General features: G+C 58.7%; 1 protein-coding gene across 1 annotated transcript; it reads left to right on the top strand.

The window, feature by feature from the left end:
• The first annotated feature begins 67481 nt into the window (after window positions 1-67481).
• LOC128898805 (hydrocephalus-inducing protein homolog) lies at window positions 67482-124611 on the top strand. The gene is made up of 63 exons (XM_054175534.1): window positions 67482-67601; window positions 68446-68721; window positions 70335-70433; window positions 71241-71375; window positions 72434-72633; window positions 73977-74101; window positions 74784-74982; window positions 76283-76442; window positions 77201-77300; window positions 78965-79083; window positions 79701-79924; window positions 80051-80118; window positions 81246-81481; window positions 82112-82212; window positions 82953-83088; window positions 83569-83733; window positions 84402-84554; window positions 85902-86140; window positions 87343-87577; window positions 88091-88231; window positions 89098-89241; window positions 90222-90535; window positions 92134-92219; window positions 93724-93839; window positions 94949-95158; window positions 95674-95811; window positions 96060-96237; window positions 96431-96561; window positions 97269-97402; window positions 98384-98520; window positions 99339-99466; window positions 99575-99766; window positions 100128-100277; window positions 100940-101179; window positions 101825-101993; window positions 102746-102991; window positions 103449-103619; window positions 104182-104210; window positions 104816-104959; window positions 105224-105407; window positions 105830-105986; window positions 106535-106640; window positions 107340-107861; window positions 108293-108438; window positions 109019-109270; window positions 109486-109605; window positions 110766-110925; window positions 111031-111203; window positions 111625-111823; window positions 112410-112509; window positions 113007-113106; window positions 114163-114331; window positions 114886-115124; window positions 115737-115743; window positions 116161-116503; window positions 116862-117100; window positions 117957-118108; window positions 118842-119034; window positions 119860-119970; window positions 120530-120788; window positions 121417-121559; window positions 122738-122956; window positions 124444-124611. Exons 1-63 carry the CDS (start codon window positions 67482-67484, stop codon window positions 124609-124611), a joined length of 10749 nt encoding a protein of 3582 aa, XP_054031509.1.
• The last annotated feature ends 11793 nt before the right edge of the window (window positions 124612-136404 follow it).

Here is a 136404-nt window from a genome sequence, read left to right as displayed (position 1 = left end):
ACCTCCCCTGGCACAGCTTGAGACTGTGTCCTCTTGTTCTGCTGCTGGGTGCCTGGGAGAAGAGACCAACCCCCACCTGGCTACAACCTCCCTTCAGGGAGTTGTAGAGAGCAATGAGGCCTCCCCTCAGCCAAGGAGCCCAAGGAGAGGACACAAAGTGCAAGAGGAAGAAGCTGCAGGACCTTTGGGCAACAGAAAATCAGAGTTTTCAAGAGGGCAGAGACTGAAAGCAAAGGAAGGTCTCTTACAGCATCTCAGAGCTGCATCATGCAAGCAGGAGGGGGAAGGATTTGCCACAATATATGAGTGCTGCTCTGGAGACCCTGAGTGAATCCCAGCATCTTACTGCTGAGATTAACTCTTCCTGTATTGATTTTGCTTCTGAGAGTACCTACAGAGTTTACCCAACCTACTGGGTCAGGACAGCCCCAGGCACTGCTATAGGAGCTGGGGTTGCTTAGCCTGCAGAAGAGGAGGCTCAGGGGAGACCTTCTTGCTCTCTCCAACTCCCTGAAGGGAGGTTGGAGCCAGGTGGGGGTTGGTCTCTTCTCCCAGGCAGCCAGCAGCAGAACAAGAGGCCACAGTCTGAAGCTGTGCCAGGGGAGGTTTAGGCTGGAGGTGAGGAGAAAGGTCTTCCCAGCAAGAGGAATTGGCCACTGGGATGTGCTGCCCAGGGAGGTGGTAGAGTCCCCATCCCTGGAGGTGTTCAAGAGGGGCTTAGATGTGGCACTTGGAGCCATGGTTTAGTTGTCAGGACGTGTTAGGTATTAGGTAATAGGTTGGACTTGGTGATCTCTGAGGTCTTTTCCAACCTGGTTAGTTCTATTCTATTCTATTCTATTCTATTCTATAGGCTGGGCAGGGACTGGCTGGAGAGCAGCCCTCAAGAAAAGGCCTTGGGGGTGCTGGGGGAGGAGAAGCTCAACAGGAGCCAGCAGTCAGAACTTGCAGCTCAGAGAGCCAAGCAGAGCCTGGGCTGCAGCAAGAGAAGTGTGGCCAGCAGGGCCAGGGAGGGGATTCTGCCCCTCTGCTCCACTCTGCTGAGACCACAGCTGCAGCTCTGGGGCCAGTGCTGGAGCCTCTGTGCCAGGAAGGATCTGGAGGGGCTGGAAGGTGTCCAGAGAAGGGCCCCGAGGAGGAGCAGAGGGCTGGAGCTGCTCTGCTGTGGAGACAGCCTGAGAGAGTTGGGGTTGTGCAGGCTGGAGAGGAGAAGGCTCCCAGGAGACCTTCTGGTGGCCTTCCAGGATCTGCAGGGGGCTGCAAGAAAGCTGGGGAGGGACTTCTGAGGGTGTCAGGGAGGGATAGGTCTGGGGGGGATGGAGCAAAACTAGAAGTGGGGAGACTGAGCTTGGCTGTGAGGAAGAAGTTGTTGCCCATGAGGGTGGTGAGAGCCTGGCACAGGTTGCCCAGGGAGGTGGTGGCAGCCTCCTGCCTGGAGGTGTTTGCAGCCAGGCTGGAGGTGGCTGTGAGCAACCTGCTGCAGTGTGAGGTGTCCCTGCCCATGGCAGGGGGCTTGGAACTGGCTGAGCCTTGAGGTCCCTTCCAACCCTGACAGTTCTGTGCTTCTGGGGAGGAGGAGGAGGCTGAGCAGGTTGGTATTGATGTCTGTGGCAGGGCAGGGAGGATGTGGCTCTTCGTTCCAGCGTGGGTGGATGGAAATAAGCAGATATTGGATTATCATTTCTACCCAGCTGAAATTAATCTGAGCCTTTCTGTTTTCCAGGATGACTTGTCAGGCAATGTAAACTAATTTGCTAAATTGCAGAGGGGAAGGAAAATATTAAAAACAAACAAACAAACAACCCACAAAGTATTAGCAAGATCTAATTTACCCTGAGCTGACTGTAGTTGGATTCCCTTTATTGCCTGCTTTGAGTTCTGCAGCTTTCCAGTGTCATAGAATTGTTTAGGGTTGGAAGGGACCTCAAGGATCATCCACTTGTTGAGCTTCTCCTCCACCAGCACCCCCAAGGTCTGCTGGGAGCCTTCTCCTCTCCAGCCTGCACAACCCCAACTCTCTCAGGCTGTGCTCACAGCAGAGCAGCTCCAGCCCTCTGCTCCTCCTCGTGGCCCTTCTCTGGACACCTTCCAGCCCCTCCAGAGCCTTCCTGGCACAGAGGCTCCAGACCTGGCCCCAGAGCTGCAGCTGTGGTCTCAGCAGAGTGGAGCAGAGGGGCAGAATCCCCTCCCTGGCCCTGCTGGCCACACTTCTCTTGCTGCAGCCCAGGTTCTGCTTGGCTCTCTGGGCTGCAAGTGCTGACTGCTGGCTCCTGTGGAGCTTCTCCTTCCCCAGCACCCCCAAGGCCTTTTCTTGAGGGCTGCTCTCCAGCCAGTATCAGTGCCAGGGATTGCCCTGACCCAGCTGCAGGTCTTGCCCTTGGCTTTGCTGAACCTCATGAGGTTGTCATGGGCTCAGCTCTGCAGCCTGTCCAGGTCCCTCTGGATGGATCCTTCCCTCCAGCTCTCTGCTGCACCACACAGCTTGGTGTCATCATCATCTCCCACTGAATTAAGAGGAGTAGGGAGGAACTGCCTGGTCAGAGAGGTTGTGGAGTCTCTTTCTCTAGATACTTTCAAAACCCACCTCCTCAGGTTCCTGGACAACCTGATCTAGGTGAGACCCTGATCTATGGGGGGACAGAGTTTGGATGATCTCCAGAGGTCCCTTCCAACCCCTAGGGAAAGAGGAGACAGAGAGAAAGAGAAGACTTAGAGGGGATTTAATCAACATTTATGAATATTTGAGGACTGGGGGCCAGGAGGGAGGGGACAGGCTCTGCTCACTTGCTCCCTGGGATAGGACAAGGAGCAAGGGATGTAAGCTGCAGCACAGCAGGTTCCACCTCAACACAAGGAGGAACTTCTTGACTGTAAGGGTCACAGAGCCCTGGAACAGGTTGCCCAGGGAGGTTGTGGAGTCTCCTTCTCTGGAGCCTTTCCAGCCCTGCCTGGAGGTGTTCCTGTGTGACCTGAGCTAGATTGGATGGTCCTGCTTTGGCAGGGGGTACTTGATGATCTCTTTGTGTCCCTTCCAACCCCTGACAGCCTGTGATCCCTACCCACCTGTGAATCTGTGAATCACAGCTCACAGGATGTTAGGGGGCAGAAGGGACCTCTGGAGATCATCCAGTCCAACCCCCCCCTGCCAGAGCAGGAGCAGAGAACCCAGCACAGGTCACACAGGAGCACATCCAGACAGGGCTGGGAAGGCTCCAGAGCAGGAGACTCCACAACCTCTCTGGGCAGCCTGCTCCAGGCCTCTGGGACCCTCACAGGGAAGAAGTTCCTCCTCATGTTGAGCTGGAACCTCCTGTGCTGGACTTTCCACCCACTGCCCCTTGTCCTATCCCAGGGTGCAGTGAGCAGAGCCTGTGCCCTCCCTCTTGACTCCACAGCCTCCCTGGGGAGGCTGTTCCAGCCCTCACCTGCTGCTTCAGCAGCCTCCCCGTGCGGCGCCCCACGCACAATCAGCTCTAACTCCTGGGAGCATCTTACTCTCCAGAGCTAACAGCAGCCAGGCTGGTTTTTCACACACACACACACCCCAGGGTCATTTCCAGCCGTTGCCCTCCGAGGGATGGCTTCCTGACAATGCCATCCCACGCCTGAGCAGCCCTGTCAGTCAGCAGGAGGAAACGAGGAGGCCTCATGGCTTGCTGCTGCCCTGCAGGGTGATGAGGCACAGCTCAGCATCAGGTGCACAGATGAGAGAGGCTGTGGAAGCTGCTCTTGAGGGGAGCATAGAAAGGGGAGAATAGAATAGAATAGAATAGAATAGAATAGAATAGAATAGAATAGAATAGACCAGGTTGGAAGAGACCTTCAAGATCATCGTGTCCAACCTATCATCCAACACCACCTAAACAACTAACCCATGGCACCAAGCACCCTATCAAGTCTCCTCCTGAACACCTCCAATGATGGTGACTCCACCACCTCCTCAGGCAGCCCATTCCAGTGGGCAATCACTCTCTGTGTGTAGAACTTTCTCCTCACCTCCAGCCTAAACCTCCCCTGGCACAGCTTGAGACTGTGTCCTCTTGTTCTGGTGCTGGCTGCCTGGGAGAAGAGCCCAACCCTCACCTGGCTACAACCTCCCTTCAGGGAGTTGCAGAGAGCAAGAAGGTCTCCCCTGAGCCTCCTCTTCTCCAGGCTAAGCAACCCTAGCTCCCTCAGCCTCTCCTCCCAGGGCTGTGCTCCAGACCCCTCCCCAGCTTTGTTGCCCTTCTCTGGACACCTTCCAGCAGCTCAACCTCTTTCCTAACCTGAGGAGCCCAGAACTGGACACAGGACTCCAGGTGTGGCCTCAGCAGTGCTGAGCACAGGGCACAATGACCTCCCTGCTCCTGCTGGCCACACTCTTCCTGCTGCAGGCCAGGATGCCCTTGGCCCTCCTGGCTGCCTGGGCACACTGCAGGCTCATGTTCAGCCTACCATGGCAAGGCACAAATCATCCCCGAGGAAGCTTTGCTGCTAAATCCGTCCAGGCAGCCCCTTCCAACCCAAAGCTCTGCCTGTTGCAACTACTATGTTAGGAACGCCAAAAAAGAACTAAGGCAGCCTGAGATTAACTGCTTCATCCCTGTGACCGTTGCCAGAGCCAGGATTGGTCCCTGGAGCGTTTCCTGGATGATTTCATAGGAATCCTGCAGCGCACCCGACCGGAGCCCTGGGGGGTGTTGCAGGCTGACACACAGCTGAACTCTGGGCTCCACCAGCCCCCTGCTTGCTCCTGCTTCCCATTCAAGAGCTTGGATTTAGGAGGAGCTGAAATTCCTCCTGAATCCCCCCAGCGCTGAAAGGCTTCCCTGGTGGGGGTCCCCTTGTGAACCGTAGGCACCGGGAGGCAGGGGAGGGAGCCGGGAGCGGGGGGGTGGGGGGGGGGAGGAGATGTGTTTGGTTTAGCTTATCCCCCCACCCCCCAATAAAACTGCAAAGCAACAAGAAAAGGGCAGCTGAAGCTTGGGAAATTCAGGCGCAGCAGCACGACCGCTGCTCAGCACAGCCCTCCTCATCCTCAGGCACCTGCCGCCGGCAGCTCTCAGCGCACCGCGGCGACTCCGTTCCGAGCCTGCCTCACCGCACAGCCTCGGCATGCCTGCTGCTTCCCCGAGAAACTTAACAGCAGCTAAGGAACCCCAGGAAGAATCACGTCAGCTCCTCTCTCTCCCTTCCCCTCCAGCTATTTCCTTCTCCAGCCTCCTTATCTAAAGGGAAAACCCGGGGCGGGCGGCGGGGGGGGGGGGGGATAAATAAAGAGGTGCTGCTTGATTTAAGATCCCTTGAGGCGATCTGGCTGGCGACTAAACCAAACAGCATCCAGGTCCCGGGAGGCAGCCACCACCTCTCCCCGTGTCGTCCACTCCCCCCACCCCCCGCCTCCAACTTCAACATCTCCTCTTGTAATTAGCTCTAAGCGAGCTGATCTACACCACCACCACCCCCCAAAAAAAGGGGGGGAGAGATTCGGCTGTTTAGCTCGTAAAAGAAAATGCCTTACCAGCAGCATGGTGAAGTTTCGGAGTCACCTGCAGGGAAAGGCGGCAGAAATCCGACGACTCCCCCTGCCAGGAAGCAGGAGCCCAAGCTGGCTCCTAGAGAACAGCAGGGCGAGAGCTGAGCTGCAAAGCTTGGAGTTGAGCTCAATCTGTAGGCATCAGAAAAACCTCCAAGGGAGCGGGGGGGGGAGAAAGAAAGGGAGAAAAAAGAGAGAGAGAGAAGAAGAAAAAAGAAAAAGCCAGGGAAGGGAGGGGGGAAGAGAGAGGGAGGGAGGGAGAGAGAAAGAGAGAGAGGGGGGAAGAGATAGGGAGGGAGGGAGAGAGAGAGAGGGAGGGGGGAAGAGAGAGAGAGGGAGGGAGAGGGAGAGAGAGAGCAGCCCACAGACAACGAGATGAGAAACTTCTGGCAAGTCTCCAGCTCAGGAATGAATTTGCTGTCATTCAAGAGACGAATAGGGATGGAAATGAAGGGAAACTTGGCTTTAGAGGCGGCGGCGGCGGCGGCGGCGGCGGCGGCTCGGAGCGGAGCGGAGCGCTGCTGGAATCGTGCTGCATAGGCTGGGCAGGGTGCTGCTCGGGCTCAGGCTGCACGGCTCGCACAGCAAGGGTGCTGGACCCAGACTGAGAGAGCCAGAGAAGCGTTATGTGTGTGTGATGTGAGGATTCCTAGGTTCGTAGAGTGCTTGAGGTTAGAAGGGACCCTGAAAAGATGATCTCGTTTCGAGCCCCCCTGGCACGGGCAGGGACAGCTGCCGCCGGGATCAGACCTTGGCAGGGACAGCTGCTGCTGGGATCAGACCTTGGAGGTCTTTTCAGATTGAAACAGTTCTGTGATTCCACAGCAGTGAGAGCACAGCTGGAGCAGAATCACAGAACTGGCAGGGTTGGAAGGGACCCCCAAGGCTCAGCCAGTTCCAAGCCCCCTGCCATGGGCAGGGACACCTCACACCACAGCAGGTTGCTCACAGCCACCTCCAGCCTGGCTGCAAACACCTCCAGGCAGGAGGCTTCCACCACCTCCCTGGGCAACCTGTGCCAGGCTCTCACCACCCTCATAGGCAACAACTTCTTCCTCACATCCAATCTCAATCTCCCCACTTCTAGTTTTGCTTCATTCCCCCCACTCCTATCACTCCCTGACACCCTCCAAAGTCCCTCCCCAGCTTTTCTGTAGACCCCATAAGATACTGGAAGGGCACAAGAAGGTCTCCTTGGAGTACTGAGTCCAGTGCTGGGCTTCCCAGTTCAAGAGGGACAGATAGACAGCAGAGAGAGAGGCTAGGAGGATCATTAAGGGACTGGAGGATCCCTCTCATGAGGCAGGGTTGGTAGACCTAGGGCTGTTTAGGCTGGAGAAGAGAAGACTGAGAGGGGATCTTATTATTGGTTACAAATATCTGAGGGGTGGGTGTCAGGAAGAAGGTGCCAGGCTCTTTTCTATAGTGTCCCATGATAGGGCAAGGGGCAATGGATACAAACCAGACCCCAGGAGCTTCCACCTCAGAATGAGGAGAAACTTGTTCGGTGTGAGGGTGCTGGAGGCCTGGAGCAGGCTGCCCAGAGAGGTCGTGGAGTCTCCTTCTCTGAAGGCTTTCAAGACCTGGCTGGATGTATTCCTGTGTGACCTGCCCTGGCCTTGAACACCTCCAGGGAGGGGGCATCCACAGCCCCCACTGGGCAACCTGTCCCAGTGTCTCCCCAGCCTTGCAGCTGGGCCTGCAAAAGGAACGTCAGCCGAGGAGAGCAAACCCAGCAGCACGCGAAGGTCTCGGCGTGAGAAGGGAGGAGAGGCTCCATGCAGGGTGGCTTTAAACAGCATCCCTGCTTTCAGCTGCTTTCATTCCCTGCCCTGATAAAACACTCATTTAAAAGCTGGCTGCAAGTTCAGGCAGTGCCTTGGTAAACAGAGCTCCCAAGTAATTACAGCTCTCCAAATGGGAAGTGAGGTTCCTGTGGGGTTCGGGTTGCTTTTAATTGATCACCACCACCCCTCCCCCCCCCCCCCAAAGAAAATAGAGAATAAAGAATAAAAAGGAGTCAAGCTAAGCTAAATAACTGGAGGGATTCTTTATTGCTTCTTTCCTCCCTATTAATAAATCAGGCCTCTGTGGGAAGAAAATCAAACAGGAACAAACAAACTGGAATTCATTAGTGGCGCAGGAGGCGATGCTGAGGAAGGCAGAAGAGCTGCCTGACAGAGAGCAGAATATTTGCTGCCTGCTTGGGGGACAGAAAGAAGCAGAAACAGCCTCAGTGTCAGTGATGCAACAACATTTCCTTCATCCCCAGTTTGCAGTTCCAGCCTCTCATGTCATGTAGCTTGCTAAAGGCCTTCAAGAACACAGGAGGTTAGGGGTTGGAAGGGACCTCTGGAGATCAACTCCAACCTCCCCTTGCCAGAGCAGGAGCAGAGAATCCAGCACAGGGCACACAGGAACACATCCAGAGGGGCCTTGAAAGGCTCCAGAGAAGGAGACTCCACAACCTCTCTGGGCAGCCTGCTCCAGGCCTCTGGGACCCTCACAGGGAAGAAGTTCCTCCTCATGGTGAGCTGGAACCTCCTGTGCTGCAGTTGCCATCCATTGCCTCTTGTCCTATCCCAGGGCACAACTGAGCAGAGCCTGTCCCTGTCCCTTCCTTCCTGACCCCAGCCCTCAGCTATTGATAGCCATTGATCAGATCCCTCTCAGCCTTCTCCTCCCCAGGCAGTGCTGCAGTCCCTTCAGCATCCTTGCAGCCCTCCCTTGGCCTCTCTGCAGCAGCTCCCTGTCCCTCCTGAGCTGGGCAGCCCAGAGCTGGCTGCAATATTGCAGGTGAGGTCTCAGCAGGGCAGGGCAGAGGGGGAGAAGAAGCTCCCTGGCTCTGCTGGCCACACTCCTCTGACTGCAGCCCAGGAGCTCACCAAGTTCAACATCAACCTGACTCTGCCATGTTCACCACTAAGCCAAATCCCAAGCACCACATCCACACAGCTTCTAACCACATCCAGCAGCCAAGGGCCACCACCAGCTGTGCCCTCCTGTATCCATGGCAAGTTCAGCAAGGCACTGGATGGCTGTTGGAGTCCAGGCTGGCCCAACCACCCCAGAGCTGAGAGCATGGCTGGGCTTGGGAACGATCAGCCACATCCATGTGCCTGCCAGGTGAGCACAAAGGTGTTTCATGTGGAGTCTCCTTGTGTGGAGAGCTCCCAACCCCCCCTGGCTCTTGTGCTGCTGGGCAAGCTGCTGTGGGTGTCCTGCTTTAGCGGGGGGGGTGTTGGGCTGGATGATCTGCAGAGCTCCCTTCCAATTCCACCATGCTGGGATCCTGTGAAAGCTCAGGACAAATATCCATGGTCCTTTCAAGGATCAAGACTGAGCAGAAAGCAGCACTGTGGGAAAACCTCCTGGGTGTGGTGCAGGAATCCATCCATTTTAGCACATCCCCCAACAGGGCAGCTCCACACCTTGGGGGCAGCAGGGTTAAAAAGCTGTCCCCGTGCAAACAGCTCTGGATTATGCACAGCTAGCTCAGGAGGTTACTTCCTTGTACCCCAAACCTTTTTGAGACATCCCAGATCCAGCCATGCAAAACCAACATCACAAGTCACTAGATGGAAAGTGCCCTCTCCTCAGTGGCATTTATGACAAGCCCAGGCTCCCAGTGTGGGGGGGCCTGGAAGGGACCTCTGGAGATCACCCAGTCCAAACACAGCAGCTTGCCCCCAGCACAATGCCCAGGGGGGGTTGGAAGCTCTCCACACCAGGAGACTCCACAACCTCTCTGGGCAGCCTGCTCCAGGCCTCCAGCAGCCTCACACCAAACAACTTTCTCCTCCTCTTCACATGGAACCTCCTGGGCTCCACTTTGTGCCCACTGCCCCTTGTGCTGGCCCTGGGCACCACTGGCCCCAGCCTCTTGCCCCCCCCAGCTCCTTTGTCTCTTGCTGAGCATTGCTCAGCTGCCCTCTGGGGCTGCTCTTCTGCAGGCTCTCAGCCCCAGGGCTCTCAGCCTTTGCTCCTCACAGAGCTGCTCCAGGCCCCTCAGCATCTCTGCAGCCTCCCCTGGCCTCTCTCCAGCAGTTCCCTGTCTCTCTGGAACTGGGGAGCACAGACCTGGACCCAGGACTCCAGGCATAGCCTCACTAGGGCAAAGTAGAGGGGCAGGAGATACCTCTCTTGACCTGCTGGCCATGCTCTTCTGAATGCACTCCAGGACACCACTGGCCTCCTTGGCCCCAGGGGCACCTTGCTGGCTGATAGTGAACTTCTTGTCCCCCAGCACTCCCAGCTCCTTCTTTGTAGAGCTCCTTCCCAGGAGGTCTCCCTTCACCTGTCCTGGTGCAGGGGGTTAATGCTCCCCAGGTGCAGCACTCCAGCCTTGCTACCTTGCTGCATCTAGGAGCCCCCTTCCTGCCAGGTATTTTGGCAGATGAGAAGAAAAGAGGCAGTGTGCTGGCTGGGAAGAGGCTGAAGCTGTCAGAGCCTGCTGGGAGTACCTGGTGCCAAAGGGCTGGGCAGAGGAGAGAGCTGGAGCAGAGCAGGCAGGCTGTGAACATCAGCTACAGGGGGGATTTTCCCAGCTGGATTCTGTCTAAATTCCACATTGCACTGAAAGGCTGAAATGTAGAACGTGCTCAGCAGGGGCTTTTTTTGTTTCATTTGTCCTCTGTCTGCCTGCCTGTGCCTGAAGAGAGAGGCAATGAGAGCTGCCGAGCTGATGAAGCATGTTCTGCTCAGAGCCAGCGGCGGCTGGGGCTGCAGGGGGGGTGGTGCTGGGGTTCAGGCTGCTGGCTGGCAGCTGGCTCTGCACAGCACTTCTCCTGGCCACTGAGCCCCACCAACCACACCACAGAATCACAGAACTGCCAGGCTTGGGAGGGACCTCAAGGAAAAGAAATCCCCCCACTGTGCTCCCCATCCTGCAAGCAATCACCCCCGAGCTTTGAAGTCCTTTTGAATTGCTTCTGCACTGCTGTACTCAGCCCCATCCCTTCCCCCTCTATGACCAGTGATGGACAGCACTCAGAAGGCCCTACCACCCCAGGCAGTTTCCTAGAGCATCTCTGACCCAGGCCCCAGGGATGCAGCAGAGGTCCCTGTGGCATGGATCCAGTCAGCCTGGGGGGCCCTGTGCTCCCCTCAGAAGTGGCTCCCCTACACCAACTAGAATCACAGCACTGTCAGGGCTGGAAGGACCTCAAGGCTCAGCCAGTTCCAATCCCCTGCCATGGCCAGGGACACCTCACACCGCAGCAGGTTGCTCACAGCCACCTCCAGCCTGGCTGCAAACACCTCCAGGCAGGAGGCTTCCACCACCTCCCTGGGCAACCTGTGCCAGGCTCTCACCACCCTCATGGGGAACAACTTCTTCCTCACAGCCAATCTCAATCTCCCCTTCTAGTTTTGCTCCATCCCCTCAGACCTATCCCTCCCTGACACCCTCAAAAGTCCCTCCCCTGCTTTCTTACAGCCCCCTGCAGACCCTGGAAGGCCACAATGAGGTCTCCTGGGAGCCTTCTCCTCTCCAGCCTGCACAACCCCAACTCTCTCAGGCTGTCTGCAGAGCAGAGCAGCTCCAGCCCTCTGCTTCTCCTCGTGGCCCTTCCCTGGACACCTTCCAGCACATCTGGAACTTCCAGCTCTCCTTCATTCAGCTTGGCATGGAATCACAGCACTGTTTAGCTTGGCAGATACCCCCAAGAGCTGCAAGTCTGCCCCCAGGTCACCACTAAAGCATATCCCTCAGCAACACATCTCCATGGCTTTGAGATGCCTGTAGGGATGAGGACTCCACCACTGCCCTGGGCAGCCTGATCCAGGGCTTGATAACTCTTTTTGGGAGGAAATTGTTCCTCATATCCAACCTAAACCTCTCCTGGTGCAACCTGAAGCCATATCCTTATCCCATCATGTGTCACTTGGGACATCAGATGATTTTCTCACAGCAAAGCCAGAACTCCAAACACCTTGGCCTGGAACAGCTTTTAGATGCCTGCTACACATCCTTCATGCACACCCAAGGTTTCCTTCTCAGAGCACTGGATCCCTGCCTTTGGACACATCACAAAGATCCCTTCAGCAGATAATTGACTGGAAAAATTCTCTCCCCCTTCTCTGAGCAGCTTTGCAGAGACCAATGCCATTGAAATCAGTTGGTGTCAAATGGGAGAGTCCCAGCATCCCAGCATGGTGGAGGGTGGCAAGGAGCTCTGGGGATCATCCAGTCCAACCCCCTGCTGAAGCTCAGGGCTTCTGAAAAGGGGATCACAGAGTGATGAAGGTTGGAAGGGACCTCTGGAGATCCTCTGGCTGGGGGTCAGGAGGGAGGGGACAGGGACAAGGCTCTGCTCAGTTGTGCCCTGGGATAGGGCAAGGACCAGTGGATGGAAACTGCAGCACAGGAGGTTCCAGCTCAACATGAGGAGGAACTTCTTCCCTGTGAGGGTCCCAGAGGCCTGGAGCAGGCTGCCCAGAGAGGTTGTGGAGTCTCCTTCTCTGGAGCCTTCCCAGTCCTGTCTGGATGTGTTCCTGTGTGACCTGTGCTGGGTTCTCTGCTCCTGCTCTGGCAAGGGGGGTTGGACTGGAAGATCTCCAGGGGTCCCTTCCAACCCCTAATATACAGAATACAGAAATACCAAGCTTAGAAAAGACCTCAGAGATCACAAAGTTAAACCAATCACCCAGCACCATCCAATCAACTCAACCATGGCACCAAGGGCCTCATTCAGGCTCTCTTTAAACACCTCCAGGGATGATGACTCCACCACCACCTCCCTGGGCAGCACATCCCAGTGGCCAATCTCTCTTGCTGGGAAGAACTTTCTTCCTAACATCCAGCCTAAACCTCCCCTGGCACAGCTTGAGACTGTGTCCTCTTGTTCTGCTGCTGGGTGCCTGGGAGAAGAGCCCAACCCCCACCTGGCTACAACCTCCCTTGAGGAGGACCTTCTGCACTGTGAGGGTTGTGGAGTCTCCTTCTCTGGAGCCTTTCCAGCCCTGTCTGGATGTGTTCCTGTGTGGCCTGTGCTGGATTCTATGCCCCTGCTCTGGCAGGGGGGTTGGACTGGATGATCTCTGGAGGTCCTTTCCAATCCCTAACATCCTCTGTGTGTGAGACCTTAGAGCAGCATTTCAATGTCTGAAGAGGACCTGAAGTGGTAGTGTTAAAACCTGGTGCAAGCCTGCAATCCCAGCATGGTGAGGGCTGGAAGGGACCTCTGGGGATCATCCAGTCCAACACCCTGCTAAATTTACTGCTGATGGACTCAATCCCCTCCTCTAGATCATCAGTGAAGATATTGAACAGGCTGGGGCCCAGCACTGATCCCTGGGGCACACCACTGGTGCCTGGCTGCCAGCTGGCAGTGGCACCATTCACCACACCACGTTGTGTAGCTCCTCTCTGGCTAGCTGGGTGAGAAGGATGCTCCTCTTGGCTTTGATGCAATTGCTGGGTTTGAGGCTGGAGCAAAGGGCTCACAGGCAGCTCTGGGTGCTCCATGCAGGAGCCCCTGGGTTTAGGCTGCCTGGATGTCTAGCTGGGCAGAGAGCCCTTGTTATTTAAAGAAGCAAAGAGGAATGAAGCAGATGGGATACAAGCAACTTTCAGAGCCCCTCACTTTCACAGCTAGAGCTCTTTGTGTCCTTCCTGCTCTACCAGGCATTGAGCAGGAACCAGCTCTTCCTTTCCATCTGCTCTCCCAACACCATCCATTATGGTCATGCTGCTGAGCCAGCAGCTCTTGGCAGTAAGGGGAAGGACAACCCCAGCTCCCAGGCAGAGCAGAGAGGGGTTTCATGGATGGAGAGGTGAGGAATAGGGGCAGAAGAACAGGAGACCTGATCACACAGCACTTAGAGGATGGCCAAGGGATCAGACCCAGCCAGCATGGGTTTAGGAAGGGCAGGTCCTGCCTGACCAACCTGATCTCCTTCTATGATCAGGTGACTGCCTGGTGGATGTGGGGCAGGCTGTGGATGTGGTCTGCCTGGACCTCAGCAAGGCCTTTGACACCATCCCCCACAGCAAACTCCTGGCCAAGCTGTCAGCCCCTGACTTGGATGGGAGCACACTGCAATGGGTTAGGAACTGGCTGGAGGCTGAGCCCAGAGAGTGGTGGTGAATGGTGCCACAGCCAGCTGGCAGCCAGGCACCAGTGGTGTGCCCCAGGGAGCAGTGCTGGGCCCCATCCTGTTCAATATCTTTATTGATGATCTGGAGGAGGGGATTGAGTCCATCATCAGTAAATGTGCAGATGACACCAAGCTGGGGGCAGGAGTTGATCTGTTAGAGGGCAGAAGGGCTCTGCAGAGGGACCTGGACAGGCTGGGCAGATGGGCAGAGCCCAAGGGCAGGAGATTGAACACATCCAAGTGCCAGGTTCTGCACATTGGCCACAGCAACCCCAGGCAGTGTTACAGGCTGGGGTCAGAGTGGCTGAGAGCAGCCAGGCAGAAAGGGACCTGGGGGTGCTGGTTGATGGTAGGCTGAACATGAGCCTGCAGTGTGCCCAGGCAGCCAAGAGGGCCAATGGCATCCTGGCCTGCATCAGGAACAGTGTGGCCAGCAGGAGCAGGGAGGTCATTCTGCCCCTGTACACTGCACTGGTTAGGCCACACCTGGAGTCCTGGGTCCAGTTCTGGGCTCCTCAGTTTAGGAAGGAGGTTGAGCTGCTGGAAGGTGTCCAGAGAAGGGCAACAAAGCTGGGGAGGGGTCTGGAGCACAGCCCTGTGAGGAGAGGCTGAGGGAGCTGGGGTTGCTTAGCCTGGAGAGGAGGAGGCTCAGGGGAGACCTTCTTGCTCTCTGCAACTCCCTGAAGGGAGGTTGTGGACAGACACCATCACTGGAGGTGTTCAGGAGGAGACTTGCTGGGGTGCTTGGTGCCATGGGTTAGATGTTTGGGTGGTGTTGGATTGGTTGATGGGTTGGACACGATGATCTTGAAGGTCTCTTCCAATCTGGTTTATTCTATGTATTCTATATATGTCCCTGCTCACTGCAGGGAGGTTGGACAAGTATCTGCAGGAGGCTCCAAGAAAGCTGGGGAGGGACTTCTGAGGGTGTCAGGGAGGGATAGGACTGGGGGGGATGGAGCAAAACTAGAAGTGGGGAGATTGAGCTTGGCTGTGAGGAAGAAGTTGTTGCCCATGAGGGTGGTGAGAGCCTGGCACAGGTTGCCCAGGGAGGTGGTGGAAGCCTCCTGCCTGGAGGTGTTTGCAGCCAGGCTGGAGGTGGCTGTGAGCAACTTGCTGTGGTGTGAGGTGTCCCTGGCCATGGCAGGGGCTTGGAGCTGGCTGAGCCTTGAGCTCCCTTCCAACCCTGCCACTTCTGTGATGCTGAGATGACCTTTGAAGGTCTCTCCCACCCCCCTGCAATCTGTCAGTCCAAATAGCTTCGTGGAGAGCTGGGGCTCGGAGGTGTGAAGAAGCAGCAAGGGTTGGGTTGTCTGCCTTTGGCAGTGAGCTGAGGAATGTGCTGCCCAATGCCTGAGCTGCCAGCCCTGCCAGCTTGATTCTTTGGGGCTCAAAAGTCAGGGTTTCTGGCTGGGAGCAGACGCTTGGGGAGCTCTTGTGTGGCGTGGTGGGAGGCGATCGCGGAGCCTGCTGAGCAGTTCCACGCTGCCTTGCTGTGGCTCCTGGTGAAAGGCCTAGGGATGTAATATTGGAGCTGGATTTTCTCCTCCTTTCTTGGCTGAGGCTATACTGTGGCAAGCTGAATTCCTCCAGAGCACCATCTGCAGCAGCTGGCCAATGTCTTATCCCTGTGCTGGCTGCAGGGTGAAGAAAAACCCATCAAGTTGTGAGGAATTTCTCCTTTTAAAGAGACTGGGAGCTAATAAATCATCACCTTCAGGGAGGGCAAGCAGGCTTCTGTGACAGAAAGTGAGCTGTTAACTGATAGAGCTGATTATGACCTGGGTTAATGCCCATGGGGGCCCTGGCTTGGTGGATCTCAGAGGTGTTTTCCAACCAAAACAATTCTATGATGCTGTGCATTCAGGATGTTCTGCCAATGCAGGTTGTGTTGTGGGTGGGAAGGAGGTGCTCACCTTGCCTGTGAGGGTGCAAAAGAGCCTTGGGGGTGTTGGTTGCTGAGCAGCTCCCCAGGAGCCAGCAGTGCCCTCCTGCAGCCCAGCAGGCAGCTGGGTGCTGGCTGCAGCCAGAGCAGTGTGGGCAGCAGGGCAGCAGAGGGGATTCTGCCCCTGGGCTCTGCTCTGCTCAGACCTCAACTCCAATCCTGCCTCCAGTTCTGGGGTCCCCAGCAGAAGGAGGACACAGAGCTGCTGGAGAGAGGCCAGAGGAGGCCACAAAGATGCTCCAAGGGCTGGAGCAGCTCTGCTGGGAGCACAGGCTGAGGGAGCTGGGGGTGTGCAGCCTGCAGAGGAGAAGGCTCCAGGGGCACCTCAGAGCTGCCTGCCAGGACCTGAAGGCATCCTGCAGGAAGGCTGCAGAGAGACTTTTGCTGAGGGGGGCTGGAGCCAGGCCAAGGGGGAATGGTTTGGAGCTGAGGCAGAGCAGGGTTAGAGTGGAGCTGAGGCAGATGTTCTTGGTAAGTTGGACTTGATGATCTCTGAGGTCTTTTCCAACCTGGTCTATTCTATTCTATTCCATTCCATTCCATTCCATTCCATTCCATTCCATTCCAGCCTATCCTATCCTATCCTATCCTATCCTATCCTATCCTATCCTATCCTATCCTATCCTATCCTATCCTATCTTATCCTATCCTATCCTATCCTATCCTATTCTTCATTGGGAGGGTGGTGAGAGTGTGGCCCAGGCTGGCCAGGGAGGCTGTGGCTGCCTCCTTGCTGGGGGTGTTGAAGGCCAGGCTGGCTGAGGCCTTGAGCAGCTGAGTGGAGCTGAGAGGTGTCCCTGGGCATGGTGGGGAGCTTGGAGCAGAGGAGCTCTGAGCTCCCTTGCAGCCTGAGCACTGCTGTGTTTTTTCTGAGCAGCCCCTGAGAGCTCCAGGTATGGCATGGGGAGGGCAGGCCCTTGGCTCTGTGTCTGCTGCAGCTGACGTGTTCCCAGCAAAGAGCTCCTCCTTGGCTGAGCCTATAATTATCTGCCTTGGAGCTCTATTAAACTGCAGTTAATTTTAATTTCTGATCAAAATTGGCTAATAAAAAGGGGATCTTTTTCTAATGGCACATTATTATCTCCCAGATGGAGTAATTCAGCTTCTTCATTACTGCAAGGCTCCCAGGGCTTCCTTTCTTTCAGAAGGAGAAGAAGGAAGGAAATCCACCTTTCTTTTACCTCCATCATTTTGCCCAAGAGAAGATGTTGTCAGAAGCTGCCACCCTAGGTCTTGTGTAGCAGTAGCAGGTTGCCTCAAAGCCTGCTTTGGGATGCCCCTCGTGGAGGGGAGCAGCAGCTTCAGGGCCAGGGGCTGTGCAGGGGCTGCCAGGGGGATGTGGCAGCTCTGATGGGGTCACAGCAGCCCAGCACAGGAACCCACCAGTCCCACTGGCCCCAGCCAATGCACCCAGCTCGGGTCCTGTGGCTGAAGGAAGAAGCTGCAAGCATCATCAGCTACCTGAAATGCTCTGGGTCCAGGTCTGGGCTCCCCAGCTCAAGAGACAGGGAACTGCTGGAGAGAGCCCAGGGGAGGCTACAAAGCTGCTGAGGGGCCTGGAGCAGCTCTGTGAGGAGCAAAGGCTGAGAGCCCTGGGGCTGAGAGCCTGCAGAAGAGCAGCCCCAGAGGGCAGCTGAGCAATGCTCAGCAAGAGACAAAGGAGCTGTGGGGGGCAAGAGGCTGGGACCAGGCTCTTGACAGTGACAGTGACAGTGGCAGGGACAGGCAGGGATGTACTGCTCAGAAGAGCTGGGAGCTGGAAGGTGGAGGAGAAGCTGAGAAGTGTGCTGCAGGAGATGCAATTGATGGGCTCAGTTTCCATGCCCTTGCAGGGGACAGTCCCACAGAGTGTGCTGGCATGGCTGGGCTGTGCACACGTGGGGCACACAGGTCCTGTGTCCTTAAAAGCTGGTCTGAGAACCCAGCACTGCCCCCCACCCCAGAGTGCATCCCTGTGATGCACAGCAAAGGACATCACCATCCTGAGATGCCTTCAGGTTTGTGCTTGTCCAGCAGCACTGGAGGAGGAGAGATCTGAGCAAAACACAAAGATGTGAACTCAGGACTTGGTGTCCAGGGGCAGCACAAGGGGCAGTGGGCACAAACTAGAACCCAGGAGGCTGCGTGTGAAGAGGAGGAGAAAGTTGTTTGGTGTGAGGCTGCTGGAGGCCTGGAGCAGGCTGCCCAGAGAGGTTGTGGAGTCTCCTGGTGTGGAGAGCTTCCAACCCCCCCTGGGCATTGTGCTGCTGGGCAAGCTGCTGGGGGTGCCCTGCTGGAGCAGGGGCTTGGACTGGGTGAGCTCCAGAGGTCCTTTCCAACCCTGTCCATGCTGAGGGAAAGGCAGCACTGAGTTTAAATAGAAACTGCTATCAATTGCTGCTGCTCTCCCTGGGCAGGCTGAGCTTTACAGCAGGGAACTCTAAGGTCTCCCCTGAGCCTCCTCTCCTGCAGGCTAAGCAACCCCAGCTCCCTCAGCCTCTCCTCACAGGGCTGTGCTCCAGACCCCTCCCCAGCTTTGTTGCCCTTCTCTGGACACCTTCCAGCAGCTCAACCTCTTTCCTGACCTGAGGAGCCCAGAACTGGACACAGGACTCCAGGTGTGGCCTCAGCAGTGCTGAGCACAGGGCACAAGGACTTCCCTGCTCCTGCTGGCCACACTCTTCCTGCTGCAGGCCAGGATGCCCTTGGCCTTTTTGACCCCTGGGCACACTGTTGGCTCCTGTTCAGCTGCTGTAGGTAGTTGCAGACAGCAGTGAGGGTTTTGAGCAGTGCTGGCCCCAGCAAGCAGCTTTCCCACTGTAATCTGGGTTTGAAAGCCTTGAAAGGCTGCATGAAACATGCCTGTGCTGCACCCCAGACCTGCTATCCCATAAAGAGCCAATTAATCATTGATGGCAATCAGCTATGGCTTCAGATTCTAAGCCCTACGCTCCCTGACTGCCAATGGCTGAGGAGAGCAGAGCTTGGCTCCCTCTGCTTGAATCTGATTCCTCTGGGGAGCTAATTAGTGTGGAATGGCTTGCTTGGGAAATTTTCAGCCATCCCATCATGCTGCATCCAGCTGGGATTTCACCTCTCCTCATCCTGCAGCCAGACAAAAGCCCCTGGCCAGCTCCAGCAGCCTTCACCCAGCTTCCAGGAGGAAAAAATTAAAGAGACTGAAAGAAGGCACTCCTTGAACTCATTCAACTGGTGTACTCCACAGGGGGTGTCTCACCCCACCAGCACTCAGCTGCCTCCAACAGGAAGCCAGCCCTGGGGGCACCTTGCTGTGGGGGCAGCAGAGGGGAGATCACCTACCAGCCTCTGACTCCTTTCACAGCAGCCAGGGGCAGTCTGAGCCTGGAAAATGTCATTGCCTTGCACCCATGAGCAGCTTGGGGTCACATCCCATTGTGCCAGGGAAAGGGAATGAGGGGCTGACTGGCATGTACCAAAGCAGCACCCATGGCTGAGAGAGGCAAGGGCCAGGGCTGGGCTGGCCACCAGACCAGTGCCAGAGGCTCTGCAGGAACCCCTCTGCCTCCCCTAAGGGAAGGAGGGAGAGAGGCTGATGGGCTGGGGAAGAAACTAACCCAGCTGGGATGGGGAGAAGAACAATGCCATGGGATAGAGACACAGAGACACAAAGCAAGATGGAAGCCAAGCCCTGAGGGCAAGGATGGCACCACTGGCACCACTGATGCCGGGGGCAGGCCCTGGGCAAGTCCCAGCCTGGGCTCAGCAGCAGATGGGAAGCGGATTGAGGAGCTGGATGCTGGAGCTGGATTGAGGAAGACAGGGATGGGGCTGGAAGGCAGAAGGGAGAGAGTCCTGCTGGGACAGCAGCCAGGGAAGGAGAGGCTTGAGCCTGGGCATCCCTCAGCTTGCTGCTGAAGATGCCATCCAGGGGCTGCAATACCTTGGGGGGCACTTGAGGCTCCCCTGAGCTGTCTGCTCCTGCCCACAGCTGCCCCCTCTGCCTTCCTGCCCCCCAAGGTGGGGCAGAGCTGTGGCAGTGCCCTTGGTGTGCAGAGCAGCAAGGCTGAGGCAGAGGCTTTGTGCTCCCCAGCCCAGCTCCTCCAGGACTCAGCTTGAAGGCCTCTCATTTGACTCCAGAGTTCCTTGTCTGGCTGAGCACAGAGCTCACCTATTACCTGTTTCAGGCAAGAGACAGAGGCACTTCTGTATTTCAGTAAGATTATGATCAAATCATTGCTGGAGAATAGACCCATTCCACACAAACATCTGGCAAGTCCTAGCTGTAGGCATGAGAGCAGCTGGAAATAGAATCACAGAATGGTTTTGCTTGGAAAAGATCTTTAGAGATGGAGTCCAACCACCAAGCCAACACCATCATGCTCATGAAACCATGTCCCATACTGGCTGTGGCTGTGAGCAACCTGCTGTGGTGTGAGGTGTCCCTGCCCATGGCAGGGGGCTTGGAGCTGGCTGAGCCTTGAGCTCCCTCCCAACCCTGACACTTCTTTGATGACCTTTGAAGATCTCTCCCACCCCCCTGCAATCTGTCAGTCCAAATAGCTTCGTGGAGAGCTGGGGCTTGGAGGTGTGAAGAAGCAGCAAGGGTTGGGTTGTCTGCCTTTGGCAGTGAGCTGAGGAATGTGCTGCCCAATGCCTGAGCTGCCAGCCCTGCCAGCTTGGGCTGACATGGCTGAGCTGGGAGCTGCTTTCTCTTTCTCAGAGGCAGAGAGCAGGAGCTGGCTGGGTGAGGTCAGGGGAGCTTTGGCCAGCCTCTGCTGCTCCCCAGGCTGGCAGCTCACCCAGCTTGAGGCCCGTGGGAGCTCTGATGGGGTCACAACAGCCCAGCACAGGAACCCACCAGTCCCACTGGCCCCAGCCAATGCACCCAGCTCAGGTCCTGTGTCTGAAGGGAGAAGCTGCCAACATCATCAGCTGCCTGAAATGTTCTGGCTCCAGGTCTGAACTCCCCAGCTCAAGAGACAGAGATCTGCTGGAGAGAGCCCAGGGGAGGCTACAGAGCTGCTGAGTGAGGGGCCTGGAGCAGCTCTGTGAGGAGCAAAGGCTGAGAGCCTGGAGGGAAGGCGCAGTGATTACAAGCTGGCTCCGCAGCGTTCCAGGACCTTCAGGAGTTGTTGGAGGGGGGTGTGAAATTAATTTCCAGCTTTAATGTATGCAGAGAGCAGGAGGAAATCTCAGGGTTTAATTAATCACAGCATTAAAAGAGAAAAGAGTTCTTGGGTATGACTCTCAGTAAATACTCCTTAATTATTCTTCATACACCACAGCTCATTTAGGAGTCATTTCCCCCCCCCCCTCCCCCGATGCTGGTCCTGCCTCAGCCCTGCTGTGCATGGATTGATCCAGCCACAGACTCCACCAGGCCAGCACCAGTGCCATTTTGGGCAGGAATGCCCCATTCTCACCATCTCTGCTCTAAGCCAAGCACCATTTGTTGATGCTTTAACACCACAAATCACAAGCCCAGAGCCGGAGTTCCCTGCTGCAAAGCTCAGCCTGCCCAGGGAGAGCAGCAGAAATTGATAGCAGTTTCTATCTCCCCAGCATGGGGAGGGCTGGGAGGGAGCTCTGGAGACCACCCAGTCCATGCCTCCTGCTCCAGCAGGGCACCCCCAGCAGCTTGCCCAGCAGCACAATGCCCAGGGGGGGTTGGAAGCTCTCCACACCAGGAGACTCCACAACCTCTCTGGGCAAGGTGTGGCCTAAGCAGTGCTGAGCACAGGGCACAAGGACTTCCCTGATCCTCTTCCTGATGCAGGCCAGGATGCTCTTGGCCTTCTTGGCCCCCTGGGCACACTGCTGGCTCGTGTTCAGCCTACTGTCCATCAGCACCCCCAGGTCCCTCTCTGCCTGGCTGCTCTCAGCCACTCTGCCCCCAGCCTGTAGCACTGCCTGGGGTTGCTGTGGCCAATGTGCAGCACCTGGCACTTGGATATGTTCAATCTCCTGCCCTTGGGCTCTTAGGGACCAGGTAAATCGACTTGCAAAAAGGTGAAGGATACCTTCTTGGGGTTTTCCCTCTTCCTAAGAGAGAGTCCTGCTTTGTAGGCATTGCTCTGCCATTACCATCTTTATACAGTGCTAGAGTCCCAGCACCCCAGCATGGTGGGGTTGGAAGGGACCTCTGGAGCTCACCCAGTCCAAGCCCCTGCTCCAGCAGGGCACCCCCAGCAGCTTGCCCAGCAGCACAATGCCCAGGGAGGGTTGGAAGCTCTCCACACCAGGAGACTCCACAACCTCTCTGGGCAGCCTGCTCCAGGCCTCCAGCAGCCTCACACCAAACAACTTTCTCCTCCTCTTCACATGGAACCTCCTGGGGTCCAGCCTGTACCCACTGCCCCTTGTGCTGTCCCTGGGCACCACTGAGCAGAGCCTGGCCACAGCCTCTTGCCCCCCACAGCTCCTTTGTCTCTTGCTGAGCATTGCTCAGCTGCCCTCTGGGGCTGCTCTTCTGCAGGCTCTCAGCCCCAGGGCTCTCAGCCTTTGCTCCTCACAGAGCTGCTCCAGGACCCTCACTCAGCATCTCTGCAGCCTCCCCTGGGCTCTCTCCAGCAGATCTCTGTCTCAGACCTGGACCCAGAGCATTTCAGGTAGCTGATGATGCTTGCAGCTTCTTCCTTCAGCCACAGGACCTGAGCTGGGTGCATTGGCTGGGGCCAGTGGGACTGGTGTGTTCCTGTGCTGGGCTGCTGTGACCCCATCAGAGCCGCCACATCCCCCTGGCAGCCCCTGCACAGCCCCTGGCCCTGAAGCTGCTGCTCCCCTCCACGAGAGGTCCCTTCAGCATCTCTGCAGCCTCCCCTGGCCTCTCTCCAGCAGTTCCCTGCCTCTCTCCGACTGGGGAGCCCAGAACTGGACCCAGGACTCCAGCTGTGGCCTCCCTAGGGCAGAGCAGAAGGGAAGAAGAACCTCTCTCAACCTTGCTGGCCACCCTCTTCTGGCAAAGAGTCAATAGAGGAGGTTGGGTTTGCGTCCCTGTGATCTCAGGCCAGCCCTTAGGGTGGAAGTGAAGGGGGAGATGCTCTCCCCCCTGAGCTGGGAGCTGCCTATCTGCTGCCTGATGGTTTTGCTCCAGTTAATTATGGATTTTAATTAGCCACTACTGGTGCCCAGGGGCTAAGACAAAGCAGGCTCTTCTGATTGAGAACATTACAGAGAGTGCCTCAGCCTAAAAGGCAAAGCCATGGCTTGTCCCTAATTGCACCTCTGCCCAGCTGGTGTGGCTGGCAGCCAGCAACAAGGAACCTCCTCCAGAAGGCAGGAAATGGAGCTCCACTGCCAGCATGGCAATGGGGACACAAAAGCAAGCCCAAAAGTAAGGGGTGAGGGAGACCTCTCTGGCTTCACCATGGGGGAGAGCTGCTGCCCTGCAGACAGCACTCAAAGACTCAGGGAATGGCTTGGGGTGGAAGGAGCCTTAGAGATCATCCTGTTCCAACCCCCCCTGCCATGGGCAGGGACACCTCCCCCCAGCCCAGCTTGCTCAAGGCCTCATCCAGCCTGGCCTTGAGCACCTCCAGGCAGGAGGCAGCCACAGCCTCCCTGGGCAGCCTGTGCCAGAGTCTCCCCACCCTCAATGTCAGAGTTTCTTCCTCATCTCCAGTCTCAATCTGCCCTCCCCAAGCTTCAGTCCATTCCCTCTCATCCTATCACTCCCAGCCCTTGTATTGCAACCTTTCATGACAAATAAAGCAACTCCCTCACCTGCCACTCCAAGACCATCCTCAGCTTTCTTGTAGCCCCATTCAGCTACTGGCAGGCTGCTCTAAGGTCCCCCCAGAGCCTCCTCTTCTCCAGGCTGAACAACCCCAGCTCTCTCAGCCTGCTCTATAGGGAAGGTGCTGCAAGCCCTCTGATGGTGAAGACCTCACCAAGCAGGTACCAGCTTAGCAAACAAGTGTCCTGGTGGCAAGCAGTGACTAAACCATAAAGGCTTTAAACCATGACCTGGAAGTTGTCACAGGAATCATAGAATCACAGAACTGGCAGGGCTGGAAGGGACCTCAAGGCTCAGCCAGCTCCAAGCCCCCTGCCATGGCCAGGGACACCTCACACTACAGCAGGTTGCTCACAGCCACCTCCAGCCTGGCTGCAAACACCTCCAGGCAGGAGGCTTCCACCACCTCCCTGGGCAGCCTGTGCCAGGCTCTCACCACCCTCATGGGCAACAACTTCTTCCTCACATCCAATCTCAGTCTCCTCACTTCTAGTTTTGCTCCATCCCCCCCAGTCCTATCCCTCCCTGACACCCTCAGAAGTCCCTCCCCAGCTTCCTTGCAGCCCCCTGCAGATCCTGGAAGGCCACCAGAAGGTCTCCTGGGAGCCTTCTCCTCTCCAGCCTGCACAACCCCAACTCTCTCAGGCTGTCTCCAGAGCAGAGCAGCTCCAGCCCTCTGCTCCTCCTCGTGGCCCTTCTCTGGGCACCTTCCAGCCCCTCCAGAGCCTTCCTGGCACAGAGGCTCCAGACCTGGCCCCAGAGCTGCAGCTGTGGTCTCAGCAGAGTGGAGCAGAGGGGCAGAATCCCCTCCCTGGCCCTGCTGGCCACACTTCTCTTGCTGCAGCCCAGGCTCTGCTTGGCTCTCTGGGCTGCAAGTGCTGACTGCTGGCTCCTCTTGAGCTTCTCCTCCCCCAGCACCCCCAAGGCCTTTCCTTGAGGGCTGCTCTCCAGCCAGTCCCTGCCCAGCCTGTGTCAGTGCCTGGGATTGCCCTGAGCCAGCTGCAGGACCTTGCCCTTGGCCTTGCTGAACCCTCATGAGATTGGCTTGGGCCCAGCTCTGCCATGCAGTTGGCTGATCCTTGAGGTCCCTTCCAACCCTGACAGGTCTGTGATTCTGTCCTGTGATCCAACCTCATTTCCACCAGCTGCAGGAGTGTCTGGAGGCAGCAGCCCTGGGATCTCCCAGGGCTGTGTCATAGGATGCAAACACGAAACCATTTTCCCTTCTCCCTGGACACAAGCAGCAGCAGCCTGGAATTCCTTGAGGTTTGGAGATGAACCTGGTTGAAAGGAAGATTCTTCTCCCTTTTTGGTTGCTGCTTTAAGCAAGCCTCCTCAGAGACCAGGACCCCCAGCCACTGCAGGAATACAAACCCCCCATTTCCAAAGGCTGCCTTTCAGCTCAGAGCCAGTGCTGAGGCAGCTGGGGGTAATCCCCCAAGGAGAGGTTGGGAAGAGAATGCCCCTGCTTGCCAGATAATAGCTGTCTGCCATCAGGAAAAGAGCCACTGCTGGCACTTTAGCATGCAGGAAGACTAACAGGGCTATTAAAAGCAGGGGAGGGGGGTGGGGAATAAAAGAGTGAGCCCTGGGTCTCTCATCAGGGACTCATTTCAGTGTGATTTGGTTCAATTAGCTGCTGGAAGGAGCCAGTGGAGGGAGGGAGGCTTAGCTGTGAAGCCAGATATCAAGAGAGTCTTTCTGTGGTAACAGAGATTGCTGTGAAGGGACTCTGGTGGGTAAGGAGGCATTAAGAGGTAAACAGCTTCTCTCACCCACTGGAGCCTCAAAGCAGCCCAGAATTCAGCAGCTCCCATTGGTGTCTGCTGAACTGAGCTTCCACAGAAGAATCCCAAGAGCAGCATCTCCACTTGAGCCTTGAAAGGCAAGAGACTGGGGGTTGTCAGGGGGTGAGACTCCAAAAGGGACTTTAAAGGGCAAGAACAGGTAGGGAAGTGGGATAGAAAGCAATCAATCACAGAATCAACCAGGCTGGAAAACACCACAGAGGTCATCAAGTCCAACCTGTGACCTAATACCCAACACCTCCTGGCAACCAAACCATGGCTCCAAGTGCCACATCCAATCCCCTCTTGAACACCTCCAGGGATGGGGACTCCACCACCTCCCTGGGCAGCACATCCCAGTGGCAAATTACTCTTGCTGGGAAGAATTTCTTCCTCACCTCCAGCCTCAACCTCCCCTGGCACAGCTTGAGACTGTGTCCTCTTGTTCTGGTGCTGGCTGCCTGGGAGAAGAGACCAACCCCCACCTGGCTACAACCTCCCTTCAGGGAGTTGGAGAGAGCAAGAAGGTCTCCCCTGAGCCTCCTCTTCTGCAGGCTAAGCAACCCCAGCTCCCTCAGCCTCTCCTCACAGGGCTGTGCTCCAGACCCCTCCCCAGCTTTGTTGCCCTTCTCTGGACACCTTCCAGCACATCCCCTTCTGACAGGGCACAGAAAGCATGGGCCCCAGAACCTGTGCTCTCACGATGTTATCATGGCCAAGTGCATCCAGATTCACAGAACCACAGAACTGTCAGGGTTGGAAGGGACCTCAAGGCTCAGCCAGCTCCAACCCCCTGCCATGGCCAGGGACACCTCACACCACAGCAGGTTGCTCACAGCCACCTCCAGCCTGGCTGCAAACACCTCCAGGCAGGAGGCTTCCACCACCTCCCTGGGCAACCTGTGCCAGGCTCTCACCACCCTCATGGGCAACAACTTCTTCCTCACATCCAATCTCAATCTCCCCACTTCTAGTTGTGCTCCATCCCCCCCAGTCCTATCCCTCCCTGACACCCTCCAAAGTCCCTCCCCAGCTTTCTTGGAGCCCCCTGCAGATCCTGGAAGGCCACAAGGAGGTCTCCTGGGAGCCTCTCTTCTCCAGACTGAACAGCCCCAACTCTTCAGTTTGCTGAACCAGGCCTCTAAGAACAGTTCCTGACTGCTCTGCCCTGCAGTTGGATTTGGAACAGACTGGACTTCTCTCTTCAGAGAGCATTTCCTCTACTGCTACCAGAAGGCTGCCCTCATTACCTTCTGACCTGTACAGATGACAAGCAAGGTTTGTTTCAAAGCACTGGGCAGTGGCCAATGCTAATCAGACAAGGTCACATTTCCAACATCATTAGCCACTGACAGGTCAGCAGAGCCCCCTAGGCCAGATGGCTTCTTAACTGAGTTTTCACAGCCCCTGGGTAACTAGAGGAACCACCCCTGGGGAGGCTCAGCTTCTTTGGAAGGAGGTTGCATAACCCCAGGTTGTGCCAGAAGGTCTGTGGTGAGCTTGAGCAACCTGCACTGCCAGTTACTGGAGGTCCTCTTGTCCCCTGCAAGCAGTTCTGACATCAGCTAAGGCTAAAATCAATACCTGAATCCATAGAGCTGGGTGAGCAGGAGAGGCAGCCTGTACGCCACCAGGCAGCCAGCTACTCCTCCAGGCTAGCTGCTACTGCTCACTCTGTGATGGGCTGAGAAAAACCCCAGCACCCCAGCTGGCTGAGAAGAGGGGGGATGGATTCACATACACACCTCTGTCCTGCTCTGAGCTGGCCCAGCAGCAGCTCTGCTCAGGCTGGCAGTGCCCAGCTCAGGCTCTGCTCACTCAGGCACTGGCTGAAGCTCAGGGCAGCTTGGCACAGCCAGGGGCTGCTGCTAGCAGGGAGAAGCTGAGGGGCAGAGCTCCTGCCAAGGCCTGGGGGGCACAAAGCCTCTGCCTCAGCCTTGCTGCTCTGCACACCAAGGGCACTGCCACAGCTCTGCCCCACCTTGGGGGGCAGGAAGGCAGAGGGGGCAGCTGTGGGCAGGAGCAACCCAACCCTTGCTGCTTCTTCACACCTCCGAGCCCCAGCTCTCCACGAAGCTATTTGGACTGACAGACTGCAGGGGGGTGGGAGAGATCTTCAAAGGTCATCAAAGAAGTGTCAGGGTTGGGAGGGAGCTCAAGGCTCAGCCAGCTCCAAGCCCCCTGCCATGGGCAGGGACACCTCACACCACAGCAGGTTGCTCACAGCCACAGCCAGTATGGGACATGGTTTCATGAGCATGATGGTGTTGGCTTGGTGGTTGGACTCCATCTCTAAAGATCTTTTCCAAGCAAAACCATTCTGTGATTCTATTTCCAGCTGCTCTCATGCCTACAGCTAGGACTTGCCAGATGTTTGTGTGGAATGGGTCTATTCTCCAGCAATGATTTGCTCACAATCTTACTGAAATACAGAAGTGCCTCTGTCTCTTGCCTGAAACAGGTAATAGGTGAGCTCTGTGCTCAGCCAGACAAGGAACTCTGGAGTCAAATGAGAGGCCTGCAAGCTGAGTCCTGGAGGAGCTGGGCTGGGGAGCACAAAGCCTCTGCCTCAGCCTTGCTGCTCTGCACACCAAGGGCACTGCCACAGCTCTGCCCCACCTTGGGGGGCAGGAAGGCAGAGGGGGCAGCTGTGGGCAGGAGCAGACAGCAGAGGGGAGCCTCAAGTGCCCCCCAAGGCACTGCAGCCCCTGGATGGCATCTTCAGCAGCAAGCTGAGGGATGCCCAGGCTCAAGCCTCTCCTTCCCTGGCTGCTGTCCCAGCAGGACTCTCTCCCTTCTGCCTTCCAGCCCCATCCCTGTCTTCCTCAATCCAGCTCCAGCATCCAGCTCCTCAATCTGCTTCCCATCTGCTGCTGAGCCCAGGCTGGGACTTGCCCAGGGCCTGCCCCCAGCAGCAGTGGTGCCAGTGGTGCCATCCTTGCCCTCAGGGCTTGGCTTCCATCTTGCTTTGTGTCTCTGTGTCTCTATCCCATTGCATTGTTCTTCTTCCCATCCCAGCTGGCTTAGTTTCTTCCCCAGCCCATCAGCCTCTCTCCCTCCTTCCCTTAGGGGAGGCAGAGGGGATCCTGCAGAGCCTCTGGCACTGGTCTGGTGGCCAGCCCAGCCTTGACCATTGACAACCTGTAGCACCACAGCAGCTCCCGGCAGGGGTTCAGGCTTTTAGCTGCCAACAGCTCATTTGGGATTCCCTTGCCAAGCAAACGCTCCTGCCCCAGGGCTGCAGCTCCACCAGGAGCCGGCGGCTCCCTGAGCACTCCTGAGGCTGTTCACACTACAAAGGCAACGAGATCATTAGCATCAGCAGAGCAAAGCCTTCCTCTGCACCTCATTTTATGGAATAATAGCTGAGTAAACCCCGCATTTAGGCTTTCTTATGTAAATTAAAAGGCACCTGGGGAAAAAAAGATCCTGCAGTTCCTGCTCTCCTCGAGAGCAGCCCTGGGAAGCCCTTGCTTGAGGGCTGCTAACCTCGGTTCGAGTTCCAGCCTTGCTCCGTGTTCGACCACACCTGATCATCTCACATTAGGACAGCCCCTGCAGCCCCTTTTCATTCCCTGAACTGAAATCCAGTTCTCAACTTGGAAGCTGCTGCTAAGTGGCTTCACCAAGCAGAGCAGTGGGCTGCAAAACACATGGCCAGGTGCTGTGCTGCTGGAGCCCACCTTGGTTTCACAGCCCCTGCTGCTGGAGCCCACCTTGGGGAGTGTCATCACACCTCTGCTGCTGGAGCCCACCTTGGTGAGTGTCATCACATCCCTGCTGCTGGAGCCCACCTTGGTGAGTGTCATCACACCTCTGCTGCTGGAGCCCACCTTGGTGAGTGTCATCACACCTCTGCTGCTGGAGCCCACCTTGGTGAGTGTCATCACATCCCCTGCTGCTGGAGCCCACCTTGGTGAGGATCATCACACCCCTGCTGCTGGAGCCCACCTTGGTGAGGATCATCACATCCCCTGCTGCTGGAGCCCCCCTTGGTGAGTGTCATCACATCCCCTGCTGCTGGAGCCCACCTTGGTGAGTGTCATCACATCCCCTGCTGCTGGAGCCCACCTTGGTGAGTGTCATCACATCCCCTGCTGCTGGAGCCCACCTTGGTGAGTGTCATCACATCCCCTGCTGCTGGAGCCCACCTTGGTGAGTGTCATCACAGCCCCTGCTGCTGGAGCCCACCTTGGGGAGGATCATCACATCCCTGCTGCTGGAGCCCACCTTGGTGAGGATCATCACATCCCTGCTGCTGGAGCCCACCTTGGTGAGGATCATCACATCCCCTGCTGCTGGAGACCACCTTGGTGAGTGTCATCACATCCCCTGCTGCTGGAGCCCACCTTGGTGAGTGTCATCACATCCCCTGCTGCTGGAGCCCACCTTGGTGAGTGTCATCACACCCCTGCTGCTGGAGCCCACCTTGGGGAGTGTCATCACATCCCCTGCTGCTGGAGCCCACCTTGGGGAGTGTCATCACATCCCCTGCTGCTGGAGCCCACCTTGGGGAGTGTCATCACATCCCCTGCTGCTGGAGCCCACCTTGGGGAGTGTCATCACATCCCTGCTGCTGGAGCCCACCTTGGTGAGGATCATCACATCCCTGCTGCTGGAGCCCACCTTGGTGAGTGTCATCACATCCCCTGCTGCTGGAGCCCACCTTGGTGAGTGTCATCACATCCCCTGCTGCTGGAGCCCACCTTGGGGAGTGTCATCACATCCCCTGCTGCTGGAGCCCACCTTGGTGAGTGTCATCACATCCCCTGCTGCTGGAGCCTCCCTTGGTGAGGATCATCACATCCCTGCTGCTGGAGCCCACCTTGGTGAGTGTCATCACATCCCCTGCTGCTGGAGCCCACCTTGGTGAGGATCATCACATCCCCTGCTGCTGGAGCCCACCTTGGTGAGTGTCATCACATCCCCTGCTGCTGGAGCCCCCCTTGGGGAGTGTCATCACATCCCCTGCTGCTGGAGCCCACCTTGGTGAGGATCATCACATCCCCTGCTGCTGGAGCCCACCTTGGTGAGTGTCATCACATCCCCTGCTGCTGGAGCCCACCTTGGTGAGGATCATCACATCCCTGCTGCTGGAGCCCACCTTGGTGAGTGTCATCACATCCCCTGCTGCTGGAGCCCACCTTGGTGAGTGTCATCACATCCCCTGCTGCTGGAGCCCACCTTGGTGAGGATCATCACATCCCTGCTGCTGGAGCCCACCTTGGTGAGTGTCATCACATCCCCTGCTGCTGGAGCCCACCTTGGGGAGTGTCATCACATCCCCTGCTGCTGGAGCCCACCTTGGTTTCACAGCCCCTGCTGCTGGAGCCCCCCTTGGGGAGGGTCATCACATCCCCTGCTGCTGGACCCCACCTTGGGGAGTGTCATCACACCCCTGCTGCTGGAGCCCCTCTTGGTGAGGATCATCACACCCCCTGCTGCTGGAGCCCACCTTGGGGAGTGTCATCACATCCCTGCTGCTGGAGCCCCCCTTGGGGAGATCATCACAGCCCCTGCTGCTGGAGCCCCACTTGGGGAGGATCATCACACCTCTGCTGCTGGAGCCCCCCTTGGTGAGGATCATCACATCCCCTGCTGCTGGAGCCCCCCTTGGTGAGTGTCATCACATCCCCTGCTGCTGGAGCCCACCTTGGGGAGTGTCATCACATCCCCTGCTGCTGGAGCCCACCTTGGTGAGTGTCATCACATCCCCTGCTGCTGGAGCCCACCTTGGTGAGTGTCATCACATCCCTGCTGCTGGAGCCCCCCTTGGTGAGTGTCATCACACCTCTGCTGCTGGAGCCCCCCTTGGTGAGTGTCATCACATCCCTGCTGCTGGAGCCCCCCTTGGTGAGTGTCATCACATCCCTGCTGCTGGAGCCCACCTTGGGGAGTGTCATCACATCCCCTGCTGCTGGAGCCCACCTTGGGGAGTGTCATCACATCCCCTGCTGCTGGAGCCCACCTTGGTGAGGATCATCACATCCCCTGCTGCTGGAGCCCACCTTGGGGAGTGTCATCACATCCCCTGCTGCTGGAGCCCCCCTTGGGGAGTGTCATCACATCCCCTGCTGCTGGAGCCCACCTTGGTGAGGATCATCACATCCCCTGCTGCTGGAGCCCACCTTGGTGAGTGTCATCACATCCCCTGCTGCTGGAGCCCACCTTGGTGAGTGTCATCACATCCCCTGCTGCTGGAGCCCACCTTGGTGAGTGTCATCACATCCCTGCTGCTGGAGCCCCCCTTGGGGAGTGTCATCACATCCCCTGCTGCTGGAGCCCACCTTGGTGAGTGTCATCACATCCCCTGCTGCTGGAGCCCACCTTGGTGAGTGTCATCACATCCCCTGCTGCTGGAGCCCACCTTGGTGAGTGTCATCACATCCCTGCTGCTGGAGCCCCCCTTGGGGAGTGTCATCACATCCCCTGCTGCTGGAGCCCACCTTGGTGAGTGTCATCACACCTCTGCTGCTGGAGCCCCCCTTGGTGAGTGTCATCACATCCCTGCTGCTGGAGCCCCCCTTGGTGAGTGTCATCACATCCCTGCTGCTGGAGCCCACCTTGGTGAGTGTCATCACATCCCCTGCTGCTGGAGCCCACCTTGGGGAGTGTCATCACATCCCCTGCTGCTGGAGCCCACCTTGGTGAGGATCATCACATCCCCTGCTGCTGGAGCCCACCTTGGGGAGTGTCATCACATCCCCTGCTGCTGGAGCCCCCCTTGGTGAGTGTCATCACATCCCCTGCTGCTGGAGCCCACCTTGGTGAGTGTCATCACATCCCCTGCTGCTGGAGCCCACCTTGGTGAGTGTCATCACATCCCCTGCTGCTGGAGCCCACCTTGGGGAGTGTCATCACATCCCCTGCTGCTGGAGCCCCCCTTGGGGAGTGTCATCACATCCCCTGCTGCTGGAGCCCACCTTGGGGAGTGTCATCACATCCCCTGCTGCTGGAGCCCCCCTTGGGGAGTGTCATCACATCCCCTGCTGCTGGAGCCCACCTTGGTGAGTGTCATCACATCCCCTGCTGCTGGAGCCCACCTTGGTTAGTGTCATCACATCCCTGCTGCTGGAGCCCCCCTTGGGGAGTGTCATCACATCCCCTGCTGCTGGAGCCCACCTTGGTGAGTGTCATCACATCCCTGCTGCTGGAGCCCACCTTGGTGAGTGTCATCACATCCCTGCTGCTGGAGCCCACCTTGGTGAGGATCATCACATCCCCTGCTGCTGGAGCCCACCTTGGTGAGGATCATCACATCCCCTGCTTCATATCACAGAATCACAGAGTGCCAGGGGCTGGAAGGCACTTTGAGAGCTCATCCAGTCCAACCCCCCTGCCAGAGCAGGATCACCCACAGCAGATCACACAGGAACACATCCAGGCAGGTCTTGAATCTCTCCAGAGAGGGAGACTCCACCACCCCCTGGGCAGCCTGCTCCAGGGCTCTGTCACCCTCACAGGGAAATAATTCTTCCTCCTGTTTCCATGGAACTTCCTCTGCCTCAACTTCACATCCCCTGCTGCTGGAACCTTCACACTATCAGAGTACATGAGAGGTTGGAAGGGACCTCCAGAGAGCATCCAGCCCAACCCCCCTGCCACAGCAGCATCACTCAGGGCAGGCTGCACAGCAATGCATCCAGGTGGGGTTGGAAAGGCTCCAGAGGAGACTTCACAACCTCTCTGGGCAGCCTGCTCCAGGGCTCTGTCACCCTCACACCAAAGAAGTTTCTCCTCATGTGGAGCTGAAACCTTCTCTGTTCAAGTTTGTCTCTATTGGTTCCTTGTCTTATCACTGTGCACCACCCAAAAGAGCTTGGCCCCCTCCAGCTGACCCCCAGCCCTCAGCTATTGATAGACATTGATCAGATCCCTCTCAGCCTTCTCCTCTCCACACTAAACAGCCCCAGGGCTCTCAGTCTCTCTTCACAGGGGAGATGCTCAAGTCCCCTAAGCATCCTCCTGGCTCTCCCTTGGACTCTCCCCAGCAGCCCTGACAGTTCTGTGATTCTATGGTCCAATGCCCCCCGTAGGGGAATGGATTACTTTGTGATCCCTGAAGCAGAGGGATCCCTGGTTTAAGGCTTCTCCTCAAGCCTGCTCTGTTTTCTTCAGCACCTGAAGGGACTGTTGGAATTGTTCTGCAAGTGTTTTCTCCAGGAGCTTCATGGCAGGTGGGCAGAGGGAGGCTCTGTCAGGAATGAGTTTGAATTCCCCAAGTGCTTTAGGACATGGCAGGGGGGTTGGACTGGATGATCTCTTGAGATCCCTCCCAGCCCCTACCATTCTGTGAGTCTGTGCTTGTCTGATGGCTATTCCCTTGCCCAATACTCACAACATCTCTCATGCTAAGGCAGTGCCTCCAGGGGTGCCTTCAGAGGTGTAGCCTCTGAGAGAGGACACTTGTGCAGCCAGACAGGTTCCCACCCAGGGAGGTGGGACACATGTCCAGGGAAAGCCTTTCTGTTGTGGGTTTGGGATGGTTTGGCTCTGGTTTGCTCATTGGAGACCCACATGGCAGATCTGCTGCCCCATGGTGTGCCCACAGGAAGGCTCAGAGAGAAACAATTTCTCCCTGTTGCAAGCTGACAGTAGAACTGGGGCACTGGCCCACTCCTGAAGCTCACCCAAGCCATTCCCATCACCAGGGCTGCCCTCAGGGCTTGGGATGGTTTTATTCCTTCTCCACAACGCTGGAAATGTTTGGCCAGATGCTGGCTGAGCAAAGGAGAAGAAAGAGGACTCCAAAGCCCAGGCATCGCTGCCCTTGTCCTGGGGATGTGGAAGGCTCTGACTCCCACTCAAAACCCCAGGGGGGTATTTATTGGTTTGTTTCTGCAGGAATAAGCACCAATGGCTGGATGCAAAAGAGCCTTGGGGGTGTTGGTTGTTGAGCAGCTCCCCAGGAGCCAGCAGTGCCCTCCTGCAGCCCAGCAGGCAGCTGGGTGCTGGCAGCCAGAGCAGTGTGGGCAGCAGGGCAGCAGAGGGGATTCTGCCCCTGGGCTCTGCTCTGCTCAGACCTCACCTCCAATCCTGCCTCCAGCTCTGGGGTCCCCAGCAGAAGAAGGACACAGAGCTGCTGGAGAGAGGCCAGAGGAGGCCACAAAGATGCTCCAAGGGCTGGAGCAGCTCTGCTGGGAGCACAGGCTGAGGGAGCTGGGGCTGTGCAGCCTGCAGAGGAGAAGGCTCCAGGGGCACCTCAGAGCTGCCTGCCAGGACCTGAAGGCATCCTGCAGGAAGGCTGCAGAGAGACTTTAGCTGAGGGGGGCTGGAGCCAGGCCAAGGGGGAATGGTTGGAAGCTGAGGCAGAGCAGGGTCAGAGTGGAGCTGAGGCAGAAGTTGTTGCTTGGGAGGGTGGTGAGAGTGTGGCCCAGGCTGGCCAGGGAGGCTGTGGCTGCCTCCTTGCTGGGGGTGTTGAAGGCCAGGCTGGCTGAGGCCTTGAGCAGCTGAGTGGAGCTGAGAGGTGTCCCTGGGCATGGTGGGGAGCTTGGAGCAGAGGAGCTCTGAGCTCCCTTCCAACCTGAGCCATGCTGTGATTCCCTGAATGCCAGCTAAGCTCAGCTCAGCTCAGCTCAGCTCACACAGCAACTGGGGCTTTCCTTAAATGTCATTTTTAATATTTAATCCCCCTGGATGGCCTCAATATTTACAGCAGAAGCCATTTCATTGGGAAGTTAAATATACAGCCCAGCTATTTCAGGCAGCTGATTCAGAGGCACAGCCATGGAACTGCACTTAACGTGACCTGGGAATGAAATCACATCCCTTCCTCTCTCCCTTTTTCTTTGCTGTCTCTCTAGTTTGCTCCTTTTGTTCCTCCCCCTGCAGGATGTTTCAGTCCCATCCTGAATCCATTGTGCAGAAGGAAAGCTCTGGGTTTGTTCCTGTGTGTGGTTGCCTGGGTGGATTCCTCTCCACGCTGCCTTCTCAGAGCGATCCGAAGCACCCTGAAGAGAGGAATGAATCAAAGCTCTGTGCTTTCTACTTGCCTAGAGTGTGGAGCTCTGGGGGAAGTGAGGCCTGGTTTTGCTGCATCAATCTGTTAAAAATCAGAGAATCACTGAATGGTTTCACTTGGGGAAGACCTCTAAGGTCAGCCAGCCCAACTGTCAACCCAGCACCACCATGGCCACTAAACCATGTCCCACAGAGCCATGGCCATAAGCTTCTTCAACACCTCCAGGGGTGGAAGGGACCTCAAGGCTCAGCCAGTTCCAATCCCCTGCCATGGGCAGGGACACCTCACACCACAGCAGGTTGCTCACAGCCACCTCCAGCCTGGCTGCAAACACCTCCAGGCAGGAGGCTTCCATCACCTCCCTGGGCAACCAGTGCCAGGCTCTCACCACCCTGGAACAGTTCCTCTCCTTTTTTCCTTAACATGAGGAGAATCATCATATTGGTTTGGTTGGAAGAGACTTCTAAGATCATGGGGTCCAACCATCAACCCAACACCACCATGGCCATTAAACCCTGTCCCCACAGGTTTCTTGAGCACCTCCAGGGATGGGGACTCCAGCAGCTCCCTGGGCAGCCTGTGCCAATCCCTGACTACTCTTGCAGCAAAGAAATTGTTCCTAAAGTCCAACCTAAGCCTCCCCTAACACAATTTAGCCTGGACAAGAGGAGGCTCAGGGGAGACCTTCTTGCTCTCTCCAACTCCCTGAAGGGAGGTTGGAGCCAGGTGGGGGTTGGTCTCTTCTCCCAGGCACCCAGAGATGGACACAGTACTCCAGCTGGGGTCTCATGAGAGCAAACTTTGTCTAACAGTGTGGAGTGACAGGATGAGAGGTAATGGCTTCAGACTGGGAGAAACTGGATTTAGATGAGACATGAGGAGGAAATTCTTATTGCTGTCTCCAGTAATTGTGGGAGTTGGTCTCTTCTCACAGGCACCCAGCAGCAGAACAAGAGGACACAGTCTCAAGCTGTGCCAGGGGAGGTCTAGGTTGGAGGTGAAGAGAAAGTTTTTCACAGAGAGAGTTGTTAGCCACTGGGATGTGCTGCCCAGGGAGGTGGTGGAATCACCATCCCTGGAGGTGTTCAAGAAGGGATTGGATGTGGCACTTGGAGCCATGGTCTAGTAGTCAGGAGGTGTTGGGTGACAGCTTGGACTTGATGATCTTTGAGGTCTCCTCCAACCTTATCAATTCTATGATTCCATGCTTCTCAGGCCAGGTTGAGTGAGGCCTTGAGCAACCTGTGCTGGTGGAAGGTGTCCCCATGTCAGGGGAGCTGTAACTAGATGATTTTTAAGGTCCCTGGCAACCCAAACCATTCTCTGATGTAGGAAGGGAGCAGGGCCCACAGCGTGCAGGCAGCCCTCGGGGGTCACTCGTGGTGATGAATCAAGATAAGAGCAGGGAGAGCAAGGGGGGAGCCCTTTCCAGGGCATGACAAATGAAAGCAGAGGCACATTTCTTCTTTCAAGCTGACAAGCCAATAATGCAGCAACACAACCACAAATCATCCCACCAAAGAGAGATTTCTGGCCCCTGCCACAGCTCTGCTGTGCCTGTGGCAGCTGTGTGTGTGACACCTCTCAGCACACACCCCAGAGAGGCCTTCTGGAGCAGGTCAAAACCAGGAGCAGCATCGTGGGCTTGAAACTGGAGCAGGTCAGATTTAGGCTGGACACCAGGAGGAAGTTCTGCACCATGAGGGTGGTGAAATACAGGCACAGGCTGCCCAGGGATGCAGTTGAGGCCACAGGGGCACATTGCTGGCTGGTGGTGACCTTGTCCCCCAGCACTCCAAGCTCCTTCTCCACAGAGCTGCTCTCCAGCAGGTCACCCCTCACCTGTCCTGGTTGTTCCTCCTCATGTGCAGGACTCTGCTCTTGCCCTTGTTGAACTTCATGATGTTCCCTTCCAGCTTGCCCAGGTCTGGCTGAACAACACAGCCTGGTGGGGTGAGTTTGGCACCTGAGGCTGAGGGTCCTCTGTCCCTTCATCTAGGTTGTTGATGAAGATGAGTGGATGCAGTACTGACCTCTGAGGAGCATCACTACCCTCAATCTCACTTTTCCCTCCTGGATGGTGTTGGGTGATCTCTTCCAGCCAGGGTAAAAGAACCTTCTACCTGGAGATTCAAACCACCTTGTTTAGCTTTGCCTTTGGTAGAATGGAATGGAATAGAATGGAATGGAATGGAATGGAATGGAATGGAATGGAATGGAATGGAATGGAATGGAATGGAATGGAATGGAATGGAATAGAATAGAATAGAATAGAATAGAATAGAATAGAATAGAATAGAATAGAATAGAATAGAATAGAATGGGATGGAATGGAATGGAATGGAATGGAATGGAATGGAATGGAATGGAATGGAATGGAATGGAAAGGAATGGAATGGAATGGAATGGAATGGAATGGAATGGAATGGAATGGAATAGAATAGAATAGAATAGAATAGAATAGAATAGAATGGAATAGAATGGAATAGAATGGAATGGAATGGAATAGACCAGGTTGGAAGAGACCTTTGAGATCATTGAGTCCAACCTGTCACCCAGCACCATCTAATCAACTAAACCCTGGACCAAGGGCCTCATCCAGGCTCTTCCTTTAACACCTCCAGTGATGGTGACTCCACCACCTCCCTGGGCAGCACATCCCTATGACAACATACTCTTTGTGGGAAGAGCTTCTTCCTAACATCAGCCTAAACCTCCCCTGGCACAGCTTGAGACTGTGGCCTCTTGTTCTGCTGCTGGCTGCCTGGGAGAAGAGACCAACCCCCACCTGGCTCCAACCTCCCTTCAGGGAGTTGCAAAGAGCAAGAAGGTCTCCCCTGAGCCTCCTCTTCTGCAGGCTGAGCAACCCCAGCTCCCTCAGCCTCTCCTCACAGGGCTGTGCTCGTGTTCAGCCAGCTGTCAATCAGTAACCCCTGGGCAACCTGTTCCAGTGCCTCACCACCCTCATGGTCTTCAAGGTTCCATGACCTTTAAGCTTCCATCCAACCCAAACCAGTCTATGATTCTATGAATCACAGACATAGAATCAGAGAACTGTTTTGATTGGAAGAGACCTCTGAGATCATCCAGTCCACCCAGCAACCCAGCACCACCATGACCACTGAACCATGGCCCCCAGTGCCATGGCCACCACTTTCTTGCACACCTCCAGGGATGAGGACTCCACCACCTCCCTGGGCAGCCTGTGCCAGTGTCAGATGACCAGCATGGTGCTACCATTGGATCACAGAATTGATTTGGTTGCCAAAGAGCTCTAAGGTCATCAAGTCACAAGGTGACTTCCTTAGCAGACAGAGTGGGGGCTGTGCAGGCTGGAGAAGAGAAGGCTCCCAGGAGACCTAAGTTGTGGCCTTCCAGTATCTTAAGGGGGCTCCAAGAAAGCTGGGGAGGGACTTCTGAGGGTGTCAGGGAGGGATAGGACTGGGGGGGATGGAGCAAAGCTGGAAATGGGGAGATTGAGATTGGCTGTGAGGAAGAAGTTGTTGCCCAGGAGGGTGGTGAGAGCCTGGCACAGGCTGCCCAGGGAGGTGGTGGAAGCCTCCTGCCTGGAGGTGTTTGCAGCCAGGCTGGAGGTGGCTGTGAGCAACCTGCTGTAGTGTGAGGTGTCCCTGCCCATGGCAGGGGGCTTGGAGCTGGCTGAGCCTTAAGGTCCCTTCCAGCCCTGACAGTTCTGTGATGCTATGACTCCATAACCCTCCCCCTGGCACATCAGTCCCTGTGGCATTTCTCTTCAGGTGTGAATTGTTTCCAGCGTGTCAGATGGAGACCTTTTTGCCCAGGTGTCATTTTTGCCCCCTCTTTGCATAGGAAGATTTTTGTCTTTCTCCTTTTCCTCCTGCATTCCCCCCCCCCCAACACACACACACTCTTGCTTTGCCCAGGCTGCCTCTCCAAAGGCTTTATTCATGAGCTTAACCTAATTACTGCCTTCAGAAGCAGAGTCTGTTTCGACAGGGAATATCCTTTTGCTATCCATCATCTGCATCTTGCCCTAACAGAGTTAGCAAATGGCCTCCAAATGAACCAAAATGCTGCCCAGGCTCATCTAGCAAGGCACAGCTTCTGCCTTCACCACTGCTGACAGGAGGCTTTCCTGTGCTCCGTGCATTTCTCTGCCCCTGGATTAACATCCATTGATTTTGGTCTGGGTTATTTTATTTTACTTTATTTTATTTTATTTTATTTTTATTTTATTTTATTTTATTTTATTTTATTTTATTTTATTTTATTTTATTTTACTTTATTTTTATTTTATTTTATTTTCATTTTATTTTATTTTATTTTTATTTTATTTTATTTTATTTTATTTTCATTTTATTTTACTTTATTTTTATTTTATTTTCATTTCATTTTATTTTACTTTATTTTTATTTTATTTTATTTTATTTTATTTTTATTTTATTTTATTTTTATTTTACTTTATTTTTTATTTTTATTTTTTCTTTTCTCTTTTTTCTCTTTTCTCTTTTCTTTTCTTTTCTTTTCTTTTCTTTTCATTTTTCTTTTACTTTATTTTTAATTTTACTTTACTTTAATTTAATTCAATTCAAGTTAATTTAGTTTTTATTTTTTTATTTCACATTTTATTTTATTTCATTTTATTTTTATTTTATATTTTATTTTATTCATTTTATTTTGTTTTATTTGATTTAATTTTATTTATTATTTAATTTAATTTAATTTAATTTTGGTTTATTTTGGTTTATTTCCTTTAATATTTCCTTTCTTCTCCTCCCCTCTCCTCTCCTCTCCTCCCCTCTCCCCCCTCCCCTTTCCTCCCCTCTCCTTCCCCTCCTCCCCTCCCCTCCCCTTTCCTCTCCTTTCCTTTCCTCCCCTCCCCTTTCCTCTCCTTTCCTTTCCTCCCCTTTCCTTTCCTTTCCTTTCCTTTCCTTTCCTTTCCTTTCCTTTCCTTTCCTTTCCTTTCCTTTCCTTTCCTCTCCTTTCCTTTCCTCTCCTTTCCTTTCCTCTCCTTTCCTTTCCTCTCCTTTCCTTTCCTCTCCTTTCCTTTCCTCTCCTTTCCTTTCCTCTCCTTTCCTTTCCTCTCCTTTCCTTTCCTCTCCTTTCCTCTCCTTTCCTTTCCTCTCCTTTCCTTTCCTCTCCTTTCCTTTCCTCTCCTTTCCTTTCCCCTTTCCCCTTTCCTTTCCTTTCCTTTCCTTTCCTTTCCTTTCCTTTCCTTTCCTTTCCTTTCCTTTCCTTTCCTTTCCTTTCCTTTCCTTTCCTTTCCTTTCCTTTCCTTTCCTTTCCTTTCCTTTCCTTTCCTTTCCTTTCCTTTCCTTTCCTTTCCTTTCCTTTCCTTTCCTTTCCTTTCCTTTCCTTTCCTTTCCTCTCCTTTCCTTTCCTCTCCTTTCCTTTCCTCTCCTTTCCTTTCCTCTCCTTTCCTTTCCCCTTTCCTTTCCCCTTTCCTTTCCTTTCCCCTTTCCTTTCCCCTTTCCTTTCCTTTCCTTTCCTTTCCTTTCCTTTCCTTTCCTTTCCTTTCCTTTCCTTTCCTTTCCTTTCCTTTCCTTTCCTTTCCTTTCCTTTCCTTTCCTTTCCTTTCCTTTCCTTTCCTTTCCTTTCCTTTCCTTTCCTTTCCTTTCCTTTCCTTTCCTTTCCTTTCCTTTCCTTTCCTCTCCTTTCCTTTCCTTTCCTTTCCTCTCCTTTCCTTTCCTTTCCCCTTTCCTTTCCTTTCCCCTTTCCTTTCCTTTCCTTTCCTTTCCTTTCCTTTCCTTTCCTTTCCTTTCCTTTCCTTTCCTTTCCTTTCCTTTCCTTTCCTTTCCTTTCCTTTCCTTTCCTCTCCTTTCCTTTCCTCTCCTTTCCTTTCCTCTCCTTTCCTTTCCTCTCCTTTCCTTTCCTCTCCTTTCCTTTCCTCTCCTTTCCTCTCCTTTCCTCTCCTTTCCTTTCCTCTCCTTTCCTTTCCTCTCCTTTCCTTTCCCCTGACCTATCCCCATTCCTTTCCATTCCTTTCCTTTCCTTTCCTTTCCTTTCCATTCCTGTCCTATCCATTCCTATCCTTTCCTCTCCTTTCCTTTCCTCTCCTTTCCTTTCCTCTCCTTTCCTTTCCCCTTTCCTTTCCCCTTTCCTTTCCTTTCCTTTCCTTTCCTTTCCTTTCCTTTCCTTTCCTCTCCTTTCCTTTCCTCTCCTTTCCTCTCCTTTCCTTTCCTCTCCTTTCCTTTCCTTTCCCCTTTCCTTTCCTTTCCCTTTCCTTTCCTTTCCTTTCCTTTCCTTTCCTTTCCTTTCCTTTCCTTTCCTTTCCTTTCCTTTCCTTTCCTTTCCTTTCCTTTCCTTTCCTTTCCTTTCCTTTCCTTTCCTTTCCTTTCCTTTCCTTTCCTTTCCTTTCCTTTCCTCTCCTTTCCTTTCCTCTCCTTTCCTTTCCTCTCCTTTCCTTTCCTCTCCTTTCCTTTCCTCTCCTTTCCTTTCCTCTCCTTTCCTTTCCTCTCCTTTCCTTTCCTCTCCTTTCCTTTCCTCTCCTTTCCTTTCCTCTCCTTTCCTTTCCTCTCCTTTCCTTTCCCCTTTCCTTTCCCCTTTCCTTTCCTTTCCCCTTTCCTTTCCCCTTTCCTTTCCTTTCCTTTCCTTTCCTTTCCTTTCCTTTCCTTTCCTTTCCTTTCCTTTCCTTTCCTTTCCTTTCCTTTCCTTTCCTTTCCTTTCCTTTCCTTTCCTTTCCTTTCCTTTCCTCTCCTTTCCTTTCCTCTCCTTTCCTTTCCTCTCCTTTCCTTTCCTCTCCTTTCCTTTCCTTTCCCCTTTCCTTTCCTTTCCCCTTTCCTTTCCTTTCCTTTCCTTTCCTTTCCTTTCCTTTCCTTTCCTTTCCTTTCCTTTCCTTTCCTTTCCTTTCCTTTCCTTTCCTTTCCTTTCCTTTCCTTTCCTTTCCTTTCCTTTCCTTTCCTCTCCTTTCCTTTCCTCTCCTTTCCTTTCCTCTCCTTTCCTTTCCTCTCCTTTCCTTTCCTCTCCTTTCCTCTCCTTTCCTTTCCTCTCCTTTCCTTTCCTCTCCTTTCCTTTCCCCTTTCCTTTCCCCTTTCCTTTCCTTTCCTTTCCTTTCCTTTCCTTTCCTTTCCTTTCCTTTCCTTTCCTTTCCTTTCCTTTCCTTTCCTTTCCTTTCCTTTCCTTTCCTTTCCTTTCCTTTCCTTTCCTTTCCTTTCCTTTCCTTTCCTCTTTCCTTTCCTTTCCCCTTTCCTTTCCTTTCCTTTCCTTTCCTTTCCTTTCCTTTCCTTTCCTTTCCTTTCCTTTCCTTTCCTTTCCTTTCCTTTCCTTTCCTTTCCTTTCCTTTCCTTTCCTTTCCTTTCCTTTCCTTTCCTTTCCTTTCCTTTCCTCTCCTTTCCTTTCCTCTCCTTTCCTTTCCTCTCCTTTCCTTTCCCCTTTCCTTTCCCCTTTCCTTTCCTTTCCCCTTTCCTTTCCTTTCCTTTCCTTTCCTTTCCTTTCCTTTCCTTTCCTTTCCTTTCCTTTCCTTTCCTTTCCTTTCCTTTCCTTTCCTTTCCTTTCCTTTCCTTTCCCTTTCCTTTCCTTTCCTTTCCTTTCCTTTCCTTTCCTTTCCTTTCCTTTCCTTTCCTTTTTTCCTTTCCTCTCCTCTCCGAACCTCTCCTCTCCAAACCTCTCCAAACCTCTCCTCACCTCTCCAAACCTCTCCTCACCTCTCCTCTCCTCTCCTCTCCTCTCCTATTTTGCTTTATTTTTTTATTCTCCCCCCTCCTGTCTTGAGGTGAAAACCAGCCTCTGGATCTCATGCAACACTGAGGCACAGCTGAGGTTATTTAATCTGGAGGAAAGGAGGCTGAGGGAAGACCTTGCTCACTACAGCTCCCTGAAAGGAGGTTGGGGCCAGGTGGGGGTTTGTCTCCTCTCCCAAGCAGCAAGAGGAAATGGCCTCAAGTTGTGCCAGGGGAGGTTTAGATTGGACAGTGGGAACAAATGATTTGCTGAAAGAGTGGCCAAGCACTGGAACAGGTTCCCCTGTGCCTGGAGGGACTGGAAAGATGATGTAGATGTGGTGTTGAAGGACATCCTGAACCTGTCAGGGCTGGGTGAACAGCTGGACTCCATGACCTTGAAGGTCTTGTCCAACCAAAACGACTCTGTGTTAGGAAGTGCTGCTCTGAGTCTCTGCTCAAGCTGTTTTATCCACAGGCTGGACACCACACCCAGAGACAGCTCAGGAAGCTCACTTGGAGTGGCTCCACCATGTGTAATCAGTAAGTGAAAGGGATTCCTGGAGCTGCAGGAATTGGAATTGTCTTCACAGACTCACACAAATATCCAGGTTGGAACAGAGCCTCAGCATCACCAAGTCCAACCCAGAGCCCTACTCTGCAAGGGTCACCCCTAAACCAGAGCCCCAAGCACCACAGCCAAACCACCTTCAAACACAGCCAGGCTTGGGGACTCCACTACCTCCCTGGGCAGCACATTCCAATCCCTGACCACTCTGGATGGGAACAGATTCTTCCTACTGCCCAGTCTGAACCTCCCCAGTGGCACCTTGAGGCCATTGCCTCTTGTTCTGTCACTAATTACCTGTGAGAAGAGACCAGCAGCAGCCTCTCCACAACCTCCTTTCAGGGAGCTGTAGAGAGCCAGGAGGTCATCAGTTCTGGAAGGACCTCAGGGAACTGCTTGAAAGAATCCAGCAGAGATGTGCAGGGTGAGTGCCCAGAGGGGCTGGAGCCAGGCTCTGCTGGGGGATGCCCAATGCCAGCGCAAGGGGCAGTGGTGGAAGCTGAGGCAGAGGAAGCTCCATGGAAACAGGAGCAAAGCTTTCTCATTGTGAGGGTGACAGAGCCCAGGAACAGGCTGCCCAGGGGGATTGTGGAGTCTCCCTCTCTAGAGAGATTCAAGACCAGCCTGGATGTGTTCCTGTGTGAGCTGGTGTAGGGGGTTGGGACTGGCTGGGGGGGTTGGACAGGCTGATCTCTTGGGGTCCCTCCCAGCCCCTGGCACTCTGTGATTCTGTGATTCTTTGGAGGTGTTTTTCTAATTGCAAATCTCATCCTACCTCCAGCAGTGCTCAAATAAAAGCAAAAGGCCCTGGGTCCTGTAGAATGACATTGCTGAAGATTGAAGGCTGTGCTTATCTGCAAGAGCTGCTTTGGGGGGGCCTCATTTGTTGGCATGAGGGAAAGGCTTTGCTTTGCCTTCCTTTTGTGTTTGCTGGTTTTGATTTCCTGCTCAGGCAGCAAAATGGTGCAATAAAAATGGGCTGATGGATGTTTATTATCAGATTAAATGGTTTAGCTGTGGGGATCAGAGTTATAAATGACAGCCCTCCCCACGCTGGGATTGGCCACCTGAGATCTTGCCAAGTGCCAGCAGGATTTAATGAGCTCCTTCATGCTCAGGCCTCTAACAGCATCAACTTTGGTAGCTTATTTGAGCTGTGCTTAAAATAACAGCCTAGGGGGTGGGGGCAGGAATGGTGGATGTGGTTTGTCATTGCTTGGTCAAACACAGGATCATAGAATGGCTGGAAGGCACCTGAAAGATCATCCAGTTCCAACCCCCCTGCCATGGGCAGGGACACCTCCTACCACACCAGCTTGCTCAAGGCCACATGCAGCCTGGCTGTGAACATTTCCAAGCTTGGAGCCCCCACTACTTCTCCAGGCAACTTGTCCCAGTGCCTCACCACCCTCATGGGGAATCAGAGAGTCATAGAATCATAGAATCAATAAGGTTGGAAGAGACCTCAAAGATCATCAAGTCCAACCTGTCACCCAACACCTCCTGACTACTAAACCATGGCTCCAAGTGCCACATCCAATCCCCTCTTGAGCACCTCCAGGGATGGGGACTCCACCACCTCCCTGGGCAGCACATTCCAATGGCTAACAACTCTCTCTGTGAAGAACTCTCTCCTCACCTCCAGCCTAAACTTCCCCTGGCACAGTTTGAGACTGTGTCTTCTTGTTCTGCTGCTGGTTGCCTGGGAGAAGAGACCAACCCCCACCTGGCTACAGCCTCCCTGCAGGTAGCTGTAGACAGCAATAAGAATTTCCTCCTCATGTCTCATCTAAATCCAATTTCTCCCAGTCTGAAGCCATTACCTCTCATCCTGTCACTCCACACTGTTAGACAAAGTCTGCTCTCATGAGACCCCAGCTGGAGTACTGTGTCCATCTCTGGGTGCCTGGGAGAAGAGACCAACCCCCAACTGGCTCCAACCTCCCTTCAGGGAGTTGGAGAGAGCAAGAAGGTCTCCCCTCAGCCTCCTCTTCTCCAGGCTAAGCAACCCCAGCTCCCTCAGCCTCTCCTCACAGGGTGCTGAAGCAGCTCAGTTCAAGAGTTTGCTTTGCACAGGCATTGGTTTTTTGGGGGGGTGTGGAATCATTAGGAACATGGTCAGCACTGGAGCTGCTCAGCTTGGGGCAGGGGCAGTTTCAGAGCAGGTTCTTCTTCTTCTTCCCTTTCTCCTGTGTCAGCAGGATGCTGTGGATGCTTTTCCCTGGGCATTTGGGATAAACAAGGTGACAAAAAATTGTCCCAAGTGACAAACAATCAGAGAATGCCTCAGGTGGGAAGCAGCCTCAGAGATCATCTGCCCCGAGCCCACTGCCATGGATGGGCAGGGCCACCTCTCAACCACTGCATCCAGTTCTGGGCTCCCCAGTTGGAGAGGGGTCTGTTGGAAAGAGTCCAAAGGAGGGCTGCAATGGCAAACAGGGACACCTCTCACCCCGTGCTCCTAGCACCATCAAACCAGCTGTTGAGGTTGAAGAGACCTTTGAGAGCCTCAAGTCCAGCTGCTCACCTGGAGCTCACAATCTCACCACTACTACTAAGCCACTGCCACTAAACCACATCCCTCAGCACCACATCCATGTGTCCTTTAAAGACCTGCAGGGATGGGGACTCCTCTGCTTTCCTGGACAGCCTCCTTCTGGTGCTTGACTGTCAGGATTTCCATGCCTTGGGGGATCTGCTTCCAAAACAAACTATAACATCATGGAATAGTTTGGGCTGGAAGGGACCTTCAGGATCATCCACTTCCAACCCCCTGCCGTGGGCAAGGACACCTCCCACCAGCCCAGCTTGCTCAAGGCCTCATCCAGCCTGGCCTTCAACACCTCCAGGGAGGAGACATCCACAGCCTCCCTGGGCAGCCTGTGCCAGAGTCTCCCCCTACTCACTGTAGAGAATATAGAATCATAGAATGGTTGAGGTTGGAAGGAACCTTAAAGATCATCTAGTTCCAAGGCCTAGTGGCAGGGACACTTCCTGCCAGAGCAGCTTGCTAAAGGTTGGAAGGGACCTTAAAGGTCATCCAAATAAGTGCAGTCTACACACTCAGGTTGGACCCTTTGGAAAAGAAGGTGCTTGTCACTGGGCTGCAGCTCCTTTCTGCACCCCTCAACTCAAGAAGGATGTTGAGCTGCTGGAAGGTGTCCAGGGAAGGGCAACAAAGCTGGGGAGGGGTCTGGAGCACAGCCCTGGGAGGAGAGGCTGAGGGAGCTGGGGTTGCTTAGCCTGGAGAAGAGGAGGCTCAGGGGAGACCTTCTTGCTCTCTGCAGCTCCCTGAAGGGAGGTTGTAGCCAGGTGGGGGTTGGTCTCTTCTCCCAGGCAGCCAGCAGCAGAACAAGAGGACACAGTCTCAAGCTGTGCCAGGGGAGGTTGAGGCTGGAGGTGAGGAGAAAGTTTTTCCCAGCCAGAGAGATTGGCCACTGGGATGTGCTGCCCAGGGAGGTGGTGGAGCCCCATCACTGGACATGTTTAAATAGAGCCTGGCTGAGGCCCTTGGTGCCGTGGTTGAGTTGATTGGATGGTGCTGGCTGATAGGTTGGACCTGATGATCTCAAAGGTCCTTTTCAACCTGCTTAATTTCGGCGGTTGTGTGCTGATTCCGTTAGCAGCAGCAGGAGCTGCTGGCTGGGAGCCTCGGAGAAGGAAGCCTTCTGCATCAGAGGGCAATAAAGCTCCCAAATGATCCTAATAAATTCTCCTAATTGTGCCTGGCAGCACGTGGTAATTTAGAAGAGATTAATCTAACGAGCCTGCAATATGAATAAATAATAAACAGCTTCATGCAGTGGGGAAGCTGCTGCTGCTCTGCTGCGCCGCTGCTCCGCTGCTCCTCTGCTGCTGCTCCTCCGCTGCTGCTCCTCCGCTGCTCCTCTGTTGCTGCTGCTCTGCTGCTGCTGCTCTGCTGCTGCTCTGCTGCTGCTGCTCTGCTGCTGCTCTGCTGCTGCTGCTCCTCTGCTGCTGCTCCTCTGCTGCTCCTCTGCTGCTGCTGCTCTGCTGCTGCTCTGCTGCACCGCTGCTCCTCCGCTGCTGCTCCTCCGCTGCTCCTCTGTTGCTGCTGCTCCGCTGCTGCTCTGCTGCTGCTGCTCTGCTGCTGCTGCTCTGCTGCTGCTCTGCTGCTGCTCTGCTGCTGCTGCTCCTCTGCTGCTGCTCCTCTGCTGCTCCTCTGCTGCTGCTGCTCTGCTGCTGCTCTGCTGCTGCTCCTCTCCTGCTCCTCTGCTGCTGCTCTGCTGCTGCTCCTCTGCTGCTCCTCTGTGAGTCTGTGAAGAATGGAATGGAATGGAATGGAATGGAATGGAATGGAATGGAATGGAATGGAATGGAATGGAATGGAATAGGACCAGGTTGGAAGAGACCTTCAAGATCATCACATCCAGCCCATCATCCAACACCACCTAACCAACTAACCCATGGCACCAAGCACCCTATCAAGCCTCCTCCTGAACACCTTCAGGGATGGTGACTCCACCACCTCCCTGGGCAGCACATTCCAGTGGCCAGTCTCTCTGTCTGGGAAGAACTTTCTCCTCACCTCCAGCCTAAACCTCCCCTGGCACAGCTTGAATCACCCAAGTGATTCTCTGATTGCCTTCTCTGTGGGCATCACAGCATCTGCAGCGCTTGGGCACGGGAGGGAAACCAGCAGAGGCACACCCACAATGCAGGGAGTTCTAAACACAACTCCACTGGAGCTTGATTCCCTCCAGGCTGTTCTGGAAATGCCTTCAATCTGAGAGTTCTCATCAAATTAAACTCAAAATAATGACTAATTGCTGTCCTCCATGCAATGGCCTCAAACTGCACTAGGGTAGAGCAGAGCCTAGAAGGAGTGGAAGATCTTCCTGATGAGGAGAGCCTGAGGGAGCTGAGGGCTCTGGAGCTGGGAGTGGAGGAGCCTGAGGGTGAGCTCCTTGCTGTTGCTAAAGCTGTGCAGGGTGATGCCCAGAGGCTGGAGCCAGGCTCTGCTGGGGGATGCCCAATGCCAGCACAAGGGGCAGTGGTGGAAGCTGAGGCAGAGGAAGCGCCATGGGAACAGGAGGAAGAATTTCTTCCCTGTGAGGGTGACAGAGGCCTGGAGCAGGCTGCCCAGGGGGGTTGTGGGGTCTCCCTCTCTGGAGATATTCAAGATCCACCTGGATGAGTTCCTGTGTGACCTGCCCTGGGTGATGCTGCTCTGGCAGGGGGGCTGGACTGGCTGAGCTTTGGAGGTCCCTTCCAGCCCCTACCATTCTGTGATGCTGTGATTAGGAAGAAGGTCTTCACAGTGAGAGTGGAACACTGGAACAGGCTGCCCAGGGATGTGATGGAGGCTCCATCCCTGCAGACATTCAAGATCAGCCTTGCTGTGTCCCTGGGCAGCCTGCTCCAGCTGGAGGTGTCCCTGCTGCCTGCAGAGGGGCTGGACATGACCTTGGAGGGTCCCTTCCAACCTGACGGCAACCTGTCGCTCTATTTGTGCAGCGCAAGGACACAGCTTGATGCCATGGGGGGCAGGAATCACTCGTGGGCATTGCTTCCACCCCATGCATGGTGGTGGGAGAGCTGCAGAGCACATCCTGCAGCAGGTGAACCTGGTATTTACAGGTCACCCTCCTAAAAGCTCTGTGGAAGCTGTGCTGTGGTACCACGAAGACTTTAAGTAGCAGCAATCTGGTCTGGCCAGGGAGCTTTAAAAGCTTTTCTTTATAGAGATCCATTACCAAGGACTTCAAAGAGATTGTGCTTTGGTCTTTGCTGCTACAGGAACAAAGTGTTATGGGTTTGACCTGTCTGGAGAAGCTGTTCCTTTGCCTGGCTGCTTGGCAAGATTGAAATGCTGCTGCTGGACTGCATTGATCCCCAGTAATTGCTTTAATAGCAGCCCTGGTGTAAACAGGGAGTAGGTTTTTCTCCCTCTCACAATGAGGTGACACTTGCTTTGTCTTGGGAAGGAATCCATCTGGCAGCTCCCTCCTTGTCTCCCCAGGCTGGGGAAGCTCCTTGCTCTGAGCCCAGGCCCACATCTCCTAGGAGAGAGGAATCTGGGGGAGGGCAGAGGTATGGGGAGATAAATTCTCCCAGGTATCAGAGCATTTACTTCTGTTGGGCAAGGAAATAGCAGCTCACTGCTGTGACTCCAACAACGTGGCTCCAAGTTGCTCTTTCCCTGAGCTCTCTTGGTAACACCCACTCTGATTTCTCCTCTGGAGCTGCTCTCCAGCTTCAGGGGATGCTCTTCAGTTGATCAGATGGAAATAAGATGGGGGTCAGTCACAGAAAGTCAGTGTCTTCCTCTTCCCTCCTCATCCCAGTCTGCTTTGGGAGCAAACACAGCCCCCTCCTTGCTGCTCCCATGACAATCTTCTCTTTGGTGACACTGGAGCAACAACAGAGGTCAGAGGGCTGTGAGTAGCAGTGCAGAGGCCAGCTGGAGGCCTGGGGCCAGGGGTCAGCACTGGCTCCAGTTTTGTTCAATACCTTCCTCAGTGCCCTGGCTGAGGGGATGGAGTGGACCCTCAGCAGGTCTGCTGATGATAGAACCCTGGGGGTGGAGGGGGTGCAGCTGGGATCTTCTCCAACCAAAGCAGTTACAGAATCATAGAATCAATAAGGTTGGAAAAGACTTCAGAGATCATCAAGCCCAACCTATCACCCAACACCTCCTGACAACCAAACCATGGCTCCAAGTGCCACATCCAATCCCCTCCTCAACACCTCCAAGGATGGGGACTCCACCTCCCTGGGCAGCACATCCCAGTGGCCAATCTCTCTGTCTGGGAAGAACTTTCTCCTCACCTCCAGCCTAAACCTCCCCTGGCACAGCCTGAGACTGTGTCCTCCTGTTCTGGTGCTGGGTGCCTGGCAGAAGAGACTAACACCCACCTGGCTACAACCTCCCTGCAGGGAGTTGCAGAGAGCAAGAAGGTCTCCCCTCAGCCTCCTCTTCTCCAGGCTAAGCAACCCCAGCTCCCTCAGCCTCTCCTCACAGAGCTGTGCTCCAGACCCCTCCCCAGCTTTGTTGCCCTTCTCTGGACACCTTCCAGCAGCTCAACCTCTTTCCTAACCTGAGGAGCCCAGAACTGGACACAGGACTCCAGGTGTGGCCTCAGCAGTGCTGAGCACAGGGCACAAGGACTTCCCTGCTCCTGCTGGCCACACTCTTCCTGCTGCAGGCCAGGATGCCCTTGGCCTTTTTGGCCCCTGGGCACACTGCTGCCTCCTGTTCAGCTGCTGTCCACCACTCCCTCCAGGTCCCTCTCTGCCTGGCTGCTCTCAGCCACTCTGACCCCAGCCTGTAGCTCTGCCTGGGGTTGTTGTGGCCAAAGCGCAGCACCTGGCACTTGGACTTGTTGAATGCCACCCTGTTGGCCTCTGCCCATCTGCCCAGCCTGTCCAGGTCCCTCTGCAGAGCTCTCCTACCCTCTCACAGATCAACTCCTGCCCCCAGCTTGCTGTCATCTGCAAACTTACTAACGGTGGTCTCAATCCCCTCATCTAGTTCTCAGATCCTATGACAATGTGGAAGTTTGGGCCACAAATTCTTGGTCATCTGGAGCTGTAAACAGTTAGTAACCCCCACCACATCCCCACCAAGTGTGGAGAGCCTCCTTCACAGTATCACAGTATCACAGTAACTAAGGTTGGAAGAGACCCCAAGGATCATCAAGTCCAACCTGTCCCAACAGACCTCACAACTAGACCATGGCACCAAGTGCCACGTCCAATCTCCCCTTGAACACCTCCAGGGACGGCGACTCCACCACCTCCCTGGGCAGCACATCCCAATGACGAACGACTCGCTCAGTGAAGAACTTTCTCCTCACCTCCAGCCTAAACCTCCCCTGGCACAGCTTGAGACTGTGGCCTCTCATTCTGGTGCTGGGTGCCTGGGAGAAGAGACCAACCCCCACCTGGCTACAACCTCCCTTCAGGGAGTTGTAGAGAGCAAGAAGGTCTCCCCTGAGCCTCCTCTTCTGCAGGCTAAGCAACCCCAGCTCCCTCAGCCTCTCCTCACAGGGCTGTGCTCAAGGCCTCTCCCCAGCCTTGTTGCCCTTCTCTGGACACGTTCAAGTGTCTCGATGTCCTTCCTAAACTGAGGGGCCCAGAACTGGACACAGGACTCAAGGTGTGGCCTAACCAATGCAGAGCACAGGGGCACAATGACCTCCCTGCTCCTGCTGGCCACACTATTCCTAATACAGGCCAGGATGCCATTGGCCTTCTTGGCCACCTGGGCACACTGCTGGCTCATGTTTAGGCGGTTGTCAATCAGCACCCCCAGGTCCCTCTCTGTTTGGCAGCTCTCAGCCACTCTGACCCCAGCCTGTAGCTCTGCATGGGGTTGCTGTGGCCAAAGTGCAGCACCCGGCACTTGGACCTATTAAATGCCATCCCATTGGACTCTGCCCATCTGTCCAGTCGGTCAAGGTCCCTCTGCAGAGCCTTTCTACCCTCTAACTGACTAACATCTGTTCCCAACTTGAAGCTCATCTCTGCCTTCCCCACAGCACTCTGCCTTCCTGGGCTTCCATCTCCCGCCCGCAGGCGATCTGCATCTGACTCAGTGCCCTGCTGGTGCCAGGCCTCTCCTGTTGGGGCTGAGGAAGTGGAGCAGCAGCCCTTGGCAGCCCTTTTGATTAGGAGCACAGCTCGAAGCAATCATTTTGGAGCCCCCAGCTGCAGGTTAGCAGCCAGCAGCCCCCTCGTTAGCGTAATGTGCTTGACCTTCACGCTCAGCAGGGTGAGCTCTGATAGTCCCTTGGAGGGCTAATTGCCTTTTGATTATTCTTCTCCCAGCCTGCTATTGTTTAATGGGCAGATTAGTGTCTTGCTCCTGAGCTTTGGTTCCAAAGGGTGGCTCCAGGAAACATCCTGCTAGCTTGTCCTGGCTGCAATCACCATAGTAACATCTCGGGGAGACGAAGCCTGCTTTGTATTTTTATCCCCTGCTGAAATCTCAGGGCTGGTTAATGTGCTTCCTCCTTTGGGCCTCCTCTCGTCTGTCACACTTGTGTGGAGGCTGGAGGAAGTTCTGCCTTTGGCTTCAAGATGGTTGTGGCATCTCCTGTGGATGAGACCGGGCCATGCACCGCCCCACGATGAAGAACTGAGGGCAGCCCAGCAGAAAAGGCTTTGGGGTGTGTAAGAGCCTAAACTCCTGGTGTGAGTCAATGAAGATAAAATCACTTGCTGCTTGCCCAGACAGTACCAATCCTGGATGCAAATCACCTTGTGATTGCATCGTGCTAACACTGGACTGCAGCTGGTCTATAACAATGGCCCAAGGACCCAGCCAGCACGCCTTCAGGACAAGATCCTTTCCAGGAAGGGAGGACAGCGAGACAATGGGTGTAATGGGTGTGTGGGCAGGGTGGATGGAGAAAGGGGAAGGTGGAGGCCCTCCCCCCACTCCATCTAGACCCCTGCCTAAACACACGGGATTACACAGAAAGAGTTCCTGGGGAACGATACCTGGGTATTTACAGGAGGATTTCCTGGCTCCTGAATTCCTGAGGGACAATGCATACCTAAGCACTGAAAACTGTATAAAAGACTTGACCACTGCTGGCTCAGTGAGGAAGAAAAACACAGGGAGAGAAAAATGCAGAGAGAAAAACGCTGAAGGAGGAGCATGAAGGAAGGAAGGAAGCAGAGTGAACCCTCTCGCCGTGTCCTGAGTCCCGCTTGCTGCCACTCATGGAGCTGACCCACGCTACCCAGAGGGACCTCATCTATTCTCCAGCCAAAGCCTCAGCACCCTTTCTCTACAGACCCAGGCTGCCCAGAGGGATCACATCGCTTCTCCAGCCAAAGCCTCAGCACCCTTGCTCTACAGACCCAGGCTGCCCAGAGGGACCACATCTATTCTCCAGCCAAAGCCTCAGCACCCTTTCTCTACAGACCCAGGCTGCCCAGAGGGACCACATCTATTCTCCAGCCAAAGCCTCAGCACCCTTTCTCTACAGACCCAGGCTGCCCAGAGGGACCACATCTATTCTCCAGCCAAAGCCTCAGCACCCTTTCTCTACAGACCCAGGCTGCCCAGAGGGATCACATCTATTCTCCAGCCAAAGCCTCAGCACCCTTTCTCTACAGACCCAGGCTGCCCAGAGGGATCACATTGCTTCTCCAGCCAAAGCCTCAGCACCCTTTCTCTACAGACCCAGGCTGCCCAGAGGGATCACATTGCTTCTCCAGCCAAAGCCTCAGCACCCTTTCTCTACAGACCCAGGCTGCCCAGAGGGACCACATCTATTCTCCAGCCAAAGCCTCAGCACCCTTTCTCTACAGACCCAGGCTGCCCAGAGGGACCACATCTATTCTCCAGCCAAAGCCTCAGCACCCTTTCTCTACAGACCCAGGCTGCCCAGAGGGACCACATCTATTCTCCAGCCAAAGCCTCAGCACCCTTTCTCTACAGACCCACGCTGCCCAGAGGGACCACATCTATTCTCCAGCCAAAGCCTCAGCACCCTTTCTCTACAGACCCAGGCTGCCCAGAGGGATCACATCGCTTCTCCAGCCAAAGCCTCAGCACCCTTTCTCTACAGACCCAGGCTGCCCAGAGGGATCACATCGCTTCTCCAGCCAAAGCCTCAGCACCCTTTCTCTACAGACCCAGGCTGCCCAGAGGGACCACATCTATTCTCCAGCCAAAGCCTCAGCACCCTTTCTCTACAGACCCAGGCTGCCCAGAGGGATCACATTGCTTCTCCAGCCAAAGCCTCAGCACCCTTTCTCTACAGACCCAGGCTGCCCAGAGGGATCACATCTATTCTCCAGCCAAAGCCTCAGCACCCTTTCTCTACAGACCCAGGCTGCCCAGAGGGACCACATCTATTCTCCAGCCAAAGCCTCAGCACCCTTTCTCTACAGACCCAGGCTGCCCAGAGGGATCACATCGCTTCTCCAGCCAAAGCCTCAGCACCCTTTCTCTACAGACCCAGGCTGCCCAGAGGGACCTCATCTATTCTCCAGCCAAAGCCTCAGCACCCTTTCTCTACAGACCCAGGCTGCCCAGAGGGATCACATCGCTTCTCCAGCCAAAGCCTCAGCACCCTTTCTCTACAGACCCAGGCTGCCCAGAGGGATCACATCTATTCTCCAGCCAAAGCCTCAGCACCCTTTCTCTACAGACCCAGGCTGCCCAGAGGGATCACATCTATTCTCCAGCCAAAGCCTCAGCACCCTTTCTCTACAGACCCAGGCTGCCCAGAGGGACCTCATCTATTCTCCAGCCAAAGCCTCAGCACCCTTTCTCTACAGACCCAGGCTGCCCAGAGGGACCACATCTATTCTCCAGCCAAAGCCTCAGCACCCTTTCTCTACAGACCCACGCTGCCCAGAGGGACCTCATCTATTCTCCAGCCAAAGCCTCAGCACCCTTTCTGTACAGACCCAGGCTGCCCAGAGGGACCTCATCTATTCTCCAGCCAAAGCCTCAGCACCCTTGCTCTACAGACCCAGGCTGCCCAGAGGGATCACATCGCTTCTCCAGCCAAAGCCTCAGCACCCTTGCTCTACAAACCCAGCATCTTTCCTCCACAGACTCAAACTGTCTTGGGGAGGGTGAGGGGTGTGGTAATATGATTCCTTTCCTCTTCTCTCTCTCTCTTCTCTCTCTCCCTCTCTATCTTCTCCCTCTCCCCTTCTTATTGCCATTTTCTCTATGTAATAAATAGCCTAGCTGTTGATATTTTGGCCTTGCTTGTGCCTATTAATTTCACAACACAGGAATATTCAAAAGAACTGAGTCTCTTTCCCTCTCCGGACCGAGACAGGGTGCTGGGAGGGGAGAAGCTGGAGAGGAGCCAGCAATGGGCACTGGCAGCTCAGAAGGCCACTGGCAGCCTGGGCTGCATCCAGAGCAGTGTGGCCAGAGAAGGACAGAGGGGATCCTGCCCCTCTGCTCTGCTCTGGGGAGACCTCACCTGCAGGGCTGTGTCCAGCTCTGGGGCCCCCGGCACAAGAGAGTCAAGGACCTGATGGAGAGGATCCAGAGGAGGCCAGGAAGATGATCAGAGGGCTGAACCTGGGACCTGTGGGGACAGGCTGGGAAAGTTGAGGTTGTTCTTCTCTGCCTCGGTGAAGCCACAGCTGGAGTATTGGATCTGCTTCTGAGCTCCCCAGTTCAAGAGAGGAAAGAAACTACTGCAGAGTCCAGGAGAGGCTGCAAAGCTGCTGAGGGGCCTGGAGCAGCTCTGGGAGGAGCAAAGGCTGAGAGCCCTGGGGCTGAGAGCCTGCAGAAGAGCAGCACCAGAGGGCAGCTGAGCAATGCTCAGCAAGAGCTAAAGGAGCTGTGGGGGGCAAGAGGCTGTGGCCAGGCTCTGCTCAGTGGTGCCCAGGGACAGCACAAGGGGCAGTGGGCACAAAGTGGACCCCAGGAGGTTCCACCAGAAAGTTGTTTGGTGTGAGGGTTCTGGAGGCCTGGAGCAGGCTGCCCAGAGAGGTTGTGGAGTCTCCTGGTGTGGAGAGCTTCCAACCTTGCCTGGGCATTGTGCTGCTGGGCAAGCTGCTGGGGGTGCCCTGCTGGAGCAGGAGGTTGGACTGGGTGATCCTCAGAGGTCTCTTCCAGCCTCTCTATGCTGGGACTCTGAACACTGTGAAGGTGTTGTAAGACCTGATTTTGACCATCACATCCAAGCTGATTTGTTCCCACTGCTACCTTATAAAGTAACCCCAAAATAGATCTCTCTATTAGCTGGAGAATCACATCCATAGAATCACAGAATCAGCTGGTTGGAAAAGGCCTGAAGATCACTGAGTCCCTAATCTAACACCTCCCTGTACACAGCTCTTGAACCAACACATCAAGTCCATCATGACCAGCTGCAGGCATTCTCTGGCTCTGTCCAGAAAGCAGAATTACAAAGAAAGTGCTCAAGCTGTGGGGCTGAAGCAGCTTACCCAACTCCCCAGCAGCCTTTCAGGGCCACCTGAGAGGCTTCCATCCATTTGCAGAGCCATCAGTGAGCCATTTCACTCCAGCTGCTCTCCCCAGCTCTTACCTCACTTACCTTCATTCCAAGTGGCCAGTTGTGGTCCATCCTCATCTGAGCTGCCAGGAGCCATGCAGGGTGCCAGCTCTGCCCTTCTGGAACAGCTGACACCCTGGAACAGCTGCTGTGTGGCTGCAGACAGAGCTTGGGAGCACATCAACGAGCCAGGTCATTAAGACAGAAGAGGAGCAGAGGATGTTAATCATAGAATACATAGAATACATAGAATAAACCAGGTTGGAAGAGACCTTCAAGATCATTGAGTCCAACCCATCAACCAATCCAACACCTCCTAAACAACTAACCCATGGCACCAACACCCCATCAAGTCTCCTCCTGAAAACCTCCAGTGATGGTGACTCCACCACCTCCCTGGGCAGCCCATTCCAATGTGCAATCACTCTCTCTGTATAGAACTTCTTCCTAACATCCAGCCTGAACCTCCCCTGGTGCAGCCTGAGACTGTGTCCTCTTGTTCTGGTGCTGGCTGCCTGGGAGAAGAGACCAACCTCTGTCTGTCTACAACCTCCCTTCAGGTAGCTGTAGACAGCAATAAGGTCACCCCTGAGTCTCCTCTTCTCCAGGCTAAGCAACCCCAGCTCCCTCAGCCTCTCCTCACAGGGCTGTGTTCCAAACCCCTCACCAACTTTGTTGCCCTTCTCTGGACACCTTCCAGCAGCTCAACCTCCTTCCTAAACTGAGGGGCCCAGAACTGGACACAGGACTCAAGGTGCGGCCTAACCAGTGCAGTGTCCAGGGGCACAATGACCTCCTGCTCCTGCTGGCCACACTCTTCCTGATGCAGGCCAGGATGCCATTGGCCCTCTTAGCTGCCTGGGCACACTGCAGGCTCATGTTCAGTCTACCATCAACCAGCACCCCCAGGTCCCTCTCTGCCTGGCTGCTCTCAGCCACTCTGACCCCAGCCTGCAGCACTGCCTGGGCTTGCTGTGGCCAGTGTGCAGAACCTGGCACTTGGATGTGTTCAATCTCCTGCCCTTGGCCTCTGCCCATCTGCCCAGCCTGGCCAGGTCCCTCTGCAGAGCCTCTTTACCCTCCAGCAGATCATCTCCTGCCCCCAACTTGGTGTCGTCAGCAAATTTACTGCTGATGGACTCAATGCCCTCATCCAGATCATCAATGGAGATGTTAAAGAGCATGGAGCCCAGCACTGATCCCTGGGGCACACCACTGGTGCCTGGCTGCCAGCTGGCTGTGGCACCATTCACCACCACTCTCTGGGCTCAGCCTCCAGCCAGTTCCTAACCCAATGCAGTGTGCTCCCATCCAAGCCAGGGGCTGACAGCTTGGCCAGGAGTTTGCTGTGGGGAACGGTGTCAAAGGCCTTGCTGAGGTCCAGGGAGACTACATCCACAGCCTGCCCTGCATCCACCAGGCAGTCACCTGGGCATAGAAGGAACAGCCTGAGGTTGAGAGATCCATGGATGGAATCACCAGGGAGTGCACTGTGCTTCTTTCCTTGGAACAGGAGTTATTCCCTGCCTTCTCCTGTCTGGAAGATCCTACTTGAGATTTCAGCCCTAAAGCCACGGATAACCTGTGGCAGGTTTCCCTCCAAGGGTCAGGATCCAGATGAAACCTCTCCAGTGGCAGCTTTCCAGAGGGGTCAGACAATGCAGCTCCCCAGCACACAGCCCAAACCCACAGAATGATGGAAAGCTTCAGGCTGGAAAAGACTCCTAAGGTCATCAAACCCAACTGTTAACACTACCAAGTCTGCTACTAAACCCTGGCCCTCAGCACCACATCTCCACAGCTTTGAAACCCCTCCAGGGATGGGGACTCCACCACTGCCCTGGGCAGCCAGGGCCAGGCCTTGACAACCATTTGGGGGAAGAAATTGTTCCTCATGTCCAACCTAAACTTCCCCTGGGGCAACTTGAGGGTATGGCATCTCATCCTGTCACTTGTTGCAGGGGGGAAGGGACCAGCCCCAACCTGGCTCCAAACTTTCAGGGTGCTGTAGAGAGCCAGAAGGTCTCCCCTCAGCCTCCTTTTCTCCAGGCTGAACAACCTCAGGTCCCTCAGCTGCTCCTCACAAGACCAAAGGCAGCTGTAGCAGCAACCCAGGGCAACCTTTGACAGGCAGCATGGATGGGACAGAGTCCCTCAAGCAGAAATAGGAGATCAGGTCTTATGTGGAGCAACTGAGGGACCTGGGGTTGTTCAGCCTGGAGAAAAGGAGGCTGAGGGGAGGCCTTCTGGCTCTCTACAGCTCCCTGAATGGAGGCTGGAGACAGATGGGGGTTGGTCTCTTCTCCCTGGTATCAGGCAACAGACTAGGAGAAAATGGTCTGAAGCTGTGCCAGGGGAGGGTTGGGTTGGAGATCAGGAAAAACTTCTTTGCTGCAAGAGTGCTCAGGGCCTGGCAGAGGCTGCCCAGGGCAGTGGTGGAGTCCCCATCCCTGGAGGTGCTCAAGAAAGGTGTGGCCACGGCCCTGGGGCCACGGGTTGGTGGCCATGGAGGTGTTACTTTAGCAGCTGGACTCGATGATCTTGGAGGTCTCTCCCAGCTGACACAGTTCCAAGAGTCCATGATCTCCACAGGTCCCTTCCAACCTCAAGCATTCTGGCAGTCAGCTGTAACCAGACCTAAGCTGGGTCACTTTCTCAGCCTCCTCTGCGTTATCCACATGAGAAGGAGCAAGAGGGAGCTCCTCCTGCTGAAGCCTGACCGTTTCTCTTTGGCAACCAGCCTCCAAAGGGATGGAGACAAGGGCCAGCAAGGAACCACAGCAGCCACAGCCTTGAAAGAAGGCTTTTCGTGCTGTCACCCGAGAGGTCTCTTGCGTATCTGCGTTGCAGTGCTGACCTCTAGTGACAGACAGCCCAGCAAGCAGAATCAGAGAGATGGGCTGGAGAAGCCCTTAGAGGGCCTTTCATCCACTCACCAAACCACCAAGACACCAAACCCTCTTCCCAAGTGCCATTTCCACACATTCGTTGAATTCCTCCAGGGATGGGGACTCCACCACCTCCCTGGGCAGCCTGTGCCAAGCCCTGACCAGTCCAATACAGACCCTGCCCGTGGAAGCTACCTTCTCCCACACAGACTTCCCCCTGGAAGCCTTCTTCTCCCACACAGCCTTCCCCTAGGAAGCCTTCTTCTCCCACACAGACTTCCCCCTGGAAGCATTCTTCTCCCAAACAGACTTCCCCCTGGAAGCCTTCTTCTCCCAAACAGCCTTCCCCTAGGAAGCCTTCTTCTCCCACACAGCCTTCCCCTAGGAAGCCTTCTTCTCCCAGACAGACTTCCCCCCGGAAGCCTTCTTCTCCCACACAGCCTTCCCCTAGGAAGCCTTCTTTTCCCAGACAGAATTGCCCCTGGAAGCCTTCTTCTCCCAAACAGACTTCCCCCCGGAAGCCTTCTTATTCCACACAGACTTCCCCCTGGAAGCCTTCTTCTCCCACATAGCCTTCCCCCTGGAAGCCTTCTTCTCCCACACAGACTTCCCCCTGGAAGCCTTCTTCTCCCACACAGACTTCCCCTAGGAAGCCTTCTTCTCCCACACAGACTTCCCCTAGGAAGCCTTCTTCTCCCAGACAGACTTCCCCCCGGAAGCCTTCTTCTTCCACACAGACTTCCCCCTGGAAGCCTTCTTCTCCCAGACAGACTTCCCCCTGGAAGCCTTCTCCCAAACAGACTTGCCCCTGGAAGCCTTTTTCTCCCACACAGACTTCCCCCTGGAAGCCTTCTTCTCCCAAACAGCCTTCCCCTAGGAAGCCTTCTTTTCCCAGACAGAATTGCCCCTGGAAGCCTTCTTCTCCCACATAGCCTTCCCCCTGGAAGCCTTCTTCTCCCAGACAGACTTCCCCCCGGAAGCCTTCTTCTTCCACACAGCCTTCCCCTAGGAAGCCTTCTTCTCCCAGACAGACTTCCCCCTGGAAGCCTTCTTCTTCCACACAGACTTCCCCCTGGAAGCCTTCTTCTCCCAGACAAACTTCCCCCTGGAAGCCTTCTTCTCCCAAACAGACTTCCCCCTGGAAGCCTTCTTCTTCCACACAGACTTCCCCCTGGAAGCCTTCTTCTCCCAAACAGACTTCCCCCCGGAAGCCTTCTTCTTCCACACAGCCTTCCCCTAGGAAGCCTTCTTCTCTCACACAGACTTCCCCCTGGAAGCCTTCTTCTCCCAAACAGACTTCCCCCTGGAAGCCTTCTTCTCCCAGACAGACTTCCCCCTGGAAGCCTTCTTCTCCCAGACAGACTTCCCAAGTCTACAAGGAAATCCAGACCAGCTGCCAGCAACCAGTCTCAGATGGAATTTGGATCTCAAAGGGAGCAGGGAAAGCAGCAGTGCAAAAATCATCACAGGTCAGAGTATTGCTCCTCTTATCCTGTTCTCTTATCCTTCAAAACACAACATGAATAACAAAACTGGCTTAGCCCTTTGGGGACATGACCTTAGCCCTTCTGGGACATGAACTCAGCCCTTCTGGGGTGGTTGGGCCAGCCTGGACTCCAACAGCCATCCAGTGCCTTGCTGAACTTGCCATGGACACAGGAGGGCACAGCTGGTGGTGGCCCTTGCCTGCTGGATGTGGTTAGAAGCTGTGTGGATGTGGTGCTAGAGATTTGCCTTAGTGGTGAACATGGCAGAGTCAGGTTGATGTTGAACTTGGTGAGCTCCTGGGCTGCATTCAGAGGACTGTGGCCAGCAGAGCCAGGGAGCTTCTCCTCCCCCTCTGCCCTGCCCTGCTGAGACCTCACCTGCAATATTGCAGCCAGCTCTGGGCTGCCCAGCTCAGGAGGGACAGGGATCTGCTGGAGAGAGGCCAAGGGAGGGCTGCAAGGATGCTGAAGGGACTGCAGCACTGCCTGGGGAGGAGAGGCTGAGAGCCCTGGGGCTGTTCAGTCTGGAGAGGAGAAGGCTGAGAGGGATCTGATCAATGGCTATCAATAGCTGAGGGCTGGGGGTCAGGAAGGAAGGGACAGGGACAGGCTCTGCTCAGTTGTGCCCTGGGATAGGCCAAGGGGCAATGGATGGAAACTCCAGCACAGGAGGTTCCAGCTCAACATGAGGAGGAACTTCTTCCCTGTGAGGGTCCCAGAGCCCTGGAGCAGGCTGCCCAGAGAGGTTGTGGAGTCTCCTTCTCTGGAGCCTTTCAAGGCCCCTCTGGATGTGTTCCTGTGTGACCTGTGCTGGATTCTCTGCTCCTGCTCTGGCAGGGGGCTTGGACTCAATGATCTCTTTGGGTCCCTTCCAACCCCTGACCTCCTGTGATCTGTGGGGAGGGAGACCAAAGCCCTGGGAGTGCTTGCTGAGAGAGAGAAGAGAATTGCCAAAGGAGAGGGCAAAAGGGAGGCTGCAGTGAGCAAGAGGTGGGAAATGTGTTTGCTCTCAACTGCTCCTTCCCTGGAGCCTTTCATCCACATCACCTGGGGAGAAAGCTGCTTTGTGACACAGTGCTGGGGAATTTGGGGTTAGAATTCACCCCTTTGGCCCCACCTGGAGACCTCTCCCCTTTATGGTTCAAATATTTAATGCCTTGTGCACACATTGCACAACAAAACACCTCCAAAGCCATTGTCCTGTTGCAGGAGCTGTCTCACACTGACATATGCTGAGCCTTGAGGAGACCAGTGCCAAAGCCCTGCTGTTTCTAGGGGGGGTTATTGCTGGCAGCTAGAAGTAGATGTTAGCCTCAATCAAATCCACAGAGCCTGTGTGAGGGACAGAAGGGGTCATGGCTTCCAGCCACCTGCATCTGCTAGGAGGATAACAGAGAATCATGCCATGGCTCAGGCTGGAAGGGAGCACAGAGATCATCTGCTCCAACCCCCCTGCCATCTACCTCTCAGCTCCACTCAGCTGCTCAAGGCCTCATCCAACCAGGCCTTGGACACCCCCAGCAAGGAGGCAGCCACAGCCTCCCTGGCCAGCCTGGGCCACACTCTCACCACCCTCCCAAGCAACAACTTCTGCCTCAGCTCCACTCTGACCCTGCTCTGCCTCAGCTTCCAACCATTCCCCCTTGGCCTGGCTCCAGACCCCCTCAGCAAAAGTCTCTCTGCAGCCTTCCTGCAGGATGCCTTCAGGTCCTGGCAGGCAGCTCTGAGGTGCCCCTGGAGCCTTCTCCTCTGCAGGCTGCACAGCCCCAGCTCCCTCAGCCTGTGCTCCCAGCAGAGGTTGGAGCAGATGATCTCTGAGATGCCTTCCAACCTAAGCCCTGCTAGGCTTCTATGATTTATTGCTTGTGTTTCTTCCTGGCTGATATCTCACTGGGCAGGGAAAGGATTTGTTTGCTGGGGCCAGTCTTTAAACTAAGATTTCCCCATGCCATACCTGTTCCATAACCCCAAGTTACCCAACTAGGTTGGCAAAATGTTCTCTCTTTCTGTTTCTTTTAATGCTGTCTCCTTTCAATGTTGGGATGATAACAATCTGCAATGATTTGCTGCCCCTGCTCCCAGTCAATGTCACTGCTCAGTGAAGAGATCTGGCTGAGAGAGTTGGGGTTCTCCAGCCTGGAGAAGAGCCACAGATACCAAACCCAGGAGGAAAATGCAGCATCTGTCCCTCCCCAGCTTTCTTCAGACCCTGGAAGGCCACAATTAGGTCTCCTGGGAGCCTTCTCTTCTGCAGACTGAACAGCCCCAGCTCCCTCAGCCTGTCCTCATAGGAAGCCAGTCAGGGAAACCAGAGCAGACTCCCCACTCCCTCAGTCTCCTCTTCTTGATCACTTTTCTCTCTCCAATCCCTGCCCAGATAAGGAAAGATGAACTGATTGAGTTTGACTACACTGTCCTGCTCCACGAGCTCCCAACACAGGTAAGAGCAGGGGCCTGCCCTACCTCCTTTCCTCCACAGGGGCTTAGGAGCAAAGGTGAGAAAGCAAATCTGCCCTTCCCCATCCCTTCTCTTCCCCAGGAGATGATCTCATGCCACATGCGCCTCACTTGGCTGCCTGCTCACCCCCTGAGAGTCAAACACTTCTGTGCCTCAGAGAATCAGGGGCTGGAGGATGGCTCTGGAGTGGGCTCTGGAGCAGCTGCTGGGACCCTGCAGGACAGAGCAGTGAGTTCTTAGGAGGGATTGCTCAGCTTGCTGGCCACAGCTGAAAGGTTCAGAGCCCTCCTGCCGAGCAGCCTGCAGCCTTTCACTGCCTTGGGCCCCCAAATTCAGCCCCAGACTGCCACAACCTGCAAGAGCTTCTGGGCTCCTACCTGAGAGCTTTGCTGCTGCCCTTACCTAGGCACACACCAGATGCTCTGATGCCTCTGCCTTACTCACAGTGACACAGCTGGGAGGCAGAGTTAATGAATTTGGATGAAAAGAGGAATGGGGGAAAAGAATTCCTCTCTCACTGGAACCTTGCTCTGGTTGGGCTGCTGCTCTTCCTGCTTTGGGATGGATAACTGCTGACTGTTCCCTTACACCTCCAATAAAGCAGATACCACTACACAGGCTTGAGCTTGGGTGTTCCTTCCTGCTGCTACTGACTGCCCCCAAATTTCCACTTCCTCCCAGTGTCTGGTCTCTAAAAGGCACTGTTTGACCCCAAATCCCCACCTTCACCAGTGTCTGGTCTCTAAAGGCACTGTTTGACCCCAAATTTCCCCCTTCCCCAGTGTCTGGTCTCTGAAGGCACTGTTTGACCCCAAATCCCCACCTTCACCAGTGTCTGGTCTCTGAAGGCACTGTTTGACCCCAAATCCCCACCTTCACCAGTGTCTGGTCTCTAAAAGGCACTGTTTGACCCCAAATCCCCACCTTCACCAGTGTCTGGTCTCTAAAGGCACTGTTTGACCCCAAATCCCCACCTTCACCAGTGTCTGGTCTCTGAAGGCACTGTTTGACCCCAAATCCCCACCTTCACCAGTGTCTGGTCTCTAAAAGGCACTGTTTGACCCCAAATCCCCACCTTCACCAGTGTCTGGTCTCTAAAGGCACTGTTTGACCCCAAATTTCCCCCTTCCCCAGTGTCTGGTCTCTAAAGGCACTGTTTGACCCCCAATCCCCACCTTCCCCAGTGTCTGGTCTCTAAAGGCACTGTTTGACCCCCAATCCCCACCTTCCCCAGTGTCTGGTCTCTAAAGGCACTGTTTGACCCCAAATTTCCCCCTTCCCCAGTGTCTGGTCTCTAAAGGCACTGTTTGACCCCAAATTTCCCCCTTCCCCAGTGCCTGGTCTCTAAAGGCACTGTTTGACCCCAAATCCCCACCTTCCCCAGTGTCTGGTCTCTAAAGGCACTGTTTGACCCCCAATCCCCACCTTCCCCAGTGTCTGGTCTCTAAAGGCACTGTTTGACCCCAAATTTCCCCCTTCCCTAGTGTCTGGTCTCTAAAGGCACTGTTTGACCCCCAATCCCCACCTTCACCAGTGTCTGGTCTGTACCAGCAGTGTTTGCCCCAGAGAGCCCTGCAAGATGGAACGCAGACATCTCTCAGTGACCCTGACCCCCCCGGGGGTGTGGGGGACCTGCAGGGGCTGTAGTTACTTGGAGCAGTTTGACAGAGTCAGGTTGCTGAGGAAACAAAGAAGATCTTTAGCTGCCAGGGGCAATTTTGCCTGAGCAGGGGCTCTTGGAGGCCCTCTGGGGCATGCATCCTGCAGTGCTCTTCCCTGTCTGAGATGACTGCAAAGCAAGACTGCTTTGTAGGGTGAGTTGTGTTTGAAACATCACAGAATGGCTCAGGCTGGAAGGGGCCTCAGAGATCAACCTTCCCACCCTGGGCAGGAACAGCTCTCAACTAGACTCAGCTGCTGGAGGCCTCATCCGACCTGGCCTCGGACACCCCCAGGGAAGAGGTATCCACAGCCTCCCTGGGAGACCTGGGAGCAGCCTGCAGCCTCGGGGTGCCGGTGGGTGAGCAACTGGAGGTGAGGCAGCAAGGGGCACTGGCAGCACAGGAGGCCACTGGCAGCCTGGGCTCAGCCAAGGCAGCCTGGCCAGAGGGGCAGGCAGCCGGTTTGTGTCTCCTGGGGCAGCAGGAGCTGCGTGGGGGCTCCCTGCAGGAGCAGCTGGGCAGCCCTGGGGCCCCAGAGGCTTTCTGGGCCTGCCCTGGGTGAGCTGGAGCAGGGCTCCACAGGCAGCTCCCCTGCGGGCTCTGGGCAGCCCTGTGCCCGGGCTCTGCCGTCTGGTCCCAGCGCTGGGCACTGCTCTCTTCGTGCCGCGGTTGCCAGGGTGCCGCTGGGTGGCCTCAGGTTCTGCTGCTGTGGCAACCAGGCACAGCCCGGCCGGAGAGCGGAGGGGAGAGCGGCTGGCTGCGGGTGGTCGCTGGTGCAGTTTGGTGGTCGCTGGTGCAGTTTGGTGGTCGCTGGTGGATCCCGGTGGTCACTGGTGGATCCCGTGGGACAGTGGGGCCGGCCCCGGGCCCAGGTGACGATGGCTGTGTCCCCTCCCCAGCCCAACCCCGGGGGGGCTTTGGCTGCCTCAGGAGGGAGGGCTGGCAGCAGGGCCGGGCAGGGAGGGTGGAAGCCTGAGCGCCGCTGTCCCACACAGCAGTGCTGAGGCCATTGCCGGCACGAAGCTGCTGTTTGGGGCAGGGTGGGAGGGAGGAGGCTGCCCCTGCAGCCACCGCAGGTTCTTGTGCCGGGGGAGAGCCCCCTGGAGCTGCAGCACTTGCCATGCTGGGGACCCCCGGGGGCTGGGGTCCCTTCTCTTTTCTCTGCCCCCGCAGCCGGACAGGCAGCAAACTTTGCTCCCTGAAACACAGCCTCCCTCTGGGGCTTCCTCGTTGCCAGGGGATGCTGCCGTGTCTGCAGCCAGGCTGGGCTGAAGCCTGGAGGGGACAGAGGCTGCTGTCTCACTGCTGCCAGCCTGCTCCTCCTCCTCCTCTCGGCCCTGGGCTCTGGGAGGCCTTGGCCTGTGCTGCCCTACCTGCAAGGGAGGGACCAGAGGATTTCTCCTCTGCCCAGCAAACGCTGTGCAGGCTGAGGGTGCAGAGTGCAGCAGGTGCCTGGGTAGCTGAGGCTGCAAAGCTGCCCCAGCCCAACTCTCCTCTCCTTGCAGCCCCAGGTGATTTCCTGAGAGGCAGCAGTTCCAGCAGGGGGCTCAGGGAAATCCAGAGGCTGGACGGCTTCAGGAGGCTGCAGGTAACTCAGGACAGGTTGTCCAACCTTGCCTCTGCACCGAGGGATGGGAAACAACTCAGTGAAGTCCAAGCCTGCTCAGCAGCAGCAGGGGGTCCCAGCCAGTGCTGCAGCAGTGCAGCAGCAATGCAGTGCTGTGGCATGCTCTCTCTCCTGGCAGCCAGCAGGGTGTGTGTGTGCTGGGGAGCCGGCGTGAGGCTGCAGCCGGCCGCGCTCAGGCTGGAGGCTGCATTCCTGCTCCTGCTTTTGGTCCCTTCCCCTTCTGCAGCTGGATGTCTCTGAGCTGAGTGCTTCTGTTCCTCCAGAGGCTGGGCCCCGGTGTGGCAGAGGGGCAGGCACACACACAGGTGTTTGCCCAAGAAGGTTTGGGGGATTGAGATGAAAGCACTTTGGTTTGGGCTGAGGTTTCCTGAGCCTCTCAGGGAGGCTCCAGGGAGGCAGCTGGTCAGGATGTGACCATCCACAGCCTGTGCTGGACACTGGGAAGGGCTGCTGCAGAATCTGCAGAGGGTTCAGAAAGGGTGAGAGGATGTTTCCTAGGGCTGCTGGCAGTGCCTCTGGTGCCAGCTTGGGTGTGGGTCACCGGTGCCCCTCAGCAGAGTGGAGGTCACTGTTGACAGGCTTTGTGTTGATGAAGAGAGGTGGAGGCCATGCTGCTGAGTGGAAGAAGTTAACCTGCACCTGGTTCACTCAGCTGGACCTGTTCAGCCATGCTACTTGCAGGCCAAGGAGGCTGGAGAGCCTCTGCTGCTGTTGGGATGAAGCCTTCAGCGGCCCTGCTTTCAGCCCTGCAGCCTTTCTTGCTGAGCTTCTTCCTTGAGTGCTTTCCTGCTTTTACTTCTGCTGCTGCAGCCTCTGGAGTGCCTGTAGGGAGCCTTGAGTTTGGGTGTCAGGGAGTGAAGAGCAGGGCCCTCATTCTCCATGGAGCAATGCTCCTGGGCACTGTGGTCATTGTGTGTCTGGAAGGAGTCATCTTTGCTGGATCATTTCTGTCCCTGAAGCCAAGCAGAGCAGCCCTGAGAAACTCTGGTGAGCAGCTCTGGCTCTTGCCCAGGGCATGGAGCTCTGTGCTCCCCCAGTCAGAAACAGCAGCAGGGCAGCCCAGGTGCTGTCCCCTTGGGAAGGATGCCCCAGCCTGGAGACACTGTGGAGCCTTTGGGTTTGCTGTGAGTGGGGTTCTGGCTTTGCAAAGCTCTGTTGCTGCTCCTTGCAGGTGAGCTGAGCCATGGCTGCTGAGCGGAACCATCGCTCCAGGAGGCCCTCCAAAATGCCTGAGGGGCTCCAGGGCACAGTGGCAGCACCTGGGCACCTGAAGCCAGCCAGGGAGGCAAAGCAGCCTGCAACTGTAAGTAGCTGCTGTGTCAAGAAGGAGCCCCGGGGCAGGCTGCCCAGAGAGGTTCCAGACATTCCAAACCCACCTAGATGTGATCCTGGGCAAGCTGCTCCCGGTGGCCCTGTGTTTGCAAGAGGGTTGGACTGGCTGATCCCCAGAGGTCCCTTCCAACCCCCACCGTGCTGGGATAGCCTCCATGGAGCACAGATCCAGCCCTGCAAACAGTGCAGTCAGGGCAAGTCTTCCTTCCTCTCCATACATGTGCCCTTTGCTGACTGGAGCTCACCCGACCGCAGCTGCCCTGGTGCTGAAGGTCTCTCAAGGAGATGTCTCTGTGGAGGGCTCTGTGAGGCCAGGACACAGAGAATGAAGGAGAACTCAGGCTTGGAGGCATTCCTCTGCACCTCAGTCCTGCCACAGGGCTGCTTTTCTGCCCTCCTCTGCCTCCCCCAGCAGTGCCATCTCCACAGGGCAGGCTGGGGAGCCTGGGGCAAGGGCAGAGCTGGGGCAGTTCTGAGCACCCTTGCCCTGCTCTCTTCAGAGCTCCCTGGCTCTGTCCAGCAGCACTACAGAGGGAAAAAATGCCCAGAGAGCAGCACTGCCCAGGCATGCCCCAGCAAATCAGGCAGAAGCTCATGGGACAGAGCCCCTTGGCTGGAGCTGGTCTCTTCTGCTCTGCCTCATGAATGCTCGGATGTGAAACACTGCAGCAGGTCCCTCAGGAGGCTTCAGGACTGGCCTGGTAGCTCTGACCACAAATTACTCCTCAGGGACACCTGGACAAGAGGAGCAGAGGGCTTGCTGTGGCTTGTGCTGGTGGTGTGTGTTTCAGCTGACTCCCTCCTCCTTCCTGCAGGAGATGCCTGAGGTCATGGAGAGCCTGGGTGGCACTCAGGAGGGGAGCCTGCCCCGGATCATCCAGAGGGGAGGCAAGGCTGAGGAGAGGAGGCTGCCCCACCTCAAGCACAGGCTGGGCAACATTCAGAAGATGTGGCTGCCCCCAGTCTCCACCCAGAGGGGCAGCAGCCAGGAGGGGAAGCTGCCCCCTGTTGCCAGGAGGGGCAAGCCTGAGGCCAGGACCCTGCCCCTGGTTCCCCAGCCTGCAGACTCCAGTGAGGCCTCCTGTCCAGAGGTAAACTTTTCCTGCCCTTTTCCTTGCTGTTGGATGAGGCACTTGGAGAGGAGCCTGCTCGTGGCAGGCCTGCCTCCAGCTTCTCTCTAGGGCTGGCTGGCCAGTTCCTGTTGTGCTGTGCAGCTGCTGGCAGTGCTGAGCTCCTCCTGCCAGGAGAAGGCTCAGGCATTGCTCCCTGGTGAGATGCTCAAGTCCTGAGCTGTGCTGGAGAAGCTCTGCTGCAGCTGGTGGGGCTTCCTGGAGCTGAGCCCCTGGCACTCAAGCCCCATGCAGGGGGAAGGCTGGGGCAGGAGCCAAGGGCAGGAGCTTGCCATTTGCCATCCTCCTGCTGGCACAGGCAGCTGCTGCTTGGGGTGGTCGCTGCCAAACGCCTGGGGCTGGGACTCCTTCCCTGGGGGCAGCCCTGGCCTGGGAGGGCTGAAGGCCTGCAGGAGGTGCTGAGGACTGAGCACACTCAGCTGCAGCGGTGCTTTGGGGTGGAGCAGCAGGTTGGGGCCCTCCCAGGGGGCTGGGTTTGCAGGCTGCAGGCTCCTGCCAGCTGCAGAGGGGCCTCAGCCCGTGGCTGTGCCTTGCCTGGCTCGGTGTTTGCTGCAGGGGTGCCTCAAGCTGCTTTGCTGCCAGAGCTGCTGGCCAGAGCACACAGCCCCGAGGGCAGAGCGGGGAGGGAGGCTGCTGAGCAGGAACTGCCAGCAGCAGACCTGTGCCATGCTGCTTGAGGGTTGCCCTGGCCAGCCCAGGAGGTCGGGAAGCCCTCAGCTGGGCACACAGGGACCTGGCAGCACGCTGCAGCTGCTGGCTTCGGCCTGGCCACGGCTTGTGTGGAGAAGCAGGAGAGCTGCCTGGGTCTGTGGGGTGGGAGCAGCACAGCTGGGAGAGGGGAGGCAAAGCAGGGAGGAATTCTCTCCCAGCAGGGCCTCTGCTCTGCCAGCATTTGCTGCTTGTGTGCATTGCCAGGCTGCTGCTGCAGTGGAGTTGAACAAAAGCAGCAGCACCAGAGCAGGATCAAAGAGCCCCTGAAAGCTCCTGGCAGCAGGAGCTGCCAAGTCCAGTCCTCCTCCAGCTGCCCAGTGCTGCAGAGAAAGGAGCTGAACCTTGCCACACTCAGCTCTCCTTGCCCTGCCTGACCTCCTCTGGTGCTGTTCTCTCCTCAGCAGCTTCCAGGCTTGAGACTGGAAAAGCTGTTTGGGGCTGCGTGGGCCTCGGCCTCTCTGCCTCAGAGCAAAGATCAGCCCCAGAGTGTTTCCCCTGGAGCCTCCTGTCCATTGCTGGCCCTCAGCTGCCCCAGGAGTGCTGCCAGCACTGCCAGGGAGTGCTCTGGTGCTGTGTGACCACAGCAGCACAGGCCTTTGCCCTGTGTTTTGGAGAGGGAACCTGCAGAGACACCACAAGAGCTGCTTAGCCTGAGCCTGCTCAGCACAGCCCAGATCCTCTTGAGCCACCCAGCAGCCAGGTGGGAGAGCTTCTGCTTGCCCAGGCTGAGCTGGGCAGAGGCACTCGCCACGAGGCTGGGCTTGGCTGGAGAGCAGGGCAGGCTTCTGGCTGAGGAGTCCTGCTGCCAGCAGCTGAACCTCTGCCTGCTCTCTGTGCACCCCCAGCTGCCAGCTGCCCTGGAGCAGAGCTGCTTTGAGCCTCTCCCATCAGAGGTGGTCTTTCAGAACTGCCTCCCCCACCAGGCCTACGAAGAGACGCTGGTTCTGCGCAACAAGGGCAGGGTAAGTGCTGGGGGGTGGCAGGAACCTGCCCACTCTGGGCATGCTGTCTGACACTGCCAGCTGCTGCTGGCACCTCACCCAGAGGAGCTTTCCTAGACAGCCTCCTTGCCACTGAAAGCCCTGGCTTGCTGAGAGTGTGGGGGGCTCTCCAGCTGTTCTTCCTTCTCATGCTCCAGCTCAGGTGTGCACCACAGCCTGGTGGCTCCTTGCTTGGTCTTGGCTTTGGGGAGGGCATCTCCACCTCTCACAGCCTGCTTAGCTGCTCCTACAGTTCACTGGCAGAGCTCAGGGCTTGTCTTCTCCACCTGATGCTGGGACAAGGCCTAGGGAGTGGCACCCAAGCTCCACAGAGGTGTTTGGGAAGAGCAGTGGAACAGACTGCTGGAGCAGCAGCAAGGGGAGGCCTTTAGCTGCCACCTGGGGTCCTGCTAAGCTTCATTCAGCCCTGCTGGGGCTTCTCTGGAGCTCTGCTTTCCCTTTGGAACACCACAGCACCTCCAGAGCCATGTCCTCCAGAAGGGCTCCACCCGTGCTGGGAAAGAATTGGTGGTGCTGCTGAGGTTCCCCAAAGAAGTGGAGCAGGGGAATGCTGCCAAATGTCAGCAGTTCTGTTCCTGTGGGAGGGGAACCTTTGAGACTCCCTGAACTTCAGCTGGGGAAACATTTGCTGGAGTGAGGCAGGTGCCCAGAGCAAGCTGGTGGGAAGAGGCAGGAGGGAGGAGAGGAAGGAAGGATGCAGCTGGCCATGGCCAGGCTTCTTCCCACAGTGCCACAGGTAGCAAAATGCCAGTTGTGTCTCCCCTGCAGGTTCCTCAGTGGGTGAAGGTCACCATGGAGCCCTCTCCTTACTTCAAGTTGCTTGGCCCCAAGGGTGTGAGCCAGAAGGTAGCACCTGGCATGGCCTCTACCTACCGCATCCTTTTCACCCCCGAGGAGCACAAGGTGAGGCTGCAGGTCTCAAGAGGTTGCTGCCTTCAGTGGAAGGGGCAGCTGCAGGGCTGGCTGCAGAGCAGGGCATCTGGGCTGGGCTTTGAGGAGCTGTCCTGCTTTCAGGAGGGTTGCCCTGGGTCTCAGACTGGGAGGAAGCCTTTCCCATGCTGGAGATGCTGCTCTCCTGGGCAGGAGGCGCTTGGGGGCTGCAGGGCTGTTTCTCCTTGCTGGGACTCCTCCTGTGACCTTCCTGGGCTTCAGGGTGAGGCCTGGGGGCAGCCTCTCAAGGGGCTGGTTTCTAGGGTATGCCCACTGCTGCCTCCTCATGGCTTTACTCCATGGCTGAAGGCAAAAGTCTGTTCAAGAGGGAACTGTGGTTTGGAGGACCCAAAGTGGGCCTGAGCAGAGTGTGGAGCAGCACCTGGGCAGACTGCTTTCACCTTCTGTGTGTCCTGCTGGCCACAGCAGGCAGGCAACAGAAGCTGAGCTCTGGAGCCATCATTTTTCCTGCCTGCTGCTTATCAGAGTCATGGAATGGTGGGGGCTGGGAGGCAGCTCTGGAGCTCACCCAGCCCAACCCCCCTGCTGGAGCAGGGACAGCCACAGCAGCTTGCCCAGGATGGCAATGGCCAGGAGGGTCAGGAAGCTCTCCAGAGGAGGAGACCCCACAACAGAGGCACAGCCTCATTAGCAGGGGGGTGGACTGGATGATCTCCAGAGGAGCCTTCCAAGCCCCACTGCTCTGTGGCTCTGTGAAGCTCTCTGGGCAGCTTGGCCCAGTGCTGCAGCACCCTCCCAGCCATGCTGTGGGTGCTGGGCACACAGAGCTCCTTGTTTCTGTAGCTGCTCCAAGCCATGCCTGTGTTCCCCTGCAAAATGGGGCTGGGGGGTTCCCTCACAAGGCTCAGCACAGAGCATGGGGTGCTTCCAGAAGCATGGAATTGGTTGGGTTGGGTTGGAAGAGTTCTTTAAGCTGCTGCAGCTGGCAGCCAGCCAGAGCCCAGCAGCTTCCCTTCTGCCCTGGGGCCGGCACTGCCTGCAGCCTGCTGAGGCTCTTCCTTTCCCCGCAGGACTACTGCCACCAGCTGCTGTGTGTCACCCAGAGGGAGCAGTTCCCTGTGCCCATCCGGGCTGTGGGTGCCCAGGCCCTGCTGGACTTCCCCCAGCAGCTGAGCTTCTCCCTCTGCCCGGTCAGGCACAGCACCCAGAGGACTCTGCTGCTGCGCAACCTGGGCCAGCGGGAGGCTCGCTACAGCCTCAGCACTCAGAGGTGAGGAGCTCAGCATCCTGCTCTGCTCTTCAGGCCAGGCCCTGGCTGCTTCCTAGGCTGGGATCTCCTGGCCCAGGAGGTGCCTTGCCATTTGCAGCTCTCGAGGGGAGGTTGCTGGGTGGCAGGAAGCCAGGGGGAAGCTCTGAGTGCCAGCAGCTCTTCCACCCCTGTGCTCCCCAGCAGCCCTGCTCTGGTGGCATTGCCAGCAGCTGGGCTCTGCAGCCTCACTGCAGGGAGCTGGATGCAGTGTGGGGGGCACCTGATGTCACTTTCTACTCTGGGCCCTTCTGAGGGCTGAACCTCCTCAGCACTGAGCCAGGAGCTCTCTTTCTGATCCCGGGGGGTTGGGTTTCCTTCTGCTGTCTGCAGTGAATGGAGCTAACTCCACTTGGTGTCTGGTCCCCAGTGGTGTTCCCCAAGGCTCAGTGCTGGGGCCAGTTCTCCTGAACATTCTGTCAGTGCCCTGGGTGAGGACATTGAGGCTGCCTCAGTCAGTTGGCAGACAGGCCCAAGCTGGGCAGCAGTGCTGAGCTGCTTGTTAACCTACAGAGGCACCTGGCCAGGCTGGATCAAAGGCCAAGCCAATGGCATGAGGTTCATCAAGGCCAAGTGGCAGGTCCAGGACCTGGGTCACAGCAAGCCCCTGCCACACTCCAGTCTGGGGGAAGAGTGGCTGGAAAGATGCCCAGCAAAGACCTGGGGTGCTGGGCAACAGGCTGAAGCTGAGCCAGCCTGTGCCCAGGTGGCTGAGCAGGCCAACAGCATCCTGGCCTGGGTCAGCCATGGTGTGGCCAACAGGAGCAGGGAAGTGTACCCTGCACTGGATTCTGGATTCACAGCCTGAGTACTGCAATGACTTTTGGCCCCCTCACCACAGGGAGGACATTGAGGTGCTGGGGTGGGTCCAGGAAGGACAAAAGAGCTGGTGAAGGGTCTAGAGCAAAAGTCTTGTGAGGAGCAGCTAAGGGATCTGGGGTTGATTTAGCCTGGAGGAGGCTGAGGGCAGATCTTCTGTGATGCTTCAACTCCCTGACAGGAGGCTGGAGCCAGGCAGGGCTTGGTCTCTGCTGCCAAGGAACAAGTGATGGACCACGAGGAAATGACCTCAGTTGTGTCAGGAAAGGTTTGGGCTGGGACATGAGGAACCATTTCTTCCCCTTGGGGGCTGTCAAGGCCTGGTCCAGGCTGCCCAGGGCAGTGGTGGAGTCCCCACCCCTGGGGGGGTTGGTGCGGTGCTGAGGGCCATGGTTTGGGGGTGACCTAGCAATGGCAGCATGGTTGGCCTTGAGCTGAAAGAGCTCTTGCAGGCTCCCTGCAGCAGCCCTGCTGTCTCTCTCTTGCAGCCCATTCTCTGCTGAGCCCTGCCTGGGAGCTCTGGGGGCCAGGGACGCCGTGCAGGTGACTGTGGAGTTCCTGCCGCTGCGGACCGGGGAGCACCGCGGGGTCCTGACCCTGCACTGTGACTCAGGTCAGTGCTGGCCACTGCCTGCCTGCACTCTGTGTCCCTGGCTCCCCCTGCAGAGGCTGAGCTTTGGTCCCCAGCCAGTGCTGTGCCTGAGGGGTGATGGGAGGAGGGCAGGGCTCTGCCAGACTCTGTGGTGCCCAGGGCCTCTGGCACTCCTCTGTCCCCTGCTCTGCTTCTCCCTGGGCTGGCCTCAGACCCTTCTGCTGCACTGTCCTCTCCCCATCTCCATCCCACACCTCACAGCTTCAGGACTAAAAGGCTCTTGGGCTTGGGCAGGAAGTGCTCAGTGCCTCCTTGGAGAGGTGTCAGATGTATCCTGGGGTAGGAGAAGCCCAGCTCAGGCCCCAGGAGAAGTGTCAGCCTCAGCAGTCCCTTGAGGAGTAAGTGGGAGCCAAGGTGTGACCTCCAAATGCTGCCCACAGCCTTGGCTCAGCAGAGCTGATGCTGAGGCAGAGCCTTGCTCACAGGTGCCCTCGGGGTGTGTTTCCTCTGCCTGCAGCAGAGCTTTGCTTCGTCCCTGTTGCTGCCCTGGGCTCCTGGGCAGCCTGATGTGCTCTCTGGGTGCTGCTGTGGTGCCGCAGCCCTGCAGGGAGCACTGCAGCTGTCTGGAGCTCCTAGAAAGGATCCAAATGCTCCTGTAGCTTGCAAGTGAGATGAGCAAAGACTCCCCTCTGCCTTCTTCCAGGAGAAGACATTCACAGCAGCCTCAGTGGCACAGCTGTGGATGTGAACATCAGGCTGGACAGGAGCTCCTTGACCATGGAGAAGACCTACCTGTCGCTGAGCACCCGCAGCACCCTGCTCATCCACAACGGCAGCGATGTCAGCGCTCGCTTCCAGTGGAAGGCTGCTGCTAGTCAGGAGGAGGAGGAGCAGCAGCAGAGGTTGGTTGGAAAGCTGCACTGCAGGAAGAGCCCTGTCCAAGGCTGACACTCAAGTGTGGCCTCCAGGGCTCTCGGTGCTTTGCAGTGGTTGAGGCCAGGAAAGCCCCCACAGCACCGAGGCCTGGATCCCTGGGCTTTGGGGTGCTGGAGCTCAGCACTTCCCTCCCCAGCTGCATCCACACTCCAGCTGAGGATGGTGTCTTGGGGAGGAACTGCAGGGCCTGGATTTCCCCACAGAGCTAACTGCCTTTGTGGGGGCCACAAAGCCCTGAGGTCCAGAGATCTCTGGGCTCCAGAGGGGCCAGGAGGCTGAGGCAAGGCTCAGTGCTGGGCTGCACTGAGGAGCAGCACTGAGCACAGCTGCAGGCAGCACAACTCTGCTGCTCCTCACTGCAGCTTCTCCTGCTGCAGCTGGCTCAAGCTGGCAGGCTCCTTTCCCAGCCCTGTGCAGGGCAGAGTGCTTCAGGGCCCCAGAAGGTTGAGGCCATCCTGCTGCAGGCCATGAACTGCCTCCTGCTGTCCCAGTTCCCAGCACCAGGAGCTGTTTCCACCCTTCCTTAGAGGCTGAGCAGAGTTGGGAGGTGCAGGGCTCTGCAGGGAGGGTGGAGCAAGGCAGGACTCAGAAGTCCCCTTGGGTTCCAGCACCTGGGTCTTTGTGGTGGTGGGAGATGGGGCAGGGTCTGCAAAGGCTGCCTGTGGTGAAGCTTGGAAATTGCCACATCAGGCAGCAGAGGAACACCTGGAGCCCAGGGGCTGAGCTGGAAGCCACACTTCAAAGCCTGGGGCAGCTGGGGAAGCCTTGGGTGTCCTTCCAGCCCCGGGGGCATGGAGGGATCTCGAGTTAGTCTGCAGCCACAGCTGGTGAGGAAAGTGCCTTCAGCTGGAGTGCCCTGCAGGGGCTTCTGAGCAAGTCAGGTTCAGCGGGGCTGGGCCAGCCCCGGGGTCCCCCTGCTCTCTGCTTGCCCTTGCCCAGTGTGTGGCTGCTGTGCAAGCTCAGGCTGTGCAAGGAGCAGCCCTGGGCAGCTCCAGGGGAGGAAAAGCCACTCGGGGCTGCTGCTGGAGCCTCCATCAGCTGTGGCAGTGAGCCAGGAAGGCTCTCGGGGGGCTGCTGCCTTTCACAGAGCCCTTCAGAGCTTGCAGGCACGGAGTGCAAGTGGCCAGGGAAGAGGCAGGGGCGGTGGGCTGGGGCTGGGAGCCGGGGGCTCGGGGGCAGCCCCTTGCTGTGCCTCCCCGAGCGCTTCTGCCAGAGCCTCTGCAGGGCTGCTGCTGATGCCCTTGCCTGCTGGGCTCTGGGCTGCAGGCTGCAGGGGCACTTCAAGCCACATCCCCCCGAGGAGCCCAGGAAGCAGCCTGCTCTCCAAGGACGCCGTTCCCGGCTCTCCCACCTCTTCCAGCAGCAGAGGGCGAAGGCGCAAGGAGAGGCCCCGCTGCGCTCCCAGATCTTCACCATCGAGCCGCTGGTAAGGCAGAGCCCAGAGCCCCCATTCCGCCTCCCGCCTGGGGGAGGTCCCTTGGCAGAGCCTGCCCCCGGCTCGCCGTGCCCCGAGAGAAGAGCTCAGGGCTGGAGGGGGCGCAGCTCGCTGCCGAAAGCCTTTGGGAGCTGCAGGCTGCCGGCAGAGGCCGAGAGCCTGCTGGCAGCTGAGCTCTGCTGCAAGGAGCGAGGGAGCTGGGCAGCACTGGGAGCATCCTGCGGTGTGTTAGAGCTGCTCTGGGAGTGTGTGCCAGGGCTCCCGCTTGGTGCCAGCTGCACTGCCTCTCCACACCCAGCTGAACCTGCTCCTGAGCTGGTGAGGGGCAGGCAGGTGAGGGGCAGGAGTCTGGCTGCCCCCAGTGCAGGGTCCTGGTGCTCCAGGGAACGATGGAGGGACACCAGGCGTAGCCTGGCCTCAAGCCCTGTGAGTGGAAACCTTTCCTCACTGGCTCTGTGGCTGTTCCACACTGTGCTCTGGGACTGGCTAGAAGTGGGCTGCTCCATGGCTCTCTCCCCTTCTGCCTTGTCCAGCCTTTCAGGCTCTTGGTTTCCCAGGCCTCCCTCCCCTCTGGAGCAGGTTCCCTGGCAGAGCTCTGCCTGTGTCTGTCTCTCCTCCCCCACCCCAGCACCTGTGGGGTTTGCTCCTCGCTCTCCCCTGGGGCTCTGAAGAAAGGCTGCAGGGCTGTGGCTGCAGAGCTGGGCTGGAGGGTTTGGAGATCAATGGTTTGCTGCCATCCTCTCTTCTAGGAGGGAGAGGTGTGGCCACACTGCTCAGCTGAGATCCAGGTGACCTTTAGGCCCCAGGCAGCCAGAGTCTATGAAGCAAGGCTCTACTGTGACATCTCAGGTACAGCTTCTTCCTGCTGCTCTCTGCCCCAGGCTGCAGCCCCCTGGCTCCTGCTCGAGCTGCTCGGAAGGCTCAGTGGCCCACAGGACACGTGCCTGCTGTCCCTGGGGCTCCCAGCTGCTCTCCTGCCCAGGGCCAGGGCTCAGGACACTGCCTCTGGATCACAGATCCCAGGGGAGGCAGGGAAGGGCTCAGGTTTCCTGCCGTGGGCTTGCCCTGCTGGGAGGAGTCTGTGAAGGCTGAGGAGCTCCAGAACTCAGCAGCTTCAGTGTCCCCTAAGCCCCTCCAGCCCTTTTCCCTCCAAGAGGAGTCCTCATTGCCTGGAGGCAGCCTGGGGCTCCTGAGGTGGTAGGAGCTGAGTTCCAGAGCGCTCCCAGCCCCTGCATCTCCTGCCCCTGAGTGCAGGGTGCCCTCCCAAGGACCATCTCTGGCCAGCAGCTGCTTCTCCCTGCCTGGGCATTGTCCCCTGGCAGCTCTGAGGCTGTGCTTCCCCTGGCTGGCATTGCTCAGGGCTTGCTCTGCTCAGCAGGAGAAGGCTCTCCCTGGAAAGCTGAGCCCCAGCAGCCTGCTGGATGAGCTCTGTGCTGGTGCTGTCTCCCTGCAGTGTGGTCAGGCTGTTGGTGGCAGCAGCCATCCCTGGCACCAGCTCTGCCCTGCCAGAGGTGGTGGCTTTGCAGTGCTAGCCCAGGGCAGGGAGTGCTTGCAGCCAGCTTCAGGCTTCCTTGTGCTTCCTCTCCATCTCTGCAGGGTGCTGCTCAGGCTGTGTCTCAAGGGTGGGAGCTTGCTGCAGGCTTCCTCCAGGGGACCTGATGGTTTGCCTCCCCTCCAGAGCCCCTGGAGGTGCAGCAGCCCAGCTCCCATTCCTGGAGGCTGCTGAAAGCACCAACCCTGCTGCTTTGTTGCTTTCCTTCCTGCCCCAAGCCAAGGGACAGCGATGCCAGGGATCAGCTTTGGACTTGCCCAGCAACTGGGCCTGGTTCCCTTGGCCAGTGCCAGCCCAGGCCTCGTGTTCCCAAAATGCCTGCCTGCCCCAGCTGCACTTGTCAGAGCTGGGCAAGGGAAGGCTTGCTTGAAAAAGTTGCCAGTGCTGAGCTGCTGCCTCTGGGCTTTCTGCTCTGCTGAGGGAGATTCCATCTCCTGGCAGCAGGGCTGCATCTCCAGGAGAGGTTTTGCATTGCAGAGCAGTAGGAGAGCTGCTCTGGGGCTCTGGGAGGCAGAGCTGGGCAGCTGCTCTGTGTTGGCAGAGAGGAGCCTGCTCCTGAAAGGCCCTGCTGGGCCTTCCTCTCCTGGGGGTTTGCAAGAGGAGCACTGCAAAGCAGCTGCTCCCCTGTGCTCTCAGGGTGGAATCTGTCCCAGGGGCAAGGTCCCTGAAAGAGGAGCCCCAGGAGGTTTAAGTGGGGAGTCCTTGCTGCCTCCAAGCCCCTTGGCTGACCTCCTCATGCCCCCAGAATGTTTGACCCTGAGGCTGCTGAGCCCCTGGCCCAAACCGCCCCGGGAGGGTCAGGTTTCCCCTGCCTGGAGCCACTCCATCTCAGGGTGCTGGGGGCTCAGAGCCACCTGCTCTACCTGCAGCTGCTCCTGCTGAGGGCAGGGGGCTTGGGCTGGCTGACCTTGGCAGGTCCCTGCCCCCCTCAAGGAGTCCTCCAATGGAACTCTCTCCCCAGGCTGTGAGGCCAGGCTGCCTCTGCACATCCAAGGGGAAGGCCGAGGGCCCTGGCTCTGCTTCAGCATTGACCAGCTGGACCTTGGGCAGCTGTTGGTTGGCTCCACCAACAGCTCTGAGGTGAGCAGCAGGGGCTGGCAGGGTTGGGGGTGAAGTCCCACTGTGGGGACAGGCTGGGAGAGTTGGGGCTGCTCAGCCTGGAGAAGAGAAGGCTGCAGGGAGACCTTAGAGCAGCCCTCCAGTAGCTGGGGAGGGACTTTGGACAAGGGCTGGGAGTGCCAGGATGAGAGGGAATGGGGTGAAGCGTGGGGAGGGCAGACTGGCCCTGGAGAGAAGGAAGAAATTCTTTGCAGTGTGGGGGGGAGACACTGGCACAGGCTGCCCAGGGAGGCCATGGGTGCCCCCTCCCTGGAGGGGTTCAAGGCCAGGCTGGATGAGGCCTTGAGCAGCCTGGGCTGGTGGGAGGGGTCCCTGCCCATGGCAGGGGGCTGGAACTGGATGCTCTTGAAGGTCCCTTCCAGCCCAACCCATTCTAGGATTCATTCTCTCAAGTTCTGGCTGCTTTGCATGAAACCCCCACAGGCAGAACTCTCCTTTGGTGTCTGCCAAGCAGCAGCAGGCAGCATCTTCTGCCTCTGCCAGCTGTGAGGGGTTTGATCAGGACACACATCAGCCTCCTGGGAGGGAGGGAGGGAGGGAGGAAGGCTCCTCAGCTGTTTCCATTGGATGTCTTGCAGGTGACTCTGCACAACAAAGGAGCCATCGATGCCTCCTTCAGCCTGGTCCCTCCAGCTACAGCTCTGGGCTCCTGCTTCAGCTTCTCCCCCTGTCAGGGCCTGGTTTTGCCAGGTGGGTTCCAGGTTGTCCAGGTCTGCTGCTGTCCCACTGTCCTGGGGCACTTCAGAGAAGAGTTCAGCTTCCGTGTGGAAGGATGCCCTGAGCCTCTGACCCTGACTGTCAGGTGAGAGGCTGCTTGAAGCCCCTTGTGCTGTGAGAGCAGCTCTGCTGCATGCCAGCAGCAGTGCAGGCTGCAGGCTCTGCAGGGCTCTGCAGCCAAGCCAAGGCCTCCTCTGCTGTGTCCCCACAGGGGCTGTGTCTCTGCACCTTCTCTGCACTTCGATGTCCCTTGCCTGCGCTTCGGGGACGTCTCCTATGGTGAGTGTGGCCTGGCCTTGGAGCACAGCCTGAGGGCTCTGCAGCCCCAGAGTGGAGCCTCAGAGCCTCCAGCACTGCTGGCCCTCCAGAGCAGCCTTCAGGAGGCTAAAGCAGGGCTGCAGGTTGCTCAGGCAGTGTTTGGCCATCATGAGATCCAAGCGGCCCGAGGCACTAGCAGCCGGTGTCTTGTGGTGTCCCTCACGGTCTGATCAGCCCCAGGCTGCCAGTCCTTGGCAGCAGGGTGGCTGTGACAGCCCCAGCAGGGCCCAGGGGCTGGGATTGCAGGAGAAGGGAGTTGAAGCTGTGGACTGGCCTGTGCCTGCTGGGGCTCAGTGTTGTTGTCAGGCCTGGGCACCATTTCCACCCCCACCCCCCTGAGCTGTCGTGTCAGCTATTCATTGGTGCTGGGAGGGCCACTGGTTTCCACCTGCCAGGCAGTGTGGCCCAGAAACAGCTCTGCCTCAGGCCCTGCTGTGCTCAGAGCCCTGGGCTCCTTCTCCTTGCCCAGCAGCAGCCCAGCTCTGCTGCCTGAGATGCAGATTCTGGTGCTGCAGTTCAGTCTCACAGAAGGCTTTGTCCTGAGGGGATCTCAGGTGTGTCTGGGAAGCCAGTTCTGGGCTGACTGAAGAGCCAGGATCAGCCTGGCCAGGATCCCTCTCTGCTTTCATCCTGCTGGTGGACTTCTGAGAGAGCTGCTGGCCTTTGCTGAGCTGCATCCTCCCCTCCCTCCATCCCTGCTCTGCCTCTTGGTTTCCTGGTGAATAGACAAAGCAAGAGGGATGCCAGCAGGCAGAGCCAGGGGATCCCAGAGGAGAAGTGTCCTCATCAGCTGATGGCATGGGTGAGGCCTTGGCAGCTGAAGGCTTCCCCCATGCCCTGCTGGCCACACTCTCCTGACTGCACCCCAGGAGACCCTCGGCCCTCCTGGCCACGAGGGCCCCTGGCTGCCTCACGGGCAATGAGCTGTCCCCCAGCAGTGCCAGCACAGAGCTGCTTGGCTTCCCCAGCAGCTGCAGCTCAGAGCAGGGCGAGCCCGAGGCCCAGTGCAGTCTGAGCATGCCAGGCTACTGGCAGCAGGAGGCAGAGGAGCTGTGTGCAGAGGTGCAGAGCTGTGTCCTCTCCCCTAGGCTTCCCTCACAGCCTGTTCTGTCGCCTCACCAACGCCTCCCCGCTGCCCCTGGCCTTCGCCCTCCGCCTGCCCGGGGACGGCACGGCAGAGCCCAGCGTGCCCAGCGCTGCCCAGGTGCTGGACAACTCTCTGCCCTCCTGGAGGAGGGCAGCCAGCGGGCTCCTCAGGCCCTGTGAGTTCACCATCAGCCCTTGCAGAGGCACCCTCTGTGCCAGGAGCTTCGTGGACATCCAGGTAGGGAGCGGTGGGGCCGGGGGGGCTTCGGCAGCTGGGGCTGAGGCTTCCCTGCTCTGGGAGAGGGCTGCAGTGCTGCTGGCTGCCAGTGTGAGGCCAGGCAGAGCCCTGCAGCAGGGCTGGGCTCTGCTTAGCTGTGCTGCTCTGGGACCTTCCTGAAGGAGCAGCCTTTGGATTCTGCAGGCAGAAGCTGCAGCTCCTGCCCCACACTTGGATTCACTGCAGGCATCTCAGTGGGGCTGCAAAAGCTCTGTGAGCTGAGCAGGTTCTGCTGGGCCCAGCTTCTGCCCCAGCTTCCCACTGCAGAGCTGGAGTGGTTCTGCTGGAGTCAGCAGCTCCCCCCTGCATTTCTGCTGTTGAGTGGAGATCAGAGCCTGGTCCCTTAGCTGCCAGGCAGTGCTGAGCACAAGATGGCTCTGCTGGTGCCTGCATTCGTCTCACACATGGCCTGGCAACTGCCAAGGACATTTCTCCAAGCAGCTCTTGCCAGCAGCCTTGTGGTGCTCCCAGGGCCTGTGCTCTGCACATGGAGCAGCAGACCTAGGGCAAAGGCCTCCCTCTGCTTCCCATGGCATGGGAATGGCAGGAGAGCAGCTGTGGGAAGTGTTTGGTGCTTTGCTCTCCCCCCAGGTCACCCTGTGCTCCAACACCCTGGGCACCTACAGTCTGGCACTGGTGGTAGATGTGGATGGTGTGGGCCAGGAGCTGCTGTCACTGCCCCTCACAGCCAGGTACCAGCACTTTCCTTGCAGCCCTTTGGCTCTGCTGGTGCCTCCAGCCCCTGCCATGTGGTCTGCTGGCTCCAGCTCCACAGGAGAAGGCTGCTCCAGGAGCTGGCTCTGGCCAGCCAGAGATGGGAAGAGCAGGGTTTGAAAGCAGCCACCTTGAGGAGCATCTGCCCAGAATGGACAGGCCTGGCCCTCAGCCCTTGCCTAAAGGGCACAGCAATTCTGTCAATGATTGGCACTGCCCCTCCCCTGGCACAGCTTGGAGCCATTTCTCTTGTCCTCTCACTTCCTCCTTGGGAGCAGAGCCCAACCCCAGCTGGCTCCAGCCTCCTTGCAGGGACTTGTGGAGAGCCAGGAGGGCTCTGCTCTGCCTCCTCCTCTCTAGGCCCAACACCCCCAGCTCCCTCAGCTGCCCCTCCCCAGCCCTGTCCTCCAGACCCTTCCCCAGCTTTGCTGCCCTTCTCTGGACCCACTGCAGCCCCTCAGTGCCCTTCTTGGAGTGAGGAGCCCAAAGCTGCTGCCAGGAGGTGAGGTGAGGCCTCAGCAGTGCTGAGCCCAGGGGGCCGATCCCTGCCCCGCTCCTGCTGGCCACAGCGCCGCAGGGCCAGGCCAGGCTGCTGGTGGCACTTGGCAGCCTCTCTGCCCCAGGCAGCTGCGTTCTGCTCCCTGCCAGGCCGTGTCAGGAGTCAGGAAGCCTCTCCTCTGCCAGTGTCTCCAGCCCCTCTGGCCCTCTCTCTGCCCAGGTGTGTGGCTCCCGCTCTGCGAGTGCCCAACCCCGTGGTGAGCTTCGGCCGCTGCTCCCTGCAGCTCCCTGCCCAGCAGCTGCTGACCCTGCTGAACGACAGCGACCTGCCAGGCTGCTATGCACTGCTGCCTCAGGTTGGCATCACCCCCCCCTCCTGCCCCCAGGGCTCAGCCAGGCTGTGCTTGGGAGAAAAGGGCTTTGGGAGAGACCTGGATGCTTTCCAGTGCGCTGAGAGCAGGAACCGACCCCAATGTGCCCTTGGGGAGCAGGGCAAGGGGAACCTTCCTGAAGAGCAGCCTTGGGCAGCCCTTTGGGAAGCAGTTTGTGCTCTGGGCTCTGGGGGGCTGTCATGCAGGAGAGCTCAGAGGCTGGTAAAAAGCTGCTCTGCCAGCCCAAACGTGGCTGTGGCTGAGTACAGCAGCTTTGGGAGCCCCTCAGGATGCTGAGCCTGTCCAAGGCTTCCTGTTTTGTGCCTTCCTGCCAGGCCGGGCTGGGGGGGGCTCTGAGCTGCCTGCTCCAGGTGCAGATGTCCCTGCTCAGTGCAGGGGCTGGGACTGGATGAGCTGGAAAGGTCCCTGCCAGCCCATGCCATGCTGTGCTCCTCCCCCTTCCAGGAGCAGCAGGAGGATGCTGCTGTGCTGTACTCCAGCCCTGTGCCCTGTGGCATCATTCAGCCTCACAGCGCCGTGGAGGTGCCCCTGACCCTGGTGGCCCAGGCGCTGGGGAGCCAGGACACTCCTGCCTCTGTGGCTGTCTTTGGGCGTGCAGGACACCCCCTGGTGAGTCTGCTCTGTGCCACAGGGCTTGCTGGGGCCTGAAGGGTAGAGGGCTGCTGGCAGGGCAGATGGAACTTGTGCCAGGGGGACCCCTGGCAGCGGGTGGCGGCGAGAGGAGAGGCAGGGTGGTGCCCTCTGGGGGGGTGACCAGAGTGTGCCACAGCAGGGCACTGGGGACAGGGCAGATGGGGTCATGAGCCAGCAGCCTCCCTGGCTCTGCTCCTCTGCTGTGAGGAGAGCAGCAGCAGCTGCTGCTCCCGTGGGGCTCCTGGGGAGGAGCACCCAGGGCCAGCCCAGAGTGCTGCTGAAGCAAAGGCTGGCTGAGGAATGAGCTGAGAAGGCTCTGCAGCCAAGGGATGGTTTGGGGCAAGCCTGAGCAGCAGCAGGGCTGGAAGCAGGCACAGGGCACAGGAAGGAAAGCTGCTGGTGGGACAGCAGGCTGGGCAGGCTGGTTTCTTTCCCCCTGACACCAGCAGCTTGTGGCTTTCAGCTGGGGTCCCTCCAGAGCCCACACTGGCTGCAGGCCTTCTGGTTCAGGCTTGCAACGCTGCAAACTTCCAGCAGGCAGAGCTCTCTCCTGTCCAGGAGCAGCCTCAGAGCTGCCTGCTCCTTGCCAGCTTTCCCTAGTGTGGTTTTCTCTCTCTCTCTCCCCTCCCTGCTTGCTGGAGCAGGAAATCCACTTGGTGAGCACTGGAGAGGGCCCAGTTGTCTCCGTGCAGCCCAAAGAGATCAACTTTGGCAGCATCCAGGTGCTGCAGGATGTCTCCCGGAGCCTGCAGCTCTGCAATCAGAGCCCCATCCCTGCAGCCTTCCAGGCAGAGGTGGTGAGTATCTGGAGAGGCTGCCAAGGGAAATGGCTGCTCTGTGGCCACCTGGGGCTTGCTTTGCATCTGCAGCTTTCCCAGCTGGCTGCCTGAGAGAGCAAGCAAGGTGTGGCATCACCAGGTGGCCAGAGGAGCCTGGCTCTGGGGGCAGGCTCAGCTGGGGCAGCCCTCAGGAGAACAGAGCTGGAGGAGCTCTTTGAGCAGCAGTGAGCCTGGCTCCTGTTGCCAAGCTCTCCCTTTCCTTTGTGGAAGCTCCCTGGCTGTGGGAGTCATGGCTTTGGAGCTCTGAGATCACAGAATGCCTTTGGTTGGAAAAGACCTTTCAGGTCCTCCAGTCCACCCCTGAACCCAGCACTGCCAGCTCAGCACTGCACCCTGGCCCTCAGCACCACAGCTCCAAGGCTTTGAAATCCCTCCAGGGATGGGGACTCCCCCCCTGCCTTGGGCAGCCTGGGCCAGGCCTTGAGAGCCCTCCAGAAGAAGAAATTGTTCCTCATGCCCAACCTAAAGCTCCTGGGATGCAACTTGAGGCCATTTCCTCTTGCCCTGTTGCCTGGGAGGAGACGCTGAACCCCCCCCTGGCTCCAGCCTCCTTTCAGGGAGCTGTAGAGAGCCAGGAGGTCTCCCCTCAGCCTCCTTCTCTCCAGGCTGAACAATCCTGGCTCTCAGCTTTGAACTGAGGATGGGGTTTTGAGCAACCTGCTCTAGTTGGAGATGTCCCTGCCCATGGCAGGGGCTTGGGACTAGAAGATCCTGCAGGTCCCTTCCACCCCAAACCATTCTGTGCTTCTCTGATCCTCTCCCTGGGACTGGCTGGAGAAAAGTCAACTTCTTGCAGCCTCTCAGTGCTTCAAGAGGCCTCTGAGCAAAAGTCCTCCAAGGAGACTGGAGGAGGAACCAACCTTCTCTTGAGGACAGGTGTCCTTTGGGTTGGGGAAGTTTAGGCTGGAGGTGAGGAGAAAGTTCTTCACAGAGAGAGTCATTGGTCATTGGGATGTGCTGCCCAGGGAGGTGGTGGAGTCCCCATCCCTGGGGGTGTTCAGTGGGGACTGGATGTGGCACTTGGTGCCAGGGTCTAGCCATGAGGTCTGTGGTGACAGGTTGGACTCCATGGTCTTAGAGGTCTCCTCCAACCTTGGTGATCCTGTGGTCCTGTGACATGGGGGTACTGAGGAGAGTCTGTGGGAGGAGGGTGGCACAGGGGGGTGTAAGCTCCTGCAGAGGTGCTGTTTGCAGCCCCCCTGGCTCAGCTGCAGGCAGGGGAAGCCTTTCTGCTTTGTTGCCCTCACGGCCTCGCTCCGAGGGCCCTGGTTTCCAGCCTCAGCCGGGCTCTGCCTTGTCTTGCAGTCTGGCAGAGGCCGGTGCTGGAGGGTCGAGCCCAGCCGAGGAGTGATCCCCGCCGAGGGCCAGGTGTCCGTGTCCGTCATAGCCAACCTGGCCGACACGGAGCAGCTGCAGGCCGAGGTGCGGCTGCTGGTGGAGCACAGCCGTGGCTACAGCGTCCCCGTGCGGGCCCTGGGCGTCGGCAGCACCATCGTCCTCGACAGGCCCTTGGCTCCGCGGCTCAGCCTGGGCGCTCGCTTCAGGTAGGTGTCCCCCGGCTGCTGCTGCTGCCGGGGGCTCGGCCAGGGCAGCCTTCTGCAGTGCCCGAGGGCTGCTGCCCTGCCCACAGCAGCTGAGAGGGTGTGCTCGGGAGGACCGGGCTCGTCAGGCAGTGGCAGGCCCATGGCTAATGCTATTGATAACCTGAGTCAGCCAAAAGGCCCCCAGAGGAGGCCAGCACAGCTTTGTTACAGCTTGTTCAGGCTCCCGGGCCCGGCTGGGAAGGGTCCCCGTCCAAGGCACCCTCAGGGGCAGCTGAACGATTTAGGCAGAGGAAGGGAAAGGGCAGCTCTAAACCTGACCTCCAGCTCGGAGCTGGAGAGCAGGAGCTGCAGGTCCTGCTTCGGGCACAAGATGGACTCCCTTGAGCCCCTTCCCGCAGCAAAGGCAGAGGAAGGGGGCGCGGGGGAGCCCCAAACCCCGCAGGCTTTGCGCAGGCTCCAGAGGCAGGTTCCTCACACAGCAGTGTGCGGGCTGGGAACTTGTGCTCCGTGCCAGAGGCTGTGCCGGGAGCTGCAGGCAGGACACGTCCTGAGCCCGGGCTGTGCTCTGGCTGCAGTCGCAGAGGCAAGGCGAAAGCAGGAGCTGAGCTTCCCCCTTGTCCGCAGCCAGAGGAGAAGCGGAGCCGCCGGGCAGCGGCGGAGGGGAGGCTCCAGCAGCACTGCCCCAGCCGGCCGGCGGCCGGGCAGAAGCAAGGGGGGAAGGGGAAGGCTTTCCCAAGCCCCTCTCTTGACCTGCCGCCGCAAACAGAGCGGAGCAGCGGCAGAACAGCGATCTGAGACGCGGCCGAGGCACTGCTGAGCGGCAGCGGGGAGCGGCCGGGGCCCTGCCCAGCGGCTCTGCTGCCGGCTCGGTGCCGCCGGCCAGCCCGGAGCCGGCTCTGTGCGGAGCCTCTGGCCTCTGCCTGCCGCTGCCGCTCCGGGCCCGCGGCGAGCAGGAAGGGCTCTCGGGCAGCCGTGGCTGCGCTTGGCCGTGCCCCGTCGGGACAGCTCCGCGGGAAGCTCTTCCTGGCTGGGGGCAGCCAGAGCCGCTGCTGGGAGGGGAGAAGCTCAGGGCCAGGCAGGGGCTGGCTCCTGCTGCGCTTTGAGCCGGGTCAGCGTTTCAGAGGGGGTTGCGCTGCCGGCAGTGAGGTCAGACAGCAGCAGCTGAGCTCTGCTGACCTTGGCCATCTCTGCTCCTCTTGCAGCCTGGCTCCCTGCTGCTACAGCTTCCATGTCACCAACCGAGGCCGCCGCTCCCAGCGCCTCTACTGGAGCATAGGAGGCTGCTCCCTGCCTGCCCTCGGCAGCACCGAGGCCAGAGCTCCCCCCCAGAGCCTCGCAGTTGCCTGCCCTGTGTTTCAGCTTCGGCCCAAGTTTATGGAGCTGAGGCCAGGCCAGACGATGGAGGTGATGCTGGAAGGCTTCTCCAGCACTCCCCAGGTGAGGTCCCTCACAAGGGCTGAGCCTTCCCCATCAGATCACCTCCCCTGGGCCTTGTCCTGCAGTCACAGAATCACCCAGCTTGGAAGAGACCCCCAGGATCATCCAGTCCAACCTATTCCCCAGCCCTATCCAGTCAACCAGAGCCTGGCACTGAGTGCCTCATCCAGGCTTTGCCTGCAGATCTGCAGGGGCAGTGACTCCACCACCCCCCTGGGCAGCACGTTCCAGTGGCCAATTCTCTCTCTGGGAAGAACTTCTTCCTAATAGCCAGCCTGGGATTGTCCCAGGCAGCACAGACCTCCCCAGAGCTTTGTGTGGCTGTTGGCTGCAGCAGGATGGCCACTGGAGGTCAGGGGAACTGGGATGCAGCACAGGCTGTGGAGGGCGAGGGGCAAAGAGGGAGCACTGAGCGTCACTGGAGGGCAGGGGCAGGGCCGTGGCTGGCAGCTGCAGGCTGTCTCCTGGCCCCCTGCTGGCAGCCCCCATGTGCCATGTGGCTTCTCCCTGCAGGCGGTGAGGGAGCAGCTGCTGTGCCAGGCCGCGGTGGGCAGCCAGGCCAGGAGCCAGATCCTGCAGGTGGAGCTCAGCTGCCAGTTCGTTGCTCCTGCCCTGCAGATGTCCTCCACAGCAATCTCCTTCCACGTGGAGAAGGTGAGCCTCTGGCTGGCATCCTGGCACTGAAGCCCTGGCTGCTGGCTGGGGGCTGCCTGTGCTTGGCTTCCAAGCAGGAGGGGAGAGAGCTGCTCCGAGTCCCCAGGGCTTTGGCTGATGACTGCAGCAGGACCAAGCTTTGGCCATTAGCACTGAGGACCTCCTTGGCTGCCCTGGGGCTGGGAGCAGCCTCAGCAGCTCGACTCTGCCCTTGCTGGTGTAGCAGCACTGAGAAGAGTCTGGCCCCATCCCCTTGTCCCTTTGGCTCCTGCTGAGCATTGCTCAGCTGCCCTCTGGGGCTGCTCTTCTCCAGGTTCAGCAGCCCCAGGGCTCTCAGCCTTTGCTCCTCAGGCAGCTGCCCCTCAGCAGCTTGTCAGTGCAGCAGGGGCAGCAGGTGCCTGGAGGCTGGCTGTGCCTGGTCAAAGGCAACCTTAGGCTGCTGCAGGCTCTCCACTGCCTCCTGCCCAGCAGCCCTGCTTTTAGGAGGCTCCTGGAGCTGGGAAGGTTGCAAGGAGTGCAGCCTAGGTGACTGGAACTCCTCTTGTGCTGCTGTCCCCAAGAGAGGACACACAACTGGAGGCAGATGCTCTGGGCTCACCTTCTGGGCTTGAGCTTTTGGCAGCAGCTGCCTCCTCTCGGGCTCCCGTTCCCTGCCTGGCCCAGGAGGCTGTTCCCTGTCCCCTGGGCAGTGCTGTGGTGTGCAGCCACCAGCAGCATCTGCTGTGCTTGGGGAAAGCCCTTCCAGAAGGGCAGACCCAAAGCCAAAGAGTCCAGGGGAGCTGTGGTGAGCTCTGGGGGCTGAAGGGTTGGAAAGGCATCAGAAGGGGCCCTTGAGGTTGGTTGATGCTTCTCTCCTGTGCTTGCAGCAAGCAGGGGATGTCCTCACTCCCCTGGCCCAGCCTCTTTCCTTGAAGAACATCTGCCCCCTGCCACTCAGCATGGTCCTGGCCTTAGGGCAGCCCTTCTCCATCTGTGACAAGGAGCAGCAGCCCCTGCCTGCAGATGCTCAGGTGAGCAGCCCTGGGCCTTGCTGCTGCTGGAGTGTGAAGAGGGAGGGCTGTGCTGCTGTGCTGCTCTTGGGAGGGCCTCCAGGAGAGACTTGGGTTCTGTGGAGGCAGCAGAGGGCTGGCCTGAGCTGAATCAGCTTGGAAATGAGCTGCTGGAGGGAACAAGATAGCATCTGAACTGGGAAGAGAGCCATGGGGTGGTTTGGCTGGGAAGAGACCTTGCAGCTCCAGAAGGCCAACTGTGGACTCCTCCCTGCCAGGTCACCACTGAAGCATGGCCCTCAGCACCAGATCCCCATGACTTTGCCATGGGATGGGGACTCCACCACTGCCCTGGGCAGCCTGGGCTAGGCCTTGACAGCCCTTTGAGGAAGAGCTTGTTCCTCATGGCCAAACTGAACCTCCCCTGGTGCAACTTGGGGCCCTTTCCTCTTGTCCTGTGGCTTGCTTTGCTCCTTGCTGCAGCTTCCTTTCAGAGTCCTGGCTCTAAGAGATGCAGGGAAGGGCTCCAGCCCCTTCTGGGCAAGCCATCGAGTCCAGTTGCCTCCTGGAAGCCATCCCAGCAGCCAGCCTCAGCTGTCTGCCTGCTCCTCAGGAGCAGCTTGCTCCCTGCAAGGGCAGCCCTGCCTGTGAGAGGGCTGAGGATGCTCCTCCAGCCACTGCCTGCCCCCTGTGTCAGTGGCAGGTGCTGGGCACAGGCTGTGCCAGACACGTGGTGCTGTGGGCATGGGCACCACTCCTGCGCCCTGCCAGGGCCAGGCTGCAGTGCTGTGAGGACAGGGCAAAGAGCCTTGGTGCCAGGGTGCTGCTCTGGGTGGGGCTTTGGTGCCTCTGCTGAGGCCTGAGGGGGGCTGGGCCAGCAGTGGTGTGGGGCTGGCACAGGCAGGCCCTGGGGGAGCCACACTTGGGCACTGCCATGGCTCACGCCCTGAGCCCTTGGGCCGGCATCCCACGGGTGCTGGATGCTCTTCATCTCCTTGCAGCCCTTGAAGCTGGAGGCAGGGCAGGAGCTTGCCCTCTGCATCACCTTTAACCCTGCTCATGAGGAGGGTCTGCATTCCTGGCACGTGGAGCAGGCTCTGAGGATCCAGTTCCTGGAGCACCCTCACCAGGAGCAGGTCCTGCTGCGGGGAGAAGTCTGCTTCCCCAACCTGCGCTTCCAGACCACGGCTGTGGACTTTGGCTGCATCCTCAGCGGCACTGGAGCTGTGCAGAGCCTGGAGATGACCAACTGCAGCCAGCTGCCTGTCCACTACTGCTGGCAGCTGCTGCCAGACAGCCAGGGCAGCCAGCTGAGGTATGGCCCCCTCTGCCCTCTCCTTGAAGCTCTTCTCCTTCCTGCTGTCCTGCTCGTGCTTTGCAGAGACCAAGGTTGTTTCCCTGGGCTCTGACCGGTTGTTTTCCCCTTGCCCTGCTGGGAACAAGCCCTCCAGCTGAGCTCAGGCTGGCTGCTCAGGGAACAGGAGTCCTCCAGCACTGGGATGCTGGGCAGGAGGCACTGCTCTGCAACCCAGCCTCTAAGACACTGGCAGCACTTCTCCTGTAGCCCATGCCCTCCAGTCCTGCTTTGTCTCTGGAGCTACAAAGCCCTGCTTGGGCCCTGGGACAGGCAGATACAAACTGGGAGCTCTCTGCCTTCCCTGCCAGCCCCACCTCTTCTCATTTCAACCCTAAGAACCTACCCAGGAACTGCCCCCAGCACGGTGTCCAGTGCTGGCTCCCCAGCTCAGGAGAGCCAGGGACCTCCTGGAGAGAGTCCCAGGGAGGCTGCAAAGCTGCTGAGGGGCCTGGAGCAGCTCTGGGAGGAGCAAAGGCTGAGAGCCCTGGGGCTGCTGAGCCTGGAGAAGAGCAGCCCCAGAGGGCAGCTGAGCAATGCTCAGCAGGAGCTGAAGGAAGGGGGCAGGAGGCTGGGGCCAGTGCCTGGTGCCCAGTGCCAGGGCACGGAGCCTGCTGACCCCTGGGGGCTCCATCTGAGCAGGAGGAGAAACTTTTGCTGTGTGGGTGCTGGATTGGCTGCTCAGAGGTGAAGCCTGCCTGGCACCCAGCCCCTGCTCCAAGAGCCTCCACCTTCAGGCAAGCAGAGGCCACTCCTCTGTCACCCCGAGCACAGCTGCTCTGCTGCTGCCAAACCACAGGCATCCTCTTGCCCCCTGCCCTTTAGCTCTTGCTGAGCACTCAGAAGATCCCTTCTGGGCTTGCTCTTCTGCAGGCTGCACAGCCCCAGGGCCCTCAGCCCCTGCTCTCACCTGGTCTCTTAGAGACAAAGCCTCAGCTCCTAGGGGTGGTGCAGGGCCAGGACAGAGGCTGAGGGCTCAGTGGGTTCCTGGCTGCAGCCTGTCTGGTAGCTTCTTTTCCTTCCACCTTCACCTGACCTGGAGTGGTTCCAGGGAGGGGGCACCTGCCCCCTCCTCAGGCAACCTGGGCCAGTGCCTCACTCTCCTCAGCATCCCAAATGTCTCCCTGGTGTCTGCTCTGAAGCTCTGAGTTCAAGCCTCCCCCCAGCCTTGGCCTGTCACAACAAGCCCTGCTCCAAAGTCTGTCCCCAGCTTTCTTGTGGGGCACTGGAAGTACTGAAAGGCCACCAGAAGGGCTCTGCTGGGCTCTGCCCCTTTGCTTCTCAGTCTCCTTTCTGCACAGTGTGTGTCTGGGTGCCCTTCCTGGTGCCCTTCCTGGCAGCCAGCCCTGGCCTCTTCCCTGTCTGCCAGCAGCCAGGTGCCTGCACTGCCCCTGTGCCACCCTGGGCAGCCCTGAGCCCCGAGCTGCTCCGTGCTGGGCTGGAGCTGCTGGGCCAGAGCCATTGCTGAGCTCAGAGCAGCAGTGGGCAGCGAGGAGCTGCTGGGGCAGTCTCCCCTGCCTCCCCCTGCAGTCCCTGCTCACAGGGAGCTTCTGTTCCAGGTGCAGCCTCCCGGCCCGAGCAGCGCAGGAGGAGAGAGCCTGCGGGCGGCGCTCGGCCTCTGCAGGGAGCGGCTCCGGGCCTGGGGGTGTGGAGGAGCCAGCCCAAGCCCTGGGGGCAGTGGGGGCCCCTGCCCAGGAGCCAGCAGAGGCCCAGGACTGCCTGGAAGCAGAGGTAGCTTTCCTGGGACACCTCCCAGTCTGCCAGCAGAGCCATGCTGCTGCCAACCTCCCTTCTCACGGCCCCGCGGCCACCCGAGAGCAGGAAGGGCAGCAGGGCCAGCAGCTGGCCACAGGGCTCCTGGGGAGGGACAGACAGGACAGGCTGGCTGGGGGAAGCCTCCCTCAGCTCCTCCTGGCCTCTGGAGAGTTTGGGCTGGGTTGTTTCCCAGGGTAAAATGAGGCTTTTAGCTGCATGCTGCTGGAAGGCTTTGAGCTTCCTTCTGTGCCAAGCCCTGATCCCCATGGGCCACCTGCTCAGCCCCAGCCATTGGCACACCCTGGCCTCGGCCAGGGGCTGGGATTGCCAGCCCCAGAGCTGTCAGGGGTCAGGAAGGGACCTGACACAAGGGAAGGCTCAGCCCTGCCCAGTGCTTTATCTGCCAGGGAGCTGTAGCTGTGCTGAGGCCCAAGGATGTGCCATCAGCGTTCCTGCAGCCCCTGCTGGTGTCCAGGCCCCAGCACAAAGCACTTCTTAGCTTCCTGGAGCAGCAGAGCCTCTGGAGCTGGGGGAGCAATCCCAGCAGCCTCTCTCAGAAACAGGGCTCAGAAGGCCAGAGCCAAGGCTGCTTTTGCAAGGTGGCACCTCTGAGGTTAAAGGCAAGCTGCCAGCTGCTGCAGGGCAGGAGAACATCTCAGCTGCCTTCTTCAGGAGGCTGTCTGGAGAATAATGACCTGGTGGAGATCCTCAGCTCTGCAGCAGCCAGGAGGGCATGGAATGAAACCAAAGCACCATCTGAAACTGGAGAGCTGGGCCAAGCACTCCCTCAGTCCTCCTTTGCCTGCTCTGGGGAGTCTCAGGGGCAGCTGTGTCCCTGGTTTGGTCCTGGAGAACCTAAGCTGTTCAGGCAGGAGTTCTCAACATGTTCTTTGGGCAGGAGGGAGCAGGGCTGGACTGGCAGGAGGGTGCCAGCTGCCCCCTTGGGGTCTCTGCCAGGCTCCTGCAAGCTTGTGTGGAGGAGGGGAGGATGGAGCCCAGGCCTCACCTGTGGCTGGCCTTGGAGCCACACTCAGCAGATGCCATGGCCATAGCCAGACTTGATTTGCTCCCAGCTCAGCTGCCCCTGGCCTGATGAGGTGGTGGAGCCTGCAGCAGAGTGGTCTCACCCAGAGCAGCCACTTGCTCACTGCAGCCCTTGGTGCTTGGTTTGCAGCTGCTGTCCAGTGCCACGGAGCAGGAGGGTGCCCTGGAAGGTGCCACAGAGCAGGAGGATGCCCTGGAAGGTGCCATGGAGCAGGAGGGTGCCCTGGAAGGTGCCACAGAGCAGGAGGGTGCCCTGGAAGGTGCCATGGAGCAGGAGGGTGCCCTGGCAGGTGCTGTGCAGCAGGAGGGTGCCCTGGCAGGTGCTGTGCAGCAGGAGGATGCCCTGGCAGGTGCTGTGCAGCAGGAGGGTGCCCTGGCAGGCACTGTGGAAGCTCCCAGCCCAGGTGGGATGAGGCAGCTGATGAAGCTGCAGGAGACAGAGCCCCACAGGCTGGGATTGGAGGAGGTAAGAGGGAAGCTGCCTGGCTTCCAGCTTTGCAGGGTGAGAAGCAGTTCCACAGCTGTGACTGCCACTGGTGGCCCTCAGCACTGCTCACAGAGTGGCCTCACATCCCTCCAAGCAGCTGGGCATGGAGAGGCCATGCAGGACATGGTGTAGGGCTGAGCCAAAAGCCTCCTTGTGCAGCAGCTCTGGGAGCACTCTCAGCACCCCAGCATGGTGGGGTTGGAAGGGACCTCTGGGCATCATCAGTCCAAGCCCCTGCTCCAGCAGGGCACCCACAGCACCTTGCCCAGCAGCACAATGCCCAGGGGGGGTTGGAAGCTCTCCACACCAGGAGACTCCACAACCTCTCTGGGCAGCCTGCTCCAGGCCTCCAGCAGCCTCACACCAAACAACTTTCTCCTCCTCTTCACATGGAACCTCCTGGGCTCCACTTTGTGCCCTCTGCCCCTTGGCCTGTCCCTGGGCACCACTGAGCAGAGCCTGGCCCCAGCCTCTTGCCCCCCACAGCTCCTTTGTCTCTTGCTGAGCATTGCTCAGCTGCCCTCTGGGGCTGCTCTTCTGCAGGCTCTCAGCCCCAGGGCTCCTCCCAGAGCTGCTCCAGGCCCCTCAGCATCTCTGCAGCCTCCCCTGGACCCTCTCCAGCAGTTCCCTGTCTCTCTGGAACTGGGGAGCCCAGCACTGGAGCCAGGACTCCAGAGGTAGCCTCACTAGGAGAGAGGAGAGGGGCAGGAGGATGTCCCCTGGCCTGCTGGCCACAAGCTGCACATCTTATTCACCTTGTCACTCAGCAAGTGCTGGAGAGGCCACTTGCCAGTGGCTTCTGCTGTGGCATCTGGAGAGACAGCAGAGTGCAAATCAGAGAGTGAGGAGCAGCAGGAGTCAGAGGAGCTGGGCTGGAGGCCCCCCTGGCTGCAAGGCCTCTCAGCTTAGCACCTGCTGTGATCCTCCAGCCAGTGAGGAAGGTTTTAAAGCCAAGTTGTGCAGCAGAGAGAATTTCCTGCTGCCAGGCTCCCTCCCAGATGACTTTAGTGTGGTGCATTGATGAAGTTCTCCCCAGTGGAAATGCTCAGCCCCCTGCCCTGCTCAGCCTCTCCCCCTCTCCTCCCCAGGTGTTCGATGTGCTGCCTCTGTATGGGCTGCTGCAGCCAGGCCAGAGCCAGCAGGTCACCTTCAGCTTCTTTGGCCACCCCAACGTTGTGGCCAGTGCCAGGGCCCTCTGCAGGGTGCAGGGAGGCCCCAGCTACGAGCTCAGGCTGCGTGGGGAGGCCTCATCCATCAGCTACCTGCTGGAGCCCACGGAGCTGGACTTTGGGCTGCAGGTACCGCAGGCTCCTCCTTGTCTGGAGCCCTCTCTGCTGGGGGCTGCCCACTGAGCCCTAGGGCCAGCTGCTGTGTTGGCTCCAGGGCTTGGAAGCAGCGCCTCTGAGTGATGCATTCTGCTTCCAGGCTGCTCTGGCATGGCCAGCACCACCCCACCAAAGCTGGGAAGTCTGGCAGGGGAGGGCTGACTGGGGGCAGGACGGACTGGGTGACCTCTGGAGGTCCCTGCCAGCCTGGACCATTCTAGGCTAAGTCCTCCTCAAGGCACTTGGCTGCTCCCTGCTTTCATGCTTGGTGCTGTGCCTCTGCAGGGTGCCACAGAGCTCAGCTCCTGTGCAGGGCCCAGAGCTCCCTTGTGGCTGGGGGTGCCCAGGTGAAGCTGGCAGAGTCAAGTGCCCTCCTCTCCTGCTCCTCTGCTGTGCTGCCTGCCTGTGCTCTTAGGCCAGTGCCAGCTGCAGGAGATGCCCAGTGCCAGGCCTGTGTCTGACTGCCCACTCCTCTGTCCTCCCTGCAGCTGTGGGACTCGGTGATGGAGGCAGAGCTGACCCTGCAGAACAGTGGGAAGCTGCCCTTCACCTTTGTGGTGCTGAGCCCTGGCACGGCCACTGCCCGCAGCCCCCTGCCCGGCGTGCCCCTGGTGGTGCCCAGCACGGTGAGGAGGGGGGCAGCACGAGGGACTGTGCCTGTGCCAGCCTGCCCTGGCTGGGGTTGGAGGGAACAGCTGGGGACAAAGAGGAGAGGAGAGGGAGCTCCCCCAGCAGCAGCCAGGGCTGTGAGCTGCCTCTGCTGAGCGGGATGGAATCACAGGATCCTTGTGGTTGGAAGAGGCCTTTCAGCCCCTCCGGGCCAGCTGTGCCCTCAGCTCCATCAAAGCCTTTCTGGTGCATTCCCTCCCTGCAGGGCTGCCTTGGAGCCGGCCAGCAGCAGGTGCTGCAAGTCTCTTACCTGCCAGAAGTGCCTGGGCCCTTCTGCAAGGCTTTCCAGCTCCAAGTGGGTCACCTGCAGCCACAGGAGATCTGCCTGAAAGGAGAGGGAAGCTTTCCCAGGATCTGCCTGGACCTGCCCAGGAACATCCAAGGCAAGCACTGCCTGGCTGCTCCTCAGGAGGCTCCCCTGCCTCTTCCCCCATCTCCCCAGCCAAGCCTGGAGGGCTCAGGGCTCTCAGGGCAGCACTGGCTGCTGGAGGAGCGCTTCTGGGAGAGGCGGTGTGGGGAGGGGGCTGCCCGGCCGAGATGCCCAGGCTGCCACCTGAGGGGGGGTTCTGCCCTCAGGAAACAAGAAATATGAGAAGATTCTCAGGGAGCTGAGAGGGGAGATGGCTCAGGACAAGGAGAGAGCCAGAGCAGATGGCCTGGGGGAGGCTGCAGCCGCAGAACCACCCCCAGACGACTTGGAGGCCACGGTGAGAACAGCTGCTGCCCCGTGTGGCACCTGGCAGCCTCTGCCCCTTGTGCCAGTGGATCCCCTTGTAGCCCACAGCAGGCTTCTGGGTGCCCTGCTAACAGGTGGGCCCTCCCTGCCACACTTAGCTGTGACCTCATCAGCTCAGCTCTCCAGCTCTGGTAGCTGTCCCTGCTGGAGCTGGAGCAGCTTGCTGGCAGCCTGGGGGGAATCCTGCAGGCCCTGCTCCTGGGCATGAATTGCTGGGACCCCATCTCTAGGCTGCTTGTTGCCCCCAGCCAAGCTCTGCCAGGTTTGCAGAGCCTGAGAGCAGCAGCCTGAGCCAGCCCTGGGCCTGTGATCTCAGTGCTCATCTCCAAGAGGCAGCAGCAGCTTCCTCCTGGCCTCCTTTGCAAGAGAGCTTTTGTCCAGGCTGCTTTGGCACTGCTTGGGGGCAGGCCAGTTCCTGGAGCCCTGGCAGGTTCCTGCCTTGCCCCTCTGTGTCTGGCCAGATCAGCTTTGATTGCAGTGCCTGGGCAGGTGAAGGGGCTGGAGTTGGTAGCTCTGCAGACAAGGTGCTGCCCAAGAGAGCTGGAGGGGTCCCAGGCAGTGAGGCAGGAGGACTCCCTCAGCCCTCTCAACAAGGGCAGGCTGGGAGCCTCTTGGAGAGCTGAGCCCGTGCCCTGGGAAGGACCTTGGCTAAGCAGTCCCTGTCTCTCCTTGCCTCAGCTGGACCCTGGGCTGCAGGTGCAGCTGGAGGACATCCTGCTCAAGGAGCACATCCTGGAGCAGCAGGCAGCTGTGGCCTGCAGCGCCCCAAAGGAAGCTGCCCTCGGGCTGCGTGCTGGCCGCAGGCTTCTCAAGTGAGTAAGGACATCCATGGCCGTCTGCAGCTGCTCTGGGGGTGACAGCCAGCAGTGCAGCCCTGCTGCTGAGAGCTGCTGGGGCCTGCAGAGCCTGGAGCAGCTGTGGGCAGCAGAAAGGGTTTGCTCCTGAGAGCTGTGCCACGCTGCCTGGGAGCAGCTGAGCGTCCTGGCTTCCCTGAGCTGTGGAGCTGCTCTCAGCCCCCCACAGATGCTGGGCTCTGTTCCTGGAGCTGAGGGGACCCAGTGCAGACCATGAGGCCCCTCCAGGCAGCCCAGACACCATCCCTGCTGAGCAGCCCTGAAAGAGGCAGCTCAGAGCTGGCTTCCTGGTCCCACCAGACCACACCTGACCCAAAGAGCAGGTTGGCAAAGTCCCAGTTGGGGAACTTGGGTGCTGGTGGGACTGCAGGGCTCCCCTAGGTCCCTTGGTCCTTCCCTCTGCCCCTTCATGCTGAGGAGTGGGAGCAGCAGGCTCCAGCTCAGGCAGAAGATGCTGTGCAGAACAGATCCTTGCTGTGTTTTCCCAGGGGGATGGCTCTGGACAGGACCTTCCTGTGGCTCTCCCAGGTGTGGGTGGCTGCGGCCCCTGGGGCGCTGGGGCCAGAGCTGGGTGCAGAGCGGTGAAGATTTCCTGGGGGGGCAAATCTTCTGACAAGGTCCTGGAGCAGTTTCAGGGGTGGGCTGTAGGCCAGGCTCAGCAGTTGCACTGAGAGCAGTGGAGGTGCAGTGGACTTGTGTGCAGTGGCCCAGGAGCTGTGGGCAGTGCCCACTGGCAGCCAGCTGTGCTTGAAGGTGCCCCTGGGAGCTGATAGAAGCTGGGCCCTGCCTTCCCTGGGAGCGGCCAGAGCCTTGTCACCAGCTGGCCAGGTGCTGGGCTCCAGGGGCTTGAGCTGAGTTGTTGCCCTCGAGTTGCAGCTCCCATGCCACGGCAGGGTGGCCAGGCTGTGGGTTCAGGAGTCCCCTCCCTCCTCCTTGCAGAGCTGAGCTGCCTGAGTACGTTCTGGACTTCGGCTGCGTGGCTCTGGGTGGCATCCACAGGCGCAGCGTGAAGGTCACCAGCCTGGGGCACTTCCCTGCGTCCTTCCAAGTCCGTGGGCAGCTCCTGTGTGGCACAGGTAGGCAGTGCTGGAGACCCTTCCTGTGGCCTTGCAAGAGCTGCCTGTGGCAGCTCAGCCTGAGCCACTGCCAGGGAGAGCTCTTGGGGAGCTTTGTCCTGCTGGGGACCTGCCGCTTTGGAGCCTGAGCTCTCCTGGCCAGCAGTGCCCGGGGGCCTGGCCTGCCTGTGGCTGCCCCAACTCTTCCCTGCAGGGGCTGGATGGGCTGCTCACCTCGCTCACCTCTCAGCACCTTCTGCTCTGGGCTGCCAGCAGCAGCAGCTGAGCTTCTCTGTGTGCTCTCTGGCCTTGTGTTGCAAGGAGCTGGAGCCTCGGTGCTGCCGAGCTGCTGTGTGTGGAGTTCCTGAGGTCGTGGCACTTGTGCTCAGCCCTGGCTGAGGAGACAGCCTGGGAGGCTCTGGGGTGTATCCAGGCAGGCCTCTGAAAGGGCCCTTGAGGCAGGGCTGCAGCAGCACCCAGCAGTGCCCTGCTGGGTCCGAAGGGTGCCCAGAGGCCTCCCTCAGTTGCTCCTAGGGAGCAGCAGGGCATGGGGAAATCTTAGCTGGAAATTCTCCTTTGAAGAGGTCTGAGTGTCCTTCCCTGGCCTGGCTGGAGCTCCTCAGCTGAAAGCTTTTCCTTTCCCCCCTCGGGGCCTGGGCTCCTTCTGTGCAAAGCTTTTGTCCTCCAGCGGTGCCGGGGGAGAAGGAGCAGCAGCAGCTGCTCTGGAGAGGCAGAGTCCTTGCCAGGGCTGCCAGCCAGGACCCTCAGGTGGCCCTAGGGTGCTGGTGCCCCACCTGATGTCCCCTGTGCCTCAGCTGCTTCCTGTGCATCTCTTGAAGGCTTCAGCGTGGACCTGGAGCGCGTGGAGCAGCTGCCCTGCTCCCAGAGCAGGAGCTTCACCGTGTGCCTGGAGCCCCAGAGTGCCACCCAGCCGCTGGGCGAGGCGGCCCTGCTGCTGCCCATCCAGGTGCCCTGGGCCCCCTGCCCTCCCTCTGCCCTCCCCCCCTTTGGGGGCAGGCTGGGGCCGGCAGCAGATGCCAGCTGCAGCTCACCTGGCTGCTCTGTGCCTCACTAGGTGACAGGAGGCCCCACGCTTCGTCTCCTCCTGCGTGCCAGGGGGGTTGTGCCCTCCCTCTGCCTCTCCAGGGCCAGGCTGGAGTTCTCCTCTGTCCAGTGTGGGCAGTGCCAGGAGGAGACCACTCGGCTCTACAATCAGCTCCCAGTGCCCTGTCGGTGGTTCCTCAGCAGGGAGGAGCCTGCTGAGAAGGTAAAGCACAGACACTGAGGCATCTTCTTGGCTGCCTTTCCTGCTTCTCTCTTGCCTCCTCTGCTCCTCTGGCTGCTTGAGCACCTGGGCTCCAGGTGCTCTGAGGAGGCTTTGGAGGGGGCCCTGGGCCTCTAGAGCAGCTGCTGCCTCACTTCTCTGCCACCTTCAGCCCTTGCTCCTCTTGTCAGGAGCAGCCTCCCCAGCTGCCTGTCCTGCCTGGGTCTTTTGCCAGCAGTTCTAGGCCAGGGGTGGCCCCATCTGATTGGGATGGGTGCTCTGAGGCCACGAGTGCCAGCACTGCAGGAACCCAGCTGTGTCCTGCCAGAGCAAGGAGACCTCAGCCCCTGGTTTCTGTGCTCAGGTGGAGAAGCCTTCGGCAGCCAGCAGGCGTGGGAAGCTGCCGCGGGAGCCGAAGGCCAAGGCCGGCATCTTTGGGGTGCTTCCCTCGGCTGGAGTCCTGGCCCCTGGGCAGTGGTGCAACCTGCGAGTCCGGTTTTGCCCCGGGGAAGAGGTGAGCTGGGCTGGTGTCCCCCCCAGGAGGTCTGGCAGGGCAGTGCGGGAAGGAGAGCCCAGGCTGGGAGCAGGAGCTGAGCTCTGCCCCCACAGGCAGCTCGCTGCAAGCTCAGCTTCCCCTGCTGCAGCCTCTGCAGAGGGGGCTTGGGGAGCCAAGCACTGAGCAGAGGACTCCCCTCCTGTCTGGCCAGGGAGAGCTCCTCTGCCCCTCTCCTTCAGCTGCTCCTTGCCCCTGAGCCAGAAGCCTGCTCTGCTCTCCTGTCAGGGCCAGTCCTTTGGGGAGTCCATCTGCCCAGCTCAGCCTGAGCTAGCAGCAGCTCTCCCACCTGGCTGCTGGGGGACCAGAGGGCCCTGGGCTATGCTGAGCAGCTCTCTGCTCCAGGTTCCCTCTCCAAAATGCAAGGCAAAGCCCTGTGCTGATGTGGGGCATCTCCCACGTGGGGCAACCCGGGCCAGGGGCTCAGCACTCTCAGCATCCCAAGGGTCTCCCTTCCCTGAGTCTGAATCTGCCTTTTCCAGTCTCAAACCAGCCCTCCTTGTCCTGCTGTCTGTTCTCCATTCAGCTCAGAGGTGCTACTGCCAGCCCTGGCCTCGGGGCACAGGGTGAGCTTGAGGCCCTGGCACTTCATGGAGGAGCTTTCTGCACTTCTCTCTTTTCAGAAGCTCTACAGCAGCCAAATGAAGATCAACATTTGCCACAGCAGCCAGCACCTCCAGCTGCTGGTCTCAGGCAGGGGGCTGGAGCCACGGCTGGAGTTCCAGCCTGAAGTGCTGGAGCTGGGGCCAGTGCTGCCATCCAGCCCTGGGGCACAGGGCACAGTGGTGGTGAGGAACCCTTGCAGCTTCCCCATCGAGTTTTACTCCTTGGAGTACGACCAGCAGTACCTTGCTGAGGAGCAGGTAAAGAGAGGAGCTCTGCTCCCCACATCCACCTTGTGCAGCTGCAGGGCACTGCAGTGTTCCCAGCCTTGGGCCAGGGAGATGGAGACAGGAGGCAGGGCACAGCCTGGGGGGTGGTGGTTCAGAGTTAGCCTCTTCTGCTGGCAGGCTGTGGAGGGGCTTGGCTGGTCCTGCAGTTGTGAGGAAGGCAGGAGGGGGAAGCTGGCCGGGGCCGGGGGGGTGGCTGGGGCTAGGGGCTGTGGCCGTGGCCGGGGCTGGGCTGGGGGCGGGGGGCTGTGGCCGGGGCTGGGGGCTGGGCTGGGGGCGGGGGCTGGGGCTGTGGCCGGGGCTGTGGCCGGGGCTAGGGGGCTGTGGCTATTGCCGGGCTGGGGGCTGGGGGTTGGGGGCCGGGGCTGTGGCTGTGGCCGGGGCTGGGCTGGGGGCTGGGGCTGGGGGCTGTGGCCGGGGCTGTGGCCGGGGCTAGGGGGCTGTGGCTATTGCCGGGCTGGGGGCTGGGGGTTGGGGGCCGGGGCTGTGGCCGTGGCCGGGGCTGGGCTGGGGGCTGGGGCTGGGGGCTGTGGCCGGGCTGTGGGCTGTGGCCGGGGCCGGGCCGGGGTGGAGCTCCAGCAGTGCCTCCCAGGTGTGGTTTCTCCTCCCCATGCACAGCTCCTGAGGGCGCTGGAAGGCTTCGACTGCCGCAGCACCTTGCTGCTGCCTCCTCGTGTCCCGGGGCAGCAGCTGCCTCCAGAGCTGCTGCAGCTGTCTTGGGCCCAGCAAAGGCTGCAGGATGAGCAGGCCAAGGCCAAGCCTGAGGAGCCCACGGCCCAGGAGCAGGGTGAGGCTTTGCTCTCGGCTGTCCGGAGTGGGGGCTCAGCAGGGAGTCCAGCCCCCAGCTCTCCAGGGCCTCATTCTCTGGGGCTCCAGCAGTTCTCATTCCCCAGCTGGGTGGAGCAAGGCCCTGGTGAAGCTGTGACTTGGCACAGCCGTGAGTGCAACCCAGGCCAGCTCCTGTCTGCCCTGCCTGGGGAAGCCATGAGGATGGCTCCTGGCAGGGGGGAGCAGGGACAAGTGACAGGCCTGGGCGATTTTCCTCAGCTTTGCCCCAGGAGCTGCTGGGATCAGGCTGATGGTGAAGCTGTGCTGGGCAGGGCAGCACCTTTGCTGTCCTCTCTGGCACTGCAAGCTGAGGTGGCTCTGGGTGACCTCCTGAGGGCTCTTCTGGGGCACTCAGAGCCCAGCCCCATCGGCTGCAGTGCCGTTCCTCCAGCACCCAGCTCCTGGATGAGCCCCAGATGGAGCCTCTGCCTTGGGACTGTGTCAGATGCTCCTTTCTGTCTTTGCCCTTCTTGCTCAGCAAGCTTGGGACCACACTCCCACGAGGGCCATGTGGACAGGTCATGGCAGGAGACTGGGCTTCAGTCCTTTTGGGTGTTGCTGCCTGCTCTGCTCTCCTCTTTCTGCCACCCCATTCACTTGTGGGCACCTGGAGCAGCATCTAGGGCAGAGCCTGAGCTGCACAGGCTTGAAAGGAAGGGCAGGGCCAGCCCACGGGTGTGCCACTGGCTTGAGCAGAGTCTCCTCTGCCAGGAGCCGAGGGGCTGGTGGGGATGATGAGGACGACAGGAGGGCAGGAGGCTGACTCTGGTACCTGTGTGTGCACAGCAGAGCAGCAGCAAAGCACCACTGGCACCAGGGAGGCCTCAGAAGAGCTGGAGGCCAGCCCAGTCCGTCGGGGCCCGGCCCGGCCCCTGGGCACCGCTGCGTCTGCCGAAGGAGCTGCAGCCCCACAGGGCAGGGGCATCGTGGTCATCGTCCACGGGGCACCCCTGGCAGGTAGCTGAGCTGCAGCCCGGGCTGTGAGGAGGGGGGAAGCAGGGCAGATGTGTCCTGGTGGCCCCTGGGGCCGGGTTGAGCGGCTGAGGGGCCGGGAGGCGAGGCACAGCTCTGCTGGGCTGGCCCCAGGCCCTCGGCAGCTGCTGCCAGGGCTGTGGCTCCTCCTGTGTGCAGGCAGCTGGGCTCTCCTTGCCCCCGGGAGGCTGAGCACGTCCCCGTTGCCGCACGGCACCGCAGGGGCTGCCGCGGTCCACGCTGCCCAGCCCCAGGCCGTGCCCAGCCGCTGCCCGAGGCAAGGGCGAGCAGCCCAGGGCAGGGCAGGGTGCGAGCGGTGGCGGCGCAGGGCTCCCGGCAGCAGCCCGGGCGCAGGCTTGAGCCCTCAGCAGCCCTCAGCTGCGCGGGGGCCTGGCAGAGCCTGTCCCCGGCAGGTCCCCAAGCAGCCTCCCTCTCTCTGCAGGCAAGACGTCGGCAGCGGCCGCCCTGGCCAAGCACTACGGCGCCGCCTGCCTGGCCCTGGACGCTGTGGTGAGCGAGGCCGTGGCGGCCGGGAGCAGCGCGGCAGGGCGGCGAGCCCGGGAGCTGTGCAGCGCCGGCAGCCGGCAGAGCCCGCAGCAGCCGCGGGATGGCCGTAAGGAGCCAGGCTGCGCCCGGAGCGGCGCTGCGGGACCCCCGGGGCTGCGCCTCTGCCGGCTCCAGAGCGGTGGCGCAGCCCCGGGGGGCTTGGGGAGCGGGGGGGCAGCACGGAGCGGGGCAGAGCCCTTCCGGAGAGCATCTCTGGGCGCTCGGGCTGCAGCCCCAGGCTCGGGCAGGGGCGCTCTGCCTCCTCTGCGCAGCTGCCTTTGCCAGGGCTGGGGGAGCCCCCAGCGTCTTCCTCAGAGCTCTTCTCTTGCCTGCTAGCTCCATCCTGTCCCTTGTGGCCATCAGCTGGGCTCTGCTTGGGCTGCTTTGGCAGTGCTCGGCTGGGAAGCTGCCTGGCCTGAAAGCCGGTGCAGGGAAGGAGGCTCTGGGTCCCCGCTAGGCTTGGCTCCCGTGGAGGTCTTAGCTCCATGGAGATGGGCAGCAGGGGCTGGGCAATGCATCCAGGCCTCTCTGGCTTGCAAATGCACTGTCCCTGCCAGGGTGCCCACTGCTCTGGAGGGTGCCTGGCTGCTCCCCACAGCAGCCCCCTGAGCCCTCTGTGCCCTCTGCAGGCTCCCCGGGCTGGCGACGCTACTCCAAGGCCAGGCTCGGCCGCAGCCTGAGCCAGCCCAGCTCTGGGGACAGAGGCCAGGCCAGAGCTGGGGCAGACACGAGGAAGATGTCTGTTGAGAGACAGCTTGCAGCAGAGTCCTCAGGCTCCCAGGTGAGGCCTGGCCTGCGCTGGCTGATGCCAGGGACCTTTCTGTTCCCTTTGGGAGCTGTGTTGCCTGGGGCAGGGCTTAAGGAGGACCAAATGCAGCTGCTGAGCCAGCACTGCCAGCTCACCTCTGAACCCTGTCCCGCAGCCCCCCATCTCTGGGGCTTTCCAGTCCCTCAGGGGTGGGGACTCCAGCACTGCCCTGGGCAGCTGAAGGTCAGGCTGGCCCAGCAGGACCCTTGCTGGCCCCACGCCGCCTGGGCCTGAGCTCCTGCTTGTCCTTCCTGTGCTGTGGGGTGCTGCCAGCGCTGGGGGCTGTTGGTCCAGGGCTGTGCTCTGCAGGGTTGTCCCCTAGAGCCTCTGGCCCAGGGTTTCCTTTGAGTTTCTTGCTAGTGAGAGCTCCAAGGGCAGCAGCTGGGGATGCTCAGGGGGTTCCAAGGTGGCTTTCTGTGCTGGTGATGCTCAGTGTGCTGCTGTCCAACCCTCAGGGCTCCTCCGGCTCTCCTCTGGTCTCGGCGCCTCCGGCACAGCTCCGGCTCAGCCCCAGGGGCAGCGGCGTGGCAGAGCTGGGCCTGGTGAGCTGTGTGCTGCCCCAGGAGCTGCTGGTGGCCATCCTCTCCGAGAGGCTGCAGGTGCGTGGCCAGGGGGGGAAGGAGAGCTTCCTGCTGGAGGGGGCCAGGCTGGATGTGCTGATCTTGAAGGTCTCTTCCAACCTGCTCTATTCCACTCTGCTCTCTTCTCCCTGGGGGAAGCTGCAGAGGCCAGCAGCTGGCAGGGCCGTGGGGACAGCTCCCAGCTTGGGACAGCTGCTTGCTGCCCCTTGCCAAGGGGCTTCACCGAGCGGCCCAGAGCTGCAGGCATGGCACAGCTGGTTTTGCCTCGGCCTTTCTCCACAGCTGAGGGACTGCTGCCAGGGAGTGGTGTTTGATGGCCTGCAGAGCCTCTTTGCAGGCAGCACGCTGTCTGCTCTCCTCTGCCTGCTCAAAGCTGTGGGAAACCGACCCCACATCTACTTTGTCAACCTGCTCCAGGACTATGGCTCTTGGCAAGCCAGGCAGGCAGCTGCAGAGGAGCGGGCAGGTGAGGCTCCTCATCCCCCTGCCTCCCAAGGCTTCTGCCCTGAGCCCTCAGCCCTGCCCAGGTGGAGCTGGCTCAGCAGCACAGCTGGGGAGAGGTGTTTGTAGGAAGCCTTCAGCCTCCTTCCTGCTGACAACGCAGCAGGGCTGAGGCTGTGAGACTTCTCTCAGGCTGCAGCACTGAAGCTGGGGCCCGAGGGCAGGCTGCTGGGGCTCAGTGTCTGAGCAGCAGCCAGGCGTGCACCAGGCTGGGGCCTGAGCCCAGCAAGGCAGAGGAGCTGCCGGCCTGGCGCTAGGCTGGGGCTGTGGAGTCGGGAGCAGGGCTGGGAGCTCCCTGCTAGCTGCCGGCAGGGGGCTGGGCCGGGGCTCCTCTCGGCTCCCCCAGCACAGCTCTGCTGATGCTCTCTCCTCTGACCCCTGCTGAAGGCCGGGAGCAGGAGGCTGCAGCCCGGAGGGAGGAAGCCCTGCTCTGGGAGCTGGGGGAGGAGGAGTTTGATGCCCTCCCGGAGCAGCAGAAAGCTCAGCTGGAGAGCAGGGTCCGGCAGCTCCAGCGGGAGAGGAAGCAGAGGTCTGTAAGCCTTCTGTGGGGAGCTGCCCAGCACAGGGGCCCGGAGAGGGGTCCCTGCCCTGGGGAGCTGGGTTGAGCTCGGGGGGTTCCGGAGGAGAGCCCCAAAGTGGCGATGCCCAGCGGCACAGGGGTGGTGCCTGGCCCCTGGCAGAGGAGAGAGCTTCCTGCTGGGGGCTGAGAACATCTCCTGCTGGTGCCGAGGCCTGGGGCTCAGAGCCTGCTGCAGGCAGCTGGGCTCTGGGCTTGCCTTGCCCTCGCCCTTCGGAGGGTCTCTGAGTTCGTGACCTCGGTTGCCATCACCTTCAGCCCTTCCTCAGCCAAGCAGGGGGGATGTGCTGTGGGGCTGTGTGAGGCACAGCTGTGTGAGGGAGAGAGCACAGGTTTCCCTGGGTCACAGCTGGGCTCCAGCAGGACTCCTGCTTTGCAGGAGGGGAGCTGCTGCAGCCTCTGAGTGCTGTGACTGTGCTCTGCAAGGAGCAGGCTGTGCCCAGGGAGAAGGGCTGAGTAAGGGCAGGGCTCTGGTGGTGGCTCTCAAGAGCTGCTTTCCCTTTGCCTCGCTGCAGGGTGCAGCTGGCTAGAGAGCAGCAGGAGCAGCAGCAGCGCCGCAAGGAGGCGGAGGAGCTGAAGCAGCAGGGCCAAGGCAAAGGGAAGAGAAGCCTGCTCAGGCAGGTGGGTGGCTGTGTGAGCAAGAGCCCTGGGCACCTTTCTGCTGAGCTGCAGCACTGCTGAGAGCCCAGCAGCCCCAGGCCCTGCTGGGCAGCCTGCTCCTGGCTGGGGCTGTGCTGGGAGACAGCAGCTGGTGCCTGCTGCTGCTGCTGCTTCCCCGGGGGCCTTGCCACGGCCCTGTGGCTGAGCTGCTCTTCTGGGGTCAGGCTGCCTTTGAGCCCTGGCTCCACACAACTCCAGGCATGCCCTGGGAAGGCCTGGATGGCTTTGCTCCAGCGTTTCTCCCTGCCCTGCCTGTGCCCTGCAGCCCTGAGCCAGGTCCCCTCTGGGAAGTGAGGTCTGCTCCTGCACGTCTGGCAGGAGAGAGCAGCAGGGCCCCCAGCAGGGCCCAGGTGTCTCTTCCCAAAGAGGCAGGGGTGCTCAGCAGCCCAGAAACGAGCCCCAGGGCCTGCCCAGGAGGAAGGAGGGCTCTGGAGTTCCCTGCTGGGCTTGGAGCAGCTCCTCAGTTGCTGACTCCTCGTGGGTCTGGCGCCGAGGCCTTGGGTTTCAGTGGAGCTCAACTGGGTGCCAGCTGCGTTCTGGCCTGGGATTTGTAGGGCACCTAGCACAGGTCTGGGGTGAGGCTTGGGCTGCTCTTGCCAAGACCTTCAGTGTCCTGCAGCTTGGAAATGCTGATGGCTTTCTCCTGCTCCTCCTGCCCAGAGCACAACCGCATCGAGCAGCAGCACCAAGGAGGCCCCCGGCAGGCAGCAGAGCATCACTGAAGGGAGGAACAAGAAGGGCTCTGCCAAGGAGTGCTCAGCCTCTGCTGCATCTGCCAGGGCAGAAGAGCAGCAGAGCAAGCTGGGCCTGGCAGCCAGCTGCTCAGGGGAGGAGCGTGAGCAGACCTTGGCCCTGCGGTTCCAGAGCTACGAGGCGTCCCGGGAGCGCGTGGCTCATCTCTTGTCCTGCTGGGACAGGGTGCAGGCTGTCGCTGCAGAGCCAGGGCCGCTGCAGCAAGCAGCCCAGCAGCAGCCTTCCCCCTGCCTCAGGAGGCAGAAGTCGAGGAAGGAGCTCCAGAAGAGGCTGGGGGACCGCAAGCTGTCCCAGCGGGAAGGGGAAGGTGCGGCAGGGGCAGGCGGTGGCCAGGAAGTCGGGGTGCCCTGCCTAGACATCGAGGTGCTGAGCTGTGCAGATGTGCTGAGCACCATCCTGGAGAGCAGGAGGCTGCCAAGGCCGGAGCAGGTAGAGCCCCGCGAGGCTCGGCGCCGGAGCCTGCCCCGGGGGGGCCCTGGGGCCTCGCGTCCCAGCGGGTGCCAAGGGCACAGAGCCTTGCCCAGGCTGCTGCTGCTGCCCCACAGCAGCCTCGTGGCTTGGCTGGGGGCACACAGGGAGTGCTCTCTGTGCAGGCCTCCTGCCTGTCAGCTGCTCTCCCAGTCTGGAGGTGCCAGGCCAGCTCCAGGGCACTGCTTCCTTCCGCTGAGCCACTCAGAGCAGAGATTGCTCTGCAGGTGCCACCTGTAGGCCCTGCTCTGGAGCCTGCCCAGCAGCCTGGGCTGGCTGTGGGGCTGTGCTCCACCTCCCTCAACCAAAGCTGACCAACAGCTCGGTGTCTTTCAGGAGCTGTGAGGATGGAGGTGCCAGGAGCATGACCAAGGTTTGCTCTTCTGCTTTAGGTCCTGGATGAGCTGGGCCTGGGTCCCTCAGGGCCCCCCCTGCCCCCCACTGCTTTCTACTCTGTGGCTCACTACCCAGCCAAGAGAGAGCTGCCTGTGGCAGAAGCCGACCGGCGCTTTGTCCTCATGCCACAAGCTGCCCCAGGGCCGGAAGAGGAGGCTGCATCTGTGCCCAGAGTGAAGGTGCCAGGGCTGGATGGGGGCAGGGGGGGTGGAGAAGGGGCAGAGTGGAAGGGCAGTGAAGAGGTGGCAGGGCCCCAGGCCTGCAGCCATCCCTGCTGGCTGTGCAGAGAGACAGAGCTCTGCTCTCTGCCCTGAGCACAGGGCAAGTCTGGGAGGGAGAGAGCCTCACCTGAGGGGGCTCTGCCCCTGTGCTCTGCTGAGCCCCCCCTGCAGTGCTGGCTCTCAGGGCACATTTCCCCTCTCTCTCCCTTTGGGGTGAAGTTCTCAGAGGAGCAGGGAGCCCCAGGCAGAGGCCACTCGAGGAGGGCAAAAGCCTCCAGCAGCCAGGAAGCTGTGAGGAGGAAGCAGAGCAGTGGTGACGGCAGGAGAGCTCTCCGGAGGTCAGCCACAGTGGCCTCCATGCATCCCTCTGAGGAGGGCCGAAGCCCCATGGGCACTGTGCCAGCCCCAGAGAGCTGTGCCAGGTGAGCCGTGGGGGAGGAGGGATCCCTCTGCTTCGGGGCCAGCTTGCCAAGGAGGCTGCTCAGCCCGGCTGCCCCCCAGCAAGGGCCCAGCTGCTGCTGCTCCCCTTTGCTCCTCAGCAGTGCCTGAAGGTTCCTCTTTCCCTGCCAGGAGCAGCAGCTACCGCTGGGTGGTGCCTGCCCGGGGCCAGGTGGTGCTGCAGGTCCACTTCAGCTCCGTGCTGCTGGGCAGCTTTGAGCAGAGGCTGCGCTTTGAGCTGCTGGGCACCAAGCGAGCCTACCAGCTGCTCTGCAGGGGCACCTGCCTGTACCCCTCCATCAGCCAGGACCCACGGTAAGGCTGGCCCCTGGGGCCATCCCGCTCTGCCGCCCCTGAGCTCCGAGCTGAGGCTCTGCCCCTGAGCCCCTGAGCCCCCCAGCATCTGCTGCTGTGCTTGGGGCTGGGCAGCGGTGCCGCTGCCTCGGCCGGCGCTGAGAGTGGGGGCTCTGGGAGCAGCTTTGGCGCTCAGAGCATCTCCCAGCGCCTCACTCCCTGCTCCCTGTGCCCAGGGAGGTGTTTCCTCGCTGCAGGCAGACGGAGGCAGCCGATGCCATCCTCTTGAAGGAGTATGTGCTGGGCACCAGGGTGTTCCACTTCGGGCCGCTGCTGTGCGGCAAGGCCAGGGAGCGGTAGGTGCTGCCCGGCCCAGCTGTGCTGCTTGCATGCAGGGGGGGTTGAGAAGGGATCTGCAGCACCCTGTGCTCTCAGGACCCTGCTCCCAGGGGCACGATTCAGGGCAGGCCCAGGCAGAGAGCTGGGGCTTGGGTGGCTTTGGAGGAGCACAGCTGTGGCAGCTTGAGCCCCTAACAGGCACAGGAGGCTTGCAGGAGCTGGGCAGGGCTGGAGCTGATCTTCCTGCCTGGGGGCTGCCTTGGTGGCCAGAGCCACGTGCTGCCTGCAGCCTGAAGGCAGCTTGGGGTCACTTGTCAGCCCCCATCTCGGCTGCAGCAGCTTTGTGGTGTTTGTTTCAAGTGCTGGCAGCTCTGTGGGCAGCCTGAAGGGAAGGGTTTCTCTGCTGGTGGTTTGTAAAGCCTCCGTGAATCTGCAGTGTCAGCAAGATGGGATGGTTGGAGCTGGCAGTAGGGGACACAGCCCCCTGCAGAGCAGGAGAAAGGGGATTTCCACTTCCCTGATCCTCACTGCTGGATCAAGTCTGGCCTCAGAGTACTGTCCCTGTAGCTGCTGCCATCTTCCTGTTCTTCACTTCCCTCTTTCCCTGCTTTCAGTGTTAGAAATGAAGTTTTGTCTCCAGGGGGGCTCTGGTGGCATTTGGACCCCCCAGGGAAGTGCAATTCAAAGTGCTTAAAACCCAGGAGAGGATTTGGCCAGGCTGAGGAATTGCCCTTTTTGCCCTTTTCTCTCCAAACTCTGTCCCAGCCCCGAGCCAAGAGGCATTTGGTAAGGCTGGGACTCCTCTTGGGAGTCCACCCCTCAGCCTCAGGCTCAGCCAGGAGCTGGGCCAAGGCAGGCTCCTGGCTTCTTTGGAAGAGAGGAGCTGAGCTCTTCCAAACCTCCTCTCAAAGCCTTTCTGGGAAGCCTGCAGGGAAGGGGAGGAATCCAGGTGCCTGCTGTGCTGCTCTTTGTGCAGGCACCTTTGAGGTCCTGCTGTGGAGAAGGCCTCTGGAGGTGGCCTGTGCACACCTCTGGCATGGGGGCACCAAGTGTGGGCTGGGCACTGAGGGCAGCTGGGAATGAACCCAGGCAGCATGCCAGGTGCCCCTGGAGGTGAGGCTTTCTCTGAGGCTGCTTGGTGGAGCTCCCCTGCAGCCTTTGCCCCTTCTGTGGCCAGGTCCAAGGCTGTGCTGCAGGCTGGCAACTGCGAGCAGCTCTCCATCCGCAACGTCAGCCCCTGGGAGGCAGAGGTGCACTTCTCCTGGCAGCGGGGTGGCAGCAGGGGCACCTTCCTCTTGGAGCCTGCCAGCATGAAGCTGCAGCCTTATGAGAAGCAGGTAGGGGACAGGCAGGTGGCAGCAGCAGCAGCAGCAGAGCCCAGGAGCCCTTCCTCCTGCTCACTGAAGTCTCTTCTGTGTTTCTCTTTGCGGGGCTGGGGCCAGGAGCTGAGCATCTGGGCCTACCCCACTGCAGTTGGGCTGGTGGAGGACAGCCTCATCTGCCGCATCAGGGACAACCCAGAGCCAGTGGTCTTCCACCTGTGCTGCCAGGGGGTGCAGGTGAAGCTGGAGGTCAGCCCCAGGCAGCTGCATTTCGCCAGGGTGCTTCTGCACAGGTCAGTCAGGCCAGGGGCACTGTGCTGGGGGTGGCTCTGCTGCAGCTTCCCTTCCCCTGCCCCTGCCGTGTGGCTGCTCAGACTGGAGCCTGGCCGGCAGCCCTCTGGCTCCCAGCGCTTGCCAGCCTCTTGCTCAGCCTTCCTTGCTGGCTCGGAGGTGCCAGGGCAGCCCCCAGCCCCCTGCCCCGCTGCATTTGCATCTCAGCCGCTGGCGCAGAGGGAGCGGAGTAGCTGCCGTGGCTCTGCCTCCCGTGGCCTCCCCTTCTGCCACCAAGCTCTGCCGAAGGGCCTCGCCTCTGGGGCTTGCGGCGGAGAGCCGAGCCCTCGGGCTGGTTTCAGCCCCGTGGGCAGGGCTGCTGGCAGCGGCAGGGCTGCCGCCGTGCCCCCCGGCAGCTGGCACGGAGCCTTGGTGTCTCTGCAGGGAGCAGAGCAGGATCCTGCTGCTGCGGAACCGCTGCCCCCTGCCGGTGGCCTGGAGGCTCAGCGGGCTGGAGAGCCTCGGCCAGAGCTTCTCGGTGGCGCAGAGCCAGGGCACGGTCGGGCCCCGCTCGGAGCTGGCCGTGCAGCTGTGCTTCAGGGCCAGCAAGCCTCTGAGCCTGGAGAAGATGATCCGCTTGGAGGTGAGGGCGCAGGGCCCTGCCTGGCAGAGCTGGGCAGAGTGCTCTGGGCCCTGGAGCCTGTGCCTGAGGGCCAAAGGATGAGCCCTCAGCAGATTGCTTTGGCCCCCCCTTGGCTGGGCCCTTAGCACCAAGAGCCCCTCGCTGAAGGATGCTGCTTGGAGAGCTCTCCGTGCTGAGCAAGGGCTGAAGGGTGGGGGGCGAGAGGCTGGGGCCAGGCTCTTGGCAGCAGTGCCCAGCAGCAGGCCGAGGGGCAATGGGCAGAGCCCAGGGGGTGCCAGCATCTGTGTTGGGAGGCTGCTGGAGCAGGCTGCCCAGAGAGGTTGTGGAGTCTCCTGCTCAGGCTCTGAAGGCAGAGCAAAGAAATCTCTGCCTGGGTTTTGCTCCCTGGGGTTCAGAGGCTGCATTGCAGGGAGGATGCTGTGTGCTGAGAGAGAGTTGGGTGTCATTGCCACCTGCTCTGGGACACCTTGTGGGTGCCTCCCAGGGGCTTTCCACACAGCTGCCAGAGACAAGAACTGCTCAGGTGGTGCCTGCCAGGACCCCTGAGCAGAAGGCCTCCAGCAGGGTTTGTTTCTTGGTGCCTCAGGTTTCAGATGCAGAAAATGTCCAGGGGGTGGTTCAGGTGGAGACCATCCAGGTCCTGGCCGAGGCCTACGAAGTTGCCCTGAACATCACCCTGCCTGAAGGTCAGTGGATGGCCCCAGAGCAAAGGAGTTCAGATGGATTGCATGGCCCTGGCAAGGGGGGAGGGGAGGGGAGAGCAGTGCAAGTCTGGCACGGCTCCATGGCACAGGCCTCCTGCCAGCTGTGGGCAGTAAAGCCCTGTCAGGCCACACAGAGCTTTGCCTCTCTCCTCTCTGGCCCTTGAAGTGTGTCCCTTCATGTTGGTTTGGTCTGGGGGCTTTGGAACACCAGGGCTGTGAACAAGCAGCTGGCAGCTCCTGAGGGCTCAGCACAGCACAGCAAGTGGTTGGATGTGTGCTTGGAAGCAGGGGGGTGGAGGCTGAGCTCCTTGGCTGCCAAGCCCTGCAGATCCTCTCTCAAGAAGAAGAGAAAGGGCAGCAAAGGAGCCAGGGAAAGGTTGCCAGGCTGGCAAGATGCTGAGCAGGGCTTGGTCCCACCTGAGATCCCTAACTCTTTGTCTCCTCCCCATCCCCTGCCTCGCTCTGGGGGTGTCCTGCAGGTGCAGAGGGCTGCCTGGACTTTGGAGTCCTGAACGTGCTGGGCAGTGCCAAGCAAGTGCTGACTCTGAGGAACCAAGGGCAGTGCAAGCTTGCATACAGGTTGGTCCAGCTGCCTGCTCTGGGAGTGCCTGGGGCCACCACCTGCCCAGGCCTGCAGTCTGCTCCTGGGCATGGCTGGAGGCTGTTGCCATGCTGGCTGTGAGCACTGGCACAGGCTCCAGCCCAGTTCCTCCCAGCTCAGCAGGCACCAGAAGGAGAGACCCAGCCCCTGGGCTCTGTGGTGCAGGAAGGAGAGTGTGGCCAGCAGGTCAGGGGACATTCTCCTCTGCCTTTCCTCTGCCCTAGGGAGACCACATCTGGAGTCCTGGCTCCAGGTCTGGGCTCCCCAGTTCCAGAGAGACTGGGAACCACTGGGGAGAGTCCAGCAGAGGCTAGAGAGATGCTGAGGGGCCTGGAGCAGCTCTGTGAGGAGCAAAGGCTGAGAGCCCTGGGGCTGAGAGCCTGCAGAAGAGCAGCCCCAGAGGGCAGCTGAGCAATGCTCAGCAAGAGACAAAGGAGCTGTGTGGGGCAAGAGGCTGGGGCCAGGCTCTGCTCAGTGGTGCCCAGGGACAGCACAAGGGGCAGTGGGCACAAAGTGGAGCCCAGGAGGTTCCATGTGAAGAGGAGGAGAAAGTTGTTTGGTGTGAGGGTGCTGGAGGCCTGGAGCAGGCTGCCCAGAGAGGTTGTGGAGTCTCCTGGTGTGGAGAGCTTCCAACCCCCCCTGGGCATTGTGCTGCTGGGCAAGCTGCTGGGGGTGCCCTGCTGGAGCAGGGGCTTGGACTGATGATGCCCAGAGGTCCCTTCCAAGCCCACCATGCTGGGCTTCCAGGGTTCTGTGACCCTGAAGTCGAGGCCAGTCCCTGCTGAGCTCTGTTGCCCTCCTCCCAGGGCCAAGTCCTTTCTCTTCAGGAGACTCTTTAGAGTGGGATGGAAACCCTGGGGGGGGAGGGGAGCTGCCAGCACTCAGCACTGCCTGGCTCTGCCAGGACCTGGGGCTGGCCTCTTTCCTTTTGTTGCTTGTCACTGGTGCCATGGCCAGTGCTGGCTGTGCTGCTGGCCCCTGGGCTGCTGACTGCAGAGCTCTTCTCCTCCCTTCCTCCTTCCTTCCCTGCCCAGGTTCAGTCTGCGTCCCTCGGGCCCCGGCACCCACGACCTGGCCTCCCACTTCACCGTGCAGCCCCAGCAGGGCCTGCTGCCTCTCTCTGAGCGCCCTGTGGCTGTCCAGCTGCTCTTCCACCCCCAGAGGGAGATCAGCATCGAGGACAAAGCCGTCCTGCTGTGCCAGGTGAGCTGCCTGGGGCGGGCAGGGTGAGCACAGCCGGGCTGAGGGGGTCAGGAGGACAGGGCTGTGCTGGAAGGAAAGCTTCAGCTGGGGACTCTGCTCTCACCTGTGCACAGCACAGGCTTTCAGAAACCAGCTGTGCTCCTTCCTCCCTTCCAGTGCCTGAAGGGGCCAGTAAGAAAGCTGGGGCCAGCCTGTTGCCCGGGGCTGATGGTTTGCAACTAGAAGAGGGAGATTCAGACCGGAGAGGAGGAGGAAATGGTTGACACTGAGGGGGGAGAGACCCTGGCCCAGGTCGGGCAGAGAGGGGGTAGCTGCCCCATCCCTGGGAGCGTTGCAGGGCAGGCTGGCTGGGGCTCTGGAGCAGCTGCTGTGGTGCTGCTCAGCTGGGCAGCTGCTCAGGGCCTGCAGGGAGCTCGAGCACTGACTCTTCCAAGGCCTCCCAGGCTGGGAAGCCAGGCTGGAAACGCAGCTCTGCAGGAGGCCTCCCAGGCAGGGGAGCAGTTGCCGGGCGGCTGGGCTGTGGGGACAGGACAGAGGCCGGTCTCTGGTTGCAGGTGCTGGAGCCCAGGCCGCGTGCAGGAGGGGAGCCCATTGCCAGCATCCCAGTGAGGCTGTCGGCCAGAGCTGTGCTCAGCCAGTACAGCATCAGCCCCGCGGCGCTGCTCGACTGCGGGGCCGTGGCCAGCGGCACCAGGAGAGCCTGCAGCTTCCTGCTGCACAACACAGGCCTGCTGCCCTTCCAGTTCCTCATCTGCAGAGCAGAGCAGGGGCCACCTGAGCCCACAGAGACAGGGTGAGAGCAGAGCTGCAGCAGCCTTGCTGCTGGAGGGGGCCCCACGGCAGGGCTGGGCTGCGGCAGGCAGGACACACGGCCAGGCTGCGCTGGGCCTCCTGGCCTCGGGGTTGGGTTCCTGGCTCCCAGGCCCTCGAGGTGCTGGAGTGTGGCCAGAGCAGGGCAAGAAGGCTGGGGAGGGGCCTGGAGCACATGGGCTGTGAGGAGCAGCTGAGGGAGCTGGGGGGGTTCAGCCTGGAGAAGGGGAGGCTCAGGGGAGCCCTTCTGGCTCTCTACACCTCCCTGCGGGGAGGCTGGAGCCAGGTGGGGCTTGGTCATTTCTCCCCAGCGACAGGAGAAGAGGAAAAGGCCTCAAGCTGTGCCAGGGGAGGGTTAGGGTGGCCATGAGGAAGAACTTCTTCCCCTTGAGGGTTGTCAAGGCCTGGCCCAGGCTGCCCAGGACAGTGGTGGAGTCCCTGTCCCTGGAGGGCTTTCAAAGCTGCTGCTGAGGGCCATGGAGGAGAGGTGCCCTGGTAGTGCTGGGTTCAGGGCTGGACTGGATGATCTGAAAGGTCCCTTCCACCCAACCAAGTCCATGTTCTGTGAGCCCTGGGTTATGGCCTGCCTGTGCAGCTGGCTTGTGAGCAGGGTGTAGAAAGAGGCCCCAGGATCCTCCTGGGGATCCTGCTGCACCTGGGGCTGGAGCCCATCTGTGCATCAGCTACAGGCACAGGTGGTGCAGGGGGCATGAAGAGCAGCAGGACTTTCCTCCAGGGGGAGGAAGCTTTGGCTTTGCAGGGGGGCAGGAGGAGCTCAGCCTGAGGGATGCTCTCTGCTCTCCCCTCTAGTGCACACCAAAGGAAGCCCTCCCAGGCCCAGGGGAGGCAGAGCTTGGTCGGAGCCTCTGCTGCAGCCAGGCTGAGCTGCAGGCAGGTGAGTGGCTGCTGCTGCCCAGCACAGGCTCCTCCACACCGTGCCCAGGCTGGGGGCTTGTCCCCATGGGGTGGGACACGGTCTGCATGGGGCCCTGCACCTCTTCTTGGCTCGTTTCTCCCAGCCTGGGCTGTGCTCTGGGCCAGGGAGTCCTCCCTGCCTGCCCTGGGCCCAGCTGGAGGCCGAGGCCTGGAGCCCTCCTTGCTGGGAGGCTCAGGGGGAGGCTGTTGGCCATCAGCCTCTGCTGGGTCTCTCTCTGCAGGCTCACCTCAGCCTGGGCATGTTCACTGTGTCCCCTGCCTTCGGCTGCATCCTCGCTGGGGAGCAGCAGCTGGTGACAGTGGACTGCGCCGCGGGGCGGCCGGGGCCGTGCCAGGAGCGGCTGCTCATTGACATCAGCCACAGGGACCCCAGGGACAACCCTCTGGGCATCCCCTACACCCTGCTGGCCGAGTCCTGCCTGCCAGGTACGTGCTGCCCACGGCTGCCTGGGGCCAGAGCGCTGCTGCTCAGCACCCAGGCTCAGTCCTGGCCGAGAGCAGCCGGCCTGAGCCCCAGCTCCCCTCTCGGCCTCCTCGCAGCTCCTTGTCAGCTGCGCCGCTGGGGGAGGCTGGGAGGGATGCCTGGAAGGCTCAGAAGAAAGCCTTTGGTGCTCAGGGTGCTCGAGCTGCATCCTCACAGGCAGCTCCCCTAGCCAGGGCTGGGTTTGGCAGCTGCCTGGGCACAAAGGGCTTCTCCAAGGCCGTGAGAGGCCCCCAGGGGCAGGGCAGCTCAGCAGGAGGCTTCTCCTTGCTCAGCCCTCCCTCTGCTCCGCTCCGCTCGCAGCCTTCGTGGTGGATGACATCGAGGCCATCTTTGAGGGGCACCAGATCAGCAGCAGCAGCAGCCTCTGCCCAGGCCTGCAGAGAGGGCAGGAGCAGCAGGGAGTGTTCCTCACTGACCAGAACAAGTTCCTCTTCCCTGATGTCCTGGTGGGGCACCGGGCCACGGCGCGCTTCAGCATCCTCAACAGGAAGAGAGTGCCCTGTGATGTGCTGCTCTCCATCAAACCCAGCCCCAGGAAGGTAGGGACAGGAGGCCTTGGGCACTCTGGAGGCTGCCTGACAGCTGCCCTCTTCCCCAGCCTCATGGCTTCCCCTTGCCCAGGCTAGGCCGGCTCAGGTGACGGCTGGGCTGCGTTCGGCGTGTCCCAGGCAGGGCTTTAGCTCAAGGCCCCTGGCTGCTTGGTGGGAGGCCTGGGGCCTTGGGAGCATCTCCTGGAAGCACAGGCAGAGGAGGAGCTTTCCCTCAACTCTGAGCCAGGGCTCCAAGCAGAGCCTTTTGGGGTGGGCTCAGCCTCTTCTGCCAGGGAGCGAGTGCTGGGACAAGAGGACATGGCCTCAGGTTGTGCCAGGGGAGGGTTAGGTTGGACAGGAGGAGCAGTTTCCTCCCCTGGAGGGTTGTCAAGGCCTGGCCCAGGCTGCCCAAGGCATCTGCAGGGGGGTTTCCAAGCTGTGGAGCTGTGCTGAGGGCCATGGTTTGGGGGGGAGCTGGCAGTGCTGGGTTCTGCCTTGGATTGATGATCCTAAAGGCCTCTTCCAACCAAAGGCATTCTCTGATTCCCTGAGGCTCCCTGGTCTTTGCCCCTTCTCTTTAGAGGCCAGGGGCAGGTTCTCTGCAGGGTTCCCCATGCAGTCCCCACCTCCCATCTGTGCTGGGGCTCTGCCCAGTGCTCAAAGCAAGCTTTGCACTCCTGGGCTCGAGGGCAGCCCCCTGGCTCAGCACTGCTTTGGGTCACCCCCTGAGATGGAAGGAGCCTGTCCAAGGAAACAGGCAGGGGGCCAGGCTGCCTGGGGCTGTTCCTCATCACCCATGCATGGCTGAGGCAGCAGCACCTGGGGAGAAGCTTCCTCCTAAGCCTCCTCTCTTGGCTCCCCCAAGCTGAAGAGCCGCCCTGGCCAGGTGTTCGAGGTGGATCCTGCCCAGCTGTGTGTGCCCAGCTGCTCCCAGGCCTTTGCCACTGTCACCTTCAGCCCACAGAAGGTGAAGAGGTACCAGTGCACCTTTGAGGCCTCCCTTGATGCTCAGAGAAGGTAAGTCACCTCAGGAGAGCTTGGCAGGGGACTTTCCTGATGGCTTCTGGCTCTTGGAGTGGCCTCGGGTAGAGTGCTTAGCACCCCAGCACGGAGGGGTTTGGAAGGGCCCTCTGGGGCTCCCCCAGCCCAACCCCCTGCCTGAGCAGGGCACCCCAGCAGCTTGCCCAGGATCCCAGGCTGCAGGGGGGTTGGAATCTCTGCAGAGGAGACTCCACAAGCCCTCTGGGCAGCCTGCTGCAGGGCTCCAGCAGCCTCCCACTGAAGACCCCCTCTGGGGCTGCTCTTCTGCAGGCTCAGCAGCCCCAGGGCTCTCAGCCTCTCCTGCCCACAGGGATGCTGCAGGGAAAGCAGCAGCTGTGGCTCTGAGCTGCAGCAGAGCAGGGAAGGCAACGTCCCTCTGGCTTGGCCACTTCTTCCTGCTCTGCTCCTGCTCCTTGCTTCTGGCTCAGCTCAGCACAGCCAGGGAGCCTGCCCTGAGCCCTCTGTGCCCTCCTCCTGCCCCTGCTGCCCTGCAGGGCTCCCTGAGTGCAGTGCTTTGCAGCGGTGCTCTGGAAGGCTCTGGCTCTGCGCAGCAGATTGCCCTGGGGACGTGGCTGATGGGACCGGGAGGAGAGGAGCCAGGGGCAGCTGTGTGCTGGGGGCCAGGAGCCCCAGGCAGGGCAAGGGCAGCAGTGGCCCTGGCCTCAGTGCTTGCCAAGTGAGCAATGGCTCTGCTGCCCCTCTCCTGCAGCCCTGCAGCAGGCAGAGCACAGAGCCTGAGCTTCGAGATCTGCGGCGAGGGGAAGCTGCCGGAGGTGAGGGTCCTGCGCCCGGCGCGGAGGGACAGGAGAGGGAAGCCCCTGCTGCTCTTCAGGAGGCTGCCCCTGGGGGCCTGGCAGAAGCTGCCCCTGGTCCTGCAGAACTCTGGCCCTGTCCCTGCCCAGGTGAGCAGCTGCTGAGGGCACTCTGCTCTGGGAACAAGGCTGCTGCTGGGGAGGAGAGGGCCCAGCGCAGCCGGGGGGTGGGCAGGTGCCCCCCTGCTCTGCAGGTGCCCTTGGAGCCCAAGGGAAAGCCTTTGCTGGTGCTCAGAGCCCCTCTGTGGCAGGAGGACGACCTCCTGACCTGCTGCTGTGCCACAGCAGTGGGCAGAGGCCTGCTGCCAGCAGCTGCCTCCAGGCAGGTGCCATCAGCCCTTCCCTTGTGTCCTCATCCCCTTGGCCTGGGCTGCTGCTGGCCTTGCCGCTCCTGACCCACCCCTGGGGCTTGTGCTGCTTCCTTGCTCCCTGCCTCAGGCAGCAGCCTGGGAAGGGGCCTCAGAAAGCCTGGGGGAAGCCCCTGGCTGACTTCTGCTTGCCAGGAAGGGAGTTCCTCTGAGAGAGGCTTTTGAGGCCTTCCCAGGGAAGCACAACTTGGGGGGGGCTTCCCCAGTCTCCCTTCTGCCCTGTTGGCTGGGCTGGATGTCATCCTCATGTCCTGGTGGCACTGGCTTGGCTCTGCTCCTGGTTTACCAGGCTCTGCTGAGCCTCAGTTTAGTTTAGTCCCCTTTGGCTCATCACTTTGGGCCCTCCTGTCCTGCCTGCTGCTGTTTCCCTCAGCTCCCAGGGTCTGTGGAGACTTGGCTCTGGTCTGGTTTCGCTCCAGCCTTGTGCTCAGAGCTGTGTTGGAAGGGGGGCAGCACACTGGGCTCCCTGGGGTGGACCAGCAGCAGTGTGGGCTCAGGCCCTGGGCCATGCTGTGCCCACCCCAGTGTGGCCCTGCTCTTCCCCCAGGTGCTGCTGGACCTGCTGGATGAGCAGGGAGCTTTCTTCTTGAAAGCCAGGCCCACCACCAAGTGCCTCTACCAAGCTGTGGGCATGGAGGCCTCTGCTGGAGAAGGTGAAGTCATGGGGCAGGAAATGTGCTCCCCCCCAGGGAGAATTCCTCTCCTGCTGCTGCCTTGGCCAAGCAGCAAGCAGCTGCTGGCCCTGCTTTGTGTCCTGGGGCTCTCTGGGCTCCTGCAGAGGGACTCTCTGCAGGGTTGCTTTCCTTCTGGCAGGCTCTGGGAAGTGTTTCTCTGCCTCTGGACATGGGGGCTTGAGTCCTGGGGGGCTGTCAGCACCTCAGTGGAGCATCTGAGGTCCTTGCTGCTGCACGTGGGCAGTCCCCAGCCTGCCAGGAGGCAGCCCCTGAGCCCACAGCCAGCCAGCAGAAGCCCAAAGCACTCTTTGACTCAGCTCTGCTGAAGGCAGGAGCTGGCTGGCTGCAGCTTGAGCCAGAGCTGAGTGCTGAGCTGAGCTCAGGAGGAGCAGCAGGGACATTGCTGGTGGGGTCCCAGCCTTGTGAGCCTGGGAGGAAGGTCTGGAAGCGGTGGTGAGCCAGGCTGTGCCTAGAGGCAGCTGGCTTTGAAGCTGGGCTTCCTCTTGTGCCTGAGCTGTCCCTGCTGTCCATCTCTGTGCAGAGAGGAAGCTCCACACTGCTGCCCTGCTCCTGCAGTGTGGGCAGGCAGCAGAGTTCGAGGTGCTCTTCAAAGCCAGCCTGCCCCAACGCCTGGAAGGGAAGCTCCAGCTGGCGCTGCTGGACAGCCCTGCTGGGGCCACCACCATCAGGCTGCTGGGGGAGGGCTGCGAGGAGGACTTCAGCCTGGACATCCTGGGGCTGGTGGCAGACAGGGAGGAGCAGAACCTCCCTGAGAGCAGCCTGGAGGAGGACAGCATCGAGGGTAAGAGGAGAGGCTGCCAGGCTGCGGCAGGGCACAGGAACCTCCACGGCTGGGCTCCGGCTGTGCCGGCGCAGGGCCGGCCCAGGTTTGGCAGCCAGCTGCTGTCCCCTGCTGCAGCCTGCAGAGCAGCCTTGCTTGGGAGCCCCAGGGAGCTGGCCTGCCAAGGCAGGGGCTTGCAGGCCAGCAGGGAGGGCTCCCAGAGAGCAGCTTTGGACTGAGGACCTCTGAGAGGAGGCCTGCCAGCCCCCGGGGGGCTGTGCAGAGCACATCTGAGCCTCTGTGTCCTCTGGGGGTGGACTGCTTGCTGGGGAAGGGATTGGTCACAGCCAGAGGGGAGTGATCCACAGCTCAATGTCCAGATGGAGACTGGGGACAAGGGGTGTCCCTCAGGGGTCCGTGCTGGGCCCAGAGCAGCCCTGCAGGGAAGGACTTGGGGGTGCTGAGGGTGAAAGTCTGCCCAGGAGCTGGCACCCTGAGCCCACAGCCCAGGCCCAGCCACGTCCTGGGCTGCAGGTGCCAGAGGAAGGCAGGCTTGGAGAAGGCAGAGCTGGAGCCCTGAGTGTCTGTGGTGTAAGGGGGCAGCTGGATCCCCCTGCACACTGAGACCTTTCTCTCTCAATGCCCACAGCTGCCCCAGAGCACCACATCCAGTTTGGGGCCTGTGCCCTGGGCACCCCCTGCTCGGTGACCTTCAGCCTCACCAACCGCAGCAGGGAGCAGGCCCTGCGCTTCCAGTGGCTGCCTGAGGCCCCCTTCCACTTCTCCCCCAGGGTGAGTCTGGCTGTCTCTGCCCCCCTGCTGCTCCCCCCTGCCTGGCAGCCCCCCCTGCTGCTGCCCCCCTGCCTGGCAGCCCCCCCTGCTGCTCCCCCCCTGCCTGGCAGCCCCCCCTGCTGCTCCCCCCCTGCCTGGCAGCCCCCTCTGCTGCTCCCCCCCTGCCTGGCAGCCCCCCCTGCTGCTCCCCCCCTGCCTGGCAGCCCCCTCTGCTGCTCCCCCCCTGCCTGGCTGTCTCTGCCCCCTGCTGCTCCCCCCCTGCCTGGCTGTCTCTGCCCCTCTGCTGCTGCCCCCCTGCCTGGCAGCCCCCTCTGCTGCTCCCCCCCCTGCCTGGCTGTCTCTGCCCCCTGCTGCTGCCCCCCTGCCTGGCTGTCTCTGCCCCCCTGCTGCTCCCCCCCTGCCTGGCTGTCTCTGCCCCCTGCTGCTCCCCCCCTGCCTGGCAGCCCCCTCTGCTGCTCCCCCCCTGCCTGTCAGCCCCCCCTGCTGCTCCCCCCCTGCCTGGCAGCCCCCCAGGAGCCACTGGGGATCCACCAGGGAGCAGTGAGAGCTCCTTTCAGTGCTCCCCAGGAGATGCCATCCCTGGCTTTGCTGGGCCCAGCAGAGGCTCCATCTTGTGGGAGGTGGCATCCTGTGGTGCTGTTCCTCTCCAGCAAAGCCCAGATGAATGCTCAGTAAGATGCAGTTTCACACAGTCCCAGCATGCTGGGGTTGGAAGGGACCTCTGGGGACCATCAGTCCAAGCCCCTGCTCCAGCAGGGCACCCCCAGCAGCTTGCCCAGCAGCACAGTGCCCAGGGGGGGTTGGAAGCTCTCCACACCAGGAGACTCCACAACCTCTCTGGGCAGCCTGCTCCAGGCCTCCAGCAGCCTCACACCAAAGCACTTTCTCCTCCTGTTCAGATGGAACCTGCTGGGGTCCAGTCTGTGCCCACTGCCCCTTGGCCTGTCCCTGGGCACCACTGAGCAGAGCCTGGCCCCAGCCTCTTGTGCCCTACCCTTTAGCTCTTGCTAAGCTTTGAGAGAACCTCTCTGGGGCTGCTCTTCTGCAGGCTCAACAGCCCCAGGGCTTTCAGCCTCTCCTCAGAGAGCTGCTCCTGGCACAGCTGCTCCCCACACCCACAGCCTGGCCTGGCCTTGCCAGTGATCCCAGTTTGGTCTTGGCTCTCTGCTGCTGCCTAGGTGGGACACCTCCATGCTGGCTGTGCCAAAGATGTTACAGTCACCTTGCAGTCCCCAGTGGAGGTCACCTTCCAGAGGCACCCTGTGAAGTGCCAGCTCTGCAAGATCCACTTCCAGCTGCCCCCAGAGGAGGTGCCTGACTGGGACGACCGCCGGGGCACCCTCAAGTGGGTGGATGCCACCAGGGCCCCAGGTGCCAGCTGGCCTCTCAAGAGGAAGGTGAGAAGCACAGCAGCCAAAGCTCCCTGAGCTGCCCCAAGAGGAGCTGCTGCTGGCAGCAGAGCTCCCTCTCTGCTGGCCAAGAGCTGCCCTTCCTCCTGGCAGTGACTCCATCCCTGAGGGGCAGCAGCAGAGTGTGTCAGAGGGGAGGAGGCTGCTGGGGGCTCTGAGGGCTCAGCCAAGGTGGGGAAGTCTCTGACAAGAGAGCTTTTGGCCACAGGCAAAGCCTAAGCCAAGAGCTGAAGTGTTGCAGCCTGTGTTGGATGGGAGCTCACAGTTTGAACACATTTGCACAGCCTGCTGCAGCTGGGAAGGGCCCTCTGGAGCTCCCCCAGTCCAAGCCCCTGCTGAAGCAGGGCACCCACAGCAGCTTGCCCAGCAGCACAAGGGCCAGGGGCATGGGGAGCTCTGCAGGGAAGGAGACTCCACAACCCCTCTGGGCAGCCTGCTCCAGGCCTCCAGCAGCCTCACACCAAAGACTCTTCTCCTCCTGGGTTCCAGTTTGTGCCCACTGCCCCTTGTCTGTCCCTGGGCACCCCTGACCAGAGTCTGGCCCCAGCCCCTTGCCTCCCACCCCCTCCCCTCCCCTCGAGCTGTTGGTCAGCACTGAGCAGCTCTCCATTCCCTGGAGTGCAGATCTCTCTCTCTCTGAGGCAGTGCCTTTGCACTCCCCAGGAGTTCAAGCCCCTGCTGCTTGTTTTGGGGTGCAGAGCAGCAGCAGCACTCTGCTGTGTGTGCTGAGCAGCTCCCTGGCCCCTTGGGGCTGAGCTCTGAGCCTTGTCTGCACCAAGCAGGGCAGCAGAGCTGGCCAGGCCTCTGGAGAGCAGGGCTGATGCTTGGCCTCCAGAGGCATCCAGGGCTTTCCCAAGCCAAACCTCCTCTGCTCTTGGCTGTGGGCTCTCTGCTGGGGGGATCTCAGCAGCAGCTCCTGCTCTGACTTTCCTGCTTGTCCAACACACTGCTCTTGGCTGCTGCCTCTGCCCCAGCTGCTGAGCCATTGTCAGACCTGGACCCCCAATCTCCTTGCCCAGCAGAGGGACAGCACTCAGAGACTTCCCCAAGGAGCTGGTTCCCAGCCCCAAATGCCCCTTCCCAGCCCCCAGCAGCGTGGCTGATGCCCCACAGGAGACTTCTCTCTGGGCAGGAAGGAAAAGGAGCTGCTGGAGCTGTTCCTTCTTGGGCTGCTCCAGCCACAGAGCTCCAGGAGGGAAACTGACTCCTGCAGGGGAGGCTGCTGGCTTTCTAGGGGCCAGGAAAAGCAAGGCCAGGCCCTGGGAGCCAGGGGCAGTCCCCAGGGCTGTGCTTGCAGTGCTGCTGCCTTTGGCCAGCAGGTGACACACAGCCCCCGGCAGTAGGCTCTCCTGCTGCCCTCTCTGGGGGCTGAGGCCTGGGCATGGCCTTCGTGGCCCCTGGGTGCTGCTGGAGGCTCCCTGCTCAGCCTGGCTCTCTGGGCTCTGCTCAGTGGCTCTTCCCTCTTCTCTTGGCAGGTGCTGGAGCCAGAGGCAGAGCCAGCTCACACCGTGCTGGAGGGCAGCAGCCGCGAGGTGCAGCTTCTCCTCAGCGCTGCTGTCACCGGCTCTGAGCTCCAGCTGCCCACAGCCGACCTGGGGAAGTCTTCCTCTGCACTGGATGAACCCAGACCATCAGACTGCTAAGGCCTGAGCAGGAGAGGGATTAAGGAATTAAAGGGATTCCTTGAGTTCATTCCTAACAATTTTCCCCCCCCAAGGTTAATAAACTTCTTCCCAACTCGCTCAGGCTCGGGGAGCCGGTGGGGAGCCCCTGAGCCAGCCCCTTGGTCACACTGATGCTGTGAGCACTTGAGGCAGAGGAAGGAGTTGCTCTGGAGTAACTCCCCTCCTGAGAGCCAACTCCCAGCTGAAGGCTCCTGCCTCAGTCCCAAGGTTGGCCTCCTTGGCTGCCTGGTGGAGCAAAGGCAGAGGGGGAGGAGGAAATTCATGTCCAGTGTGCTTCACAAAGGCAGTCCTCAGAATCCCTTAGGAAGCAATGCTCAGGCCGCAGATTCTGAGCCAGGCCCAGGCCTGGTGTGGAGAGCAGCGGGCAGGAACGTTTCCCATCCAGCATTCTGCTCTGGGGATCGTTTTGTGAAGCCCAGGAGAAGCAACAAGAGGAGCCAAGCACGGTGCCTGACACAGAGTGAAACTGGAGGGCAGGGGGTGGGGGCTGGGGGGGGGAGATGGGCGAGTAGCACACACCTCCTGGCTGCAGAGGAGCCAGAGGCAGCAAGGGGCAGGGTTACTGAAGAGCCTCTCTGTTTAACTGCTGCTGTGAAACAAAGCTGAGCCCTGGCAGCAAAGTGATTTGAAACTTGGCCAACCACCTTCTGGGCAGCAGCACAGCGCTGAGTGCTCAGGGTACCTGCCACACAGCTTTGGCTGGCATTTACTGCTCCATGTTGCCTTGGGTCTATCTCCCCCAGCTTCTTAGGCATCTTACTGAAACCTCTTTTGGGCCTAGTCCTGTCCAGCCAGGACATCCTCCCAAGAGGTGTTCAGCTGGCACTGCCTGGGCTGTGTTCTCTCAGCTCTGCCTTCAGCTGTCTGCTGCTCTCATTCCACAGGGGTTTCTCTTTGGCTCTCTGGGTTTGTTTCTCAAGTGCCCACAGCTTCTTTCTGCCCCTCCTGGGCTTAAGGGGGAGCAGCCATGGGCTTAGTTTTCACTTGGACACAGCCTAGGTAAGCCTGGCCTGCTCGAGGCTGCTGCTGGGCCAGCTCTCAGCTCCCAGGGGAGTGCTGATCACTCCCATGCCCTGCTGCCTGGAGCAGGAGAGCTGACTCCAGCGCAGACTTTCCCAGCAGTTTCTGCCTGGCTGCTTTTCACCCTCTGGTGTTCTCAGACCTGGGCTGCACTTCAGGTGCTCTGAGCCAAGGCTGACTTCCTCTGGAGGCAGCTGTGCAGCCCCCCCAGACATCCTCTTAGCAGCCTCCTGCTGTGTGGCTCAGCAGTGCCCTTGCTCTGTGCTGCTAGGCCTCGGGGCCTGAGCCGAGCCAGCAGCATGGCTCAGGGAGTTTTGTCCCCAGCTGTGAGTTTGCCTCTGCCCAGGGCAGGAGGGACAGGGATCTGCTGGAGAGAGCCTGGGCTGGTTTCAGGAGCAGGCAGGTTGCTCTGTTGCCGCACAAGGGGCCAAGGAAGGGCTTGGGCTCCCAGAGAGGAGGGGATAGGGTGGGGAAGTTGCACTGCAGAGGCTGCTCCCAAACTCCAGAGCTCCAGGGGGGTAGTGCAGAGCCAATACAAAGAAATCCCTGCTCTGGGCTTCACACAGCAGCTCATGAAGCCAAAGCTTCACCCAGACCTCCCTCTCTACCAGGCCACCCACCCCCAGGCTTCCATGGCCCCCTCCCTGCCATTGCCTCTCTCCCCTCCCTTCCACCACCGCTTGTGATGCAGCACAGGATGCAGCCTGGCAGCTCCAGGCCCCAAGTCAGCTGCTCCAGGCCCGAGTGGCAGAATCCCCAGTGCTGAGCAGGCCTCAGCTAGGAACCTGCACATCTTCCCAGGAGGAGAGAGGAAGGGAGAAGGGAAGAAATGACCTTTGCAGCCATGTTGCAGGGGGGCAGGACCTGTGGGCATGGCAGCCAGAGATGGCACTTGGTGGTACACCTCCTGGACCTTTCTAGCTGCTGGAGCTCTGCAGTTCTCAAGGCAACCAGCCTCAAACTGCCAGAGAGCCCAGCAGAGAGCTAGGAGGATGAGGAGGGGACTGGACCATCTCTGTGCTGAAGAAAGCCTGAGAGCCCTGGGGCTCTTTAGTCTGGCAAGGAGAAGGCTGAGAAGGGACCTGCTCAATGTCTGTCACTCTCTGAGGGGTGGGAGTCAGCTGAAGGTGCCAGGCTCTTTTCAGTGGTGCCCAGGGACAGGACAGGGAACAGGAGGCACAAACTGGAGCACAGGAGCTGCCACCTCCACAGGAGGAGACACTTGTTTGGTGTGAGGGTGCTGGAGGCCTGCAGCAGGCTGCCCAGAGAGGTTGTGGAGTCTCTTTCTCTGGAGACTTTCCAAACCCACCTGGCTGCATTCCTGTGGGACCTGCTCTGGCTGCTGCTGCTCTGGCAGGTGTGGCACTGGACGCTCTCCAGAGGTCCCTTCCAGCCCCTAGCAGGCTGTGATTCTGTGAGCTCCCAGCCAGCTTTCCCCCTAGCTGCTTCTCAAGCAGGACATTCTTTGCAGCTGCCATTTCCTTAGGAGCTCTGTTTCCCTCCTGGCCTGCTCTGGCAGTTCAGCAGGGGCAGTGCCAGCAGCTGCAGGCAGTGCTCAGGTACCCCTGGCACAAAGGCACAGGTGGTTGGCTCTGCAGTTCAGCCATACTGCTTGGTGCCAGCTGGGCCTCACAAGGTGTTCTGCTCTGGGCTGCTCTGTGTTTCTCGAGTCAAAGCTGTCCTTATGTTCTGGCAAGGGCAGAAGCTCTTCAGGAGCAGGAGTGAGAGTCACTCAACTGAACTCTGGCACACAAAGCTTCCAGGGAATTCTTAGACCTTCTTGAGCCTGGAGCCTGAGGGCAGGATGTGAACAGAGCCCTTGGAGCATCCGCTGAGGCTCGCTGCTGCAGCACTGAGCAGGAACCAGGCTGTTGGGTTGTGTGACAAGAAAGGGTTGAGAGGTGGTCCCCAGCTTCTCAAGGCAGATCCCAGACCCCAAGCTTTTCTGTCTTTGATTTGTAATGTTCCTTCCTGTTCTGAATACCCTGGTGAGTCTGTGCTTTGTGTTACAGGGAGAGAATTCAGAGTGCACTGGGGCTGGGGGCCAGAAGCTTGCAGGAGCCTGTTTTGAGGACAAAGGGGGAGCTGCACATTTCACAGACTTAACCAGAGACAGTGTGTTTGGCTAACTGGAGACACCAAGGCTGAGGAGAAGAGCTGAGAATTGGTTTTCTTTAGAGCAGAAGCCTGGGCGACTGAGCATGCGTGCAAGGGGATGCTGTGACCCCTGCCACCCAGAATGTAGGGAGAAGGGATTTGATCAGCTGCTCTGAAGGCTCAGTATCATATGCCTGCCTTCTGTTTAGCATAAGCTTCTTTATGTAGATGATGTAACTATGGAAGATGAAGACAGCTATTGTAAAGCTGCTGTGGGGTGAAGTTTTGTACCCCCGCACGCCCAGCCGGTTGCTTTGCTTGCTTTGATTGCCTTTCATTACCTTTTTAAGGTCTTTCAGTGCCAATAAAACTCTTACCCAAAACTTTTACCAGCAGTCACCTGTAACAGACGGTGCACTGGCCGGGAAGCGTCTGAACCTTCACGTCCTTTGACCTCCCAACGAAGAGGCGCCGCGCCGCGTTTGCGGTGGCTTCATTGTAGTCGGAAGAGGGAGAGGTCAGCACCATCAGAGCTCAATGAAAGCAAGCAAAGAAGTTTTGCTTTCTTTTCCTTTGTGTTGTTGTTGTTTTGTTGTTTGTTGGCCAATGGGAGCGGACCCCCTAAAACTTCGTACACGAGATCCAAGCGACGATGACCACGGTGGTGAGAACACCGCCTGGGGGGAGGATTCGGCTACAGTGGGATCCGGCTGCCTTAGCTTGAGTGTTTGAGGTGCCCTGCTTCAGGCTCCGCAAGGGGGAGGCGCGGGGGAGCTGGCGCGGGGGAGCTGGCGCGGGGGAGCTGGCGCGGGGGAGCTGGCGCGGAAAGAAGAGGGCAAGTATTTGGATTATTCCACTTGCCTGCGCAGCTGCGGTGCCGCTCCACCGGCCTGAGCGGCTGCGGTGCCGCTCCACTGGCCTGAGCGGCTGCGGTGCCGCTCCACCGGCCTGAGCGGCTGCGGTGCCGCTCCACCGGCCTGAGCGGCTGCGGTGCCGCTCCACCGGCCTGAGCGGCTGCGGTAGCCAGGGATAGCATTCCTGAGTAGGAATTGTTTGGACTGCTCCACTTGCCTGAGCAGCTGCGGTGCTGCTCCACTTGCCTGAGTATCTGTGGTAGCCAGGGATAGCATTCCTGAGTAGGAATTGTTTGGACTGCTCCACTTGCCTGAGCGGCTGCGGTGCTGCTCCACTGGCCTGAGCGGCTGTGGTAGCCAGGGATAGCATTCCTGAGTAGGAATTGTTTGGACTGTTCCACTTGCCTGAGCAGCTGTGGTGCTGCTCCACTTGCCTGAGTATCTGTGGTAGCCAGGGATAGCATTCCTGAGTAGGAATTGTTTGGACTGCTCCACTTGCCTGAGCGGCTGCGGTGCTGCTCCACTGGCCTGAGCAGCTGCGGTGCCGCTCCACCGGCCTGAGCAGCTGTGGTAGCCAGGGATAGCATTCCTGAGTAGGAATTGTTTGGACTGCTCCACTGGCCTGAGCAGCTGCGGTGCCGCTCCACCGGCCTGCGCAGCTGCGGTGCCGCTCCACCGGCCTGAGCAGCTGTGGTAGCCAGGGATAGCATTCCTGAGTAGGAATTGTTTGGACTGCTCCACCTGCCTGCGCAGCTGCGGTGCCGCTCCACTGGCCTGAGCGGCTGTGGTAGCCAGGGATAGCATTCCTGAGTAGGAATTGTTTGGACTGCTCCACTTGCCTGAGCAGCTGCGGTGCCGCTCCACTTGCCTGAGCAGCTGCGGTGCTGCTCCACTTGCCTGAGCAGCTGCGGTGCCGCTCCACTTGCCTGAGCAGCTGCGGTGCTGCTCCACTTGCCTGAGCAGCTGCGGTGCCGCTCCACTTGCCTGAGCAGCTGTGGTAGCCAGGGATAGCATTCCTGAGTAGGAATTGTTTGGACTGCTCCACTTGCATGAGCAGCTGCGGTGCTGCTCCACTGGCCTGAGCAGCTGTGGTGCTGCTCCACTTGCCTGCGCAGCTGCGGTAGCCAGGGATAGCATTCCTGAGTAGGAATTGTTTGGACTGCTCCACTTGCCTGAGCAGCTGTGGTAGCCAGGGATAGCATTCCTGAGTAGGAATTGTTTGGACTGCTCCACTTGCCTGAGCAGCTGCGGTGCTGCTCCACTTGCCTGAGCAGCTGTGGTAGCCAGGGATAGCATTCCTGAGTAGGAATTGTTTGGACTGCTCCACTTGCATGAGCAGCTGCGGTGCTGCTCCACTGGCCTGAGCAGCTGCGGTGCTGCTCCACTGGCCTGAGCAGCTGCGGTGCTGCTCCACTGGCCTGAGCAGCTGTGGTAGCCAGGGATAGCATTCCTGAGTAGGAATTGTTTGGACTGCTCCACTTGCCTGAGCAGCTGTGGTAGCCAGGGATAGCATTCCTGAGTAGGAACTGTTTGGACTGCTCCACTTGCATGAGCAGCTGCGGTGCTGCTCCACTGGCCTGAGCAGCTGCGGTGCTGCTCCACTGGCCTGCGCAGCTGCGGTAGCCAGGGATAGCATTCCTGAGTAGGAATTGTTTGGACTGCTCCACTTGCATAAATATTTGTGGTAGTCAGGAGGAAATGGGACAAGAGAAGAGTAAGTCATCAAAGCAGGACAGAGAGAAGGCTTTACCTTCTATTCCTCCAGAGAGTCCAGTAGGGCTGCTCATTCAATATTGGGAGGATGATGGACAGAGAGAAGGGAAATCAAAGGAAAGAATGATTCACTGCTGTATGGAGGTATGGCCAAAAGAACCATTGAGACCACATGTGTTTTGGGCTACTTTTGGATCTTTTGAGGATTGGATTTGCCAAGCTGTGAACCATCATGTGAATTCTACACAGTGTTTTAGCAAGGAAGAAGCTGAATATGCTGCTGTTGGGATTAGGGTCTCACGACCCTCTCCTCTTCCAATATTGAAAACTGAGGATAAGGACAAAGATGAGGAGAAGGAGAAATGGGAACCCCTGGGTAACCTACCACCACCTTTTCACCAGAACAGGGGTCAAGGTCCCCTAAATCCAATAGCCCCAGAACCAACTTCTGCTTCACCCACCCGAACAAGAAGCAGAGTGAGGAATGACAGGAATGAACACGAGGGATGACATCCACTCAGGGAAGTGCCTGTGGGGGTCAGCAAGGAGGAATAGGGTTGGTGACTGTACCTCTCAGTGCATCAGATGTCCACAGTTTTAAGAGAGAGATGGGAACCTTGCTGGATGATCCCTTAGGTGTAGCTGAGAGACTGGACCAATTGTTGGGTCCCAATACATACACTTGGAAAGAGCTGCAGTCTGTTTTGAGTATTCCATTCACTGCAGAGGAAAGAAACACGATTAGACAGGCTGGTATGAGAATAGGGGAGAGGCAGAATCAGGGGGGGCCACCAGGAGATCAGAAGCAGCCTAATCAAGATCCTGGGTGGGATCAGCAGCAGCTTCAAGGGAGACAGGATATGGGAGACCTGAGGACTATAATAACAGAAGGAATCAAAGAAGCTGTACTGAGGGGCCAGAACTTTGATAAAGCTTTTAGAGAGCAACAGAGGAAGGATGAATCTCCCACGGAGTGGATGGGAAGAGTAAAGAAAGACTTGCAGATGCACTCTGGAATAGACCCCGATGCTGCAGCTGGAGTGATACTTCTCAGGACACAGTTTGTGGCAAAATCATGGGGAGATATTAGAAAGAAACTGGAAAAGATGGAGGATTGGCCAGACAGGGGATCAGAGGAGTTACTACGGGAAGCTCAGCAAGTATATGTAAGGAGGGATGAAGAGAAAGAAAAAGCAGAGGCTGAACTGTTTGTAACTGCTGTAAGGCAAAGGCAGAAATCAGGCAGCTGCTGGGACCTTTGGGGTACTATCGATCATGGATAGAGGTGTCAGGGGCTGTATATTTTGGGGACAAGAATATCAAATGAGTCCCCAGAAGGAGGAGGCAATCTTTTTTTGGTAGATGTGGGAGCAGAAAAATCGATTGTGCAAAAGACTCCTAAGAGGGCTGAGAAGGAAAAACCCCAGCGACAGGAATTGAAGCTGAAGGGGAACCTTCCAAGGTGCCCCTGCTTGAAAATATAGAAATAGAACCTGAAAAAGGATGTGTTGAAGTGATTTGTTAGTTGTTTCAGAGACTGAATGCACTCCCTTGGGAGAGAGCTTTGTGTGTTTTATCAACAACAGATTGCAGCTCTCCGGCCTGCAGAAGAAGGGTGGAGGCATGTGTCGCGAGTGAAAGGACAGCAACCTCCGAGCCTGGAGAGGTCAGAGTGACTCTGCAGAGAAAGCAAAACTGACATCAGCATGAATTCCACACCACTTATAGAATAGAATAAACCAGGTTGGAAGAGACCTTCGAGATCATCGAGTCCAACCTATCATCCAACACCACCTAATCAACTAACCCATGGCACCAAGCATCCTGTCAAGCCTCGCCCTGAACACCCCCAGCGAAGGCGACCCCACCACCTCCTCAGGCAGCCCATTCCAGTGGGCAATCACTCTCTCTGTGTAAAACTTCCTCCTAACCTCCAGCCTAAACCTCCCCTGGCACAGCCTGAGACTGTGTCCTCTTGTTCTGGTACTGGTTGCCTGGGAGAAGAGACCAACCTCCGCCTCACTACAACCTCCCTTCAGGGAGTTGTAGACAGCAATAAGGTCTCCCCTGAGTCTCCTCCTCTCCAGACTAAGCAACCCCAGCTCCCTCAGTCTCTCCTCACAGGGCTGTGCTCCAAGCCCCTCACCAACTTCGTTGCCCTTTTCTGGACACGCTCCAGCAACTCAACCTGCTTCCTAAACTGAGGGGCCCAGAACTGGACACAGGACTCAAGGTGCAGCCTAACCAGTGCAGTGTCCAGGGGCAGAATGACCTCCCTGCTCCTGCTGGCCACAGTCTTCCTGATGCAGGCCAGGATGCCATTCACCCTCTTGGCTGCCTGGGCACACTGCAGGCTCATGTTTGACCTGCCATCAACTAGCACCCCTACGTCCCTCTCTGCCTGGCTGTTCTCAGTCACTCTGACCCCAGCCTGTAGCACTGCATGGGGTTGTTCTGGCCAATGTGCAGAACCTGGCACTTGGATGTGTTCAATCTCCTGCCCTTGGACTCTGCCCTTCTGTCCAGGTCCCTCAGCAGAGCATCTCTGCCCTCCAGCAGATCAACTCCTGCCCCCAGCTTGGTGTCGTCTGCACATTTACTGCTGATGGACTCAATGCCCTCATCCAGATCATCAATAAAGATGTTAAAGAGCATGGGGCCCAGCACTGATCCCTGGGGCACACCACTGGTGCCTGGCTGCCAGCTGGCTGTGGCACCATTCACCACCACTCTCTGGGCTCAGCCTCCAGCCAGTTCCTAACCCATCGCAGTGTGCTCCCATCCAAGCCAGGGGCTGACAGCTTGGCCAGGAGTTTGCTGTGGGGGACGGTGTCAAAGGCCTTGCTGAGGTCCAGGGAGACTACATCCACAGGCCTCCCCACACCCACCAGGCAGTCACCTGGGCATAGGAGGAGATCAGGTTTTTGAAATTGAAAGGGTTAGTAGAAGGGAGAAAGTAAGGAAGACATAGGAAACATTATTGTAGAGGATTTTGAGGGAAGAGGAATTGAAATAACAAAAGCACAATGGGAAATGGCAAACAAGCTAAGTGAGGAAGTAGAGAAGAGACTCTGAATGAAATCTTAAAGTGGGCTAAGGAATCTGTGGGGCTCCTGAAGAATGTAACTGCTGCCAAGAAGACGTGACACCTGGCTGCTGGTTGCACCCAGCAGGCTAAGGAGGCAGAGTTAACATATACTGCTGGAGCCTAATCTTGATCCTAACCCTATTTCTGTATAAGGAGTCCAATCAAAATCAAAGAGCATGTTCCCATGTGTGGAGAAATTCTCTTCCAATATTAGTAATGATAGGTAGGTTGAAAGGCCATTATGGAGCTAAGGTTATAACATCTGAAGTAAGGGTATGAGAACAGAACACTTCTCTGCAGTTGTTGAGAGGGAGCACAGCCAGCTCAGTCATGAGACTCTTCATCTCAGGGTCGTGGGCTCAAGCCTGCAGTGGACAGGCAGCAGTGTCTTTTACTGTTGGGTATGTTCCCAGCTACCTGAGAATTCAGCACACAGGTTTCCTTTGATAGGGACAGGCTTTGCTGATGTAACAGAGAAATACAAGAAGCATTCCAAAAGCCCAGCAGCTTGAGGATTGTACTGAGGTTCCACAATCTCAGTTAAGGGGGAGATTACAGTTTGAAGAACCCTTGGATTAAATATGCCTGTGCCTTGTATCCAGCAATGCTGGGAGACAACTATAGGCAGGAATAAAGGGGAAACAGGACTGACCCTGGATGTGGGAATGTAATTTTTATAGGGCAGTATTCAAAGTGCTCACAATTTATTAGTTAGGAAGAAGCAAATATGGGGAGCCTTGATCAGACCAGAAAGGAAGGACACATACCTAAAGGATGGCTGATAGCTATTGGGTCAGGATGGTGTTGGCTATGTGGTAAAAATGCTTATAAGGTATTACCCTTAGGATGGCAAGGAAGCTGTGCTATAGGCCTGGTCTATCCTCATATCTTCACAGTAAATCAGCCACAGGAATTACTCAGGAGCTTTGCAAGAACCACCAAGAGGGGAGCAAATCCACTGCCAACCAGGCAGAGCAAGTCTCATAGTTTTGCTAGGAGGTTTCTACCTTGGCTTGGGGTCAGTGAACTTGAAAAAGCAATGGCACATTTTTCTGCTACAGCTGAAGTGATGAGGAATGCAAGCACAGATGCAGTCAAAGCTCAAGAGCTTGAAGTCAAGAGTCTCTCAAAAGGATCTACTCAAAATAGGGTAGCTTTGGATTTCTTACATGCTGTATGTGCAGCCATAAATGTAAGCTGTTGTGCTTATGTTAATCTGCAGCTATGTTAAGTGATTGTAGATCACAACCAAATATTCCATCAGATTTCTTTGGATGATGCTTCTGGTGGATTGAAAGAAGTATGGGATGAGTTAACTTCTTGGTTATCAAATAGAAGTTGGTTTATAAACATTTGTTTGTAATACCTGTTGGAATCATTGTAGCACTGCTCTGTGTCATTCTGTGTAATTGCTGTTTTAAAATGATTAAGACCTTTAGGTAAAATTGTTTATGCCAATTAAGTTACAAGCAGATGGTTATGAGCTGAAGGTGATCAAAATAGAGGAACTTAATTATGGTCCAGTTAAGGTTCTGAAATATCTGGGCATTTTAACACAAGTCTATGGTGACCAAAAGAAAATGGGGGATTGTTCTGAATACCCTGGTGAGTCTGTGCTTTGTGTTACAGGGAGAGAATTCAGAGTGCACTGGGACTGGGGGCCAGAAGCTTGCAGGAGCCTGTTTTGAGGACAAAGGGGGAGCTGCACATTTCACAGACTTAACCAGAGACAGTGTGTTTGGCTAACTGGAGACACCAAGGCTGAGGAGAAGAGCTGAGAATTGGTTTTCTTTAGAGCAGAAGCCTGGGCGACTGAGCACGCGTGCAAGGGGATGCTTTGACCCCTACCACACAGAATGTAGGGAGAAGGGATTTGATCAGCTGTTCTTAAGGCTCAGTATCATATGCCTGCCTTCTATCTAGCATAAGCTTCTTTATGTAGATGATGTAACTATGGAAGATGAAGAAAGCTTGCACCAAGATTTAATGTAACTGGCATGAGACTTTCAAGTAAAGGCTCCCTTATATCTCTAGGCTACACACTGTGATCAACAGAAGTGCTGGATTTATTGTTTACATAGACATGATGCAGCTGTAGCACTGGGGAAGTCAAAATGACACCACTGAAAACAAAGGCATCAGGCCCATGTTGATTAAGCAGAATAGAATCATTCCTTTATAAGTTCAGGAAATGCTTCATGAACACCTGATAAGCAGGAAAAAAACAGTTTTCTCCTGGACTAGCTACATAATTTAAAATGCATATGCCCTGGGTAGCTCTCAAATCTAATGCAGAACAAGTTTGCTGTACTTGTGAATAACAGGAAGGGCAAAAGGATTTTGTAGAGTTTTTGTCCTATCTGAACAGTGCAGCAGTGATTGCAGTCATTGGTAAAACTCTGTGGCTACCTGCAACTAAACAATACTCTTACAATAAATACAGTAGCAGGGCATCATAAATCTAGGCAGACAGAAGTTTAAGACTTGAAGATCTCAGGAAAAAAAAAATTCTTTGGCAGAAGAGGAAATCTTTGTAGAGATTTTCTATCCAAGGCCAAGATCGCTGCCCTTCCACTTGCCTCTCGAAAGCACAAAGAATGTTCTCTGTGCTACCTATCACACACAGCTAGTAATATTTGTTATATTCTTTTAGAACCTACTCCATCCAAACTGGTGCCTCTGCAGACCCTCAGCAGCTGGGTTTTGTGCCAGGAAAGAAGGAAGTGCAGCAGGTAAGCTGCAAAACCACACACGCAGCAAATCAGTTCTGCACTGACTCGTGCAGCAGAGCACTGGGGGGAAGCTGTCATGGGAAGGCCAAAGCTGGGGCCCCGTTGCTATGGAATAGTTTCACTGTGCTGTAAACCTGCCACACACACGGAAGCAGAGAGACCACAGATACATCCCCAACGAACCCAATCCACACAATCCCTCCTTCATAAAGTGCCCATCCATGCTGCAGCTGGAATCTGCCCAAGT

The sequence above is a fragment of the Dryobates pubescens genome, chromosome 32 (assembly GCF_014839835.1).
Source record: "Dryobates pubescens isolate bDryPub1 chromosome 32, bDryPub1.pri, whole genome shotgun sequence".
Classification (NCBI taxonomy): domain Eukaryota; kingdom Metazoa; phylum Chordata; class Aves; order Piciformes; family Picidae; genus Dryobates; species Dryobates pubescens.
The sequence above is the reverse complement of the archived record's forward strand: the minus strand, read 5'-3'. Positions and strand labels throughout refer to the sequence as shown.

Excerpts from the sequence above, each read along its gene's own strand:
- LOC128898805 (XM_054175534.1), top strand. The coding sequence starts at position 67,482 with ATGGCTGCTGAGCGGAACCATCGCTCCAGGAGGCCCTCCAAAATGCCT. Across the intron at positions 84,555-85,901 it reads CAGCCTTCCAGGCAGAGGTG|TCTGGCAGAGGCCGGTGCTG; the intron begins GTGAGTATCTGG and ends CTTGTCTTGCAG. Across the intron at positions 90,536-92,133 it reads AGCCAGGGCAGCCAGCTGAG|GTGCAGCCTCCCGGCCCGAG; the intron begins GTATGGCCCCCT and ends CTTCTGTTCCAG.